Genomic DNA, 121896 nt, shown 5'->3' with positions numbered 1-121896 from the left:
GTTATCAGCAGAAAGCCGCACAAAACAGAGATGCTGGGAGACCAGGGAGAGATTACATCCGGGGTATCACGTGGGTCACAGAAGGCCCAGGGCCCCAGAGGCTGAGCCCCCCAGAAGGGAAAGGAGGAGCCAGAGACAAACCAGCCAGCCTTACGGAGCCTGAGCTCGTCACCAAGAACCTGTGCCCGCCCCGTTGTCTGCAAAGAGATGCGCCAACCCGCTTCCCAGGTGGGAGAGGAAGCGAGGGTGGACACAAGGTCAGACATACGCCTGTGGGCCACATCTGCCCCACACCTCAGGAGTGGGACTGGGAGCTCACTCAGTGTTCACTTTTGTGGGGACAATTCTTTGCGGGAACTCTAGGCTGCCCCCATATGGCTCCAGAAACTCTTTTTCCTCTCCATCAGCAGGAAGTTGTCAGAGTTGCAAACCTTCACATGGTCGACTTCTCCAGAAGTTGGGGGGCCTGGCTTGGACCACTGTGGGTTTAGGGAAGTGGAAGGTCCTGGTTCTGGTGATGGCTGGGGACAGATTAACTTCCTCTTCTTCAGGGAGCAGAGCTCTGCAGCGGGACACTTGAGCACACAAGCTTGAAAGATGCAAGCCCGCCCCCCAGTGGTCGAATGTGAGAACTGCAGCCTAGCCTAGCCCTCTCCACTTCCCCAGGCCTCCAGTCCAAGCCGCGCCTAGGCTGTATTGGCCAGGTGGGGTCCAGCGGCCCCCATCTGTCTCTGAAGGCTTCCGGTGCCCAGGTGAAAGACAGGTGCCAGTCTCACATGAGCAAAGAAGCATCAAACTGCCACATACATGCAAAAATGCAGACAAACCTCTGCCTTTTATTCTGGTTTTAGAAAGAAGGATACATGTTCAGTGAGGTCAAATAACCCACTCAAGGAGAAGCTTGCATCAGTCCTGGGGCAAGTCACCTCGATCTGATGCTAGGTGTTCACCTATTAGCTGCACATCCGTGCCCCAAACTGCTTTAAAAATATTTATCCGTGCCCCTGACCCCAGCCTACTGAATCCGAATCCCTGAGCAGAGTGGGAATGTGTCTTCCGCAGGCCTCTCCAGCAAGACGAAGTGTGCCTCTACCCTAACAGCAAGGAGCCAGAGGACAGGGCTGTTACCTCCTGGAGGCCAGAGACGTGTTCCATAAAAACTGGTCAATATCAGTTGTGAAATGAATGAATGAATGAGTGGGTGGGTGAACAAATGATTCCGAGGTCCCGAGGCTCTGACAGCCTGCACACACAGGGTTCCACACACGCACACGGACACACACAGGCACATTCAGACATGCACAGGCACCCGGGCAAAGGGAGACCCAGCCTGGGATCCTGCAGGGGGTCCCAGCTGCGCCAATCTCCCTGACCCTCGGTTCCTCGCACACACACGCACACCTCCTTCTTCACTGGCCTGCAGTTACTGTACACCGACTGAGTACCCGGGCCCTGCCCTGAGCTGAGCCCTGGCCAGACATCCCCTGTGGTCCCCGAACGGCCAGCCCCTCTTGGTGGCCTTCCAGGCCCCAGGGCTGGTTTCTAGCATGGATGGGAGGAGAGGGGCCCCGGCAGGAAGGCTGGAGAGGCCGTGCGTCAGCCAGCAGGCGGCAGCCGGGCAGCAGAGGCCCCTCTTGGCAGGCAGCCTGCTCGCACACTTGGCTGAACAGAGACAATGGTGGCTGCTTCTCCAGCCCAGCCTCCTTCCCACAGGCAGAGCCCGAGGTCCGTGAGTGGCCGGAACCTCCCCCAGAGCCCAGCTGGGTGGCAGCCAGAGGGCAGCACAGGGGGACTTCCCAGGAAGGGCAGCAAAGCCCCCTGAGAGCTGGCAGGGGGTTGAGGGATTCTGGAAGGGTCCCTGGTGCCCCTCCTTGGGAATGCAACTTCATGGGATGGGCTGCGTGGGAGGCAGCCAGGCTTCCACCCGGCCCTCACAGCTCCCACACCAGTTCCTTCCAAGAGGACCCCCAGGCAATATATCACGGCCTCTTGCCCCTCAGCCTCTCCCAGGTCTGAACCTGAGGGACCTCCTTCCCTGCTCTGAAGAAACAAAGACCCCTTGTTCCCAGGGCTCTCCACAGAGCTCTGGAGGCCCCATGCCCTCCGGCTTTCACTGACCACCAATGGCTCTGCTCTGATGATTAGCAATTGGGTGTGTGGGGTGTGGCCTCTCCCATCTGCCCCAGGTTCACGGGTGATTGTGGGGAAAGCACACGAAGGCCCAGGGCCGCAGAGTCAGCATCACCGAGTTTGTCCTCGAAGCCCCAGGAGCCCTACCTGTCAGGGGGCAGGGCCGAGCCCCCCTGCTCTCTCAGTCACCTGAGGCTGCCTGGGGTCTCCCAGGACCTCTCACCCCAGGCCACCCGACTCCCAGATCAAGACTGTCCTCAGAGCTGTGGCTCCCCTGGCTTGACTGTCCAGAGGCTTTCTGCTGCCCCAGCCTCCCTTCTGGAAGCTGAGGACCCGCGGGTTCTCGGATTCTCAAATGAGTGCTGAGCTGCCCTCAGGCCCAAGGAATGTGGCCACTCTAGACTGTGGACAGGGGAGGGTGACATGGGAGCGCAGCCCACCCCTTGACCTCTGTCCTCCCCTGGGAGTGAGCAGGGACAGGGGCAGTTGGGGGCTGCCGTGGGGGTGGGCACAGCAGTAGCGGGAAAGCTCTGGCAAAGGGGGCAGTGAGGACTGCAGAGGAACAGGGGCTGTCCTTCAGCGGGAGAGGGAGGGCCTCCTCCCCAGTCCGGACCCACTGAAGCAAGTCTCCTCCATGGGGTCTCATCTCAGGTCCCTTCCCCCACCCCCACACCCCTGAGCTCGGGGCCTGAGTCCGTGAGGCGGTCCCAGCTTCAGAGCTGATTGCGATTCCTCTTGGGTATGATCTTCCGGTAAGTTCTGCGCTCTGAGATGTTGCGTTTCACCTTGGCTGTGGTGGGGGCCTCCTCCTGGTGCAGGGACGGACTGGAGTGGGACTTCTTCAGGCTGGGCTTGGGCTCCTGAGCGCCTCCGGCTTCCCTCCCCAGCTGCTCTTCCCACAGGTCCAGGTCATCCGAGGGGCAGTGCAGACGGGCCACCAGCAGCTGCACGTAGGTCTCGTAGCGGGTTTTCTGCAATACACGGCCCCGCCCCCTTAACACCAGCCGGGCTTCTGCGCAGGAGGTGGCCAGAAGCATGCAGGGCAGACCGCTCCCACGTGTACAAAGCTCTTGACAGTAAAGATTTCTGCAGAAAGAGGGCTGGACCCACAGCCAGTGTCTGCACTGAGCTTGAGCAAGCCCACTTTGCAGAACACGGCAGCCACATCGCCAAACCCTGCAGTTACCTGGACAGGATTCTAACAGACCCACCAGCCCAGCCCTGTTCTAACAGCCTCCACCTTGTAGCGCTGTAACTAATGTCTCCAGAACGTGTTCCATCCCCAAGACACTAAAAGATCCATAACCCGCTAGGCCTGATCTGTGCGGCATTGCACACAAACAGCTCACATCTGTACTGAAGCCTAATTGAGTCTGAATCGCATTTTAACAATTGGCATCTGGAGAGCGGGATGCTAACTACCTTCATCTGCTTAACACTCGGAAGCCCTCTGTAACTAGCAGCCTTCGGATACAGGTCCCAGTGTAGTAAGTGCCTGCTCACCCTGGGTGGCTGGGTGGCCCAGGACTCCTTGTCTCCACTTGATCAAGAGGGCAATGAGGTCTAGGGAGGGCCTGGGGTTGCTACAGGTTGCAGCTGGTCATAGGTAGGGAGAGGCTAGAATTCTGCAGGCAGAGCTGGGTCCTGTCCCCCCAGGGCCTCTGGGAAGCAGTGCACCTACCAAGCCAAAGGCTGGGCCACAAAGGCAGGGAGAGGACAGCACGAAGCCCAGCACACACAGCCAGAGATGACACAGATGCTCCCTTCTCTGGTCTCTGCCTCTGGGTGGCTCTGACCCTCTCTGTTCTCATACTGTCCCTCACCTACCCCCACCGCCCCTCCCAGAATGTGCACACTGACCAGAGGCATAAGGTGTAAGGGGAGATGGGGAGACAGAATGGGGGGTCAGGGGATAAAACAGTGCAGCATCAGTCAGAGGGGCGAAAGGGTCCTTGGTGAAGGCTATAAATGAGGTACAGCCCTGACTGGAGTAGGATGTGAATTCATGGGGTTTGGACACGTTGTTTCATTCCTCCTTGCCTGTTTCCTCCCCTGTAAAGTGAAGATCGTGGTCCCTACCTCAGTTGTTAAGACAACTAAACAAGGTAATACACGCAAGTATGACAAATGCCATAAATACTGCCTATTAGGACTAGGCAGGTATTAGGGGAAATAATTAAACTAAAACACAGTTTTTCCTTCAATTTAAGTGAAGCCAAATACAGTACATTCTTAGGTGAAAGAAACTGATCAAATGTCTCCTGTTAGTGTTTTCAGAAAAGCAGCTTCTAGGAGTCCCCAGGACAAGAAGTGAAGGGGTCTGAGTGCACACGGACGCACCCACTTTGCGCACAGCCCTGCACATGAATTCGTACACAGGGCCTCCCCCAGCCCTGAGGGACCCCAGGGAACGAAGGCTGCGAGGCCGGATGCGGCCACGAGAGGGCGGCAGAGGGCCCAGCCGAGGTAGTGGGAGAGACCAGGGAAGGCGGAGACTCCGCAGCCTGACCTCATACTCCAGGTACTCCTTCCTCAAGCGGTACTCCTCCAGCTCGCGGCTGCGGCCCCGACGCTCCGGTAAGTTCCTCTGCAGATCCAGCAGGTCGTCGGAGGCGGCGTCCAGGCAGTTCTCGTGGGATCGATGCTGCTCCTCCTGGGAGCGGGAGGCGGAGGGGGAAGCTGTCCCACCCTACCCCTATCCATTCCCGGCCCGAGGTGCGCAGCCCACCGCAAACCCTTCAACGTTCTGGACCCAGTGGCGCAGCCCGTGCACCCTCCCTTCGTTCCCGGGCCCAGTGCGCAACCCACCCCTCTCCGGGTTCCTAAGCCAGGCGCGCAGCTCCGCCCTCCCATCTCCCACTTCTTCCCCGGGGCCGAGCAGCCTCCTTCCCCGCCGCACCCGCCCCTTCCGGGGCCCCCGTACCAGGGAGCTCTGGGCGGGACCTATAGGCAGGATGGGCCGGACGAATCGGCGCTGGGAGCCCACCGCGGCGGGGAAGGGCGGCGCCGAGTGCGTGGCGGCGGCCAGGTTGATGCGCGCGATCCAGGAACTCATCTCCTTCGCGGTGCTGAGGGCAGAGGTGACCGTCAGACCCCAAGGTGACAGAGTCGGCCCTGCCCCTCTCCCCCCCACTCCCACCCCAACCTCCTATGGTCTGCACAGCCTTCCAGACTCAGGATTCAGCGCTTCAAAAAGCCAGAAGCCCGCCCACCAGTCGAGGTGATTGACCTGTGCCGGTGGCTTTTATCATCGGTCAAAGAGGAAAATCTAGGAAGGCGATAGATTTTTACATCAAATGGGAAAAAATCAATCACTAGCGGCTTCCTGGAATCCTGGGTTCGGAAGTAGGAGGCTCGACCAGGTGCTGGACAGGGAAGAGGCCTGGTGGGCAGCAAAGTGGGCGGGGTCGGGGGAGCAGGTGCAGCCCGAGGACCCCTGCCACCAGCATTCTCCTGCTCCCACCAGGGTCCCGGCCAGTAGCCATCAGAGTGGTGAGCGAGGAACCAGGAAGAGGAGAGCCGGGGCCTTGCTGCTGGTCCATCGCCCCCCGCCCCCTCCCTGGGACTTACGGAGCCTGGAAGAGGTAGAGGCGCCAGTCGGCAGTCCGCAGCTGGAAGACGTGTGGCTTCTTGGTGTAATGGGTGGCCGGTGTGGCCAGCGAGTGGTGCACCCCCACGGGCTCGTCCACCATCTGCCCCACCAAACTCTCCCCTGCAGGGGGGCAGTGGTCCTCTCCCTGCCGCGGGGCACAGGGGCTCAGAAAAGAGGTGATCATCAGGGGCCCACCCTCTAAACCATTCTGGGCCCTTCCCTGCCCGTCAGGGCCCTGCACCCGCTTCCTACCTTCAGGAAGTAAAGGACCATCCCTCGAAGCAACGTGTGGAACATCTTCCAGCCGCGCTTGCCCCACGGCGCTGCCCCAGGAGCAGAACACAACCAGACTCAGACACACACGACCCCCTCTCCCCGCCAACTTCATCCCTCCCCAGGTGTACCTAAACACGCAGTGACATGCCAGCACCACAAGACACAGTCACGAACAAGCAGGTGCCACACCTCACACCCTGGCAGTTGCACTCAAGCCCAACAACAAAAGCAGATGTCCACACCGACTGTCCCCTCTCTCGACACTCATACCCACAAGCACACTGCCACCAGACGGCTCTCTGGTCCCATCCCAAGAGGCACAGGGGCTCAGCTCCTCATGCAGAAGGCGGCTCTCTGGGGTCACCTCTCCACCTTGCTCAGACCCTGTGGCTTCTCGAAGCCAAATGCTAGTTCCCCGGCCCGCTACCTCACCCTGTCCGGTCCATCCAGGACCCCATTACTGTTCTGGTCCTGTCGCTGCCCTGCTATAAAGCCGGCACCTGTCCTCAGTGAGGCCAGAGGTACCTCCTGCCGAAATGTTCCCAGCAGACAATGCCTGCTCCTTTGTCTGGGGGGATGCCCTCTAGCCTCTTCCACCAAGGTTTGGCTCAGGTACCATCATTTCCCAGAAGCCTCACCCATCCCTGTCCCCCACACCTCACGCCCAAGTCTAACCAAAGCCTGGCCCTCCTCCACACCCCCATACTCGATCTCCCCCTCCCTACACCCCTCAGCCATTTCCACCTTTTATCCCAGACACTGAGGTGCTCACCTAACCTCCCCCTTACTACGGGGGCCTGGGGAGCAGGGAGTACCTAGGTATGTCTTGTCTCTGTACCCCTGCCCCTGGTGTCTTACCTGGTGCCCAGCACATGATCCCCATCAAGGAAGCAACAAAGGCTGCCTGTCCCTGACCCTGACCGTGCCATCCCTCTGCACCCCAGCCCCCAGGTTACTTGCGCCAAGCCACTTGGCACTCCCGCAGGCACGCATACACTTGGGTTTGGTGGCGGACATGAGCCCCCCACGCCACAGGGCAGCACTCACTCTTCTTGCCGTCCGCATCATGATGCATCTTCCGGGCCAGGATGCCCTGCTTGTAGGTGGGCACCGTGGGGTTCTGGGCCAGCTGCAGGAAAGGGTTGCTCAGCTTGCCAGTGGGGGGAGACACCTGGGACTTCTCTGGTCGGCCTGCGTCTTCCTCATCCCTGGGCATCAGAGAATCAGGTTGGGGGTACTGACAGGCAGAGGCCACCAGGAGGTGCCCATGCACCTGTACCCCAGGATCCCCAAAAAGGAGTCCTTCAAAGCCAGCCCATCCATTCCTTTCATCCCCACCCCCCATGGCCCCTGACTTCTCCAGGTGTTACCTGGGCTCCTTCACCCCTTGGAGAATTGCCCAGGGTCCGGCCTCTGGCTGGACCCCGCTCAGAGGGGAACTCCGTCCAGCACCCCCTTCTTGGCTCACGCGACTCTCAGGAAGGCAAGTGGAGGGAGGACAGGCCCAGGGACTGGGGAAAGGGGCAGGGAGTAGAGGGAAGAGGGACTGTCACTTACACAGCCCATTCAAGCTTCTCACTTCGGATAGACCAGTAGAGGGCCTAGAACAGAAGCACACAGTGGGCAGGTAGCCTCGGCCCGTGGGGCCCAAATTCTGGCTGGCCCAGGTCAGACAGGGCCAAGCTGCAGTCTGCCTCTTCTACCCCCAGCACAGCTGCCTTCCTCCTTGAGCGGGAAGCAGCTCCCGCATGCATCCAGGTACTCGCGCGCGTAAGCGTGAAGCCACTGACAGAGCCATGTGCCAGGCACCGTGGCACACGCTCCAGACAGGATGAGCAAAGCAATCCTAGTCCCTACCTGAGCTTAGGGAGGCCTGAGCTAGTTCTCCGGGAAAGGAAATGAATCACCCAGTACCATCCTGCCCTGAGGGATAGGACAGAGCAGGAACAGCCGACGATGGGGGGTGGGGGGCAGGTAACAAATGGATGGTGAAGGAATGAGTCAACAAGGCACTGGGACTTGGAAATGATCTAACAGAGTATTCATGTCCATGCAGTCTTGCTTGCCTTTTTAGCCCCGGCAAAGTCCAGCAGGGTGCCAAGCACACAGCAAGTGTTCCAGAAACGTCCACCACGCAGACCAAAGAACCAGTGCATCACTGCGTATGAAAAGCCAGCTGTGTGCCCCGTGCACTGTGCTAGGCCCTGACGACATTTATTTCATTGTGAGCACCATGCCGTAAAGTAGTCGCTACCCCAGGAGGAACTCGAGCGGACCAGGGGGCAAGCTGCCCAAGACTAGAGTTCAAACCCTAGAACATCTGGCTTCTAAGTCTTAGACTTACTGGCGATTGAAACTTTGCCCTTTGCTCATTCCGAGAACCAAAGACCCAGTGCATCTCAAGACTCCCCATGCTCAGAATCACCTGGAAACTCCAGAGAACATCTTAGGGGTCCCAGCCCCAGGGATTCTAATTCAGTAGATCCAAGGCAGGAGCCTACGAATTCGCACAAGCCAACAAACTCTAAGGTGTGGCAGCTGCCAGCAAGGACGCACACTCTAGTACCTTCCATACACAGGCCACAGCCTCCCAAGGACATTGCAGCAGAGCCAATCCCAGGCTGAGCATCGTCCCCACCTTCGGGGGGGACAAAGAGCTACAGAGGGAGCCCCGGTATCACCAGCCCAGGGAATAGCCCCTTGTGCCTTACCTTCAGCAGCTCCTTCGGGAAGTTCCCGCCGTCTCGCAGGCCGTTCAGGTTGGTGATAAACTCCTGGCAGCTCATGCTCTTCCCAATGTTCTGTGGCCATTGAGGGAAGTAAGGCAACAGGCACACACTCCCCACCCCCACAGAATACCTCCCCCCACCACCGTTGGCCACTCTGGAACCTTCTCCAGTTCTCCAGACCTACCTTCCCCAGAGCCCTTCCATGACCCCATCCCAGCCCTCTGGCCTCAAGCTCCCCCGTGCCCTCACCTGTCCGTGCAGGTCCGTGTTGAGGAGCATGATGGCACAGGTCAAGGTGTGAACGGAATCTGCCCCAGAGGGAGGTGAGTAGAGAGAAAGCTCCTTAGAACCAGGACTCCTGCCTTTCCACTGCCCAGGCTGGGTGGGGTGACCGCAGATGCTTTTGGGTCTCCACAGCCCCCCAAACACACGCCCATGAGCTGGTACCCAGTAAATGCCTGAGCAGACCCAGGAGACACTTCCATGCCATCCCTCAAGGCAGCCCAGCGTACCCTGCCCTCGGGGCCCGCCCCCTCCCTACCTGCGGAGGAGAAGGCCCCCGGATTGCAGTAATGGAAGCGTTTGGAGAACTGGTAGAGGATTCGCTCCCGCTCCTGAGTCTCCCCGCTGAGCACCAGGGCCTGGAGGAAGCACCTGGAAGGAGGACCAGAGTCCAAGACAGGGCCCAGGCTGGGGCAGCCAGCAGGCTCCAGAGCTGGGGGCCAATCAGATTCTGGCCTCACTGGGGCCACCACCTCCCAGCCATCCCTCCTCCCCAGAGAGGGCCTGGAGGCCTTACCGGAGGGCTCGGTCCAGGCTCTGGCCTCCAAACTGGAAGAAGGACAAGTACTCCTTAGCCACAGCCCTACTGAAGTCATTGCTGCAGAGAGGAAACGGGAATGAAGCCTGCAGTGGGGGTGGGGGGTGGGGGGGTGTCTGGGCTGGGGCCGCAGATGCCAAGGAGCTCCAGGACCCGTGCACATTCCCGGAGGGTGAGAGAGCAAGGGAGCAGCCGGGGTCTGGTCTGCCGTGGGCACCCGTCTACTGCTGAGTGGGGAGCACACGTGGAGTTGGATGGGGGGGACAAGGTGGCCAGGTCCGGTGGCTCGAGACAGGGCTCAAGAGTGTGGAGAAGAGGTGACAAGTGGGACTTAAGAAGAGCAAGAGGCAGGCACTGTCCGGGGACGGATTAGGACAGGAGCGAGGGGATGAAGGTCAGCAGTGGGGCAGCCGGTGGACGGAGTCTGCTGACCGTGCCTCCCTCTCCCGACACAACCTCCAGCCGGGCTCAGGGTCAAATCCCCTTACTTCTTCTGCAGGTAGGCGGCCACTTCAGACTTCCGGAAGCCTTCCAGGTGGTAGAGGCGAGAGGCCAAGTTCCAAGCCACCTTGTCGCTGCTGACACCATTAGCCAGCTTGTCTCCAGTCTGTGGCCTCTGGCCTTCCTCCGGGCCCTGCGCCTGGGGCATGGGGCTCTCGGGAAGCCTGCGAATGTCCAATAGTGTCCTCAGACTTCCACGAGGGATGGACAGGTGGGGGTATTGGGTCAAGTGTCCCTCCAGGTCAGTCATGGAAGGGGTGCTCGGCAGGGGAGCGGGAGTGGTTGGGGGAGCAGCTGGACCAGGGCCTTACTGGGGAAACTCGTGCCTGGCCTGGCCTGGCCCAGGCACTGGGACGATCCGGAGACGTGGCGTACCCGGCAGGCTGGCAAGGGCTGGAGCCAAGCTTAGCACACGGCGCCTTCTCAGGTCAACCACAAGGACGTTCTGGGCCTAGCTCACCTCAGGCGGCAGGTGCAGCCCTTTGAAGATGCCAGTAGCACTGAACCCATCCCCAGGAGGGATGGCACTGGTCTCCCCGACCCCACCAGCCACTCGTCTCCCTCACCTGTCCTGCCCCACTCGTGATGCCTCCTTGACCCCTCCCCGCCCCAGCCCCAGGCTTTCCTTCTAGAGCTGGAGCCAAGGAAGGTGCAAGGGTGAGGGGAGATCAGGAGGCGAGACTGGCTTCAGGCACGGCGACAGCTGGCAGCGGGGATGGGGGGCGGTCAGAGGTGGCTTCCTCTGACACACTCGGGGACACTCAGCATCTGACACTCAGAACTTTCGAGGCAACCAAGCCCAGTCTCTGCCGGACTCTTCCATTTCCCCGGCAACCCGACCACCAGGGCTGGGGGATCCTCTTTACAGGGTATTGGGATATTCCATAGCCCAGTGACCACAGTTAGGGAGCTAGACGGGACCAGCATCAGCAGCACCTGCAAATGTTCATGGGCAAACTGACACTTATACCACGAGGCCACACCTGACAGTCCCTCTGCCCGAATACAAACATCCATCTCTGCCCCTGCCTGGACTGCGTCTTCGCAGCTCACTCCTCCCTGAGGCTCCTGGGGGTGTAACGGTGCCCCGCTGCAATGGGACAGACGCATCTCGCCCCCCCAAAAACACAGGGTATCATGAAGTCTGTGTTAGTGCGGCCAGAAGATTCTAGGAGTCGCAGGAAAAGCCACTGACAGACAAGGAACTGGAGGCGTTAGTCCAGCGGGCTGTTGGAGAGGAGAAAAATGACGACACGCTTGTCACATCTGAAGAGCGCTGTTTGATAATCAGCTGAGCGAGCCCAGAAATGACCTCGTGGATTAGTGTTACAAAAATAGTATCTAGAGGGGGAGCTGCTTTGGGGGAAAAATAATGCAAATATAAACTGTCATAGGATTGTGTACTTTAAATGGGTACACTGTACGGTCTGTGAATTATTTCTCAATAAAGCTATGATTAAATTCATTAACGGAGGTGTGGGGCCTGCTTGGGATTTTCTCTCTCCCCCTCTCTTGGCTCCTCCCCCTCCAAAAAATAAAAATCAAAAATTAAATTAATTGACTGGAGTGAAACAAAATGAAACAATAAAATATTATAAAAGTAGCCTCTGTGACCTCACTGTGACAGTCAAGCACAAAGGAGAGCTCCCATGGGACCAAACACACTCGGGCCAGGAAAATTAGCTCAATATTGTGCTGAAAATAAGACTGAACTTCTTTGTGTAATAATATTTAGCATCCTAGCAAGAAAAGTCCTAATCAATCCTTTTTCATTACTTACTATGAATATATGATTCTCATTTCAGGTGGATCTACTTACTTTTCTCTTGGGCTGAACTTGACTTTAGTTTTGGTATGACGAGCCCTCTCTTTTCAGATCCGGAAAGACTCCCCATTGATTCCCAAGCCTCCCAGCACCTCCAGAGGCTGAACGGTTTTCCAGATGCATGAGAGAGATGCTTTCGTTTTGACACTGCCTGAGGTTCTGTCCCCATCATCCCGAGACACAGAGATGGCGGGAGAGGGCTGACCCTCCAGTTAGTGCAACCCAAACCATCACGGTTCCCCCTTGCCTCTTCAGGAGGTCCCCTCCTTTCCCAGGTGGAGGCCCCAGGCGCTGTCAGTCCCCTGCAGCCTCCGGAGGGAGGTAGACATCTAGCTTGATTTCCCCGTGGTCCTATTCCTGCGTCTGGCCACAGATCTGGGGTCATTCGATCCTGCTATGGTGTACCGAGATCCACTTCCTTGGTTCCAATCACACCTGCCCTTGGTGTTCTGGCTTTCGCTGGAGATCTTAGCCATACCCTCAGCCTAAGGCTCACTGATGGGTTTCCCCCAGACACGTCCTTCAAGTTCAAAGCACTGTGTCATTCCCCAATCACAAGCTCTGACCTTCCTGCTCCCCACCCTGCTTAGCATGACACCCATTTTTTCTGGGTACAGGGCCCTTGTCAGGGCCCCCAAACACCTCCCCCCCTTCTCCCCTGTGTCCAGGCTCTTGGGACATTGCCTCACCACGCACAAACCCTGCCCTGTGCGTAAAACCGTCTGCTTTCTGGTTTCTCGTGCTTTCCAACCCTCCAGTGTTGCTCAAAGCTGCAGGCACCCAGTCATACAATCCTAGCTTAATTGATGTTAGTATATTAAATCCCAGCAGGCATTTCTCATGCTCCATCCAGGCCAGGGAATTCTTAAATGTATCCACAATTAGAAGCCAGAGAGTGGGTTCGTCGGACACTTACCCTGCCGCAGAGATCAAGCACGCGCCAGGCTGGACGGCTCCGGCCTCTGCCGTCCCGGCTGGGCCTTCACTCTTCACTTCCTCCCCTGGCTGTGGGGGTTCTCCTGCCTCCTCTTTCTCCGGGAAGCTTGGCTCTGCCCCATCAGTCTCTAAGAGTGAAGGGCATGAAGCATCTAGTGTCTGCTCGGGAAGACTGCTGCCCCAGTTGGGGCCCCGGGGCAATGGGCTGCCTTCCCGTGAGGACACAGGGCTGGGCCTGGGGCCAGGGCCTCTGCTCTCAGACTCGGGGCTGCTGGGTTCCGGCGATGAGGCTGGGCTCCCCCAGGGGCCAGGAGCCAAGGTGCACAGAGCAGACTCCTGGGGACACTCAGCATCACTGTCACCTGAGGAAGAACATGGAGGAAAGCTGACATGGGGTGAGAGGCAGGCTGAGGGCCAAGGGGCCCCGCAGAGCCAGGAAAACAGCCGGGAGGGCCACCTCCGCAAGCTTCCCTCCCTGCGGCTCCACCCCCTGGAGCTGGGCAGCATGTTCTGTCCCTCCTCCGCTGGGGACCTCCCACATGCGGAGGCAGCGGGCAGAAGGCTCCCAGGACTCCAGACCCCAGGCAACCCCCGGGGTTCAAGGCTTTCTAAACCACTAGGACCCAGGCGTCAGAAATGCTGGGTCTTTGGCACATTTCTTCATGGATTCTACGAAATGAGCATTTTCAAACCCATTGTATGAATGAAGTCAGAGGAGAGGCAGGATTTCACCCCTGGTCTGCCTTCCACACGATACAATAGGACTTCTCAATGCTATCTGCGGATCCAAGGACGATCTTTGTCCCCATCCAGATCCAAAGCCTCCTGCACCCAATTTCCCAGAGCCCATACGAGGTCTCACCTTGGTCCTGGGAGATCAGAGGCACCCCGGGCCAGGAAGGACCCTCTTCCGTCTGCCAGCCTTCCGGGCTGGGCAGGGCCTGTTGAGAGAGGCACAGGATCTCCGTGAGCCCTGGAGGCACTGAGAAGGGGGGCAGGGGAGAATGACTTTGAATATCCAGGGCCCTCCCTCCCTGTTCTCTTCCCACCCTGGCCACAGGGGGGCCCCAGTCTCATCCAGGGCCCTCAGATCAGAAGAGGAACCCCGGAGAGAAGACCTACATCCTAGGGGTACTGGTGCCTGCCCTGAGAATCGAGAATCACTGGCGCTCACGTTCCTCCATACAGATGGGGAAGGGGACGCCGAGTGAGGGAAAGTGACTTGCCCAAGGTTGTACAGGATGCCTGGCAGAGCTGGGGTCAGAACAAACTTGTCCTGTTTCCGAGGTCAATACTTTGTCCACACCGGATGCCGCAGATGGGGCAGGGCCAAGACTGTCCCCCAGAGAAGTCTTAGAGAGAAAGAGAGGCAAGAGGTTTGACCCAAGGGAAACTGTTCTTAGGGCCTATAATACACCCCGTTAGGCCTCGGGAGCCCCTCCTCCATGCTCACTGATTTCCAGTCTTCTCTGTCCCCATCTTCCTCCCTCCGTGGTCTGCTGTACCAGCCCAAGGACCGGCTGTATTACAGGGAGGGTGACAGCGTCCAGGCCCTGGGACAGAGCAGTGGCCACTTGCTGTGAGGATGAGGCTCCCAGGCTTTCCCCTGAGGACCCCAAGAACCCTAGAGCAACAAGGTCGTGAGAACGCACTCTCACGGGACAGAGCCACAACACTGCAGCCTTGGGGCTGGGGGACACCGACAGTACCTAGCAGCTCCTGTTATCGTGGGGTCAGGTGGAAGACTTGCTCTGGGTAATGACTCTTCTGCATTTTCTCTGGGACCAGAGAGATTAGAAAGTTATAGTCCTGCTTGGCCATCTTGAGTTTCCTTATCTCTTGAGCAGAAGGTTCCCTGGGAAACCTGTGCTCCCTACCATCTCACGTCATTTGTCCCCGGAGCTCGGCCCAGTTGCTATCGAGGACCTCTGCCATTGTCGTGAGGGCCCAATCTATCCACCCTGGGGAGTGGGGTGGAGGGATGGGAATGAAAGATGGTGAACTCAAAGTAACTAAATGCCGAAATCTCTCAAGAAAAGGCCAGACTCTTAAAACAGATATCTCCTGCCTGGGGCAGAGGTCATCTGGCTTGTTATGGTTGGGAAAGTCCTGGAGGTGGGAGGGGTCGAGTCTAAGAATGGCCTAGAACACACTGCCTTGAAGGAGCTGTTTGTTCTCCAAATGTGTCCAGACACAGTCCCTGGAGTTGCTGAGATGGAGACATTTGTGGACTTAATTGCCAGCACGTTCCGTTGACATCATGGCATTTGTACAATGTCCTGTAATTTTGAAGGCCACACTGGGCCTGCTTTTCTGCTATATTGCTTCAGGATTCCAAAAGGCCCTAGCATCGAAAAAGAGTGTTCTGGGCCCAGTGACCACAGAGAATAGCCCTTCCTTCCCTGTCCCTACGCGCAGTCTTGGGTGGGTCCCCAGGGCTCGGCTTACCTCAGTCTCCCCCCAGTCAGGAGGTGCTTCAGGGGTCTCCTTGGTGGCCTCATTCACCACAGGCCACGAGAAGGAGTGAGGTTTGTAGGTGGGTACAGGGAACGGAGGCGTGGTGTGCCCGCTAGAATCAGCTGTGCCAGCCTCCAAATCCGGCTTGCTGTCCAAGTCCCATAGGACTCCCCCTCCTGGGAGAGGAGGCTCCAGGATGTGGGGACACTGGGGCTTGGGTCCCACATCCATGCAGGAATCTGAGAGCCCCCAGGACAAGCGAGTTCCAGAAGCACTGATGTCTGAGCAAGGGCTTTCCAAAAAGAGGGGATTGTCAAAGAACAGGCTCTCCTCCTCGGCACCCCACTCCGGGGAGGAGTCTGTCCTTCCCTCCCTGGGCCACAGGGAGTACTGGGTCTCCCCCTCAGTGCCACTGCTGTCTCCCCCCGGGGCCTCATCCACCAGTGAGTCGTCCACCGGTGAGCTGGGGTGGAGGCCTGAGCCCCGGGGGCCCGCGGGGCTAGAGGGGAAAGCGGGGAGCTCCACAGGGGCAGCGGGGAGGCAGCACCTCAGCTCAGCCCTGAGCCCCTCTGTCTTCTCCAGCTCCTCCTCCAGGTCCAGGACACACATCTGGGCCTGCAGGATGCCTGCCCAGAACACCACCTGCGTAGACGTGCTCTGGCTCTGCCTCGGGCTCCCCAGGGGATGGATATTCCCCGGTGACCCGGGGGGCTCTGCTTTGTGCCTGGGCTCCTCCTGGGAGGAGCTACACCCCAGGTGCAGGGGCTCGGTGCTGGACCCCTCAGGGGGAGCATCTGGCCTCGCAGAATCGGGAGGCTCCAAGGCCCAGGTCTGTTCTCCATGAGGTTCGGGAGGGTCGGGAAGGCTGCATGTGTCCCTCAGGTGCGCCCCTGGGCCAGGCTGCAGGTTGTCTCCCAAATAGAGGTTGAGAAATTCCATGGGTTTGGGGTGTTCTGATAGTCCGTCGTCTCCCATCATCCAACGTGCAAGCTGCTCTGGCGCCCCCAGAAGTGTCTGCCTTCACAGTCCCATGGCGTGGGTCCAGGGCAGCAGCGCTGGCAGCGGGTGGGGGGATCTACACGCCTACACTGGAAGTGCCGAAAGCAAAGGCATGTTAGCGAAGTGTGCTCAGCCCCGGGAGGCCCATGTCTTGTGTATCAGACAGGTTTCCGGGGTTCTGCCGCAGCCCCGGCCGAGGGGCGTGTGCCCTCCACAGCCTTGCCTGGGTTGAGGGGGGCACCAGAGACACTGTCTGCCCCCAGCCCCCCCCACCTCTACTGCTCGGACCACGGCGGCCCTTCTCCAGAGACACCTGCCTGCTGGCTGAAAGTGGCCGAGTGGCTTCCCTGAAAAAGATAAATGGGACACACTGGACCTTCTCCTTGGGCATGTGGGGCAGAGAATGGAGACACTGAAGTGGTTGGTGGCAGGAACGGAAGGTGGACGTCCCTCAGAACAGCATGAAAGCCATGGTAAACTGAAAAACACACATCAGCCAAGAATGTGGGAGCCACACAGACAGACTCCAGGCCAGGAGCCCTGAGGAAGGCACAGGTGCACAGGAGAGGAAGGCACAGGCTGCCTTATTTCTACATCCCAGGCCTTCTGTCCTGCCTCATCTCAGCTGGGGGCCCCTCGCAGGAGGACCCCCCCAGTCCTGGAGCACCACCCACCAGCTGTGAGGGGAGGGGAGGCTGTGGAGGAGCCCATGGGGGCTATACCACATCTGCTCAGACCCGCCCTGTGCATCGGCCACACTATCACCACGTGCATGCAGCCGAGGAATCTTAGGATATTTTCCAGGAGCAAGTGTCTCCATCCTCTGCAGGTAGACAAGTCACATGGCTCTCTGGGTGGCCCTGCTTCTTCAAAACAATGGCTCGTTTTGGTCCCATGGACACCTGTTTCCCACTGCATAGGGGATCCCAGGCAGCTCAGGGTTAAGGGCATGGCCCTTCCAGCACAGTATGGTCCCCAGCAAAGAACGCATCCCTGACTCCATCACATGGAGTCTCTGTGTCTTCCCTTTGGCCCACTTCCTTCACTCACGCATCTGCACCCTGAAGTCTTATATGCGCTTGCGTGCTGTATTAAACTATTTGGGGGAACAAGCGTATAAAGAAACTCACACCTAGGGGCGCCTGGGTGGCTCAGTGGGTTAAGCCTCTGCCTTTGGCTCAGGTCATGATCCCACAGTCCTGGAACCGAGTCCCGAATCGGGCTCTCTGCTCAGCAGGGAGCCTGCTTCCCCCTCTCTCTCTGCCTGCCTCTCTGCCTACTTGTGATCTCTGTCAAATAAATAAATAAAATCTTTAAAAAAAAGAAAGAAAGAAAGAAAGAAAGAAAGAAAGAAAGAAAGAAAGAAAGAAAGAAACACATACCTGCTCCCAACTTGTAAACCACCCCCCTCCCTCCGCCGCTGCCTACCTATGGGCCCACCATCAGACACTCAATAAATAGGAATCCCCAGGGCTGGAAAACTGGGGTCAGGTGAGGGGCCTACTGTCCAAACCTATTTCCTGAGGTCACCTAGGAAACATGGCTTGGCCCTCCTTCAGGAGCATACCTGACAGAAATGAAATAGGACCACCATGAATTTTAGTTTCTTGTTCCTCCTGAGAGCCTCTGTCTAAAAGTCCCTCAGAAATAGAACCCCTTTCTGGACTTTTCCCTCTCTGTCCCAACTCCCCACCCCCACCCCAGTCCAACCTCGGAGCAAGAATGTCATTGCTGAACTCGGGCCTGAGTGATCCTGAACTTGCAGTCCCAGGGGAAAGCCAGCCTTCGGGGCCACCAGGTTCTGGCAGTGACTGTGGAAATTGTGCTTTCCCCAAAGCTGGGGCTGTTGCTTATTTTTAATCTTGGATACGATGCTCTGAATCAAATCAGTGTGCACTGGTCTTGCCCTGGGCTCTTCTTGCATGGGTCTCCTAGCTTAGCCTTGGCTCCTGCTCAGTTCTTTGTCTCCACCCCCAGCCCTGCCCCCATTTATAGGCTGAGGATACATACATAGGCTTTGCTCCCTAAGTCCTCGGCTAGCTCCTCTGAGGGCCAATCCCAGAATACCTCCCTCCCCCTAAGCAGCCGTCCATTTTCCACTCTCCATCCTGTCTGTGTAAGAGAGCTTGCCATGGTCTTCTATCCAAGGGGGAGGGAGGAGTGAGTCTCACAACCCACTGTCTATACTCGGGCAGCCCTTCCAAATCCACGCATCCCTCCCCAGGCCAGTGGGAAAGAGGAGGTGAGATCCCCCCACCGCAGCCTTCTCGAGCAAGCAGCCCACAGGGTACTGGGAACACTAGGAAGGCAATTCCATTTAGGAGTCAGAGGACAGAGGTGGAGGGAAGCACCTTATTTATAGCTCTTCCCTCCCTCCCTGCCAAGACCTGGTCTATTTGTGTTTGGCTGGCCCCCCTTCACACACCCCTGCTCTGGTTCTCATTCCTTCACAGGTCCACACATGGTATGTGACTGCATGTCAGCCTCAGGAGCATGGCCCTGCGCGAATGAGAAGAGCTAGCAGCGGCCCAAGGAGAGGACATCCTGCCATTTGCATGAGACAAGAGTCCCACATGGTCCTCTTTGCAAATACATACATATAAATAAATCTGTGTATGAAGTAAGGAGCCAGAAGGGTAGATGTTCACGACTCCGCGAGGCATCAAAGGTCACTGGATCTGCTGCCCAGAAGAAGCCAGGTGATCCTCAGTGCACTCCAGTGGAAAAAAATCAGAGAAGCTGTCCCAGCTTTCCAGAGACCAAAAAGGAGGGAGCAGATTTCTGGGGCCCAAGGAGTCTAAAGGGCCTGAGGGAGGTAGGGGTGGGGACTGGGGAATGAAGGGAAGCAGACAGACAGACAGACAGATGGAGCATTCGGTGGGGGAAAAAGTGTACAGTTTGGTGAGGCCACGACCCCTCGGAGTCAATTAAACTCACCCCTGCTCCACCCCAGCCCTCACTCCCCGTCTCAGAGCATTTAGCGCAGGGCGTGACTGCCGGTGCTTTCCCGCTTTCCCCGCATGCCGCATGCCATCTGCATCCCCTTCCCAGAATGTGAGCACCAGGAAGACAGGTTCCTTGTGCTTCTGCTTGCCTGTCTCAGGACAGAAGTGCTAAAGGACTGAATGGGTTGCGTGCATGTGTTATGCCCACTCCCACCTCCAAAGTTCTGGGCATTCCTTATACTTCAGTTCAAGTGCATTTGGAAGTTAAAGGTCTGTGTCGCCTCAAGAAGTTCCGGACCACTGATGGGACACCTGGGGGCGGTGGGTGACAGAGCCCACTGGGCAGTGTTCCTGGCTCTAGGCTGGCCATTCCAAAGGGGCAGCACACAGCTCCATGGTATGGAGCAAACACACATACAGGATGCCTCATCTTTGGGACATGCTTATACTAAAAATTTCCTCTGTTTAACTGAAATTCAAACTTAATGGGCATTCTGTATTTTACCTGGCAACCCCATGTGCAACTCACGGGAGAGGTGAAAAGAATGTACCAAGCCCTCGCAATGCACCCGTCATGCAGCTCGGTGCTTTACAGCAGTGAGCTCATCTGCAGGTCTGGACAGCCACCCCACACATGAGACAAGTGGTAACATTTCCTTCCTACTAAAAAGGAAGCAAAGGCTCAGAGACTATCAGAAATGGACCCAGGGAGCTCAGCTAGTAAGTAGGGGAGCTGGGGTCTGCATCCAGGCCTGTGGCTCTCTGAAGCATCACTGTCTCTCCCCCACACATACATCAATTCCCTTGGGCCTTTGTGAATTGAATGAAGCATGAATTATTTTGAAGCAGAGAGTCTCTTGAATTCTTTGGTTTTACCACTGTCCAGCGCAGTGCCTACTTGACTCAGAAGTGGTCCTCTGAGTTTGTGGAATTCTATGGTACAGAATTGTGGTACTCTGAGTTTGTGGAATGGAGAAGATGGATGGATGGATGAATGGATGCAAGGGAGGGACAGAGGGTAGAAGGGAAGAATAGATGGATGGATGGAAGGGAGAGAGGGATGGATGGAAGGATGGGGGGGAAGGACGATGGATGGATGGGTGGATGGATGGATGGGAAGGAAGGATGATGGATGGATGAATGGATGGATGGATGGATGGATGGACGATGATGAATGGATGGGTGGATGGATGGATGGACAGATGGATAAAAAGGAAGGATGGAGGGAAGGGTGGATGGATGGTGGATGGATGAGTGGGTGGGAGGGATGGATGCTCCGACAGCCTCTCCTCAACGATCTCACTAGAGGACTGGGAAGACTGAGGCTTAGAGGAGATTAAGCATCATTTGACCTCACAATTTCCTCCCAAGGGCAGTCTGCCCACGAATCAATCACATCTTCCTCCCAGGAAGCCCAGCGCCCTTGAGGCAAAGCTTTCCCAGAGGTGAGGTCCTGCCAGGCCAGGAGCCAAAATGTTCGTATGGGTCCTGGCTCCCACACAGCAGCTGGACAGAGAGGAGGAGACGTGAGGAAGACCCACCCATTAAATCACCTTGTTCGTGCTCTCTGCCTGTGCGAGGCCACTGTCACTGAGGATTTAGGAAGCGTCTCTCCTCCCCTGCCCCCTTTCTTCCTCTCATTCTTTCTCTTTCTCTTCCCCATCTCCTCTCTCTTTCTCACCTCCTTTTTAAATTGCTCTTCCCTAAATGAAGCGATGGATGAACTGAGGGGTAAGGTCATTTCCTATGGCCATCAAGGCAGCCCCACCACTCACCAGAGTGGGGGCAGCCTGACACGGCCAGGGTCAAGGGTGGGGCAAGGGCTTCTATTTCCTGGCGGGACGGTGGCACCTTTTAGGCAGAGGTGGGCCAGGAACTGGGGACCAGAAGCTCAGGTCTCCAGTGCCTAGAATTTTCTTGGTTTACTTTCTTTTCTCAGCCCCGGTGTTCAGTGAAATCTCTGCTGAAATGGCTTGACTCAGGTATCCTAACCAGAGCGAAGGAGGAAGAAGGTCTGCCACATGCCTCATCAGGTGGGTTTTGTTCATCTCCAAAATAAAGTGGCCCTTCGATGGTTTGGGAAATGGAAGGCTACGTTCCAGGAGAAGTGGAATGACTTTGGAATCCAACAAAATGCTCTGAGCTCTTCAGACAGTGAGAGGAAGGAATGGGAAGGAGCCGAGGCTGGCGGGGAGAGAGGAGGTGGGGGAGACACCCCCTCTCTACCTTAGTGGAGAAAACTGCTGGGGCCAAGCAGCGCCTGGCTGATGGAAGTACAGGACGCAGAATCTGACTGCTGGGGGATCGAGGGGCCGTAAGTCCCTTCACCCCTACCTGAACTTGCCCTGTCTTCAGTGCAACTCTGTCTTGATCTTGGGGGCGAGGAGACCCGTTGGCTCCTGGATTGTAATTTGGAGAGTGGATTTGCTTTTCACCAGCCCTCCCCCGCAGCTGTACCCTCTAGTACCAGGAGACCACAGGAGGCTGGAGAAGAGCCTGCCCCGAGTGGGGAGATGGTGCCTTGACTGTCTGTAGCCCCCCTCTGTCTGGAGGCTCACGGACGAGACTCACTCAAGTCCTGCCTACAACTGACGAGCTCTGTGACTCTGGTCAAAAACTTCACCTGGTTCCTTATCTATAAAATAAGGAAATAAGATGGAGTCAAGCTATTCTGTAGATCTGTGATAAAGCAGAACGGGTCTGGGAGCTGCTGCTGCTGGCCCAGCCCCCTGGTAGGTGCTCAGAAACAGCACGTCCTGCTCAGTTCAACTTGGCTCCTTTGCTGGTCACTCAAGAAGCCAAAACAAACAAGCACACGGACAACCCTCCCAGTGGGCTCCCTGGGCACTCAGCCTCCTCCTAGAGCCTCCCATCTCTGTTCCTCACTCTGTTTAAGTTTCCAGAGTCAGCAGACATTCCTTCCTTATGGCAATTTTTCCTTCCTATGGAAAAAGCAAAGGCTCCTCGCCCGCCCAGGGATTTAGGAGGCAGTCTGTGCCCACACAGCCCTTGGGAGAAGCCAGGTGAGGGATGTCATCCCGGAAGGCAGAGGAATAAAGAATTTTCTTATCTGGAGTTACAAGACAGATGCTCCTGCCTGAACCTGGGCCAGGACGCCGTGAGAGACAGCACTAGGGGCAGCCCCACATCCTGCCCACACGGAAGAAGCCTTCATGCAAGTGTGCACCGGCGGGGGGGGGGGGGGGGCAGTGGTGCTGAGGACCCTGCGGGGGTGGGTGTCAGCTGGGGCTCAGGCAGAGAGAGAACAGAGAGGGAGGAGAGAATGGGGGTGCAGAGAGGATGGGATATAGAGAAGATGGGGCAGAGAGAGAGGAGGAATAGAGAATGGAAGACAGAGAAGATGGAGGACAGAGAGGATGGGGCAGAGATGCTGGGGTACAGAGAGAATGGGGGCAGAGCACCGATGTGTCTCCAGAGCAGTTGCCCCCTGGGAAGGACAAGGACCCCACGGAGGGCTCAAGGCCAGGTTGGACCACTCTCACCTCTTCTTGGGTCCCCCCCTCCTTCCCCAAAGAGCCCACAGCCCAGGTTCTAAGCCCTGTGCTGGGTGGTTCCTCATCTGTAGAAAGCAGCAGTTCTGGGATGTTCTGAAGCTCCAGAAGGCTGGGGAGACAGGACCCTCTGAGGCACATTGCTTTCAACCTGGCTAAGGTTCAACAGGCCTGAGGAATATTATTATCTGCTGACAGGTCACTCTCCCCTGCCTTTTCAGCAGAGGAGTGACACCAACCATAGGATCTTAGGCCCTAGGAGGACCTTCCCTCTGGGAGACTCCCATCTACCATGAGGATGACAGCTACAAGCAGAAGGCCTCAATGTCCCAAACAGAGCGTCTGTGAGTAAAATGATGGCCGTCGTACCTAAGGTCAGTGGGTCGAAACACCGGCTGCCCTGGCAAGCCGGCTACTGGCATCCCTAGCACCAACCTAGCCTCTCGGGGTGCGGTGGAAGGCGAGGTAGAACCGGGAGCCCCCTCAAGGTGGATTCTGTGTCTGAGCTCCCACAGTGACTGTACCCAGAGCTGTCCCCCCACCCAAAGCCCAGGCCTACCTGGCTTCCTTCTCTTCAGCTTCTCCAAGGCTCACTGGGGGCCTCTGGCCACAAAATCCCTTACTGGGTACTGCCCCACAGTCATCACCAGGGACCCAGGGAGGCCCACAAGGGGTTCAGGAAGGAGCCCCTCCCCCCCCATAATGGCAGATTCCCCCCCCCCCGCCCCCCGCCCTGCTCCAGCGGCTCTGGAGAGGCCAGGGTAAGTGGGGGCCAGATTGGGAGCGGTACGTTGAGGAAGGAGGGGGACAGCGAGAAGGAAAACGAAGGTGACCGCTCCAGCCCTGCCAGGCCCACAGAAGGTGCGGACACAGTGGGCCCACAGAGTCCTCCTTCCTGTCCACCTGCCCCAGCAGCTACCACAAGGGCCCACACGGGACTCTCCACATCTCCTGCTCCCCCCAGCTCCCTCCCGGCCGCCACCCCCAGCAGGCCCACCTTGCTCACCTCCAAAGGCCTTGGGAGAGGGCGAGCGGGCCTTCCCGATACAAGGGCCGTCCACCAGTCAGTGCAGAATGTGGCTGCCGGTGCTTCCGACTTCCGCTCCCCTCACCACCACACGCTCAGCCCTCCCACCCAGCGACCTCCCCAGGGCTCCCGAGCTGCTCGCCACCTCACACTTCCTGCCCACAAGACAAACGCCTCCATTCCCTGGCCCACGGCCTCTGGCCCCCTTCCCCAGGCCGCCCACTGCCTGGAGGCCCCTACCCTGCACTAGGCCCAGAGAGAAGCGCCGACGCCCTTCTCCCCAGTCAAGGGCCCCAGTCAAGGGCCCAGGGAGAGAAAGGGGAAGGTGCTGCGCCTTTGGCTGTGGACAGGCCCCACCCCCTTCCTCCCTGTGGTTGTCCCCAGGTTCTCATCTATGCCCCAGCTGGCAGTCCCTGCCGCCAGGCACCTGGGGGACAGAGGAGGGCCCTGGGCCTGACAGCTTTTCTTTTTCTTTTTTGCATAAATGATATTGGGAACTCTGCGTGGCTTCCTCTCCCATAGGTAACAGCAGAGCCGAATGCCATTGCCTTGCTTTACAAAGCGTCCTCTGGTAGCACCTCAGCCACCCCTCTTGGCTACTTCATGAAGCATTGCTATGTCCATTACAGACAGGAGGCAGGCTCAGAGAGGTTGTGCTGCTGTCTATGGTCACACAGCTGAGGTTAGAACTCAAGAGTGTCTGACCAAGAGAACCAACTGCCATCCATTCCCCATTGCTGAATTCCCAATGGGTGTCTGCAGGACACAGGCCCCAGGTGTCCATGAGTGAGAGACAGGCTGGTGGGGAGCCACGCTCATGTACCAGTCTCTTCTCCCTCTGTACAACGGCCACCAACTTCCCTGCTGAGGCTCCAAAGCCCCTGTCTCCCGCCCCTCAAGCTTCAGGCCGCATAATTCTGAGTGCCTCAGAGACCCTGCCATGTGGGAGTCCCAGAAGCAGAGCGCCTTCTGACCCAGGCCACCCCAGCCCGTAGTTTACAGGCCCTAGCTCCAGCTCTATCCCTCCTCCAGCTGCGTCCCTCCCCCACAAAGCCATGCCTACCAGCCCCTTCCCCATCACACTCAGAGCACCCAGGAGCCTGGAATCTCTGCTTGGCGGGGGGGGGGGGGGATGGGCACGCCATCTGCCTGCCATGAGGCATTGCTTCACTTCTCTGTGCACCACCCTCTCTGAGACCAGGAGGGGGTGGACCGCACTTGCACCTGTAGGCAGGTGGCCCTCTGCATGTACAGCTGTACAGGGTAGAGAAGGGAGAGGGGAGGCAGGGAACGGCAGGGGTTGGAGGCTGGAAGTGGGCCCAGCTGCAGTAGCCACATTTGCAGGAGGCTGAGAAACTCCATTCAAACCTGGACCTTCAGGTCACTATTAAGATGGGAGGTAGGAGGACAGGACACACTTTACAGAACACTTTGTTGGCTGCACTGTAATTTTTACACATTCGAACACCCCCGATGGGGCCCCCCACTGTTCATTCCCTGGGCCTGCCCAACGAGAGGGCAGGCTTATCTCACAAGTGCCTCAGACTCAGTGCAATGCTAACCCGGTTCGTCACCACCCCAGGCAGCCCCTCCTTCTGTATTTGGGATTTTACAGAACTGCGCCCAGCTGTGTATACCAGAAATCCAAAGTCACCTCACCCTGAATGCAAATCCTCCTCCAAGGCCTGGCCCCCCCCTAGCCAGCACCCACTCCTCCTGCGGTCCCTATGTGAGAAGCTGCTGACCCCTCAGGAATAAAACTCAGGACATCTGTCCCCAGGGAGTGTCCAATCTAGTGATGGGGGCAGAAAATAGACAAACAGCCTAAGTCTTCAATATCCAATTGTAAACTGTGACAGATGCTGAGGTAGGACAGAGCGGGGAGCATGGAGGGCCAGCAGCAGGGATGGAGGCAGGAGACCAGCCTTGCTTGTGGGGGCCTGCATACCCTGGTAAAGGGGGACCAGCATGTCTAATTCCTTGCCTGAGACTGGAAAGCTCTCCATGAGTTAAGGGGACAGAAAGCAAGCCAGTGTGGCTGGTCAGCCAGCTTGGGGGACAGTGGGAGAAGACGAGGCAGGAGAGGCAGGACCAGATGCCAGGGGGTCCCCAGTGGGCAACCAGCAGGGAAGGGACAGGTCAGGGAGCACTGGCTTGTTGGTTTGTAAGATGATCTGTTGCTGTGTAGACAAGAACCAGCCAAGGGCTCACCAAGCAAGGAGACCAGCGGGGGACTCCCTATTCCTGGGGAGGCAGGCTTGGAGCAGGGCAGAAAGGGCAGAGCAGGGGAGCCAGAGGACTTAGGATACACACTGGACTGAGTGGGTGGGCCAGCTGCCATCGGGGGTCGGGGGCAAGCTCCAGATTCCTGGCTATAGCGACCAGATGGGACAAATGGCATTCGTGGAAATAGCAGGATGGGGGAGATGAGGCTTAGGGGAGAAAGTCCCGAGTTTGCTTTTCAAAGTCTCAGGTTTGAGATACCTGTGAAACTCAAGCAGGCACCTGAAACTTGGCCTGCAGGGGATGGGAGGGCCAGGCTGCCGAGGTGAACGCGTGTGAGCAGCACGAAGGGGCTAAACCAGCGGCCAACGGAGACTACGAGGGACAAGTCTGCAGAGGGGAGTGAAGAGGGGCTGCCGAGGAGAGGAGAGAAACATGGAGAGGGTGTCATCACTGAAGACAAGAGGAGGCGATAACTAGAAGGAGGAAGTGGTCAGCTATGTCAAATGCTACTAGGAAGGCTAGGAAGATAAGGTGCAAAGTGGTCATCGAATGTGGCCGCACGGAGGTCATGGATGGGTAGGGTCGGTAGGGGCACCAAAGCAGGTGGCCATGAGGTGGGGACTGAGGAGGAGGTGAGGACCTGGGGTCACCTCCCAGACCCCGACTCTGGGCTGCCCCCTGCAGTCCAGCCTGGACACAACCACAGGGATCCTGGCATGAGCAAGTCCCGTGACTGCCATGCTGCTGTTCGGGCGGGTGATCCGCCTGTTCCACATGTTTATGAGCCCACATGCTCCCTACCATGTGACCTTCTCAAGGGCAAGGCCCAGCTGCTCAGCTGTGGAGCTCCGAGGCTGTGCAGCAGCGGCCTGGCTCCTAAGTGCCCACAGCCGTTTGATGAATGAATGAGGGAAAGCAACTCGTCGTCTCCTCCTTGATCGCTTGGGGACGATGCCACGGGAGAGGGAATGTGCCCCCTCTTTCCTCCCAGGCCGTGGGGCTAGTCTGCAGGCGTTTAGGGCGTGTGTTTGGTGGTGTGGGGCTTTCCTGCTTACAGCAATCTCCAAAAACAGACACCCTGACCTGAGCAGCCACCAGCTCCCTTCCATCTCCCAAAGCTCTGATCTCCTTCCCAAGGTCGCCAGGACTAAAACTCTGGAGGCAGGGCTCCCTGGACACAGGCAAGGAGAGCCCCAGCTCAGTGGCTGTGGGGCTTGGATGAGGGCAGGATTCTGATGGCTCGAGCCTTGATCTACCTCCCCTCCCTGTGCTCGGCCCACCGTCCCCTCCCCAGGGCCCGGAGGACACCCAGCTTCCTGACCAGGCCATAGCCCTAGGGCACGCAGCCTTGCCAGGCAGCCCCTTCCTGCCTCCCTTGAGGGAAGTGACTTCCTGTTTGCCTGCAGAGGAAGCAGCTCAGCACAGGTAGGGAGGTGGCAGCCGACAAGCTGAGCACAGAAGAGGGAATGGGGCCCACCTCCCAGGAGAGGGGCTCTGGGGATTTGAACCCCGGACTGCCAAACCAAAGTTTGGCAGAATCTACTTTCTGCTCTACCCTGTTGCCACCTGCATACCACGATGGGAAGGAGGAGGCCTTCTCTCCTGACAGCACAGCCTGAACCATCTCTCCCAATTCGAAGCTTCTAGAAACTCCCGGGCAAATGCGGTTCACTACCAGTGTTCCAGGGGCACCAGCGACTGGGCAGCGTGAGAGCCGAAGCCAGAAGCACCTCAGTGGGCTCTTATGTGCCTGAAGGACAAACTTCTGAACTTTAGGGAAGCCTGCGGGGGAAGGCGGCCACATGTTCCTGCCTCCAGAAAAGGCCCTATTCCCTCCCAGCTCTCCAGCCTCCACAAGCCTGAGGCCTCAGGCAGGACAGACAGGAGGACACCTGCCTCCCTAATCATTCCTCTGCAGGGTTAGATGGCTACAGTTGCACTGGCCCACGTGACTCTGAGCCCTCTGGGGATCCGAGCCCGGGGCTGGGGGTTGGGGGGTTTGTGAGAGTTTCCCTGTCAGATGCCTATAGTCCTAGAATGGGAGGTAGAAGTCTCTCAGAGGCAGGGCCAGAAGGAAAGGGAGCCCAGTCCGGCAGTAACACCACCACCAACCACCCAACCCCAGTGCAGCCCCTGGTTTCCTGGAGGGGGGGCCAGGAAGTGACGATGACGACAGTGAATGAGAAGCTTCTACGTCTTGGACTTGGTTGTCCAATTCCATGGCAGGCACAGTAACTTTGGAAAACTGGTCCTACCCCACAGGCCCAGATGCCCAGGCCACAGCTCCCCCGACCCCAGACTCTGTCTGCCAAGGCTCCCCTTCTCCGCTCCCTCACAGCTCCGGGTATCATAGACTGGCACCCTCCCCACGGCCTCTCATCCTGGGTCTGCCCTCCTGAGGGAAGCCAGGGGTGGGATTCCAGGCATTCACCTCAGTCTCTAAACCCCCTTGGCCCCCAAAAGATGCTTACCAGCATCTGCTGAAGTGGGGGGTATGCAGTTCTTCCAGCGGCAAAAATGCCTACAACCTCAGCACCCACAACTGGGAACCGGATAATAGATTACGGTAGAGCCCATAGCCATATGGTGAGCCCCAGGCACCTTTAACTATCTCAGTTCTAGACAGTATTTAATGCAGGGGAAAGATGCCCACCACATATTATTAAGAAAACCAATTATACATTCAGTATACTCTCAATTTTTAAAACCTCACTTGTGTATTTAGGCAGCAAAATACCAAAGCATCGATTACTAGTGCTATCTGTGTGTGGCAACAGGAACATGACTGAAAGTTCTTTATGCTCTTTTTGGTATGTATCTAATTTAAAAAATAAGTATGTATTATGTTTATCATTGGCAAGAATAATAAAAGTATTAGGAAATTCAATATGTTGAATTAAATAATAATTGACTATTTCTGCTCACTTTAAAGACTGGGATGTTCTTTGCCAACCCCGTCCCTCCTCTCCGGTGGAGGTGGGGAGCTAGCAAGCCACAGGGAGGGCCTGCAATGGTGTTCACCGTTTTTGACCCTTCTCTGTCACCCGTCCTCAAGTGGCTGCCAGGGTGACCTCCCTGCTGGTGGTGTGGGGACCTGCCTGGAATCCCAGAGTCGCCATGAAGATTATTTTAAGGTAAAGACTTCTGAGGGGGCACCTGGGTGGCTCAGTGGGTTAAGCCTCTGCCTTTAGCTCAGGTCATGATCTCAGGGTCCCTTGGATCGATACCCACATCGGACTCTCTGCTCAGCGGGGAGCCTGCTTCCCGCCCCCCCGCCTGCCTCTCTGCCTACTTGTGATCTCTCTCCCTGTCAAATAAATAAATAAAATCTTAAAAAAAAAAAAACTTCTGAGATTTGACAGGTGCAAAAAGAAGTCCTCTCATGAACAGACATTTCTGCAAAGAAGACATCCAGATGGCCAACAGACACATGAAAAAGTGCTCCACGTCACTCGGCATCAGGGAAATACAAATCAAAACCACAATGAGATATCACCTCACACCAGTCAGAATGGCTAAAATTAACAAGTCAGGAAATGACAGATGCTGGCGAGGATGTGGAGAAAGGGGAACCCTCCTCCACTGTTGGTGGGAATGCAAGCTGGTGCAACCACTCTGGAAAACAGCATGGAGGTTCCTCAAAAGGTTGAAAATAGAGCTACCCTATGACCCAGCAATTGCACTACTGGGTATTTACCCTAAAGATACAAACATAGTGATCCGAAGGGGCACGTGTACCCGAATGTTTATAGCAGCAATGTCTACAATAGCCAGACTATGGAAAGAACCTAGATGTCCATCAACAGATGAATGGATAAAGAAGATGTGGTATATATACACAATGGAATACTATGCAGCCATCAAAAGAAATGAAATCATGCCATTTGCGACGACGTGGATGGAACTAGAGGGTATCATGCTTAGTGAAATAAGTCAATCGGAGAAAGACAACTATCATATGATCTCCCTGATATGAGGACATGGAGAAGCAACATGGGGGGGTAGGGGGATAGGAGAAGAGTAAATGAAACAAGATGGGATTGGGAGGGAGACAAACCATAAATGACTCTTAATCTCACAAAACAAACTGGGGGTTGCTGGGGGGAGGTGGGATTGGGAGAGGGGGAGCAGGCTATGGACACTGGGGAGGGGAGGCGAACCATAAGAGACTATGGACTCTGAAAAACAACCTGAGGGTTTTGAAGGGTCAGGGGTGGGAGGTTGGGGCAACCTGAGGGTTTTGAAGGGTCAGGGGTGGGAGGTTGGGGGAACAGGTGGTGGGTAATGGGGAGGACACGTTTTGCATGGAGCACTGGGTGTTGTGCAAAAAGAATGAATACTGTTACACTGAAAAAATAAATAAAATGAAAAAAAAAAAAAAAAAGAAGAAGTCCTCTAAGAGTTTCCCGCATGAATAACACAGCAACTTCTGGAAAATAAGGGAGGCATAAATTCCTTCTTCAGGGCAGAGCCACTCCCAGAAGACAAAATAAAAACTATTCCAAATCCCTTCTCTAGGAAAGATGAGGGACACTCAAAGGCCACCCATACCATAGAGACAAACGTTATCACAAACTTTATCTAATTTCTCGGTTGTCCTAAAAACCCATTTTTCTCTCCTAAAGAAACCTATGGGTTCTTCCCATATAAGCTCTTTTCTCTCTGCCCCCAATTCCCCTATGAAGTTATGTTTATACCCTTTAAACCATTTCACAAACCAGCTACTTCTCTGGTTGGCTCTCAGGTGCATGCCAATGAAACCTCTTTCTACTGTTACTCTTTCATCAATTTAATTTGCCTGTCTCAGGAACTGAATCTAAGAGGGTAGACAAAGAGTCTTTTTCCCCTCTCCTACCTGGCAAAGATGACCTCCTCCAGGACTCCATGAATCTAAGGCTATGTCTGCCTATGTAGGTACATGGTACACATAATGAACATTTTTAATAGTTGAGTATTTATTTGAATATGCATTTTTAAAAAATATAACTGATACAACAAACCTGTGCTGTCATAGATGTTATTCTTAGGACCACGTGGAAGGACACAGTGGATTCTTTATTTTCAAACTGTGTGTCGTCAAGGAAAACTATGAAATAAAATTGTATAGTTGGAAAACTCTTCTTTCAAAAATCATGACAAGAAAAATAAATGAGGAGACACCACATACAGCTGAGTCTAATCTTCGAGCATTTACTTTAAAGAAAGAACTGGGAGTTACAAATAATATGATAATGCTAATTGGCCTTGACCAGCCATTAACTGCTGAATAGAAATTCAGGCTAACAATGAGCAGGAATGCAAGGCTCCCGTGTTACATAAAACAGAACAGGTACGCTCTGAGCTAGGGAAGGAGGAAGACAACACTTAGAGCAAGGCCTGGGGTCTCCTGAAAGGCCCCGGACTTTCCTGTGGGTGCCCAGGCTTACCCTGCCCATGGCAGCAAAGCCCTGGGCTTCTCATGCCCTCTCTGTGCCAGCAGGAGTTGACCTGTCCTCTCTCCGCAGTCGCCTGCAGGGACAAGGGGCGGCCTGGGGTGGTAGCTTCCAGCGGGAACAGCGCTGGGGCCTCACAGCTCATTCCCGGGAAGAGAGCCCACACACCTGTACCACCTGAGCCCCTCTCGCTCCTGTCTATGCCTCCTCCGAGGCAGCACCGGGAGACACCAGGAAGGCAGAGCCCCCAAACCCCACGCCTGCCCTGGCTCCTGTGTTGACATGAGGCCTCCCTGAGGTCATGGAGCCAGCAAAGGCAGAGTTCCAGAGTGTACCCAGCCTCCCTGGCCCGCTCAGCCTGTCTATCCTCTTCTCCTCCCTTGCCCGCCTCAGGCTCTGCCCTGCCCAGGCACTCTTGCCCTATACTCTCTCCCAGGGTGACCTCCCTCACCCCACAGGTTCCTGTCCCACGTGCTCGCTGACACCCAGGGTCCTAACTGCCGGCAGGAATCCTCTAGCCAGATGAGCAGGACTTAAATTTAGCAGCACACCCTGTTGGATGTCCGCATGCCCGCAAACACACCTTCCCATCCCCGTGCGCGGGCCCGCCCCTCCTGGGTCCTGTCTGCCGTGTCACAACCGCCCCATCTCCCAGGTTAACAGCCCCAATGCTAGCCCAGACCCTTCCTGACCCCAGTGCACTAACCTGCAACGGCTCCCTCCCTGGCAGGTGATGCTCCTCCCCCCTCCCCCAAATCCCTTCCCCCCTCACCAGGAGAGTGGCAGGGACCTCCTGCCCCTCGGGTTCATGCAAGCAGAAGGCCCCTGTTCTCCAGGGGCTCCCTCCAGCCCCCTGAAAATACTTCCCGCTGACTCCCACCCCCTGCCTCACCCATGTTGCCATCAGGGAAGGCCCAACACTGGCATGGGAGCCCCCCAGCCTCTCCCAGGACCACGCATCCACACCCTGGAGCACGACCCTGAAGTCTAGGAGAGTCTAGGGGCCTCAGTGTTCCTGGTACTTTGGCGCTCTGGGTCCTCTCTGTTCCTTTCCCCACTCTCCAACGCGTCTTTCAAATCCTCCTCGCCCTCCGAGGCTGTCCCCAGAAAGCCATTTCTCCAAACAGACTTTGTAGACCAAGCCACTAAGAATCAACTGTTACAGGAATTCCACAATCCCAGCTAGGGAACGCGGGGCAGACTCGGGAGCGACAAACCATGGGCTCAACACGGCAGTCAGATCCATCTTTTTAAAAAGCATCGTGTTTAAAAAGTAAGAAGAGCAGGAGCTGCATAAACAGCACAGTTTATGTAAGTCTACCATACACGCATACAGAAATCAACACCATCTCTTTCTCTAGAATACGTCCCGATCCCAGGATAAACCCACCAGAAATACACCAGAAGGAAGGCTGCTCACCGGCAGTCTAGGGGGAGATGGGGAGGGGGCAGTTGACGGGACTAGATTTGAGGGGTGGAGAAGAAATCCTAATGAGACCTCGGATAATTCAATCACAACAAACCACAAGACGAAAATCTAATGTAAACTCCAGGCCAAGGACATGACGAGTCCACAGAAGGAGAAAGACAAAGAGCTAAAACCATGTATGAGGCTCCTAACGGCGCTCACTGTAAATTCATACGAAAACCACAATGTGGTGCCAACTGTTTTTGTCTATTACACTGGCAAGAGCAAAGGTTGAGAACTCACCGAGCTCAGGGAGTGGCGGGGAAACTCAGAAGCTCTAAGTCACACTGAGGCTCTAGACGGCCGGCTAGCAGCAGCCACCGACCCCTAAAATCCTCGTGGCACTGAAGTCAGTCATTCTGGGTTCAGGAATTTCTCCTGCTGAAACGGTCACAGAAGTGAGCGGGTACGCGGGCCCACAAATTCTTAACGGGTCACTGTCTGTCACAGCAAGCACACACACAACAAGGCAGAGAACCACCTCGAAGCCCATAGGGGCCTGGCTAGATAAACATCCTACTCAGGGAGCCATGACACATTTATTTGAAAAAGGATGAAGTATTTTTGTATGTCCCAAATCAGAATAAATATCTTAAGTAAAATGATAATCATATCATAATAAGTACAGAACTGAGTACCATCACTATTTGTGTAGAAAAAGAAAGTTATACACACTTACATGCTCCTTTACAAGAAGAACCTATATCTTTGGAAATAATCTCTAGAAATGGGCTCTAAAGAGGGGAATTGAGAGCACGGGGAGGGGGGTAGATTTTTCACTGTGCACCTTAAGAGCTGTTTCAATTAACATTTATAAAAAGATTTTTAACACATACAAGTAGTACCTTTAAAAATACTTTCTGAAGAATTTTTAACTCATGCAGATATTATCTTCAAAAGAACAAAAGAAGTGGAATGTGCTCCTAACCCCTACTGTCTTCTCTAACCACCCCCTGCTGTTAGGTGCTAGGATCCCTTTTCCACTGGATTCCTCTCCTTTGAGGACAAACATCCCTTCAGCCAAAACCTCCCCTGCCCCATCTCTGTCTCTCAGCCCTTGACTGTACCACTTGATTGTAATTCCCGATTCTTCACTTACTAGCTGTGTGAAAGTGGGCAACTTTCCTACTCCCTGAGACTTAGTTTTCTCATCTGTGAAATGGGACAGTACCACACCTCACAGACTTACTGTGAGGATTTGTTGGGGGGGGGTGTTTGTTTTTTTAAGATTTTATTTATTTATTTGACAGACAGAGATCACAAGAGGCAGAGAGGCAGGCAGAGAGGCAGGCAGGGAGAGAGAGAGAGAGAGAGGAGGATATAGGCTCCCTGCTGAGCAGAGAGCCCGATGCAGGGCTCCATCCCAGGACCCTGGGATGGTGACCTGAGCAGAAGGCAGAGGCTTTAACCCACTGAGCCACCCAGGTGCCCCAAGGATTTGTGTTTGCACACAAGGTGCTCAAAGGACAGCCTGGCATATAGTGCATGTTCAATATATGTCAATTATTATATACTCTTCTGTTTTCCTTTTCAGTCTACTGAGAACACCTAATTAAAGAATGAAAAATGAAGGGCGCCTTAGTGGGCCAGTCGTTAAGTGTCTGCCTTCGGCTCAGGTCATGATTCTGGGATCCTGGGAGCTGGGATCAAGCCCCGCATGTGGCTCCCTGCTTGGCAAGAAGCCTGCTTTCTCCCTCTCCCACTCCCCCTGCTTGTGTTCCCTCTCTCACTGTCTCTGTCAAATAAATAAATAAAATCTTTTTTTAAAAATGAATGAAAGATGGGGCACCTGGGTGGCTCAGTGGGTTAAAGCCTCTGCCTTCGGCTCAGGTCATGATCCCAGGGTTCTGGGATCGAGCCCCGCGTAGGGCTCTCTGCTCTGCGGACAGTCTGCTTCCTCCTCACTCCCTGCCTGCTTCTCTGCCTACTTGTGATCTCTGTCTGTCAAATAAATAAATAAAATCTTTTAAAAAAAATGAACGAAAGATGGTAAAAATCTTCCTAGAAGGCAAGTTTTTCTGCCCCATATCCAAACCCTGGGTTTGTCAGGGAGCCTATGAGTCTTCCTGCCACAGCAGCGGGGAGAATCCTCTACTTTCCCAGGATGCCTCTGGTCCTGAGGCTGAGGCCCCATCCTAGGAGAACCTCTGAAATGCCTGCTCTCCTCCCAGAGTCACACCGGTCTCTCTTCTGTTTCTCCGGCATGTCTGGCATGCCCAGCATGCTCTAGCCTTATTTATGCCTCAGGGCCTTTGCACTTGCTATTCCCACTGCCTTGCATGTTCTTCTCTCAGAGCATTGCATGCCTATATCTTATCTACATTCAGGTCTCCACTCAAATTTCATCTCCCCAGCACAACCTGTCCTGACCACTCTATTAAACACAACAGCCCATCCCCTTCTAACCCCTTAAGCTACTTTCTGGCTCTTCACAGCATTTATCAGCTATGACCTTAAAGTCACTGTTATTGTTGTTTATTGTCCATTTCTCCCCACCAGAATATAAGTTCCATGAGGGGCAAGACTGTATTGTTCACTGATCATATCCTTAACACCTACAATAGTGCCTGGAACATCCTGGCCCTCAGTAAGCATTTGTTGAATGAACAACCGAGCAAGTGAACCCACAGTGCCTGTCTTCTGGGGAAGCTTAGGGTTCTGCCTTGATGGAAGGCCCCCAGCAGGTGTACCCTAAGGACTCCAGAGAGGAGCTACTCACCACCCACTCGCTGCTCACTGACTCCCTCCAGGGCAGCTCAGTAGTCCCCCCTCATGGAAACAGGGGACATCCTATTCTTAGCGCCCAGAGTTTTGGGGCCTGAAAATCATACCACCCTCCCCCCTCATTCAGAAAGCTCATACCTTGTCTAAGGGCCACTTTCTCCCGTCTCAACACCCTGTCCTTCACCAGCCGGTTTCTTTTGTTTCTACAGCATTTATCGCTCTCTGAAATAATGCAATTCACCTGCTCACTTGCTTATTTTCTCTCTGATACAATTCATATGTAAACAAGCAGTTGTATTTCCGATGCCTACCTGCCTGATTAGTAGTTAGCACTCAGTAAACACCTGAGTTGAATGAATAAATGAATGAATGGCTCTTCTTCATAGGCCCCACGAAGAGAAAATACATTGTCTGAAAGAAAAGAATGAATCACTCAGCACTCTCTGCTCTCTAACCTTGACCTTGGTGTATTTCTTATGCAGAGGGACTCACAGATATCCAATTAGTTGCTAATTACATTCAATCAGCAGTGGGCTAGGGAAACGACTGGGCTAATGAGGTTCAAGGGCAGGTGGAGCCCCAAGCTGCGTGGGGCCCTCACTTTGATGCTGGCCTCCTGACCTAGCATGCAGGCCACTGACACAGGGGTCTGGGTGACGGCACTGACCAGAGCAGCAAAATCCATCTTGCAGCATGGAAAAAAAACAGCAAAGAAGACACATCCCTGGCTCCCCCGTCCTACTGAAAGGACAAGCTAGATTCCATTCTAGGACCAGAATGGGACCCTAGAGGGGATGTGAGTTTGTTAGCTGAGCAGACATTGTTCACTTCTCAGGAATCTCTGGTGTCTTCTGCCCAGACACACCCAGGGGGGCCAAGCAGAGGGGCCAACATCCAAGCGGGCAGGGAGGATGCCACGGGCCACTGAGGGACAGAGAGATAGACAGGGGCAGCGAACCCCTCGCTGTCACCCAGTTCTAATACTGGAGCCCTGATCCAGCCGGGCCAGCTGGAGAAACCTGTGGAACCACGGCAGCCCAGGCCCTGGCTGACTCTCCCAGTGGGGCACAGTCGCCACCATGTGCCGTCCCTCTCACCCGATTAAGTTAGAATCCAAGAGCCCGAGCTCTCTCTCCACCCTCCTGCGGCCTCTTCCCGCTCTCCCCGTCCGCAGGCGCCCTCGACCTCAACGCAAGGCCCCGCAGCCCCGCGCAGGTGCTCCCCGACTCGGGCACGCCCCGCGCCCGGCACACAGTCACTGTCGAGGGCGGCGCGGGCGCCCCGGCCCGGCCTCTCCGCGTGCCCTTACCCACTTCCCGCCGGGCTCCTGCTCCGGCCTCCCGCCGGCCCGGCTGCCCCATGGCCCGGCGCCCGGGCGCTGGCCGGGAGCGCAGGGCTGCGGGCGGCGGCTGCGCGGGCCCGGGCGCGTCCTGCTGGGGCGCCGGCGGGAGGGACTGGGTTTCCGGGAGGGCGGGCGGGCGGCGGCGCGGCCGGGGAGGGGCGGGCTGGGGGCGAAGCCGTCCGACTGGTCTGACGGCGGCGGCGCGGGCTGAGCTGTCCGCCTGCGTTCTCCCGGGCCGAGCCGTCCACCGCCGGCCGGGCCCTCTGCTTCGTCTCTCTGCCCAGAAACCGGAAACTGAGGTCAGGCTCAGATGTGTGTGCACGCCTGGAGCGGGTCGCTGCCCCGGGTCCCTGCAAACCCATTGCTTGTATTTCGTGGGCGCGAGAAAACTGCGTTCTTGGAGTCCAGAATTTCAGCTGTCTGTGACTGTCGACTTACGGGGCTAGCTAGCTGCTTGGCTGCTTTGGGGACTGATGGCATGATAGCAAATAGTTGCGTTTTGAACGAGCATAGTTGAGCAAACATATCCGCAGACATTGGTTGACATGGGCAAGAAGCTCTTATTTTTCAGGAACCCACTTGATGGCACTATCTGGTCTCTATTTCTGTCTCTATGCAAGGCTCCGTGTGTGAAAATCCAAGTTAAGTGATTCGTATTTCCAACATAACCAGTGATCTGTAGCTCTCCTAGAGACTGCAACCTGGAGAAACCCATCTCTTTATCTGATGCTGCCTAAAATGGAGCTGACTAGGCTCTTTACGAGGAAGAGGGAGGACAGATAATGGTTATTCTGTTAACCAGGTGCCAGTCAATAGTTCCCCATGTGTCTTAACGCATGTAATCCTCACAACTACCCAACGAGGTAGGAAGCTTTTCACATAATGAAGAAACAGAGACACAGAGAGGTTAAGTAGCCTGACCAAGGTCACACAGGCAGAAGGACCTAGAGTCCATAATCTACATTACCACGCAGGGCTGATGCTTTTTCATTTTTAGAAGGGGCTGTGATGCTACATCAGCAATGCTATAACTTATTAATTTATCTATTCGCTCTACAAACATTCCTTGTGAACCAGCAGCACATACATTAGGCATTGACTAGGCGCTGTGGAATAAAAGACAAAGACTGACCGTACAGAATGTTGAACAACCCCTGAATTTCAGTGGGTCCACTCATGGACATGGTATCTTCTCCAGCTCAGTGGAATTAAGCTACAAATCAACAACAGTGTTTTATCTGGAAAATGCCAAATCAAGTAAGATATCTCTAGAAAACCCATGGGTCAAAAAAGACATTGCAGGGAAACAGGAAACACTTCAAACCAAAATGGCATAAAGACAGAGAAGCAGATCAGTGTAGCAAAATAAGACGGTCCAAACACAGATCCACACACATCTGAGCAATTGGCACCTTTTCACAAAAGCGTCAAGGTATTCCGGTGGAGAAAGAAAAGTCTTTCCACAGATTGTTCCGGAACACCTAGAAATCCACATGGTAAAGTGTGAACCTCGGGACTTGTATCTAGAGTAAAGAAAGAAATCTTTCAATTCAATAACAAAAAGACAAATAGCCCAACTAAAAGATGGGCAAAGGATCTGAATAAACATTTCTCCAAAAAAAGAACGCAAATGGCTAACAAGCACAAAAAAAGATGTTCAACATCATTAGCCATCAGAGAAATGCAAATCAAAACCATCATGAGATACGCCTTCACACACTGGGCTGACTACAACAAAAAAGACAGTTAATCTTTCTGTTGAGAAAGTGGAACCCTCATGTACTGTTGGCGGGATTATAAAATTATAAAATGATCTTGCAGCTTTTGGGAAACAGTTTGACAGTCCCTCAAAGTTTAAACATGGAAGTACCATATGACCTAGCAATTCCACTTTCTGGTATATATCCAAGAGAAATGAAAATATATCCCCACACAAAAATTTGTCTGGGAATATTTATAGCAGCGTTATTCATAGTAGCCAAGAGTAGGGCAACCCAAATGTCAATCAACTGATAAATGAATTAAGAAAATTTAGCATACACATACAGTGGAATATTATTTGTCCTATCTGATCCATGATACAATATGGATTTAATTTCTTTTCTTTTTTCTTTTACAGATTTCATGTATTTGATTTCTTTTTTCTTTTACAGATTTCATGTATTAGAGAGAGAGGGAGAACACGAGCTGGGGGAGGAAGAGCGCAGTGGGAGAGGGAGAAGCAGGCTCCCCACGGAGCAGGGAGCCCAATGGAGGGCTCGATCCTAGGACCCTGGGATCCTGACCTGAGCTGAAGGCAGCCGCTAATGACTGAGCCACCCAGGTGCCCCAGATTTAATTTCAAAAGTATTTTGCTAAGTGAAAGAACAGTCACAGTCACAAAGACCACATATCGCATGATTCCATTTGTATAAAATATTCTCACTAGGCAAATCTACAGGGACAGAAAGTAGATTCGCCATTGCCAGGACAAGGGAAAAGGGGAAATGAGCAGTGACTGCTAAAAATATGGAGCATGTGTTTGGGGTGATAAAAGAATGAAATTGATTTTGGTAATTGCTGCACAACACTACACAGATGCTTGTTTTCGAGTTGTCCAGACAGCTAGGACCGACAGGATCTAGAGAGAGATTTCTACAGAACAGGAGATTTATTATAGGAATTACCCCAATCTGCTGTCTACAGGCTGGAAAACTAGCATCACTGGTGGTGTAAGCCCCAGTCCGAGCCCCAAAGCCCAGGGGAGCTAATGTGCCAGAGCAGAAGAAGAGGAAGAAATTCATCCTACCTCTGCCTTTATGTGCTTTTCAATGGATTGGATCATGTCCACCAGCATGAGTGAGGGCCACCTTCTCAGTCTACTAACTTAATGCTAACATCTTCCAGAAATGCCCTCATAGACACACCCCAAAATAAAGTTTTACCAGCTACCTGGGTATCTCTCAGCTCCGCCAACACATAAAATTCATCATGACAGTACCACAAACCATTGGATCATACACTTTAACTGGCTGAACTGTGTGGCATGTGAAAGATGATATGCAACAAAACAATTACAAAAGAAAAAAGAAATCTGTGTCCCACCTCACATCACACATAAAAATTAATTCAAAATGGATCATAGACCTAACTATAAAACTGAAGCTATAAAATATCCAGAAGAAAATAAGGAGACAATTTTTGCAACTCTGTAAGAGGCCAAGATTCCAACAACAATAAATGGATTTAAAATTTTTAAAAATTCTGTTCATCAAAATATCCTGTTAGAGAAATGAACAAGCAAGTTCCAGATGGGAAGAAAATATTGACAACACATATATCTGACAGAAGAATAATATCCAGCTTATAGTCTGTATATCAGTAGTAAAAATCAGACCACTCAATTAAAATAAAGGCCAATAGACTTGAACAGCCACTTTACACTGAGAGATAAATTACCAGTAAGCACACAAAATGATGCTCGATATCATTCATGCAAAATAAAACCACAGCGAGATACCACATCACCCCTCCAAGAATGGCTAAAATTTGAATACTCATAATCCCAAATATCTGCGAGGAAGTAAAACAACCAGTAAAAAATGCGCAACCTTTTTGGAAAGCAATTTGTCAATTTCTGATAAAATGAAACACACACCTGCCACCGAACTCAGACACACCGCTCCTAGCAACTTACCCAAGAGAATGAAAAATAAGTGTCCGTGAGAAGACTTGTACAAAGGAATATTCAAAACGGCTTCATTTATCAAATAAGAAAACTGGAAATGACCTCAAAGCCCAGGAATAAACAGTTGTGATTTACTCATCAGTTGGAATAGTGCTCAGCAAATGAAAAGATACATTCTACTGATTGCCCACAGCACATGGATGACTCTCAGAAGCATTGTGTTGAATGAGAAATTGTCATTTCAAAGCAGCAAGCAATTTTGTTTCGGGGAAAAATGAACACTTGGAAAGGCATTTGGGGCAGGCGGGTCTCTCGTTCTGGGTGCAGAAAGGGGGCATTTGATTATGCATTTGCCAAGCAGAAACCATCCTGCAAAAAAGGAGGCCTTGGGGAATGATTCTGTGCGCAAAGTGAGCTGGAGAGGAAAGACCCTGTACACTGCTTCCTTATGTTTCCTTCCCAAGTCAGGATCAGACTTCTCTGTGCCCACAAAATGTTGTTGCTGCTGCTTCTGGGGAATCTGTATCTTAATGTAGCAACGGATCACAGGCCAAGTTTTTCATTGGGACCTGAAAAGCCTCACCGAGTGCTTTTGGGGCAGGCAAGTGCCACCTAGTGGTACCAGCGCTGAAGAAATCCATGTTCTTCTCCCTTTTTGAGAACTGGACGCTCTGGGATTATCTGGAGAGGTTGCCCTTGGCACAGACGCTGTTGCCTAAGGAGAGGAGGGAAGTAAGTGGTCGAAGGTTTGGGGCTGAGGTTCTGACAGACCAGTGCGGATCCCTTACTGGGTCAGCCCAGCAGTCCTGTCGGGGGCAGCGAGGGGCTTTGGGGGAAGCTGGAACGGGACAGGACTCATGATCACACTCCCGGATCATGTGATTTGCCTTGTTTCCACAGCGTGGAGACATCTGGAGACACTTAGGTTATCACATTATAAAACTGGGTTTTATAGAGAGCTTTGATAGAGTACTTTTACATACGTTATTTAATCATCAAAACAACTCTGCCAAGTATTATGATCTTGGTTTTCCAAATGAATCGAACGAGCCTCAGGAAGCTTCAGTAGCCTGCTCAGAATTCTCCGGCTGTGATAGGGTGGAGCTGGACCTTCCTGAGCCTTCTGACTTCAGGTCTGGGTTTCCTGCTGCTAGGCGACCCTCTCCGCGGGGAAAGTGGCGCCCCTGCCCCCCCTCCCCCACCCACTTGCGGCCGGCCCCGCCCCTCCGCTGACTGCAAGGCAGTGCCTCCTGACAGAGGGCGGAGGGCGTCTGGAGTGGGTAGAGAAGCCCAGGCGGTCCCCAGGCCCTTTGCTCTGGTCTGAAAGCAATGGAACCTCAGACAACCATAAATTGAAGTTCTGCCGCTTCTAGAACTCATGGGCCCTGTGCTTAGTGGAGCTCTTTGGTCTGTTTGGAAACGTAAAGGTAAGCCCTGGATCCACTCGCGGTAGAGGGAGGTCAAGAGAGGAAAGCTCCTTTGCAGAAATGCGAGCACTGGGGCCCGGCAGCTGGAGAGTGGTGGAGAAGGGTCTTAACAGAAAGAGGGCCTGAAAACAAGGCGTTTGGCCAGGCCTTGGGATCCTGCCCCGTGGGGTGGAGAGGCCCGTGAATGTCTAGGACTGTGGTGTCTCCCACTCAGTTCCCGTTGTGGCTCATGCTGTCTCTGCTGTGACCCTCCATTCACTGTCCAAACCCTTCTTTTTCTCCTCATATGATTCCATCACACCCCTGAGACTTTTGTGGCTCTTAGAACAAGGACATAGAGATGCCATTAGTACCCTTGGGCCCCCATATCTACCCCAGGAGGAGTAGTTGTTTCATGCCCCACGAGAAAGGAGAATAAGACTGGAAGACAAGTTCTAGCCAGGTAAAACTACTCCCCATTACCAACATATATTTGAACGGGTTTCTACTCCTGGCCGGACTTGCTGGGGAGCCCTCCGGCTGTCTTCTCCAGCACGAGGAACTGACATAGAGCAGGTGCTTGATGAAGAAGGCCATTGAATTACTAACCAGGCACCTATGTGGGGAGATGTTCCTGCCTTAATGAAGCTGCAGATGTGGTAGGGCGATAGATTTCAGTGAGCAAACAAGCAAATATGTAACATGTCAGAAGATAATCATGGCCAAAAAGAAAAACAAAGCCAGGTGTTCAGGGACAGCAAGTAAGGGTGATGCAGGTGGCTTTGGGGGGTGGGGGCAGGGGGTAGAATGCTGTCTTAGATGGGGGGCCATAAAGACCCAGTAAGGTGCCATTCATGCAGAAGCCTCAGGGAAGAAGAGGAGAGCAGTCCGGGGATCTCTGGGGTAGAGCACTGGAAGAAGAGGAAGGAGTAAATGGGAAGTGCATAGGAAATGAATGTACTTGGGAATTTGTTTGCAAGGAGTTTTCATCAGTTTCACGCAAGTGGCCGAGTGTTCTGGAGGTTGCATAATGCAATACGCTTTTGTTCACCTTCAGGCATTCAGGGCACGGTTAAAACATGCACTTTTGGAAGGGCCTCATCAGTACTATGCAGTCAGGGCTCCAAGTCCCAGGGGGAGATGCCAAGAGAGCAGGGTACCGAGGGCTGGCACAGATGGTCCTCGGCGGCTTCACAGAAAACGTGGCCCAGGAGCCTGGATATGAAGGTTGACTTCATATTTGGTGGTGCTGAGGAAGAGAGCGTGCACCCCAAAATTGGACCTGGGGTGCTGACACGGTAAGTTTCAGAGCTTCCAAGTCCCGTTTATGCCACGGGACAGACTGTGACACTGACCATCACCAGCCAGGCCCAGCGGGATCTAACCCCTGCCTACCTCTCCCCATCCCTGTGCTTCGGCCACAGGCGTTCTGTGAAAGGAAAGAAAATTTCCATGACTAATCAGGAATACTGCCAAGGAGAAAGAAGGTTCCCAATGGTTCCATCAAGGCCCAAGGAAGAGTGTACCTTGATTCTAAGAATTGGCCGTTCCCATCCCTTGGCAGGGAGACCCTCCGAACAGAGGTGGATACCAAGGTGTGGCAGCTTGAGGTCACTGGTCACTAGGACCTGGGACCTCTGCTCTGACTCTGAGTCGATGACCGTGTATCGGCTCTCCCTGGGGAGAGGATAGAGGCCAGGCTGTTCCCTCCCTGGATCTGGATCCACTCCTCATTATAGTAAGTGTCTAGGCCTTTTTGTTTATCTGTCTTTAGTGAGCTCCATTAACCCTTTTCCAGCACATAAAAAAGGGCTCTTTTCCCTTGCAGGCATGCCACTGGGGCTCCTGCCTTGAGTTCTGCTGAGGCGGGGGCGCATTCTTCCCAGGGAGGGGGCAGAGGTAGTTCCACGTGTCAATCAGCCTGCTACCAAGCCCTCAGCTGGAAACAGAACCACAGGACGTGGATTTTCAAGCAGATACTAGAAGACCTTTGGAGCTTCCCGAGTCTCACCCTTTGCACGATAGACATCCATGACAGACACTGTCGGCTGCATACTTCATGCACTTCAAGAGGCAAATAGCTCAAACTAGGACCGCAGCTTGATTGAGAGGCTGAGGGAGAATATACTTACCTTGGCGCGAAATCCAGCTATTTCTCAGAGAGTTTTTATTAAAAAAACCTAACTTTCACCAGCCTGAGAGCATGAACTGAACTAGTCATTGGCCTTCTCAAGGTTCTTTCCGGAACAAAGATGGAAGGTAGGCGTCCAGGAGTCTCTTCAGTAAAATGCTGACCTCTGGTGGACATTTCTCGAACTGTTTTTTGGTTTGGTTTAGTTTGCTTTTTGGTTTGGGGTTGTTGTTTTTAAACCCCCGCATACTTGATGTAGCAGAAGTCCCAGAGGCAAAACATTCTTTTGAAAGCTGAACGTCCTTGTCTTTAGGCTTCATCAGGTTTGAGGATATGAGCCCCAAAACACATACTTCACTGTCTCTCCAAACTTTTCTGAGAGTTGGGTTTAATATCAAACATGCTAAGATTTTCTGCTATGATTAGGGATTTCATAATTTTATGAAGAGAAAACACAAAATTATTTGGTTTCCCTGAGATCTGCAGAAATTTTATGCCAATTTAACAATCTACTATTAGCATAATTTATGCCCAAAAAATGAAGTTCAAAGTGTGTCTTAACCAGACTGAGAAAGTAGAAAACCTTCTTCTACTTTCAACTCAAATTGAAATATAGTCAAAATATACTGCTGACTTGGTAAAGAGCCTCTCCCTGAAGGTCAGGACCATCTCCCTCCTTTGCATTTCCAGATGCCGGCAGATGGGGCTGACTCTGAGGGAGCAGCTGGGAGGACTTGAATTCAGGAACCTTCTGGTCCAGGGGGTCTTGACCTGGACATGCCCAGACCACCCGCAAACCAGTCTCTGGGGGTGGGGTCAGTTTTTTTTAAAAGCTCCACAGGTGAGCTGAATGAGAGCCATGGACCTAGTCTCATCGCTCCTTTTGTAAAGTGAGAACACCTCGGCCCAGAGAGGAGATGGCGCTTCGCCGAGGTCACCCAGCTAGTTAGCAGGGAAATTATGACTAGACTGTGAAAGCCTTAAAGACTGGAGCCCTGTACTTTCAGTTTCGAAAGTACATGGTTTCTTCCATGCTCCTGTGGTCTGACAGCACAGGCAGGCCTCCAAGTGACAGAAAAGACCACAGTCCTCTCCGAAGCTTGCCCATCTCCCCCACCCCCCCCCGAGCTTTGTTCTCCCAGCCGAGCCTCCCAATTCCCAGTCACCCTGACTGCCTCAAGCACAGATATGTTCCTTTCACATGCTGCCCGGGCCAGCCTGTCCTGAGCCCTAGGAGGTTGATTTGTTCACAGCAGACCGCGACCTGTTAGCTCCAAAGCCCACCTGAGACCAAACTCAAGTGTCTCCACAACCAATTGCTTTAAACATCACCCAAATAAGCAAATTTGTAGCCATTTACGGCCAGCCTGCTTTGCATACCCCATGAAATTTCTCCCAACATCTGCTAGCTGAGAATAAGCCCCAGGCCATAAAGACCCCAAGCTGCTGCTGAGTGACATCACCTAGACACATGAGTCCCCTTTTCCCCAAGTCCCCATGTCCTCCTAAGTAGCAACTCCGTACTGAACAGCCTCTGGAGAGACTTTTGGGGGAAGGAAGCGCACCTGTCAAGACCCCGCCCAGGAAAGCCCGGGTGCGCTGCTGCCACCTTGTGGCCATTTCTTTTTCTTTGATGTGCTCCAAAATCGCCCAGGGTTTTTCCCTTTTTGTAGGCTTCTTTCTAAAACTTCCGTGGCCTAAGTTCCCTGTCTTCCCAAATTTTCTGACCCATGTAATACATGAGTTCCTACTGATGTATCAATGACTGATTCATTGCTTAATCCAATATTGATTGACCACCCTGGACATTCCAAGTGTTGCTTAAGGGACTTAGGATACGTCGTAGAACAAAACAGATCAAAATCCCTGAGTGAGCTGGTGATGTTCTAAAAGGCGCTTAAAGCTTTTCTTCTCTCTCTCTTTTTAAAGATTTTGTTTATTTAGGAGAGAGAGGGACAAGCGGACTCCATGGTGATCTCCGAGCCCAACACAGGGCTCGATCTCAGGACCCTGAGATCATGACCTGAGCAGAAACCAAGAGTCAGATGCTTCACCGACTGAGCCACTCAGGTACCCCTAAAGCTTTTCCTCTCTTAAAGACACCTTGAAGCCAGAGTAAGGAGGTCTTAAGAGGGAAGTTTTGGGTATCACCAGTGAGCTAGCGGGAGGGATGTTGAGGACATGAGTTGGATTTATAATCATGAGAGTCAGTTTAACAAATGTGCCTGAGTTCATACGCTGCACAAGCCCTGCACTTTGAAGGAGACCTTCTTAAACCTGTACCTGCACTGAATCACCTGGGGACCTGCTTCAGAGGAAGATCCTAAGTTAGGAAGTCTGGCATGCGGCCTGGGGCTCTGCATTTTACTCCCAAATGCTGCTGCTGTTGATGATGATGATGATACTGATCTTGGAACCAGGCTTGGAGCAGCAAGGCTTTGAAGCAGATTCCTTTGAGCCCTGACTCTTAGAAAACAAGTGACAGTAATACGATCACAGTAATATGGCAAAGCTTCAGTAAGTCAACCCCGGGCTTTCGCTATCACCTGCATTTAGAGAGGAGGAAACAGAGCCTCCAAGACATGAACTTGCTTGTGCGGGAGTGCACGTTCCCAGTGGGAGAGCCGGAACACTCGAGAGCCCGTGCCCTTGATTGTCCGCTCCTCCCCCCCCCTGTTACTTAGCTACAACCCACCGGCTGCTTGATCTGATCGCATGAAGAGTCCAAACCTCAAGTTTCCCTTCTGTCAGTGGAGGGCGGGATGGCGGTGGGGCCCCACAAGTGTTGTTGCCATTAAGCCCTGAAGGGTTTTCTGCCCTGAACGTCCTCCTTCACCAGGACTAAAAATCTACCAGCCGCTGGGATCCTTCCCTGACGCCCAGCACCACTCCCATACTGGCTCATTTGATCCTATGTTGTCCCCGCGGAGCAGGTGTGTGGCTTCTTCCATCTTCCATGGGAGTAAGAGACGGCTGACCCAAGGGTTGCCTTCTCTGAGGAGCTGAGACCTAGAGATAGTAAAGATTTTCTCCAATCGATGGCCTTTTAACCCATTGAACTTAGTTATTAGCAGTGAAATCTCTTCCAGCCAAGAGGTGTGTGAAGTCCTGTTGGGGAAGCGGAGAGGAGCAGAGGGCTCGGCCGGAGCAGGGTTTGAGACCTGCAGCCGCCTCGTGGCCTAGCTATGTTGAGTTCTGTTTCCCGGACCTTGGAGACAAGTGCCGGGAGCGCTGTTTGCAAACCCTGTCTCAGTCAGCTCTCTCTGGGAACAAGGAGCAGCAGGCCTCAAGAACAGAGGCCACCCAGTCGGCCTTGACTCGAGGGCTCCAGAGACCAAGTCCAGAAGTCAGCAGAACCCGGGAGGGAGGAGGGACCACACTGGCCACTGGCCTGGCTGGTAGCCGAGCAAGGTCCGAAGACAATCTTATGCTCCTACACCTCGAGGGGCCAAATTCAATAGTCTACTTGGCGATCTCATCATTTCCCAGTGCCCCCTTTCCTCACTCCCCAGAGGGCCAAGGCTTTTCTTTTTTTAGATTTCGAAATTGTGAAATATAGCATACACCCAGAAAACCGCCTAACCGCAGCCAAGAGATAGAGTGTCATCTGGATCCTAAAAGCCCCCAGGTGCTCCCATCTGACCCTCTGTCTCTCAGGGGGTCACCCCACTGCCCCGCTTTCGGACACAGCCCGTCCCTGCTTCTCTCTCTGTTTGCACCCCCCGTCTGCACACCCCTCCCTGCAACGGCTCAGTTTGTCCTGTTTTAGCTTTATGTCCACAGACTCGCGCTCCAGGAGTGCTCGTGTGACTCCCACGGCCCGCGTCATGTGGTCAAGGTGCACCTCCCTGTGGCGCGCAGCCAACTGCCGTCCACCTGCTTTCTGTGCTTTGTACGAACATACACGATGTCTGTGTTCATTCCTCAGTGACGGGTGTTTGCACTGTTTTCTGTTGGCGGCCATGGTGGACAGCAGTGCTACCCACCTTCCTGCCAGGGAGATGCGCTCTCACATATCCAGAGAGTGAGGCCCGAGGAGGAAAGGACTCTCAGAAGCGAGGCAGCCAGGCCTAGCCCCCAGGGTGAGAAAGGCCCATTGACTTCCTCGTTTCCCAAGCTCTCCATGCACCAAGCCTGGCGAGGCCAGAGACACAGCCAACAAAGTAGATGAGTTTTCAAGATTTTATTGTAAAACAGAGCTTCGGTCACAGGGAGTAGCAGACTTTCTACTCTGCACACATAACACACATTCAATGAGCATATGCTGAGGGCCAGGCCCAAAACCCACTCAGGTCATGCTTCCCACTCTCAGGAGCTCACAGTCTGGGACTCTGGGGTGGGAGACAGACGGAAGCACAAACGTCCTTGAACAAGTCTCAGAGTGTCCGAAGTGCTAAAATAGTCCAAGAACAATTCCTCCCTCCCAGGAGACCTGGCCCCAGGAGAGCCAAAGTTCTGCACCCTGGGAGCTGGGAGCTTCTGATGGGCGGGCTGGGGGAGGAAAAGCGGGGGGCTGCTGTACAAGGCCTGGAGTGGAGATGGTGCTGGGCCTGGGCAGTGGGAGCCAGACTTGAGGAACATGACAGAAAGAGAAAAACTAGGGACCAGCATAACAAACTAATTTCTCTTTTCTGCAGGTTAGGGTGTTACAAAAATACGACAGGGAAACCAAAAGGGAGAGCTCTCTTCCCCCTTCCCCACCCCCTTTCCAGAAAGGCCACAGTTTCTAAATAAAGGGCTCTCCTTCAGACTGGATGTAGTTGGCTTAAAAGAAAAAGGAAATCCTTGTCTGCCGTTGTGGCACAGACTCTGTGAGTTTTCCTCACAGAACAGCATGTTTGCAAGACAAGGTTTGGGAGGCAGCATGGGGCGTTGAGGGATCCAGGATGCAGACAGGCGAAGGGCGAGGGAGGAGGACAAGGAGTCATGGCCGGCAGAGCGGAGGGCCAGCTGGCGGAGCAGCCTGGCTTCCGTCCGGAAGGCACAGGCCCCGCTGGAAGGCCTGGAGCAGGGCTGTGGCTTGAGCTGCACATTAGAAAGACTACCATGGAGGCAGCATCGAGGTCACTTAGCTGAGGGGCTGGCGACAGAGTCCTGTCACAGGGGCTCTCGGCCATCCTTCCGAGGGCCTACCCCACCAAGGGCTGCCCCTCCCAGCCCCTGTGACAGCCAGGAGGCCATGGGCAGCGTGGAGAGGCGTCTCTGGAATCATCGATGTGCTGGGCATGGGGGAAGTGTGGCATGGTCCCACCACTAGTCCTTCTGGAAGTAGAACTTGGTGACCGTCATGGCCTCTTCGGGCGTGTTGGTGAAGCTGACGGGCCGGTCGGCCTCGAGTGCTGTGCAGAGGAACCAGCCGGGACAGGCGGCGGACTCGAAGCGGGTGGTGGGGCCGCTCTCCGAGAGGATGAAGGTGAAACGCTTGTCTTGATCCTTGTTCTTACTCAGGTCCGTGATGTTAACTGCCTGGAAGCCAAGACAGGAGCAGTGAGGGCTGGGGAGCCCAGAGATCCCATGCTGCCTCCCTCGCCCTGCCCACACTTGGCCCCTGGCTGGCCTAGAGAAGGAGCTGGAGAAACACTGACCAGGGACCCCTGCAGCTGGCCACGTGTCCCAGGCCATCTGGGACAGTACTGACACAAAGAGGCTGTCCCACAGTCACGCCTTGACTTTGGGAAATCTGGCCACTCTAGCCTTGGGCCAGGACGTTTGGTAAACACATGGCATCTTCAGCAGAGGGCGGTGCACACGGAGGCCGGAGTTCTCTCTATCTGCGCCTCTGGCAAGAGGGCATGGGGCCAGGGGTGGGCAGAGGTCACCACAGCACGTTTGGCACAGTACACACACTGTCCTCCTCATCCCCCCTCCACACAGAGCAGTTGCCCTCTGAAAGAATGCCCCTGTCCTGCGGTCGGGAGAAGGGATGGTGCCCAGTTAGTTACAGCTACTCACACTGAGTAAAGATCCTGACCCACAAGCCCCTGAGGCAAAGCCATCTCTTCCCATTCACACTGCGGGGAGCAAGGAGCACAGGGCCCCATATGGGATGCCAATGGGTGGGTTTGAGTAGATAAGGCTTAGAAGAGAAAGGTCTTGAAGCTTCGCTTTCCTTGGAAGAGGGACAGGGAGCACCCTGCCTTCTGTGCCCTCTTCCTGCCAAGTGGGTCGGGGGCCCTCGGGCAGGAGAGTGGCACACAGAGAATGGGGCCTCCAAGGCAACCATCCTTCCTGGTCCCCTCCCTTCTCGAGACTAAACTTAGCCCCACAACTAGCTTCAGCCAATGGGATGTGAGCTGAATGATGTCAGTGAGGGTTTGATACACATTTGCACATGGAGGCTTGTCTTTGTGGAATAATCTGGCTTGGAAGTCAGCAGCCATGCTGTAAGGAGGCCTACGCTGACCTCGGTGCTCCGAGAGCATCTGGAACAGCAGCCTGGGGAGTGAGAAGCCATCATCGCCCCCCACCCCCAGCAGAACTCGCCGCTGATGCCGCTACGGGAGGGACGGGAGCTACGCCAAGCAGAGCACACGGCCCGCTACACCTGCCTCATCAACCCCAAGTCCCGAGAAAGAGCCTACTGCCATTGTTCCAGTTATGGGGTTTGGGGTGGTTGTTATCTGAGATGGGTCCTTACCTCCAGCTGGAGCCTGGTCTCATCGCCAGACTTGATGCAGGACAAACACAGCTTCCCCCCATGGATCCCCAGGAACACGGTATGAGGCTCGATGGGCCTCACATCTAACTTCTCTGGGGAAGAGAAGAAGGCAGGGTCAGGTTGCAGAGAGAGAAGGAGGCAGCCCAGACTTTGCCAGGAGATTTTTCTGTCTCCCCACCGCCCACCCACCAACTAAAACCCAAAGGTCAGAAGGACGGGAAAGCCCCATCTTCCTAGTCTGCATTCAAACAGAAGATCAAACCAAGTAGTCTCTGAGTTATTCTTCAAGGACTGTGTCGCCTAGATTCTGCTCTGTGTGGTTACTGTCCTTCCTTCTCCCCAGGATACCTGTGCTCCAGGTCCCCAGGGGTGCAGAAAAATAGCACACTGGGCCCTGGGGCTTGGTCTACAGGCACCTGGGTGACTCTGAACCTGCCTCTTGGCCTTGGTAGTCTCTGAGCCCTCACACAGCAGTGAAAATCTCAGCCTTCCTGTGCTTTGGCGTGTTCTTCAGGAGAATTAACAGAAGGACAGGAAAGGCCAGTTTCATACTCTTTTAGGGCGAGGCAGGGAGCTGAGAACAAGGAGACAGGGCAGGGTCGGAACCATCCCATTGTACCAAGTCAGCCGTCAAAACATCCCAGGAAACTTGTGTCAAAGACTCTCTCATGGTGCCATCATGCCGGCCTCATTTCCCTGAAGGAAAAACTGAGGGATGGAGTTGGGGAAGCCTGCCCAAGGTCATGGAGCTTGTTTAGAACAAGGACCAGAACATGGCTGAATGTGGTATCCATGGATAAGGGATGGAACCCAGCTTTAGATGTGGTGTGTTCATTTTGGGTGGCAGTTAGGATCTGAACAATATAGGAATATGGAAGCCTTCATAGTCATGGAGGGAAAGGGAGCACCTTGCCTTCTGTGCCCTCTCCCTGCCAGCTGTGGCCCTGGGACACAGTGCCAGCAGGTGGGGGCTCCAGACCTAAGTAACCCTCCTACTCCCACACAACATCCACTCTCCTGGCAACCACTCACCTTCCAATTTAGTATTTGAGCCTTGCAAGTACCCAGCGACCAGCTGGTTGTTCCTCAGGTAGAAGGTCTTCTGGTTAATATCCCAGATTCTGAAATGCGAAAGACCCCCGCTATGGTGAACAACCTCTGTGTGCCCAGTCCTGTGCTCCCCACCCTTCCTGTGTCCCCTAGAGCTCACTGAACCTGCATTCAGCTTTCTGGCATGGGTATGGTGCTTTAGCCCATCCCTGGCATGGAGGAGACGCTGAGGTCTACATGGACGAAGAGGAGGCCCAGCTGCCACCTCTGGAAAGCAGTGGGCCCACGTTCTACCATAGTAGTCACCAGCCACATGTGGCTATCGAGCCCTTGGTGAAGGGCTGAGAGCCAGGCTTGCACAGCCCCAGCCTGAACATGGGCCCTCTGTGCCCTGCTGCCCACCTGTGTGACCTTGGAACTGTGCCTCCTCTCCTCACAAGTGAAATGTGGCTACCAATGCCCATAACATCGGGTGACTTTGGGGAGCTCATGAGCTCAGTGAGGGATGGATCGACGAAATGTAAAGGTCTTTGCACATGTTGAGTGTCGGACCTTTCCAGATTCTTCTGAGCATCTGGATGAGTCTCCTACTAGAGACCTCGAGGTACATCTCCTGGAGGCCCCAGTCAGTAGGAGGAGGCAGAGGAAAGCCCATGAAGAAGTTCCCATGTCTAGAAATTCACACACATACACTCACCCACAGAATCCCGAACTGCAGCCTCAAGCCAGGGAAACTCGATTCAAGGGTGAAATCACCCTGGTGTGGCTTAGTCCCAGAATGTTACAGGACAGAGGGCCCATGGGGACAGAGCCACAGCCTGTCAATTTTACAATGTTGGTGACATCTCACAAAACTCCTGGCCCAATTTTTTAAAATCGCAGTCGTGCTCATGGGGCTCTTTGATCTTCACAACAACACTGTAAGGCAGGCAGGGGGTTATCCTTAACCCCATGTCACAGATGGGGAAACTGAGGCCACAAAGGAGCAGGGTCCTCCATCATGTCCACATGGACCCGCAAGGCTGGCCGGCAGTCTTGGGCTGTGCACCGCCCACCGCGGGCCTCCCTCTGGCTGCCTTGCCCAGCCAAGAGCCTCAGCGTGACTCCACGCCTGTCACTCACTGAGTTGCCAGGGTCTCCGGGACAATCATCCAGGCCTCTGGCCAAGTTCTGCCTGTCTGAGATATTCTGAGACATACTCCCTGAAGACCACAGATGTGGCTCCCCTTTCCTGAATAACGACCTCCCTTTCCAGCCCAAACTCAGATCGCAGTCACTGTGGAGGTCAGCGGCCCCCCACAGCCGGTAGTGGCTCCATTTGCCTGTCTGTCCACCATGCCTTCGCAGGGGCGGCCTTACCTGAAGACTTGCATCCTGCAAGGTCTCTTCCCTGAGGGGTGGCAGGCTGTCTCTGAAGGAAACAGGAAAAGGAGGAAAGAGATCAGGTAACTGAGGGGATACCTGCAGGTGTCCATTCTGCGGCCACAGCGAGGCAACACGACACTGCCATTTCGGGCCCCGAGTTGCCGCTTATAAAGAAAATAGTCACTCACCCAAGCCACCCTGTCCTACTCTGAGAAACGGAAATGCCCTCATATTTCCAAAATGAGAAACCCTTGTTGTTGTCACTTTCAACCGTGCTGAGTGTCGCAACGGGGTGTCGTAACTGATTCCCTCCCCTTTCCCCCCGTGCAATTTCCCCAAAATTAAGATTTCTATTTCCCCTTCACTGAGTTCCTGGGAATAGCGCGATGAAAACTAACTCCCTCATTGGCCTGACAGGTATCCTGAGACTGTTTGTTGACCTTTTTAAAAATAGATTTAAGGGAAAAAAATAGATTTAAGTAGAAAAATCCTCCTTTCTAACAAGTCAAGTGGTGGGGCCCTTCAGCACATGGAACAGTCTCATGACACTTTGTGTTCTTTGAAGGATGGACAGCCGTGCTGGACTCTGGACCAGGGACTAGCAAACATTCTGTAAAGGACCAGATAGTAAATATTTTAGGGTTTGTCTCTGTCATGATTTCTCAGCTCAGCTTAAACAGTCGCGTAAACAGTGATAGGTGATCTGTAAATGACAAGCCAGTTACCTTCTAACACAACCTAACTTACAAAAACAGGGCATTTCTGTTTTTCAGAGTAGGACAGGGAAACTTGAGTTTTTGCAAATTAAGTTGTTTTTGGCTGCATTTGACCTGAAGTCCGCTGACCCCTGCCGTGGAGTCAGTTTCCTGAGAGGTGCTTTGAACTCAGCTCTCTCCCTGGGATCCACGTCTTTAAAGTATGGTCTTGGGAAAATGGGGTCAACTCAACCCTTGGACAGATGGATCTGTCCATTTGCTACCCATGTGACCTTGAACTGCCCCTTCTGCCTCAGTGCCCAGAGTGGGATTGATCATGTCTTCCTCTATGGGTGAAAAGAGGGAGGAAGGAAGAGGTAGGAAGGAAGGGAGAAAGTGAGAGAGGAAAGGAGAGAGGAAGGAAGAAATTCTAGCCTGCAGTGAGCACACATAAGCATTAACTTCTTTCCTTACTACGTTCTAGAAGTTAGGAAAAAGGTATGCATATTCCCATTTATGGATGGCAAGAGCATGGACAGGGCTTTACATGATCAGAGGGCCCAGTGTTAATGCAGAAGCACAGATTACACCATTGGAGAACTAGGTGGGAGCTCGGCAGTCGTCTTACCCACCCTATCACTGTCTTGAAGAACATTCAGAAAGACCCAAAGAGGGAAAGGGACATGTCCAAGGCCACACAGAGCATTAACAGTAAAGGTATGCCTAGGAATCCGGGTCTTCAGACTCCCAGCCAGTGGTCATCCTGTTCAACAGCTGATCTTGATGAGTCTGACTTTGTTTTTAACCAACAAATCAATGTCAGTGTCCAAATGAGGGCAAAAATCCTTCAAAGAGGACGGCTACATCGTATAGTTGAAAGTTGTTAAGAGAGTTGATGGTAAAAGTTCTCATCACAAGAAAAAAGATACTTTTATAACTATGTATATAAAACAGGTGATTGGTGAAAACAGCTATGTTGTATACCACTAATGTTATATGTCAATTATATCTCAATTTAAAAAAGTAATATGTTATATGTCAATTATACCTCAATTTAAAAAGATTTTTTAAAATGAAGGTTACAGATGAATTTCTCAAATCTTTAAAGAACTCTTCTTTCAGAGCAAATGGAACATTTCTGCCAAAATTGTATCATTTCCCTGGGTGATTACTTTGAGGGACAAAGTGACTTGTACTTGTCCCCTCTGTCCTCACAAGATGAGTGACCTTGAGGAAGGCATTCGCCTTTGAAACACATGCAAGAAAAATATCTACCTTTGAGGGTCAAGGGGGAGTTCTGTTGGTTTTGGGGAGGGCTGGCTGGAGGATGTGATGGGTAAGAACCTGCTTGATTATTTGCGACATTCATTCAGCATTTGCTGAATTGGAGGTTATAATTTCTGGAACACCTACGAATCATCAGGGGCCTAAACTGGTCACCAACCCTGCTGAGATGGAAGGCAGCGAGCCCCCACTGTGCTAAGTTCTCTCCTACTTGTCTTTCAATGCCACTTCTGAAGTCCTCCTCAATGTCACCTCATCACCCCTTGAAAAACATCCCTGGAGACTGAAGAGGAGGATGACTTGCCCAGGGAACCCCGAGGGGCTCCATCCTGCCTGCCTGCCCTCAGATAGCATTCCAGGTCACGGTCCCGCCCACACTGTGGCTCCTGGGTAAATGCTCCCTTGTCCCCAGCCTAAATTCAGAGAGACAGATTTTTCCCAGAGAGCAGAACCCTAGGTTCTCCACCTTTGCTGGAGAAGTGGCCTAGCAGGCCTTTCCAGGTGGGGAGGAGGGAGTCCCTAGGGCCAGGCTGAGAAGTCAGGCTGACCTGGGGCTGCCCTCTCCCATGTCACTTAGGAGCTGGGCCACCCACGCCCTGTTCTCTTGTCTGCAGTTTCATTATCCATTAGACCGGGCTGATAATTGAGGCCTTGTCACAGGTTCCGTGAGGACTGAGATGTTGCACACGGTGTACTCAACCCTGACCTTGGCACGTAGCAGATACTCACACAATGGAAAGCTATTGCGTCTGCCTCTTCGCCCCGCGTAAAGTGGGAAAGGTCAGTCACAATGCCCCTAACCCCATCCACCCCACTTGGCTCGCCGGGCTGGACTCCAGAGGGGGAGGCCCTCACCGTCTGGGCTGGGGGAGGAAGTGAGCCGGGGACTGAGGCTCCTCCCCTCCCCTCACGCTTCTGGCCACAATTCCACTCTTGGTTCCGTCTTATCAAAAACAGTTGGGAGTCCCTATGATTTCTGCCCACAGGAAATCTCTGACTAAACTTATTCTCAGTTCCGGGTGCTCAGCCCCTCACTCCAGTTCCCGAATTCAGTTCAATGACCACACCATGGCGTGGACCCTGCCTTCCCACTCAGACCTTGTGCTCTCCCTGTGAGCTTCAGGCAGCAAACTACATCGAGTGCCTTCTACATGTTGAGCCCTGCCCTGCCCTGGTGACAGCAGAATTGACAAAGGCCCACTCAGAGAGAAATAGGACAACCATGTCCTCGGAGTGACACTCGACAGGCTGTACTGGGACCAAGCCCTGGCCCGCTATTGGTGCCTCTAGGGCACCATCCACATAGGAAGGGTTCAATAAATGCTATTTCTCAATCTCAGCTAATTGCATCCCTCGGTTCTAGGACTGCCATCTGCTTCCTTTTCGGGGGGGGGGTATGGTTTCTGCCAAAAGTTTCCGTCTTGTCTTTTAAATCCTTGGACATGGTATCCATGGTTCTTGTAAAGTCTGCAGCTGCTCAAGGTGTTATCCGAATCCCTGCTGCATGTCCTTCTGGAATCCGCTTCTGTCTGGTGCACAGGTTGTCTTGCGTATGCCTGGCTGCTTTCTATTGACTGCTGGGCACAGTAGTACAACAAACATTGTAGAAGTCATTTGAGGCTCTGGACATATTGTCTTTATCTAGAGATGGTTCCCTTTTGCTTCCCCTGGGCAGTGAGGCTGGGGGTGCTTCCCGGTGACCTTCCCCCCAGCAGGCTTCCGATGGTCACAATGGGGCATCAAGAACCAGGCAGGCTACTCCATATCTGTTCTGCCTCTTCGCCCTGCGTAAAGTGGGAAAGCAGGAAGTTTGGCCCTGGGCCAGATGTGGAACACGATGTGTATTTTTTGAGCTGTATTTTTCAGGATGGCAGAATCCAAACAGCATTTGGGGGTAGGGGCAGAAGTCATGAAGAAGTCTGGGCAGGAGTCTGAGGAGGAAGGGCCTTTAATGCTGCACCAAGGGACAGGGAATTTATCTTAAAGAACCTGGAATCAGAGGGTGACATTGTCAGATTTGTTTCATTTAGATCACCCTGGGGCCCGTGGACAGATAGAGGAGACCTGGTGTGTGATCTGGGGGCACTGAGCCTGAAGGCAGGGCTGTGCTGTGCTGGTCCACGCGGACAGCTGGCTTCTCCAAAAAAGTTCCCATTAGTAGCTTTTGCTGGTTTCTTTGGGATAAACACTCCCTCCGATGGATGATCCCAAGCCACCAGCTGGACCATGCTGAATGCAGAGCTGGGAAGAGATGCTCCCAAGCCGATCCTGCCGGCTCCGGCGCCGCACAGAGAGGGGGGAGATCTGAAGGTTCTTGGTCCTTCTCGGGAAAGAACATCTTATTTCCCAACTCCAGTCTCTCCCGCCTCAGCCCAGCAGCTCAGCCCCCAGGTCCCATCCCCCTTAGAGCAAGCGATCCCTCCCAACAAATCCAGTTCACCAGAACACCTCAGTGAACCTTGGTATAAATGAAACATTTCCAGCTGTGTCTGCTGGCCCGCAGGCAGGTCACGCAAACAGCAATCATCAAAATTTAATCAGCCGGCTTTGGGCAGACAAATGTGCACCTTAAGTTGCAACAGCTCGATCTCGTGTTTAGATCCTTCAGCCAACTCCTGCGTACACGAGCGTCACAGCACACAGCACACATGCCCAAACTTCGGAAATTTTTACTAAGATAATGGTACAAAGTCTCTGGTTACTCTTTCCAAGAGCTGAGTAAATATATCAGTACAACTAGGAGGAGGGAGGGCAAATACTATCTCACATCTTCTCTTTCCAGTTTCCACCTACCCAGCCCTGCCCCGTAACTAAGTCGATTTTTACCAAATCCAGGGGCTTGTGAGAAGCTGCCCATGGCAACAGACCAGGTTTGGAGACAGAGGTTCCTCCAGGTGTCTCAGCCGACCTGAGTGCCCTCCTGGCCTGAGAACGGTGGTCGGGAGATTGTATATAAAGTCAACTGTTATCAATCACGGCTTCAGAAGAAGCATGCCCTCCTCCTGGTCCAAATGGCAAACTTACTGTGGATCTTGTACAAGTTTCCAAGTCTCCCAAGATGGTTTTTGCTCCAGCAGTTCCGGGTCCAATATGAATCTGAACTGAAAGCCATTCTTTTTTTTTTTTTTTTTAAAGATTTTATTTATTTATTTGACAGAGAGAGAGATCACAAGTAGGCAGAGAGGCAGGCAGAGAGAGAGGAGGAAGCAGGCTCCCTGCAGAGCAGAGAGCCCGATGCGGGGCTCGATCCCAGAACCCTGAGATCATGACCTGAGCCGAAGGCAGCGGCTTAATCCACTGAGCCACCCAGGTGCCCCTGAAAGCCATTCTTTATCTACTTATCTGGTCCTTCTAGAGGCACATGTTTGCTCCTGCCTTCTTGATTTTGGTGACCAGCTCCAAAGGTGGATGGAGAGGGAGTGGGAGCGGGGCGGGAACTGGGGGAGGGCACAGCTGGGTTTCTTACCTTCTGTGCTTCGGGCTCAGGCTGTGTGCTCATTCTTTCCCATGGATCTCACTTACCCCATGACCGCTGCGCAGGGTGGTATCTTTACACCCACTTTCAAGACAGGTTTATACTTACACTCACCTCACAGAATAAGACATCAAGGCTCAGAAAGATTAAATCAGTTGCCCCAGATCGTGGCTGAGGCAGAATTTGAACCCAGCTCTTGCATCCCTTCCTATACGCCAGTCCTACCAGAAAGGCAACTGACCTCTTTCCTCTCTGTTTCATTGCACAGGGAATAGAAGCAGCAATTACATTTGCTCTTATGGCATTCTTTTTGATTGGAACTCACGTCTTCTAGAGAAACAATTTATTCCACAATTGCTTGGAAATTTTAGGAGTTTGTTTTTTGGTAGTAAGGAAAGGATGATTTGAAAACCTTACAGAGCTTAACAAGAAAGCTCTATAGCTGGTTTTGGACTAAGGTGGCCATTCGCCCAGTTTTTCCAAAGCTTTCCAATGTTAGTACGGAAAGTCCTGCATCCCTGGAAAGCTGAGATGATTGGTCACCCTATAATACCAATCCTAAAAAGGTGCTCGTACCATCTGGTGGCTAGTACTGCAAATTGCAGGCACAATTAGCTTCCCATCATTGTGTCCTGCCCAGCAGAGATGTGGTCCGTTTTATTAGATAGATACAGAGGTAGATAAAGCACACAAGAACCAAAAGCCTTAGCCTTCCACTCAGGAAAAGAGACCACAGCAGATGCAACGTTGGTCAATCACTCCCCTTCGGATCAAGTTAATTTTTAATTTAGCCATTCGCACTTCCTCCCACTATGTACATCAAGATAGGGCCTCCTCTAGTAGCTTCACGTTGGCTTCAAACTTGGGTTGTAAAAAAGAGTTTCTCTATCACTCTCACTGCCTCTACATTTACATCCTCTTCCTCCTGCCTCACCTTCTTCACGCACCTCAGCTGTGAGGTCAGTGGTGTTCGAGAGGAGGAAGAGGGCCAGTGAGGGAAGTTTCGCGCCCCAGGTGCACACCCACCTTCGTCCTTGTTCCTCTGTCCTCGAGCTCCCAGACCTTGAGGCAAACCCTAAATCTCTCCATGGTCTCCATGGTCTCCCTTCTCCGAGCCCTGCTCCTGGCCTCCCAGAAAACATGGTGTCTTCACTGGGCTTGCCCGCCCTCGTCTCCTGAATTCGAACTTACTCATTGCCTACCATATGCCAGTTGAAAATACTTCAAAGTGGACTTTCAAGCATAAAGGTTCCTTCACATTCTATCACTGTCTGGTTCTGGGACTGGCATCCTCTTTACACATTTGAAAGAATCCTAAGACCATGGTCTGACATTTTAACATACTCCACTGGAAACTGCCTCACCGGCTGAGGGAAAGGGGAGGATTTGCTGCTCTTGGAAAAACTGATTGTGGTTTACAAAGTCCTTCTTCCTGCATGAGTTCACTCAGTCTCTGCACCCCAAGAGCACAATAGGGTGGTTAGGAACAGACTGTCTGCAGCGGACCCCAGCTCCTCCCCTTAGAGTAGCTGTCTGGTCTTGGGCAAATTACTTAACCTCTCTGTCCAAGTTCCCATTTATGAAACAGTGAACAGTATTAGTGCTTCCTCATAGGGTTGTGGTGAGGATTAGAAGAGATGGGCCATATTAATTGCTCGGCAGAGCACCTGGTCTGCAAGCTTATGGAAAAATTGGCTATCACCGTGCCCATGAGACCCAGAGAGTTGGTCAGCCTCCTCTTGATACTGAGAAGAGGGAGACCCAGAAAGGAAACCAGTTCACCCATTCAAGGCAGGCACAGAATTTGAAACTAGGTCTTCAGACTCCCAGGTTTAAGATCTTTTCTCTGTGCCAAACAGATCTTAAGCAGAGATTGCAAACCAGTAGCAGCTCACAGGTTGAATATTTTCTTGGCTCACTCTTTTGTTTCACTTAATCAAAACACTTCTGAAGGAAATCAGAATATCTGACTATTCCTGAAAAATGAGAAGTTCTGACCACCTGAGCCTGCACCCTCATGAGACAACCATTCACTGGAACGAATCACGTGTAGCCACGGAATTCCAGTCCCTGCCCTTGCATCTGACCCTTCAGATCTTGGGACCTGGTGCCCAATTCTGTCAGTGTTTCTCATGGAGTTCACATGGTTCTTTCTCCCATTGGACAGAAGTATATCCCCAATTTCCACGTCTCTCTCACCAGTGGAAAATGACCAATACACTCTAAGAGCTCCAAGATTTTTCTTGCAGCAGGTGTGCCCCCTCTGTCATCTGGGGGCCTGGCAGGCATTGGGCTGGAGTTCCCGGCCCCACAGCATCTGTGGGGTCTGCTGCTGCCTCCCCCTCGGCCAGGTCGCCCAGACAGGCCTGGAGCTACCTGCCCTTGACGTCTCCCTGGAAGCTTGCTCTTCAGAGTCTGAGAGCATTTGGTAAACACAAATGGTAGCTATTCCCTCCCCCACCATTTTTCAGATGAAAAAGTAGGAGTGAGAGAAACTTACCTGCAGCTGTGGGAAGGGCCTGGTAGAATCCACGGTCCTCTGAGACCGTCCAGCCTCTGGCTCCAGACCAAGCTGCTGCACAGAAAGGAGAAGCAGTGGGCACTACCTGTGCCACTCACACCTCCCAGGGCGGAGCTGCTCCTTCCCTCCTGATTACCTGTGAAGAGGAAGAGGAAGGGCCTGTGCCTGCCTTCCACACACCCATGCAGGGCTTGCCAGGCCCAGCTTCCAAAAGGGTGACTCAGGCTAATAGAAGCCAAACTGGTTCTTATCTCTGTAAAGCCCGGTCTCACACGGGGAACTGAGCTGGCTTAGCAAGACTGGACCTTTGTGCCCACCCCACTTTGTGCTCAAGCCGACTGCAGCCCATTCACACGTGTGTGCGCTCTTTCATCCAGACAACGTGGAATGACTTAATCCTATGTGCCAGGCACTCTTCTGGGTACTGGAGGAAAGCCAGATAAGGTCCCTGATAATTTAACGGAGGAAGGCAGACAAGAAACTAGTAAACAAATACACTAACTTCATAGGATAGTATGAGCTCCAGGGGAACTCAGAAGCATGACCTGTTTTTGAGGGACTTAGGGATGGGTGCATGTTTTACGTAAAGTGGAAGGGAAGGCCAGTCTGGGAAGATGACTCGTGAACTGAGACCCGAGTGATGTCAAAGAAGGGGAAGAGTATCCCAGGGCAGGGAACAGCAAATGCAAAGACCCTTGGGTGGGGATCTTCTTGGTTTATTTGGGGATCATGTGGAGGCTCATACAGTTGGGACAAGGCTAATGGAGCAGCAGAGTGTCCAACCCTTCTTCCAGTTACCCTCAGGCTCCCAACCCCAGCAGCTGGCATGACACTGTCCACAAGGCTTGATACTCTCCCCACCTTCTCTCCAAGACCCTATGCCCTAAACTTTCTCTTCTTTGCCTTTCTGAACTTGCTCTCCAGCTTCGTGCCCCTGGATCCCGCCATCAGGGAGCAGACAACTCAGGGATCCTTAAGACCGTCTGGGTTGATGCATGGGGAGCAGTGGCAAGGGCTTCCTTGACAAGCTAGAAGTCCCAGATCTCATCCTCAGGCCTGCAGCTAACCAGCTGTACGACTCTGGAAGTGTCCCTTAGAGCAGGGGCAGGCGGGAGGAAGACATAGCATGCATTATAGTTATAGCATTGAAACAGGCCTTTGCTCTAGATGGGGTTTAAGGGCACAGGGGAAGAAGAAAGTGAAGGGGCAGGCCAGCCTCCTGGCCACCTTCAAATCCGTCTCTTCTGTTGGAGAAGGAAAGACCATGCTTACTTGCAGAAGGGGTTTCAAGAGGCGTCTGGGGGAGGGCTTCGCTTTCCCCTAACCCTGTTTCTGGGGCCTGGGCTTGTTCCCAGGGTCCCTCCACTCAACACACAGGGCCTGAAGTCGGCTGGGAGGTGCAGAGAGCCAGAGGAGGGCAGGGCGCCCTTCCCTGGGGACTCCTGACCGCCGGGACTTCCCACAGGGCCCTCACTTCCTGTTCTCTGCAGCCTTGGCTCATCAGCTAGAATGCCAAGGCCTCTGAGATTGGGCTGGGAATTTCTGAAGCAGTTTTTGTAGAGAAATGCCCATTTGCAAACAAATCAGGAAGTAAATTTTGTAAACCTGGAAAGTTGGGCAGCAGGGGAACCTGCCTACACCCGCCATCGTCTCATCAAGATGCCGCCAAGTCAGTTAACATTGGGAGGACCACTCTGTGAGGCAGGTTCTTGTGCCTGGGGTTTCAGGTCCTGGCCTCACACACCATGTCTGGGTGACCTTGGAAGCATGGGTAAAATGAGCGCAAGACTGCTCCCCAGCTTGTGGGGTGGTTGTGAGGACTAAGTTAACAAGTATGGGTGCTTAGAGTTCAGGAAGCATTATGTAAGCATTACCTATTACTTCTGCAGAGCATGGGTCTGAGTTCTCCCTGGAGAGCTAAGGGCCTGGCCAGTCTTCAGGCAGTAAGGAGATGGTAAGCGAGGCTGCCAGTCAGGGCCCGGGATGGCATGTTGGTCGGTGCACAGGGCTTGCATTCCCCAGCCAGTTCTGACTCAGGGCACATCCAAGATGGAGGGCGTCTCCACCCCCCTAGCCTGGCCCACTCCAGAACTCTCCTCTCCAGGCTTACCACCTCTCCTCCAAAGCTACAAAGATCTAAGAGACCAACTGGTCTGGCCTGGGGCACTCAGAGCCCCTGAGAAGCCCAGAGCCAAAAACGCCCTGGAGATGGGGAAGACCGTGTTTATGGGAAAAGCTAGCATTTGAGACCTTGGGAATTCCTGGTGGCTGGGTGCCCTTGGTGGTGGAGGAGGGCTGCCTCTGAAGAACACAGAGCTACTCCACCTCCAGCAACAATGACTTGAGCACTCATTCCAGCACCAACCTGCCCGGGGCCAGCCAGCTGCACAAGGAAGAAGGGGGTGGGGGACAGAGGGAAGACAGGGTAGAGGCAGGAGGTAACAAGGAGAGCAGGCATCAGAATGGGAGGATGAGACACTTGGGTTCAATGTTATTCAGAAACCCGTATCTCTGACTGAGATAGCTGCGGATGAGGTCACCTAACAAGAGAGATGCCAAGTCCCCAAGCGGAAGTCATATGCTGGGCTCGATGGCTGGGTCCCTGTGTACTGTGAGGAGACTAAAAGCATCAGAGAGCCCCTCACTGCAGCCAGGGGAAAGAGGCATTGAGTGGGCAGCCCACTTTCTGCGAGTTTAGGTACATGAGGTCAGAGCAATGGCGGGGACTTTAGAAAAGAACAGGCATTGAGCTGTTTCCCGTGATCTTAGATAAATGCTAGTCCTTGCAGGATCTGTGAGAGTCCACAAAACCCAGGCTCTGCTTGCAAAATAATCCCCCTTATTCCCTGAACTCTAGCGACACAGGCCTCTTGATTTCTCGATATTACTCTTCCTCCTGCCTCGGGGCTTTGATATATGTTCGTCCTCTACACGGAACACCTTTCCCTGCCCCATTCCACCGACTAGCAGACTAACCTCACCCTGAAGACCTCAGCTTGGACACTTTATTCGTGTGACCCTCTGTGTGACGTCTATCTCCCTGGCGGGTCACAGCAAGGATTGTGTCTGTTCTGTTCACCATCATAACCCTGACTCTCAGCACAGAAACTGCCATGTGGTCAAATGAGTAAAGGAAGAGATAAGAACCCACCACTCAGGTACATGTTGCCTCTCTCTCCCTCTCTCTCTCTCATACACACACACACACACCCCCACTCATACATCTGTATAAAAGAATAAGATTCCCAGCATGACACTCAGAAGCCGTCACACTGAAACACACAAGTTCACATCAGTCAAGGTCAAGATATGCAAATTCTGCTTAATCCCAGGATCCGCTCTTCCGTGAACTACCCTGTCACCTCCGCCACAACTCTTGGGGCCAGGCACAGATAAATGTACCTGCCCTTGTCCCCAGGCCATGGCTGACTGGACTTGTGGTGAGCAGCTGCTTCCAACCAGCTGACTGGCAGGAGGCAGGAACCCAAATGCAGAGAGGCCTGGCCATGCCGACACGATCTCAGACAGAGGCTCCGAGCTGGGAAAGCTCCATACACTTTCCAGTGGCCCCTCGCGGCAGGTGCACAGAGAGGCAGAGAAAGGTGTTCCGTGGGGAGGGAAGAATGAAGCAGACAGATGTGGCAGTGAGAAGGCAGAGGGCTTTGCCTGACAGCTATATGTGGCTGGCTTCACATCTCATCACCTCCCTGTCGCCGGGTAGAGTCTCTCACGAGGTCTGACTGCACTTCCTACCACGGCGTCCCGTCTCACACACTCCCCGGGACAGCAGAAGCTAGCTCAAGCACATTTGTCTCCTGCAACCAAAGCCTTCAAGGAAACGATCCTATCAAAGCCAACAAGCAACACAGAAGGGAGCTGAGGAGTGGATCCATATGAAAACGCAGTGGGACAGACTCCAGCAAGGCACCAGCTAACAATGGGAAGTCATTCCCCAGATCCGTGCACAGGACACAGCAGTTCACACAGCTCTGCCGCGGGGGTCCGGGGCTCCCAGGGCCTGAGGTTTCATCTGCTAGCTCCCTCGCCTCATGGTGTTGAGTTGCCTCTGCTTTTCCCAGCCTACCCACCTTCAGACCTTGTCAGCCACAGTGCCTGGGACATGGGAATCTTCCTGGTATTGTTCAAGCTGAGCTTCAGCGAGAGGAGAAATTCCTCTGGCTCTCACAGCAGTCAAACGGTAGAAGCTGCCAGCAGGTTCAAGGTGGGATTTGGTCCCTTGTGAAAACAACCAGCCATCATAGCAAAACCTAATGTGCATCCACTCCATGAAGACTTGCCCCCTCCCTCGCCCCCCGACCACTGCCAGGGGCTATGTTAGAACCTGAGGGGACAGAGGTAAGCGGGGCAGGTGTGTCCTTGTCCCCACAGGTTTAGTGTTCACACCCCCAGAAAACTACATCGCAGGGTGGTATGTGCGTGGATACAAGAAGCACGGGGTATTGTGGGAGCACAGAGCAGGGGCACCCTAATCAGGCTTGGGGGAGCAGCCAGGGGAGTGAGATGGGACAGGTAGGGGAGGAGGAAGGAAGAAGAGCTCCACAGTGAAAAGGGTTTAGGCAAAGCAGAGCTGAGAGGGAGCATTTGAGGGCAAGAGCAGCGGCAGCAGCCTGTAGAGTCACAGAGCCCCTGGCCTCTAGGCACTTGCCCATCCATGTCATCAAGGGCTCTAGATTTGGGGCAGCATTAGGGGCTCCAGAGTTCTGACAGGGGACACTGAGGTGGCAGTCTGGTTAGAAGTGGGGGAAAGGGGATGCCTGGGTGACTCAGTGGGTTAAAGCCTCTGCCTTCAGCTCAGGCCATGATCCCAGTATCCTGGGATATGATCCGCATCGGGGCTCTCTGCTCAGCAGGGAGCCTGCTTCCCCCTCCCCCTCTCTCGGCCTGCCTCTCTGCCTTCTTGTCATCTCTTGTCTGTCAAATAAATAAATAAAATCTTAAAAAAAAATACTTAAAAAAAAGAAGTGGGGAAAAGGCTGGCAAGAGTTCCACTTGCATTTTCCCTCTTTCACTGTATGCTTACCTAGGGGAGGAGAAGTTGGGCAGCGGATGGTAATTAAGGGGTCCTATTCCCCCTCCCCCAAATAACTTGAGGTAAAATGGATCTCTCTGTTGGGTGTTTCGTGTAACAGGGTGGCTGGGTCCTGGGAAGCCCTACCTCAAATGTTAGTCCCCTGAGAAACCTTCCTTTTCTGAGGCCCGGGACTTTTATGAGGAAAAAAGCATTCCAACCACAGAGCCTTGCGGTGCGTCAGAATTCCTGGAGAGACGGGGCTGCAAGCCTCTCCGTGCTCAGTAACAGGAACACGATTGCCCTGTGGTCTGTTGCAAAGGGTTGCATCACTGGGGAAAGAAGGTTGCGCCCAGGAACAGAACAGCCCAGATTCTGGGGTTGCCCCAACCTGGAGGCTTCCGCAGCCGTCAGGTCCCAGGACGGGGGGCCAGGGTCATGGACTTAGAACCCAGGAGAGCCTGCCCATCCTAGTCTGTTGCAAGGACACGGGACGCACACCTAACCCAGGCCAGCTTCTCTGCTACCCTGGAAGGAGGACTTTGTGCGGACGGTTCCAGCAAACCCACTCTCCTTTGCGGTTCACACCCGATGAGGCTGATTTTCACGCATGCGCACAGAGCTGAGCACGACAAGGAGACTAGCGCACAGGGTACTTACTGGGGAGTTAGCTCAGGATTTGCCCCTGCGTGGTGTGAAGAAAGAAGGACCAAGCCAAGGGAGCTGGCAAGCTGAGTAGTCAGAACACAGGCTCAGCCCTCGCCCTCAGAGGTCTGGAGCTAGGGCGGGCCTGGCAAGAGAGCCAGGTCTTCACACCCCACACTGAAAGGTCATTGGATGCGGGCTTCCCTTGCAGAGCAGACGTGATTTGTGCAGATGTAGGCCATTGTCCTGGGGCAGGGGCGGGCCTGGGCAGCCCCGCCAGCGTCTACAGCAGACAGTGTCCAATGCCAGCCACCATGCTACCAAAGGGACTAGCTGCCTGAATTTTCACAACTTCAGCCTGTTTTACTATTATCTTCACTTTCCAGATGAGGAAACTGAGGCTCAGAGTTGTCTGACTCAGACCCTGATTCCCCATAACGTCTCCTTCCCAAGCAAAGCCCTGGATGGGTAGTCAGGAAACATCAGCACAGAAGACCCTCACTTGCCATCTAGTCACTGACTTTCCCAGAGGAGCCTTTCTTCCTCTCTAGGATTCAGTTTTCCCAGCTCTAAAATGGGGATTCTCATACTTGATCTACCTTTTGCTGGATGTGCTTTATGAATTGCTAACCCCTCTACAAATAACAGACGGAATTCTTATTACCAGAAAGAACGGTATGGGATCCAAGAAATGGCAGGATATAAGACCACCCCCAATCTCTGAGGATGGCTGGAAACTTAAACCTTTCAGGTACTCCCGCTGGCAGAAAGCCAATGCGATCACCTCCTTTTGGTAAATGGACGGATGCAGGTAAATGGCAGAGAAGTCTGTAGACAGAACAGAGGCCAAGAATTAATTCCCAGAGTGCATATCCAACAGGCCCTAGTATGGATCTGATGACACGATGGAAGCAAGAGCTGGCCCAGCCAAGAGAAAACAGACTTCCCCAGAGGGGCTGGAAGGAGGGAACACTAGTGAAATGGCCACTTGTATTGGGCATTATGCCAGATGCTTAATATAGGTGAGGTTTTCATCTCTTCAATAACCAGAGGCTTTTGAGAATCAATGATCAGAGGTCTGAAGGTGGGGGCTAACTGGGGAAGGACACAGAGACAGGAAGGGGAAGGACTGTGGCTTTCTCGGGCACACCTGCCAGCCTCCTACCAGGTGAAGAACTTGCTCCAGTACCACAGGAGTACTGGGAGCGTTATTGTCTGGCCAGCACATGAACCTCTTTCTGCCTGAAAGTGCAAACTGTGGAAGAGAGTGAAACCTCAGCAAGGTGCTAATCAGCTGACCTTAGAATAGGGAGATTCTTTGGGATTATCTCTGTGGGCTCAATGTAACCCCAAGGGTCCTTCAAAGTAGAAGAGGGAGACAGAAAAGGAGTCAGAGTGATATCATGTGACAAGGACCCAACACCCATTACTGGCTTTGAAGATGGAGAAAGGGGCCACCAGTCAAGGAATGCAGGAAGCTCCTAGAAGGTAGTGAAAGCAAGGAAGCAGTTTGTCTCCTGAACCTCCAGCAGCCCTGTTGACTGGCACCTTGATTCTAAACCAATGAGACTTGGATCAGAGTTCTGACCTGAAGAAATGGGAGATAATTTTGTGTTGTTCTGAGCCATAACATTAGTGGCAATTTGTTACAACAGCTAATAAAAAACTAATACACCTTCTGTCTGGAATCGTTTCCTTCTTTTTAAAACACTCTTTATTCTTTTAGTGAAGGCTTGTTGGTGGTAAACTCATTTGTTATTTACCTGTAAATATCCTTATGGGTTACTTTTTCTTGTTAGATAGTTTTAATAGGTATATGATTCTGTATTAACAGTTTATTTTCTCTCAGCACTTTGAAGAGAATGATGATTTCTAAAAATTCAATTTAGTTCTTTCTCCAAACTGCCTGGTCATTTGTTATTTTTCTCTCTTGCTCACTTTTTGATAGTTTTGTTGGTTTTTATTTTTTTCTTTGAATATTTCAACCATGTTATTTAAAATTTTGAATCTGGTAAGTCTGAAGTCGTAGGGGCCTCAATCTGTTAATTGTGTTTCAGACTCTGAGGTTCCCACATTGCTGAGATCATGTCATACCTGAAGCTGGAGGTCTGAGTCATGAAGTTAAATTTCCTCTGGGAATTCTGAAGTCCACTGGTGACAGTCGAAAAACTCTGGGGTAAAAAAAAAAAGGAAAAGAAATACAATAACTTATTCATAACATTAGCCTTCTGACACCAAACAAAGCAATGTAGCTTTTTGTTAAGACAGGCAAAAATGAGCAATAATGAATTGAACTTTTTAGTTAAAGCAGTTATATAGAACAAAGGCTCTTAAGCTGAGAGGTGTCAGTGGAGAGACCTGAGAAGGGCCATGAACTCATTTAAGTTTTATGCAATAGGTCAGGTTCATTTTGGGGGTAAAGACTCATATCTCAAAAAGACATATAATCTAAAAACAAGTTAAGAATCACTACTCTGGGGGTGCCTAGGTGGCTCAGTTAATTAAGCACCTGGCTCTTGAATTCTGCTCAGGTCATAATCTCAGGGTTGTGAGATCGAGCCCCGCATTAGGCTCCCACTGGGCATGGGGCCTGCTTACAATTCTCTCCCCACTCGTGCATGTGTGCATGTGAGCTCTCTCTAAAAAAATAAATAAATAAATAAAATAAAAAGAATCACTACACTGGAGGAACTTAAAAATGAAAATAAACTCAAATTTATTATTTTTTATTTTCATAGCCCTTTGCTGTTCTAGTTCTTAGTCCATCCCTTCATTTCTGTAAATTCCCAAAAAGACCTTTGTTTATTCTCCCATGTGTGATTTTGGATTCAAGTTCCATTACAAATTGAAAAGAAAATACCAAAATTCTAGCAGACCAGTGAACAAAGGAAATTTTGCAAAAAGCTGAAGTCAAACGGAAGACAGAAATGTAGAAAATGTTCAACTGACATCATTAACGAAGAGACCATAGTTAAAATAAGGCATTTATACCTAATGAATGAATGAAAATTAGGAAAACCCCACTTCTCAACACTGATGAGTTTGCACTGAAATTTGATGCCAACAATGGGCTATTGTTCTAAACTTTTCAGAAGGTGATTGTGTAACATGTATCAAAAGCCATAAAAACGTTATCCATCTTTGACTCATTAATCCCATTTCAGGGAATTTTTTAATAGAAAATCATCCAAAGGATAAAAACCGCAGGGTTATTTCAGCATAGATGAAAACAGGGAAAAATGAGAAGAAACTTCAACGTGCAGAAAAGAAAATTTAGTCAATAATGCCACATTTATGGAAAATGATGCAGTTCTTTGAAATGTTCCATTTTATTTTTTCTTTAAAGATTTTATTTATTTAACAGACAGAGATCACAAGCAGGCAGAAAGTCAGGCAGAGAGAGGAGGAAGCAGGCTCCCCGCTGAGCAGAGAGCCCAATGCGAGGCTAGATTCGATCCCAGGACCCTGGGATCATGACCTGAGCCAAAGGCAGAGGCTTTAACCCACTGAGCCACCCAGGCGCCCCTGAAATGTTCTATTTTAAAGACCGAGTAGCAAACACGGAAAATGCTTATCGCACACACGTAGTGTCATCTCACCCAGCTGAGGCTCAGGAAAAGCATGCAGATTTTTGAGGCACACAGGTCTCAGAGGATATATTTCCCTCTATTTTAAAGAAGTCTGAACAGCCAGCTGTGACTTATGATCAGATCACCATAGTGTCTAAGTAACAAGCTGAGAAACCTGTGTCTACGTATGTAGAGTTTACATCCTGATCAAACAAATCCACCAAAAATGTTACCCTGACATTACTCAATGAACAACATAATAATTACTGAATGGAATGGTAAGTAGGCCCAAATGTTCACCTCCTTGGCTCTCCTGAGGGAGGATGTATACTGAGCCTGGCTTTAGGACTTAGCTGGAAGTGTTGAGGGTTTGTTTTTCACAGAACCTCCAGTCTTAATCTGTGTCAGCAATAACCCCTGATGTCATACTCTTGACTCATGGTCATGGTTGTCAGACTACTCATTCTTCCCAAACATGGCCACCATCTTCACATCTTTGCCTGTTTCTTGCTCTACCCAGAATGCCCTTTTACTGGTCAGAAACTCATTCACCCCTGAGCTCTGAGGCCACTCCTCCAAGAAGCCTCCCCCCACCCCCATGTGTCTCCCTATCAGCAAAGGGGCTTCCTCCCAGGCCATCCATCTGCTTCTTTTTTAGTTCCACATTTAGTTCCATAACTACACGTTGTTATGGTAAGCTATGATTACATCTACTTCCCCACTGTGACGGAGAATTTAATTCATAGAAAATGTGTCAAGTATGGGATTCAGAGTTGGATAAACCTGGTCTTAAATTTTAGCCACACCTTTCACTAGTTCTGTGACCTGGACAAGTTGCTGAATCTCTCTGAACTTCTGATCTTTACCAGAACAATAGGGTCAGAGAAAACCTGCTTCATGAGGCTATTGGCATATGCTAAGTGTCCGATAAATGTTTGCTATGTACCCAGGCTTATGGATCCCTGGAAGAGAATAAGACCAGTGTGGCTTCAAGCCTTGTGCCACACTACATGGGCTGAGGAAGGTATAGGAAACCTACAAGGCCCCAGCTCCTTGAGCCAACAAGAATCCAACCATAGGTCTGGAAATTAACAGCTGCTTCTTCCCCTTGGAGCCCTCAGACATGGGGGAAATCCCTTCACACACCTCCCCCTGCCCCCACAGTGAGGAAGTCCAGGAATAAATCACTGTATGAGCAGGAGGAATCAGATCCGCTGGCCACTGTCCAGTCTCCTGCTCTATACCTCTGCTGGAACAACAGACAGTGAGTCATTGCTGACATCATCCATGACACCCACTGATCTTGGAGTTGGTGACCCCATGATGTGAAGAAACTTTCCTTCTGAGAAACATCTGCAGGTTGCCAAAGATTCGTCTCCCCTCTTACTACCATTGCTCTAAACTTTACTTCTAACCTTCCAAAGTGACTCCCTAACCCTAGCACTATTTATTGGTGACCTCATTTTCTGTGTTACTGAGAAGAATCAGGACTTAAGTCAGAGATTCCCTTGACTTCCTTCTCAGAACTGCAATAGAACCACAATGATCAAAGTCACACTGTCTAGAATTAGATTGGACCAGGTGTGAATCCTGAGTAAACTGAATCCTGAGTATTAGCTGAGTAAACTTTAACACATCTCCTAATCCTTGGCCATTTATCTGAGCCGCTTACTTGTGAAAATAAGTTTAAAAAAATAGGGGCGCCTGGGTGACTCAGTGGGTTAAAGCCTTTGCCTTCAGCTGGGGTCATGATCCCAGGGTCCTGGGATCAAGCCCCGCATCGGGCTCTCTGCTCAGCGGGGAGCCTGCTTCCTCCTCTGTCTCTGCCTGTCTCTCTGCCTACTTGTCTGTCAAATAAGTAAATGAAATCTCAAACTCTAATGCCTTAAGTTTAAAAAAAAAACTTACCTTCAAGATGTCATGAGGATTAAATAAAATAACTTGGTGAAATATCCAGAAACCTTGTAGGTAACCCCCCCAAATTGGTTATTATCCATTTCTCTTCCTTTAAAAATATTGTTGTTCCTTCTTTTCTGTCTCTGGAGTTCCACCTGTTGGATGGACATCTCCCCAGTAATATGCACATTTTATGACATCCAGAATGCTCCAAGCAGAATCCATTTCCTGCTCACCCTATCCTTTAGACTACTCTGTTTCTGTGGATGGCACAACTTTCTTGAATTAGTTTCCTATTGCCACTGTAACAAGTTACCACAAACTTTATGACCTAAAATACAGGTTTATTATCTTATAGTTCTGTAGGTTAGAAGTCTGACACAGGTGTTACTGGGAGAAAATCAAGGTGACAGCATTGCCTGTTCCTTCTGGAGGCTCTAGGGGAGGGTTCTTTTCCTTGTCTTTTCCTGCTTCTGGAGGCTGCCCATATTCCTTGACTTATGGCTTCATCACCTTGACCTCTCTTTCTGTTGATGTATCTTCTTGGATTTACATGCCTGCTTTCCTATTACAAGTATTCTTGAGGTTACACTGAGCCCACCAGGAAAATCCAGGAACATTTTTTCTTACAATTTTGAGATCCTTAATTCCATGTATAAAATACCTTTTCCGGGACTCCTGGGTGGCTCAGTGGGTTAAAGCCTCTGCCTTCGGCTCCAGTCATATTCCTAGGGTCCTGGGATGGAGCCCCGCATCGGGCTCTCTGCTCAGCAGGGAGCCTGCTTCCCTTCCTCTCTCTCTGCCTCTCTGCCTACCTGTGATCTCTGTCTGTCAAATAAATAAATAAAATCTTTTTAAAAAATAAAATAAAATACCTTTCCATATAAGGTAACATGTTGACAGATTCTGGGCATTCCATGTTCATTGACATGGATATCTTTGGGAGACGTAAATCTACCTAGTCACACTTCTTCCAAAATCCCAGCTCTGAAGCATCAGGAATGTTTGTGACTCCCATCTTCATCCCCATCCCTACCTCCCTTCAGAGGAAATAACCCAGTATAGTGATAGCAAAAAGTTTTGGGTCACAGACCCCCTCTGATCCACCGAGGCAGACTGAGTGGGGTATGGTGCTGAGGACTGTGAGGCTGTGTCTTAGATCCCTTAGGAAAGAGTGATCAGCTCAATGAATCATGTCCACTATGGTCATCAGAGGGCAGAACACGCATGAGTACTTTGCATCTCCCTCCCAGCATCTCCCACATCTGACCTCTCCTTCCTATGCCCACAGGCCTCCCCCACTCCCAATTTGAACTGCTTGTTCAAAGTATTGCAGTAGTCCCTTAAGAGCAGAAATCTTTGCTCTGCCTGTGATCTCTCTCAGTACCAAACTGCCTTCTATACATGACCAGATCTTTCAGAGCTGTGGTAGTCCTAGAGCCACACTAGTATAATAATGGGCCAAATAAAATGAGGAAAGTGAGAACCCTTAATATTTAAGTGTATTGGGGGACTGCTGACAACTCCCCCCCTTTTTTTGTTTTGTTGCTGTTTTTATTTATTTATTTATTTATTTATTTTCAGCGTGACAGTATTCATTGTTTTTGCACCACACCCAGTGTCCATGCAATACGTGCCCTCCCTATTACCCACCACCTTGTTCCCCCAACCTCCCACCCCCCGCCCCTTCAAAACCCTCAGGTTGTTTTTCAGAGTCCACAATCTCTCATGGTTCATCTCCCCTTCCAGTTTCCCTCAACTCCCTTCTCCTCTCCATCTCCCCATGTCCTCCATGTTCTTTGTTATGCTCCACAAATAAGTGAGACCATATGATACTCGACTCTCTCTGCTTGACTTATTTCACTCAGCATAATCTCCTCCAGTCCCGTCCATGTTGCTACAAAAGTTGGGTATTCATCCTTTCTGATGGAGGCATAACACTCCATGGTGTATATGGACCACATCTTCCTTATCCATTCGTCCGTTGCAGGGCATCTTGGTTCTTTCCACATTTTGGCGACTGTGGCCATTGCTGCTATAAACATTAGGGTACAGATGGCTCTTCTTTTCACTACATCTGTATCTTTGGGCTAAATACCCAGCAGTGCAATTGCAGGGTCATAGGGAAGCTCTATTTTTAATTTCTTTTTTTTTAAGATTTTATTTATTTATTTGACAGAGAGAGATTACAAGTAGGCAGAGAGGCAGGCAGAGAGAGGAAGGGAAACGGGCTCCCTGCTGAGCAGAGAGCCCGATGCAGGGCTCGATCCCAGGATCCTGGGAATATGACTGGAGCTGAACGCAGAGGCTTTAACCCACTGAGCCACCCAGGTGCCCCTATTTTTAATTTCTTAAGGAATCTCCACACTGTTCTCCAAAGTGGCTGCACCAACTTGCATTCCCACCAACAGTGGAAGAGGGGTTCCCCTTTCTCCACATCCTTTCCAACACACGTTGTTTCCTGTCTTGCTAATTTTGGCCATTCTAACTGGTGTAAGGTGATATCTCAATGTGGTTTTAATTTGAATCTCCCTGATGGCTAGTGATGATGAGCATTTTTTCATGTGTCTGATAGCCATTTGTATGTCTTCATTGGAGAAGTGTCTGTTCATATCTTCTGCCCATTTTTTGATTTTATGATTATCTGTTTTGTGTGTGTTGAGTTTGAGGAGTTCTTTGTAGATCCTGGATATCAACCTTTTGTCTGTACTGTCATTTGCAAATATCTTCTCCCATTCTGTGGGTTGCCTTTTTGTTTTGTTGACTGTTTCCTTTGCTGTGCAGAAGCTTGATCTTGATGAAGTCCCAAAAGTTCATTTTCGCTTTTGTTTCCTTTGCCTTTGGAGACATATCTTGAAAGAAGTTGCTGTGGCTGATATCAAAGAGGTTACTGCCTATGTTCTCCTCTAGGATTCTGATGGATTCCTGTCTCATGTTGAGGTCTTTTATCCATTTCAAGTTTATCTTTGTGTATGGTGTAAGAGAATGGTTGAGTTTCATTCTTCTACAAATAGCTGTCCAGTTGGAAATGTTGAAAAACAAAAACAAAACTGGCGGCATCACGTTACCCGATTTTAAGCTTTACTACAAAGCTGTGATCACCAAGACAGCATGGTACTGGCATAAAAACAGACATATAGACCAGTGGAACAGAGTAGAGAGCCCAGATATGGACCCTCAACTCTATGGTCAAATAATCTTCGACAAAACAGGAAAAAATATACAATGGAAAAAAGACAGTCTCTTCAATAAATGGTGCTGGGAAAACTGGACAGCTATATGTAGAAGAATGAAACTTGACCCCCCCCCCTTTTTTTGAGAAGGACTTTCTTTTCCTCTGAGACCATATCTTTTGGGAGGGGCGCACAGAATAAAAAGTGGCTTTTCTTTTATGAGGTAGTGGTGATGTGATGTGTTATTTTTATTAAGACCCTCGTCAAAATGCAGAGTTGTTTTCCTGAATTAAATTATATATATATATATATATATATATATATATATGCGAAAAACAAATCATTGGTATCAGTTATTCAAAAGTCTGAGAATCACTGTTCTAAATCACAGCTCTGATCATCGAGCACATCAGGCCTCCTTCCCCCAACTCACTCTCAATCTAAAAATCCCTCCCTTAGTGCAAATCAAAACAGCAATGAGATGTTACCTCACACCAGTCAGAATGGCTAAAATTAACAACTCTGGAAATAGTAAATGTTGACAGCTGCTTGCTGTCTCTAACTCTTTGTAGGTTCTTTGAATCTTCCCTGTGGCATCTACACCTTGGCTTGTTTGAGCTTCTTAGGCACACTCTCCTAAGAAGGAGGAAGGCCCAGTGTTTACAAACACGACTTTCAGTCAGGAGGTTCTGAATTGGCAGCTTGTCTGTGCTGTTTACTAAGGCAAGTGACTAATTCTCTGAGCCTCCGTTGCTCTGTTTTGATGATGGGGTACGAGGCTCCCCTACATATGTGCTCAGCATGACTCTCCAAGGCTTACCATAGACCACCTTCACTGGTTTAATAAAGACCAGGACTCACTCCTTCTGTGTCCCCCAGTGTCCAGCTCTTGGTCCAACCTACTCCTGTCCTTACACCACAGCTTGTCATTCCCTGCTTCTCCGGAGACAGGACTCAGCTGACACCTGTTGTGGGAATGCGGGTGTGTCTAACCACAAAATACTCTCCAATTTGCTGGCGTTTAAGAAAGAACAAAAAGGGGGCACCTGGGTGGCTCAGTGGGTTAAAGCCTCTGCCTTCGGCTCAGGTCATGATCCCAGGGTTCTAGGATCGAGCCCTACATCGGGCTCTCTGCTCAGCAGGGAGCCTGCTTCCTCCTCTCTCTCTGCCTGTTTCTCTGCCTACGTGTGATCTCTGTCTGTCAAATAAATAAATAAAATCTTAATAAAAGAAAGAAAGAACAAAAGAAAGAAGAAAAAGCTGCAGCAGAATGCCCCTTCCCCTGTGAGTGGCCTTACTCTCTATGCTTTCTTGGCTCTTTTCCCCTCAATCTCCCCACCCCACTCCTGCCGCCTGATTTCTCCTTGTTTTCTGAGCTAGCTCTGCAACCTTCCCATGGATTCTGGGGACCACCAGATCATATTTTTCACTCAATTATTTTTCTATTTATTTTTTAAAAGATTTTATTTATTTATTTATTTATTTATTTATTTGACAGAGAGAGAGGGAGAGAGAGAGCACAAGCAGGGAGAGCAGCAGGCATAGGGAGAGGAAGAAGGAGGCTCCCGATTGACCAGAGAGCCCAATGTGAGGCTGCATCCCAGGACCCTGGGATCATGACCTGAGTCGAAGGCAGACGCTTAACCAGCTGAGCCAGCCAGGCACTCCCAGTACTTTTCTATTTGAACCAGTCTGAGTCCAGAGGCACCTGGGTGGATCAAGCGGTTGAGTGTCCAACTCTTGATTTCTGCTCAGGTTGTGATCTCGGGGTGGTGGGATCAAGCCCTGCACTGGGCTCCATGCTCAGCACGGAGTCTGCTTGAGATTCTCTCCCTACCCTTCTGTCCCTCTTGGCTGTTCACACTCTCTCTTTCTTTCTCTAAAATAAATGAACAAAATCTTTCAAAAAAAAAAAACAAAACGGTCTGAGTCCACTTCCGTTCCCTGTCCTATAGTCCCCAGCCGATAAGCATGGCTCTGTCAACCAGGATGGGCTTGTGACACTAATACAATAACGCCTCACGTGCCCTGTGTACGTGCCCAACGTGTGATGGCTATCCCCGGTGGTACATGAGACAAGTTCAGATTCAAATATATTCTTACATTTCAATAATGTTACTGTGTTTTAGTTGTGATAGAAACAGATACAGCTAGCACACAAAGCTTTTGATTGCAATGGTGTCAGTACTCAGGCGGAGGCACAAATGGAAATGATTCCTGTTTTAGAAATGTGTCCACAGTGTACTGACTTTTTTAGTTTTCTATTCACCAAGGAAACATGCTTCCCATTGGGGATAAATCCCCCTGCCCCCCCCACCCCACCCCAGTCATGTCTTGGTAGGAAGTAGGGCTCTGCTTTCCATTTCTGACCTGGGAAGAACCAACAGGGGAGGAGAGGCGTGCCTCTCCTGTTCCCTAGCTCCTGAGGAGGGCGTGGGCACCTGGCCAAAGACAGGCCAGCAGATGCTCCTCCTGAGGACTCTGGCTTTGAGAGAGTGACTCCCAGACACACAAGGCACTCCGTCATTGCCAGCAGTGGTGGCAGCTGTTATCCTAATTCCTCCCTTTATGGCTGAGCACATGGAGGACACAAAGCACAAACGTGACCCAGAACACTGAAATAATTTGTCCAAGGCCACAGAGCTATCAAGGAGTAAATCTCCTTGTGGGACAGGACCTTCTGCCCACACCCCTCCCTTCAGCCCAGCGCTCTGCCCCCCACACTCCCCCAGAGGGGAATGCCACATTTGTCATCATCAGGCAACCCAAGAGCACTCTTCGCACACAGTCTCGCTCTAGGTTGGGCTCTAAGCTGCAAGGCGGCAACCCAGAGAAGATGCATAGGCTTCAGCCGAGAAGAATGAGAGAGTGTTGGCCCTGGGGCCCTGCAGACTGCCAGACAGGGCGGCCGGGGAGCAGGAGAAGCGACCTCAGAGAGCCTGGGCTCATCTCTATTGCATTTTGCAGGGCATTTCCATGAGATGATGACTCCCCCAGCAAGTCAGCTCTGGAGGGTTCCCCAGGGAGTATTCCTGAACGCCCAGCCTGAAGCTGTGAGAGTAACTGGGAGATGAGCTGGGGATTGGCAGGGCCCTGCATAGGAGGCATCTTGTCTGTGCTAAAATCCTATGTGAAACTTGGAAGAAAAGGCCTTGAAGCACCCAGATACAGCAGTGTGGGCAAGAGTTGAGGACAAGGCAAAACTGCAGGAAGGCGGCTGATGGGGAGGTCACCTCAGCACCCACAGATGAGTGGACAAGGGCCTGAACCATGATGACGGCCATCGGGGTGGACAGATAAATTCACTAGGACTTGGTGACTGCTGAATGTGGAGGCAAACGTGAATGTGGAGGGACAACAAGGAAGGATATTCTTATTTAGGGACTTTGGGAACTGGAAAGACAGTAGAATCATGTGCTAAGAATAGAGATACACGAAGAAGGGGGGCAAATTTTTTCTGAGGTAGTGGGGGGAGACTATTAAAGTAGCTTGGTTGCACTGTGTTTGAGATGTTGTGGGGCCACCAAGGGAAGTCCAGGTGGCAGGTAGACTCACAGGCTTAGAAGCTAGAAGAGGAGACTGCTCTAAAGATAAAAATCTATAAGCAATCGATGGAGCTTGAGGCAGGCCTGCAAGAGAGAGGGCAGTGTGCAGGGTAAACCAATGCTTCAGCACAGAGCAGTTTGTAATGTCATTCTTAAAGACAATTTGTTCCCTCAGCTGCATTATGAAAGATCACATTTTTAACTTTGGGTCTCTGTTTTCTTCTACAGTTATCTTGAATATAGTGAGAGCTCAAATGGTAGGAACGTGTGAGTCAACAACACATCGATTTACGCATTTTTAAAGGGAAGGGTTTTAACTGTAGCTAGACAAATATATCTTCGTGATCTCAGGTGAAGAGAGCATGAGGACATACAAGACTATAGGATTCCCAATAAAGTATAATCAGGCAAGGTGAGAGCAATCTGGCCCCAAGTGGCATTCCCAATGCCCGGGCCAACCAGGGCACTAGAGAGGAAGGCAAAAGCCCAAGGCTGCTCATGGGGCCAACTGGAATGAGGAGGCTTCCTCTAAACCCCCATTCTCATTACCCATCATTTACAGCTCTCTTCTCTAGGTATCGTTCCCGTTCTTCCTCTATCTTTATTTAGAGATCTGTTAAGAAAGTAAATTTCCTATATTTATTAACCCCAGTAAAAGAAAACTTCCTTTTCTTTGTCCTAAGAAAGTGTCCTCTAAGCCTCAATGAATATCATGTCTGATGGGCTAGCCACTTCCCTTTGCCCAACATCAAGAACACCATGGCTTCCTGAGCTGCATGCAAACTGTCTTGCCCTAGAGGCTGCCTCCAATTCCCACACAGTAAGCATCTGCTCTAGTTTCCAGTAGCTCAGTGACCTGTGGGAACTGTGGGGCCTGTGGGCAGGAATCCCAAGGGTCTGTCCTTGGCCTTGAGGTCAAGAAGAGAGGAAAGGTCACACCATGGCCATAGATTTCCCAAGGGGCCACAATGGGAAAGAATTGCCGTAAAACCTTGGCAGTTATTTTGCAAAACCACATATCTCACAGTGATTGTTTGCAAACCCTAATGTGCTTTCCTCTGACTGCTATTCAACCAAACTCTTTATTTACTGTTGACACAACTCCCACTGCACCCTCCATCCCCTTTGGAGGACACAGTTTGTGACAGATAAGTCCCCACTTCTTCCACATACCCTCCGCTTTCCATCTAATAGCCCTATTTTTCTCCTTCATATCCTGTATCATTATCCAAAATTGTATTGAGTATGCATTTGCTCAGGTGTTTATTTCTCTGTCTCTTGCTACTGGAATGTAAATTCCGTTTTTAAAAATATTTATTTATTTATTTATTTGAGGTAGGGAAGGGGCAGAGGGAGAAGGAAACAAGGAGAATCCCCACTGAACAGGGAGCCTCAGATCACGAGCTGATCCAAAATTAAGAATTAGATGCTTACCTGACTGAGCCACCCAGGTGCCCCAGTAAGTTCTTTAAGATGTCTTATTCATGGATGTATCCCAGTGCCCAAAGCATACCCATAGCAGCTGCTGGATATTTTTAAAATGAATCTTTAAAATCTATCTTTCTATTCTCTTTTCTAAATAGTCCCCCAATTCTTGTGTTGGCTGAGCCCCAACTGTCCTTGGGGGACCCTGCTTTTCCTGCCACTTTCTCAAGGAGAAAGAACTCAAGCCCCTACACCCAGATATTTCACGGCCAGGAAGTTGAGGCCAACATTGGGGTCACCTCTCCACTGACATCATATTGTAACATCTGTAACATTTGTTAAATAAACAACCAAAGAAAACAAACAAATGCAAACCCCATCCTTTGAAGTTTATACCATCCTGTAACTCTCGGTGTAGCTTTCAGCTACTGACCTCCTTATCATTCCCCTCCATTTATTAAATATCTGGTACCCGGAACCAAGTCCTTTTCTTTGCCCTAAACCCCATTTGCACCTTGAAACCCATTTGGATGACCTACACCATGACCTCTCGGTCTCTTAACTTTTTCACTTCCAGTGACTTCCATCTCTACTCTCTTTTTTTTACCAACACTCATGGATATACCCTATGACTTATCATTTCCCATAACCTCTTCACTTCTGAAAAGTTCAAACATCCTGCTCTCTGACCACAAAAGACAGACTTTATGGCTTGTTTCTCCTTTCCTCCTTTCTCTTTCTCTCTCCCTCTGCTCCTCCCTCACTGTCCATTTTCCCCTGCTGCTTATATATTTCAACCACCAGAGACCTCCAGTCCTTTGACCTACTCAAGTTCATTCTATCATCTCCTCCTATCTTCACTTCCTTCCAGCCCCTACTTGAACAATTCTTTTGTCGATATTCCCCCCATGAGGCCCCTCTGTTCACTCACTGCACTTTTTGGCAAAGCTCTGGATCTATCCAATGTTTTCCTCCATGGATTCTATACCAAAGTCACCAAGAAGCTCAGGAAAACATGGCAGATCTGTACAATGGCACCTTGACAATAGCCAAACAGCTGGCTTTCACAGTAATTTGTTTCTTTAATTTGCTAGCTATTCCATCTTCACAGAAAATATTTCAAATCTTCCTTACTTTCTTCAATCTCCTATCCAGCCTCCTCTTCCTTTAGTTATAGCAAAATAACAGAAACTGCTAGACTTTCTCAACTCCCCATCAGTCCACATTAAAACCCATTGAACCTTCATCCTTTCCTTCTTCCCTCTCATCCAACAGAAGCAATAGCTCTGCTCTCACCCAAGGTTAGTCCCACCACTTTAGCTTTACTGGCACGTTCAGCCTCATCAAGGTTCTGACATCACCTACCATTCCCAATCATCAAGTGAGCATTCTGGGTGCCTGGCCCCATGCCAAGAGCTTAGCATGCATTAACTTACTCAGTCCTCCCCCAAAATGCTATGAGGCTATGAGGCTGTGATGCGGTGGTCACCATTAGTGTACACGTGCTTTATTTGCCCAAGTTTACATCAAATGGAAGAAAAACTCTCTATGTTCCTTATTCCACTATCATTAAATAAAATCCTATTTAGTTCTTTTTCCATTCTGCTATTAAAATTAAATCCAAGGACCTACTGTTTGCTTATCATACAAATAATACTGCCTATAGTACTAAGCTTCATAACTAACAAACAAACAAAAATCTCAGCAATATGGGAGGTATCCCTTCTTCCTTTCAGCTTCGGTGAGAGAGATATGGTTCTGCAGACTAAACTAGTTCAAAGAATCCATTTTAAGCAACATTAAATTAAGAACAGCCATAAGACTATCACTCTTGTTCTGTGCATTGTGAAGACCTGTATGAATATTCATTACTATCACAAACTTTTCTATTCTTAGTTAAAACAGATATACCCTTGCAAGTATTATTTGAACAAAAGGGTCTTATAAAACACTGAAGGCTTCAGAAGTCATGTCCTGTAAAAGAAACCCTGAAAAAGAAACCTATAGCTTTAATTTGTCTTCATAGGCAATGTGTTGCTGTTGTGGTTTTAAAACATGCCCACACATTCTTTGACACTTTTCTCATTAGGAGGTGGAATCTAATCTCCCTCTTTTTCAATGCAGGCTGACGTTAGTGATGTACTTCTAATGAACAGAACAAGGCGGAAGTGATGCTGAATGATTTTTGAAGCCAGGTCATCAGAAATTATATAGCTTCTGCCTGGCTCTCTCTCTCTCAAAACACTCACTCTTGGAACCCAGTCATCAGGTTGAGGAGAAGCCCACTCTGTGTGGAGAGGTCATGTGAAGGTGATTTGATCAACAGCCCACTACGGTCCCATCAGAGAAGTGGTATTACCTTCAGACCTGTTAGTGAAGGAGCCATCAGATGACCCCAGCTCTTACCCTTGGAGCCCCCCCGCCCCCCAGCTGATGCTGGGTGGATCAGAGATAAGACTGAGCCATGTTCAACTACAGATTCACATGCAAAATAAGATTGTCTTCTTCTTTTTTTTTAAGTTATTAAGTTTCTGGATACTTTATTTCATCATAATAGATAAATGGAACAGTTGCCTTGGGAATAATGATGAAAAAAGCATTTCCATATCCTTAAATGGCATAAAGACTTAAAAGATTTCTTGTTAAATCTGAAGAAGATCCTTGGCACTTTTTTTTCCCTCACAGATGCATCATGGAAAGAAAAAAGCATATGACTCTGCTACATAATCTTAAAAATAACTTGAGTATGTCTATTTCATTCAGTTTACTCACAGGAGAAAGAGCAGAACAGGAATTTAAAGTTGCCCAGACTTGCTCCAGAGCCCACACACTTACCCACAAACCCACCTCTCTCTGCTTCTTTCAACCCATCCTTCTCCATTAGGGTCTTCCTCACAGCTTTTACACTTGTTTAAATCTGTCACATCTTGAAAAATTCTTTCCTTAGCCACATGTCTCCCTCTAACTATACCCCCCTTTCTCTCCCCTTCACAGACAAATCTATTAAAAAATTATCTCTATTCACAGACCCTCTGTTCTTACCCTCCACTCACTCCAGAAGACCCTTTATTTCAACTTTTGCTCTAGGGTCACCCAGCTCCTAGATCCAATGGACACTTCTTAAACTTTATCAGCCTCGATGTACTGCTAGTGTTTGACACTGTTGATTCTCACTTTGAAACCATTTCTTTTCTAGACTTCCATACCCCATGCCTCCCTGTCTTCCTTTTGCCTCTGAAGGCCTCTGAAGGCTCTGTGTCCTCCACCTACCAAACATGTCTCTGTCCTAGATTATTTTCTCTTTTAAACTAATCTTTCTGCCCATTTTGTTCACCCCACAAGTTCAATTATCTCCTAAATATCTCTCTAAATACAAAATTTAAACTTCCATTTCTGATTTCCTCTCTTGAATACCAGATCCACATAGATAGCTGCCCACTGAGCACCTCTATCTGGAGTTCATATATACCTAAAAATTCAACATAGTCAAAAACAAAGTTTATCATCTTTCTCCCAAAGCTGCCACTTTCTCCTCCATAGTCCTTATGTCAGTGAATGAAACTGCCATCCATCAATAGATTCACTACTGGGGGCACCTGGATGGCTCAGATGGTTGGGTGACCAACTCTTGGTTTGGACCCCACATCATGATCTTGGGATCATGGGATCTGGCCCCACACCAGGCTCTGCACTCAGTGAGGAATCTGCTTAAAGATTCTCTCCCTCTGCCCGTCCCCCACATAAATATCTCTCTCTCTCTCTCTCTCTCAAATAAATAAGTAAATCTTTTAAAAACCCAGATTCACTACCCATCAGTAGAAACGTGCATCAATAGACAAAAAAAAGAAGAAATTTTTTGATCAATCTCAACAATTACACCTCCATTCTGCACATAATAAATCACTAAAATCTATCAACTCTGCCTTCTTACTATGCCTTAAATCCTTCCTTCAAAACCCCTGTGACAATTGTTAGACACTCATCTCTCAACTGTATTGGAGGCAAGAAACACTGGAGTAGGAAAACCACTTGAGAGCCTATGCCAATATCCATTCTTCAGCCACATACCAGAAGCAGCTATATGAGGAGGCAAATTCAGCCACGTCATTCCCCTGCTTGAAATTGTCCACAGGGACTCCATGATGTCCTATTAAATACCAGGGGTTAGCATGTATAGCCTTAATAAATTTCATGATCTGGTGCCCGTTTTCCTGTGAGCCACATCTCTTGCCTAAACCCCTTTCCTTGTACTCTACTCAAACCACTCATCCTTGGAATGAATTGACATAAAGCTTTATTTTTTTATTCTTATAAGCTAGAAAGGCATTAGAAATACTGTTGTTTATTTTTTAGTACAGTCACTTTATTGTCAATGACCATAACATTGTCATAATAAATATTCAAGTCAATGATATCAAAATGTGAGTGGTGTCCTCTAGAATCAGTGTAAAACCTACATGCCCACATGAGGTGATGTTAGAAACTTTGTGCTCATTTATGAATGTATAGAAATAAAAATACCAAGTCTCTGCCCTTTAAGAAGCTCACAGTCTGGTGCTTTTTAATAAGAATGTTGATAAAGGGTCAAGCATTCACCTGCCACCAGCAGTGTGGTATGGGCTCTGTTATTCCAATATTCTCTTGTGAGGACCTCTACAGAGCAGGAGCTCCCACCCCTACGGTTAGGTGATTGGTCAGGCCTAGGAAGTGCCACCTACAAGGTAAAACAAAAGTGTACCCAAGGATAACACAATTAGAAGAGACACCCAACTTCCAGAACGAGAAAGGCAGTAGCATTGACCTTGACCCCTCACCTAAAAACCATGCTCCTACCCCCCATACTAGCCAATCCTAGGCAAAGCATCTCCTACCCTAGTCGAATTGCTACCCTAGTCGAATGCTAGTGAATTCTCAGAACCCATGCTTCCCTGAACTTCCACTCTGGGAACCCACTTTGCCTCTCTCACAGGGTGTCTGGGGGAAGTAACAACAAGCAGCCCCTTGTAATGAGGATGATTTTCCATGATCTTCTATGACTAATGAGCCTGAGCAGAGAATGACATTTTAAGTCACAATCATGGCACATGTTTTTTTTTAATAGAGAGTTATGTTCTGATTCTCAACTTCCTGTTTCAGTTATTCCCTTTTTTGTCATGGAAATATACATAGACAGAGTGCCACGTGCCCTGATGGGATTTATTTTTATGGGGCTGGTTGTGGAGGAAGTGAAGTTTCGTTTACACTGGGCATCCTCAGAGACTTCCAAAAAATCACCCACAGGCTCCCTTGAAACTTAGGTTTCTGGACTTAGCCCCACAACTCTGTACCAGTGGTTTGAGGGGGACTTAGGAGTCTTTAGTTTTAACTAGATGATCCTGGTATAAGTGGTCAAGAGATTTGGAGAACCCCTCGTGCTCTGAGAACAAAGTAAACATGCAAATCTGTGCTACCTACAAGGTGATCGGTATTTTAGGAGTTGTATGATGTGAGGGGGAGATAGTCTCGGATGAGGGTCACCTAGTTCTTAGGGTATCTGTGAAGATATTCTTTGACCTTCCTTTCAGTTTACATCTGCAGCTTAGAATCATCCCAAGCCACTGACAAAGTCCTCACCATGTGCTCAACACTGAACTCAGGGTTTGGGAGAGCAGGAGCAAAGTATGAGCTTGAGAAGGCTAGGAAGTAAAAACTTAGAAATATCCTCCTAACAGAATCTAAAGTAGGATTCAGAAATACAAATGGAAGAGAGGGAAGGAAGAAAACATCGAAAAACAGCATACGTACCTTTATCATAATATTGCCAGGGCACCAGAGGTCAGTGACTTCAAAGCCCATTTTTTTTCCTATCTCAGAACTCATTCCTGGGCCCTTTGCTTTCTGATTTTCCTCTTCTCCCTTAGGTCTGTTTCTCTCCAGCCTTAGTAATATGCCTTAAATCCTACCCTCACTTCTACCAGTCTGCCTTCCATAGACAAGGGCTCCATCGAACTGGATCTCACTTTCCTCTGGACATCCTCCCAAGGGCTAACACTCTTCCTTGTGTTCCCAGTTAGCCTTAAAGTCACTAAGCAAAATGAAGAACATCTGAGAGGGCTTGATCAAGGTGGCTTTCCCATTTTCTTTAGACATACCAAGGACTAGACACCACTCATTTCTGTATCCCACCGTGCCAGCATGGTGCTCAGTAGTGGTCAATGAATGAATGAGTGAATGGATGAATGAATGAAGAGTTTACTGCCCTACACAGCTCATTGAATCTGTTGTGAAGAGAGGGTAACAGGAAGGTCAAGAATGATCGTTCAGTCTGGATCTAACCCCTTATTTTCCTCTAGTGACTTTGGGGACAAATTTTTTGCAGGGCTTCCCATTAAGAAGTGGAGTCTATTTCTCCACCTCCATTCCCTTAAATCCAGACTGGCCTTGTGAGCTGCTTTGACCAGTAGAATATGGCAAGGGTGACAATGTCTAGAGCCTAGGCTTCATGAGGGTTTATAGCAACTACCTTTCCCTTTTAGAACAGCTTCCCTGAGATTGCCACATAAGGAAATCACTCTAGCCTGCTGGAGGACACACAGAGGAGAGTCAAGGCCCCCAACCAACTGTCTATATCAACTGCCAGACATATGAGTGGGACCATCTTGGACTTTCTAGCCCAGCTAACCTTTAGCTGAATGTGTGTGAAACCAGGAAAAACCAGCAGAGGACCCACCAACCAATACACGGAATCTTGAAAAATAATAAATTGTTCTTGTTTTAAGTTCCTAAGTCTTGGAACTGAGCCTGGGGGGCTCAGTTGGTTATGCGACTGCCTTCAGCTCAGGTTATGATCCCAGGGTCCTGGGATTGAGCCCCTCATCGGGCTCCCTGCTCAGTGAGAAGCCTGCTTCTCCCTCTCCCACTACCCCTGCTTGTATCCTCTCTCTCACTGTTTCCCTCTCTGTCAAATAAATAAAGTCTTTAAAAAACGAAAAATATTTCTAAGTGTCGGTTGGTTGTTACACAGAAATAGGTAACTGAGGTACCATGAGAAGCTCTTCAGACACTGACTGGAAGCCCTGAGACCCCATCCATCCATACCAGCCTTCCTGGAAACTAGACCCTTTCTCCGCTACTCCCACCTACTGTCAGTCCTTCCTAACAAATCCGGACAGCTGTCCTGGCGCTATTCCTCCGAGGTTCTGACATCCAAATTGGACCATTTGGGGAAATCCTACTTGAGTTTCTGGGGACTGAGCTCTACAGTGACCTGAATAATGAATATTCCCCCAACTTATTGTATTCATGCAGCAAATGTTGCTAAGTACCTGACATACTATAAACACTTTTGAATGCTCATGATATATAAACAAACAAAACAGACTAAAACTTCTGCTCTGTGTGACTTGCATTCTAGTGGAACAAGAAGGAAAAAAGTAAAACAAAAACTAAATCATAGAGTATGCTAGAATATGATAGTATTATAGAGGATTTGGGAGTGCTGGGATTTGGAGAAGGGTACATGTTGCTATTTTAAATGAAGTGACCAGAGTAGCCCTCATTGAGGAATTGAGACTTAAAGACAGAAGGCTAGTGCAAAGGCCCTGGGTTGGCATCAAACGGCATCAAACCTGGAGTGTTTGTCTTTGGAGAGCTGTGAGGAGCCTGGTGTGGCCAAATAGAGAATGAATAGAGAAAGGAATACAGGAGAGTACATCAGAGATAACTGTATTACGGCTCTCCAGAGAAACAGAACCAATTGGAAAGATTAGATAGATTAGATAGTTATAGAAATACAGAGATACAGAGATATAAATAGCTATATCTATCCATATTTATCTATAGAGAGAGAAAAAGAGAGAGGGAAAGATTTATTACAGGAACGCACTCATACAGTTATGGAAGCCAGGAAGTTCCACAGTCTGCCATCCACAAGTAGGAGAAACAGGAAAGCTAGTGGCAGAACCCAGTCTGGAGTCCAAAGGCCCTACAGTCTGGAACTCCAGAGTCCAAGGGCTTGAGAAGATGGATATCCCGGCCCAAGAAAAGAAAGAGAATATCCACCTTTCCTCTGCCTCCTTATTCTATGGGGGTTCTCAGTGGATTGGATGAAGCCCACCACATTGGTGAAGGCCATTTTCTTTACTCACCCTACCAATTCAAATGCTAATCTCTTCCAGAAACACTCACCACAGACACTCCCAGAAATAATGCTTTATCAGTTATCTGGGCTTTCCTTAGCTCAGTTGATTTGGCACATGAAATTACAATAACCCATTTTCCCCATAAAACCACGAGCATTTGAGTGAAATAAGTCAAGCAGAGAGAGTTAAGTATCATATGGTTTCACTTATTTGTGGAGCATAACAAATGACACGGAGGACATTGGGAGATGGAGAGGAGAAGGAAGTTGAGGGAAATTGGAAGGGGAGGCGAACCATAAGAGACTATGGACTCTGAAAAACAACCTGAGGGTTTTGAAGGGGCGGGGGTGGGAGGTTGGGGGAACCAGGTGGTGGGTAATAGGGAGGGCACGTATTGCATGGAGCACTGGGTGTTGTGCAAAAACAATGAATTTACACTGAAAAAATAAATTAATTAATTAAAAAAAAAACCATGAGCATTTATTGGACTAGTGCTCCCTGGAAGAAGTCTAGAAAATACTTGGCTAGGAGATACCTGAGTCTCTAATCCTCTGAGTAGACAGGGTCACAGGACCATGACTTTTTTCTTTTCTTTTCTTTTCTTTTTTTTAGCTCAGTTCCTCTGGCTATGGGTCCTCAGAAACTGTCAGTGGGAGAAGCCTCTGCCAGAACTCCAGGCTTCCAGCCTTCTTTGTCACTCTACTTCTATGATTAGAACTTGAGGGGAGTCCCAAGGGTGATGGAGGGGATGAGTATGAGAGAGGCATCGGTGTCCCCGGGAGAAGGATCAGGCATACATGTTTTGCTCCTTCCCATATATACAAAGGGAGTAGAAGTGAGTATGCATTTACTGCATACTCTGTCTTCCCTCCTAGGCTCCAAGCTCCTAGCTTCTAGAGCACTAAGACAGTGTCAGGAAACTTGTCAGAAGGAAGGAGCATGCGGAGCTCCATAACGTCTTCACATGATTTGGATCTGCACTCACACATCGTTTGAGAAGGAAACTTCTGTTGGAAGGGAGGCAGAGATCTGGTGCACAGGGGCTCACACACAGGGGATACCAAGCACAGGAGGAATTAAATTGCATGGTTCGAACCTTCAAAAAGGCAGTAGGAAGGCTGATCTTTGTTGCCACCTGCAGCCCAAAAGCCTTACTGCAGGCAGCTGGCCTCAGAAGATGGACTCTGGGGACCGGATCTGGGATTGCTTGGAGTTTGTGCATTTTAGGGACAGAGCTTGGAATTTGCTTTAAGGATACACAGACTTTGTTTTGGCAGAATCGCTAGTGAACCTTCTTAGTTACACAAATGTAAAATCCAACCGGCAATGTTATCAAATAACTCAAGTGCCAGTGCTTCTGAGATGTTCACTTCTCTGTCTACGCTCACTTTTGTTCATTTCTGTGGTGCTCATTGAAGAAGCGGCCGTACATGTTAGCAGAATGGTATCCAGGAAACCTTGGCTCCCGTTAGAGACTTCTTCCTCACTTTTATTTCTCTCCCTGAATCCAGGTTTAGACGTGCCTAGAACTGCCATATGTTGTGTAGCCTGGAGTTTGTGTCCAGCGTTTTGAGCCATGGTTTGTAGGGGCTGTGATAAAATGCAGGAGTGGGATGAGATGAAAATTGGGGTCAAAAGGTAAGTGTGACTAGATGCTGAATCCTGGTTGGAATGGCACATGGATTACAGGAAACCCTGAACACATTATTCTCTTGTCTAAGATTGCTCCAAGGCTTCTTGGAATAAAGACAAGGTCCTTTATCCACAGCTGCCTAGCTGTCTGGCCCTTCTTGTGGATACACAGAACACACATACCCAGACATTCATGCATACATACAACACACATAGGCACACATGCAGACACCGGCTTGTGCATGCACACAGGCACACCATATATACGTGTGCACACATACGTGCTCGCAAGCACACACATAACGCTTGGACACTAACACACACACACACACACACACACACACACATGCAGCCACACTCAGGACTTCCTGTAGCCATGTGGCTGCCTCTTCTGCCTGAAATGTCTTGACCTGTCTCCAGAGCTCCCCCTGCCCCTCACTTGGCTGGCCCCCATGCACGCCTCACTCCCTCTAAACCCCCTTGGGTTGGGACCTGACCCCCTTGGATGGAACCACTTCCCCTCCCCACCAGCCCGACTGCCTGATGCTGCCTGAATAAGACGTTATGACACTGTCTTCCAATCACTTGTTTACTGATCTCTGGCTCCCAACTACCAGTTACACATAGTGAATGAGACCTAAAGTGTGCCTCTCCCAGAAATTTACACAGTCACAGCTCTGATTGGCTGGTTCCGGAATGAAACCTTTGGTGCGGTTGCCAGGGAGGAGGAGGAATTTAAAAAACAATTCTTGGGAGGTAGAGGAAGAACATTCCTGGCAGCTCTGAACTGTATATATCAGAAGTTACTTTCATTCCCTACTCTTAAATCCCAGCATCAGAACATCCCGTCATTATTCGGAACAGAGCCCTGCAGAATTTCAGTCCAAGGCTCCCTGACTGCTGTTGGAAGTGTCTTCCAGTCATTCTGCAGACAGCAGTCAATACAGGTCAGCCGTTATTCCTGACGTCCAGTTTCCCCATACTACACTATCTATACCTTTAAAGGGTAGGTACTGTGTCTCCTAAATCTTCTGTGTCCTCTTCATCTCCCAAGCACTAACATAGGATTGGCATATATTAGATGTTCAAAAAGATTTTTGTTTTTTACTTAAATAGAGAACGTGATCCAATTTACCTTTCTCTTGTGAACCGTGCTCATGACCACCCAGACAGACCCAGGCCTCCTCCCAGTCATGGGCCCTGCACCAAGTTGAGTTCCCATGAGTGAAGGAGATGAGCAGGCAAGAGGAGGCGACAGGGCTAAGTAAACCTTGGAACCAAAGCAACAAAGCCGATCCCAGGGCATTACCAAACAGAGGGCAGGTGGGATGAGAGGGGGAGTGAAGAGGAAGATGGGTGAGGTCCTCGTAGCAGCTGGGTTGGTCCAATGTTGACCTCAGAGACCCAGGCTTAAAATCCAGGTCCTGCTTGAAACACTTGGATGACTCCTCCAGGTCTCCTGGATAAAGGTAACCTCCCTCACAGGGCATTCCTAGCCAGGCCCCACCTAACTTCCCATCTTCATTTTCAACAACTCCTCAGCCACAAGCCCTGAGTCCCAGCACGTGATGCCTCCTCACATCCCAGAGGTGCTAGGAGCGCTTCTCCATCATGCCCTCCCAAGTCATTCTCTCTGCCTAGAAATGTCCAGGCCCACACTCTCTGCCCGGAAAACTACTTTTTCCTTGAGGCCCAGACTAAGTACCCTTTTGCGTTTGAAGCTCTGTCTAGCCCTGTCTGCCAGCCCCGCCTCTGTCCCACAATGGGGACCATCCACCTTGCTACCATGGCTCTCCTTACACTGTATAATCCTGAATGATCGGCAAGACCCAGTGATAATCCGCTAATCCATTCGAGACTCTGTACCTCTTCAGCACGTTTGGTGTTCCAGCAGCTACTCTGGGTACTGGTGACCTGAAACTGAACAGAACATGCCCTCCAAAAGCGCAGAGTCGCCTCAACACATAAACACACAGGTATGGCCTGAGAGCCAGGTAACAAAGGAATCAGGGCATATGCAGGCCTTGGGGAGGCAGGATAAGAATCTACACTTACTAAAGGCATCAGGCCAGCATGTCTCCCCTCTGCTAAAACCCTTCCCGTAGCTTCCTTTCACACATAAAGATAAACTGAAGCCCTAACTTTGCCTTTAAGGCCCCCATGGCCCTGCCCCTGCTGGTCTTGCTCACCTCCTAACCCTCTCCCTTGTTCTCCAGGCTCCAACACCCCTGCCTCCCACTGCTGTTTGGACACACCAAGCCCCTTCTGTCTCAGAGCCTGCAGGCTTGCCATTCGTCTGCCTCGTCACTCCCAGGCCCACTCGCTCCTGGCCTTCAGCCTCAGTTCAGACGTCAGCTCCCCCAAAAGAGTCACCTCCCCTGACCACCTTCTCCCAAGTCATTCCATACCTACCCCGCCCCCCATCATGTAAACTGCTCTTGTTTGTTTTCTTCTTTGATTAGTTGCCTGTTTAGTGTTTCTCCCGCTCAATTATCACCTCCAAGGAAGCTTGTTCTTATTTGCCAGCCTGTCCCCAACTCCCAGAATAAGAGTGGAATAAAAATGTGTGGAATGATATTGCGGTCAGATGGGCCAGGAGGACCTTGAGTTCCATCATGTACAGCTCGTCTACGGCCATACCACCCTGAACGCGCCCGATCTCGTCTGATCTCGGAAGCTAAGCAGGGTCGGGCCTGGTTAGTACTTGGATGGGAGACATCATGTACAGCTCATGCGACCTTCCCCAAGTTATTTCACCCCTTCTAGCTCAGTGTCCTCATCTGTCAAATGGGTACAAATGCTTGCCTTGCAGGCTGGTTCTGAAGGTGAAGACAACCTGTCCTTGAATGTCCTGGCCCCTGGTGCATGTTGGATGGACGCAGAGTAGTCCCACAAAGGAGGAAGAGGGCTGGCAGCCCACTGCTCCGAGCACCGACATCATGGGCTCTCTGCCCTGCCTGCTCCTGACCCCAGATTGTCTGTGAAATGGAGAGGGACTCAGGCTCCCATGATGAGTGTCAGTCCTATTCGCAAACTCTCAGCTGAGTTCCAGCCCTGTATTGCTGGCTGGGACACGTCACCTGACCTGAGCCCATCAGTTTCACCACAGCCTTAAACTCGACACGCCCAGGACAAACTCGCCATCTCTCCCTAACCGCTCCTCACGCGTCCACTAGCAGACAACCAGTGGCATGGGTCAGTCGGCTGAATGACAGATTCACTGTGAAATATATGATAGGAAAATCATAAGACTTGAACTGGAACTACAATTGTCAGCAGCCCGGGATGTTGTCCATGCATGGATGGGCGGGGGAGAGCTGGGTTCTTCCTGCAGCTTCTGGCTATTTCTAGAAGCTCTGGAGCAGATGGGCTACAGGAGAAGCTGTGGGCAGCCTTCCAAGAACACACCGAGTGACCCATGCACCTTTCATTAAAACTGTTCACAGGAGCCTACTAAGGCCTCATACTAATTTCCTACTGCTGCTGTAACAAATTACCACAAATTTGGTGGTTTAAAGCAACACACATTTATTATTTTACAGTTCTGGAGGTCCGGTGTCTGAAATGGGTTTCACTGGGCTAAAATTCAATTGTTTCTCCTAGAAGCTCTGGGGGAGAATCTTTTCCCTTGCCTTTTCCAGCTTCTGGAAACCACCAGCAATCACTGACTGGTAGCTCCCATCCACTACATTTGAAATTAGCAGCATAGCATTTTCTAGTCTCTGGCTCTAACCCTCCTATCTCACTGTTATGAGGACCCTTGTGGTTACACTGGGCCCACTGGGATAATCCAGGATCATCTCCCCATCTCAAGATCCTTACCTTAATCATGTTTGCCAAGTCCCTTTTGCCTTGTAAGGTAAAGCATTCATAGATTCTGAGGGTTAGGATGTGGACATCTTTTGGGGCATTACTCTGTCTACCACACAGATCCTGAGCAGAAGGAGGTTGCTTTGGGGTATCAGCCTGGAACTCAGCCTCCTGCCTCCCTACCGACTCTGTTCAAAGTAGAACTCAGTGCGGGCCAATGGCTCACTCTCCTTGACAAGTTGTACTGGCTGCTGGGGCTCAGCTGGGCCACAGAGAAACCAGCCAGGCCAGGCAGCGGCCTCAAGCCTGAAGGCTGAGCCCAAGCTTCTCTGGAAGAAGGTGAAGCGTGTGGCCTCTTCACCACCCTTGTACAGGTCCTCGATGTTCACATCCTGTGGGCGTAAGGGGGCTGCTGCAGGATGAGGCCACTGGTTGAGATATCAGCCCTAGAAGCCCCCAGGGGGGGCAATGAGGGACTTTACAGGGAGGGTCTGTACCCAGGGCAATGCCTCCGGCAGGCTCTGGAGGGCAGGGGTCTTGGCACTAGGTGCAGAGGGAAGGGGAGTGGAAGCCAGGCGTGGATCTGGCTGGGAGTCCACAAATGGGTGCCGAACGGCCAGAGCACCCTGGAAGCCAGGCCATGTCCACGGGCCCCCCAGAACACAGCGTGGTTTCTCACCTCCAGCTGCAGGGTAGGCCCCTCTCCTGTCTCCACACAGGCTAGGCAGCGACGGCCTCCTTGGATCCCCAGGAAGATGGGGACTTTGGTGCGGTCCAGGCCTCTGTTGGGAAGTACGCAGATCTTCTCTGGGAGGAAAGAGAGAGAAGAGAGCCAGGAGATAAAGGACCAAGATGGCAAACTCTCAGTGAGCTAAGCCTGGGCAGAAAAGAGCTGCGCCAGGGCATACCTGGCCTGGCCCCTACATGGAGGCTGCTGGGCAGACTGGGACCCTTGCAGTGGTCATGACACCCTCAGAAGGAGAGGTCCTCAGCTGCTCCCTGCCTCTTCTCACTGTCACCAGAGGCAGGAGGGAAGGGGAGAGCTGACAGCAGGTGGAGCATGGGTGTGTCTGAGGGGAGGGGGACCCCACATGCTCACCTGCACAGCAATTGTCCACACTGGGATCTCCCACCAGGAGCTGGTCGCCTCTTAAGTATAGAGCCTTCTGATCTGCATCCTTAATTCTGTAACAAGACAGTGGTGCTGATGGCCTGCTCCCTTCAGGCACCACAAAGCCCCAAAGTCTTCCCACCTCCATGCTCTGGCGTACCACACAGAGCATTCAAGTGTTCTTCTCCTACAAGTGAGAAGTAGGTGCACGACCCCACCCAAGAGCAAGTGAAACCAGGTCAGCCTTAAGGCAAGGGAAGGTCTTCTGGAACTTGTGATTCTCAGGGGCTCCACTTACCAGTGTTGGCCTTGGTCAGGGCCCCCGGGGCAGTGAGGAAAGCTAGTACCTTCTCACTGATGGGCAGACAGAGTTTTTCTGATTATGTTACTCCCTTTTGGTGCCCTTCCTGAGAAATTTCATAGTGAGGCTCAGACGTCTCTAGGACATAGTGAGCCTTATCCCAGTTTTTCTGGGCCTGACCCAATTTCACAAGAATGTTTCATTTTCTTCAGTGAAGAGGATTACTTGAATGTATAATAAAGTGTGGTTTGTGGGGCGCCTGGGCGCCTCTGTCAGCTAGGCATCCAACTCTTGATTTCGGCTCCGGTCTTGATCTCAGAGTCATGAGATCGAGCCCCATGTCAGGCTCTGTGCTTAGCACAGAGTCTGCCCGAGCTCCTCTCTCCCTCTCCTTCTGCCCCTTCCTTTTGCTCATACTTGCTCTAAAATAAATAAATAAATGAATGAAACATAAATAAATGAATAACACCTTGAAAAAAATAAAGTGTGGTATGCTTTTCAAATATTTTAAAGGCTTTTCTGTAGAACAAAATCCACAAATCAGGGAAAAAGTATGTCCTCTGTGACAGCAGGGGTGCCAGCATGCCCCCGCCCCATTCCATGTCCCACTGCCCTGTCCATGTGAGCTGTGTTCTGGGGCGGCCCCGCATTATGGGTGCCAAGTTTAGGAGGTTGGTGAAGAGCCGGAACAGGGCGTGATTACAGTCATTTGGGGCTGGCGGTGGTTCCAATGATCGGCCTGGGAGAGTAAATACGTGCTGGGAGCAGGGAGGAAACCATGGAGAGTGTGTGTAACATCAAAGTCATGCAGGTTATTAGCTCAGTGGCTTGGCTGGTTTCAAAATGTCTGTCAGGTGCTCTCAGGACCTGGGGAGCCCTCCCGGTCTCCCAAGGGCAGAACCTTGGGGCCAATGTCATCGCCTCCAGATTTTTCTCTCTCAATAACAGCTAATTACACTACCCTTAGCTAATGACTGTATGTATGTAAAGTAGGTTCACTGGTATAATAAAAAGAAAAATCTGGAAAGAGCCTGGGCTTGCTAGCCACCCTTCCCTCTCCAACCTGGACAACCAGGGCTTGGGGGAAATTCATCTGCAGGCAACATTCTCTTTGGAGACCAGAATCCAAGTGAGATACCCCAAAAGGCTGACATCTGTCTTGTCGTGTGGGTGCTCCATGCACACGTGTCTTGTCCTCTCAGGCACGTTGTAACTTCCAGAGGCCCCAGCCGGCCCCCTGGTGTCTAGGACAGGGCAGGCCCATGGAGGAGCTGAGGAAATGCGGCCTAGAAGTTGGTTGTTTTATTCGCATTATGTCTCATCTCGTTCCTCAAAGGGCTGGAGGCAGTTTACAGTGAAAAATCACAGACAATAAAGTGTAACCTATAAGAAAAGTCTCAAATGTCAAATGAGGTAAAAGGGAGAGTTGGGAGTGCAGACAGGGAGGAAAGGCCACAGAGGCCAACCTATAAAGATGCCATCACTGAGATTCAAAATTGTCTCTGAGCTCTTGGGGAAAGGACAGAGCAGCACAGAGGGTGAGTCCTGGCTCTGTGTGACATGCTGTAATTTATTTAACCCCTTTGAGCTTCGGTTTCCAAATCTGAATGGACTCAGTCATGTCCTCCTTGTAGGTTACTCAGGAGGGAGGCAAGGTAGCAGAAAGGCTGGCATCCTGCCTATGGTCAGGGAAGAGAGCTATTGTTATGATGGTGATGATTAAGCTTAATTATGGGACATCTGAGATTTCTCGATGAGAAGGAGCCGCTCTCTCCCCTCAGCCTTCTTTCTGTCTTCCCACATCATCCCCAGTCCCCTCATTCAGAAAGTGAGGACTCCAGGAAGACTTACGTGTAGTATCTTGCCATGGGGAGGGAGCACATTCCTGTGGTTGTGGGTGACTGGTCCTTGCTGAGCAGGAAGGAGAGAAGGGCTATCAGAGAAGGGTGGGTAGAGCTGGGGGGCAGACCTCCTGGGGAACCCCCAAACCACCAAATCACAGGGTAGAAAAATCTCTCTAGACTGCTTATCTATAACTGGCTTGCCAGAATCTTCCACGGCCTCCCTGGCCCAGCAAGCTCCAAGCAGCTCTGCTTCACCCTCCTTTGGGGCCATCACAGTGCTAGCTTGGGGAAACCAGAGAACAAGTTCTCCAAAGAGTTTAGACAGGAGTACTTCCTGGGGCTGAGACTGAGGTGGGCTGTGCACCAGTCTCCCAGGATAAGGATGAGCTGAGCTCAAACCCTGTCCCACTGCCCTGCCCAGTCAGGCCCTAGAGTCACCTGAAGGTTCTGATTCGCCAGGGCTTGAAGTGACTCCACAACCAGCTAGGTTGGGGAACTGGTACACCATCTCAGTTTTTCTCACTCTCCAGGAAACATATAAATCACCTGACAGTTCTGGTTCCCAAGGTCTGGGCTGGAACCTGAGACTGCATTTCAAACATGCAACCAAGTGATATGAACACTGCTGGTCCCTAGCCACACTTTGTGCAGCAAAGTACTAGATAGATGATCCTCAGTCCCGCCAGGTCACCAGCTGCATGGCCTCAGTGCCAGCACACTTTGTCGTGCTCTCTCTCAGCCAAACTACTGGGTCTCCTTTGGTTATAGCTGCAAAAATAATGGGCAGGCTAGCAGCTATGCCAAGTTCTGGCATGGACAGATACAGTGGAGGGCTCTTAGTGGGGATGATGATTCTTACTCCTGGTCAGTGTGAACATAAGGGGTGGGCAGAAATTTAGGGCTGGTCCAGTCCAGCTAAATATCCAGGGGCCCCAGAAGCCTCGTGTCCTGGCCCAACACCAAATCCCAGTATTTCTCCCAAAGACTGCCATAACAGGCACCCCTGTCCTGGGTTCTGGCTAGACTGTGATGAGGTGAATTGGAGTGAGAAGCCAGCTTCTAGTCCATCAGAGAGCCTGAGGTCCTGGGGCTGAGAATCTGTCATGGTCCCTCCCAAAGCACCACACCCTCCTTCCCCTAAGCTTTCCCTTCCCTAGTTCCCACAAGTGAACTTTCCCTGGACTCTGGCCTATTGTCCTCCCTGGACACCATCTCTGGCTATCTCAGACTTCATCAGTCTACCTGTCCTGAGTCAAAGACCACCACCCAAGTAGCACTGGGCTTTCTCCATTACAACCCCTCCTTGTTCTTCTACACATTTTCTATGTGGACAGTGCTCTCTCCAAGGCCAATATTAAATTCTCTGGAACTAAATCTGAAGACTCTTTTGATTCTTCTGGTATTTGGCTTCTGCCTCCTCAGAGATCTTGACATTGACTGACTCCCTTCACACTTCCATTTTCTCCTTCTCAGGTCCCTGTAGATTCTCCTTCCATTTGGCAGTGTCCCTAAGGCTGGAAGTCACAAGTCTAAGTTCTAAGCACTTCTCAGTCATACCCCTGTGGAGTTGCCATTCGTCCACTGACACAGCTGCAGTGATCACCTTGGTCCAAAGCCTCCCAAGCCCCGAATGAACATGCTTCTTTATCTCCAACAGTCCATAGGACACCTCCCTTTGGACTTCCTGCCATCCCACCCAACCAAATAGATTGGAAGGCAAATCAATCTTCTCCTCCTCCCACCCTATTCATTCCCCCTTTTCCTTACTCTATGTCTGATTAACCAGCAAGTTCGATAAATTAGTCTTTAAAATATAATTTTGTCTTCTTTTTTTAAGATTTATATATTTATTTGAGAGAGAGAGAGAGAGAGTGAGCACAAGCATGAGTGAGAGGGGCAGAGGAAGAGAAATGAGAACCTCAAGCAGACTCCATGCTGAGCACAGAACCCGAGGCAGGGCTCAATCCCACCACCCTGAAATCATGACCTGAGCTGAAATCAAGAATTGCATGTTTAACCAACTACACCACCCACGTGCCCCTGAAATGTAACTTTGTCTTCTTAATAGCCATTGTACCTGTGCCTGTATTCCTGGTTTTTCTACCTTCAATCCAGCCCAACCTCTGGGAGGTACTGGACCTGTGCTCTAGGTATTGTTTTCACAATACCCACCCAGCTCCAGAGTCTACAGTGACTGCCCGTTTCATCGTCATCTGGCCCTGACACACTTGTATGAGTGTATCTCGTGGACACCAAACCACCCCTCCAGGCACATGCCTTCTTTCTTATCTTCCCAGTGGACATGCTTAGAATTGTCTTTGATTTCCCTCCCTCAAAAGCCATCCCTCCTCCTTGCCAACCATTCAGGTCTTTCGGCATTAGAGCCACTGGATATGGTATCATTTATCAACAGGTTGAGTCTCTAGCTCTGCCAAATTAGTTATCAGGTCAGAGTAACAGCTCAGACATACAAGGCCATGTCACCTCACCTCCAATTCTCAGTATCAGCATCTATAAGATCATGGAAATAAAATCTGTGGTTTTTACTAAGATTCTTTCCAGATCAAATGATCTATGATTCCATAACTCAGAGTTTAATGTATCTTTCCTTTATTCCTGCAACTCCTACTCTGAACTCCTATTAAATTTCTCTGTATGGTGTGTTGTTCTATATATAAGCATTTGTTTCCCTTATAAAAGTTAACAATATCTTGATCCATGAAGTGTGGCATGGAGCTCCAACCAGCCTGACACAAATATATGCCTACAAGCAGGCAATAGAAATGCACACAGAAGAATTCAACAGCAAGATTGGGTTCTAGAGCTAGCTCTGCTACCAACTGGCCCTGCTGCCTTTGAAAGTCCCCTTTAGTCCCTGGGCCTCCAAATAGTCATCACTAGGATGAGAGGCTGGGTAAGATCAGTATTTTTCAAAACTAAGTTTCACAATGAAAATTTACATAGAAACCTAATGAAAGGGGGTGCCTGGGTGGCTCAGTGGGTTAAGCCGCTGCCTTCGGCTCGGGTCATGATCTCAGGGTCCTGGGATCGAGTCCTGCATCGGGCTCTCTGCTCAGCAGGGAACCTGCTTCCCTCTCTCTCTCTCTCTCTGCCTGACTCTCTATCTACTTGTGATCTCTCTCTGTCAAATAAATAAATAAAATATTAAAAAAAAAAAGAAACCTAATGAAAGGAAAATGGATAAAAGGGACTTGTTTTTGCCAAATCAAAGAATGAGGGTGACACCAGACCCATGCTAACACTGTCCTTGACCCTAAAGCTGGCACCAGGGTATACATAATAAACCCCAAGCCTCATCACACACTATTGAATACCACTGGCCTGGCTGATTTCTTCTGAAATTACTTTCTAAAATCTATGGCTCTAAATGTTCAAAAATCTTGACTTGGCTTACCCTATGCCTTCTCTCACATTCTTTCTATGTGCTCCCAGACTTATTTAGCATCCCACAGTGTTCTGTGGAGGGGATACCTTGTTATCTAGATAGCTTGCCAGGAGGAGTTAAGAGAGAGGGCGTACCAGAGATATTGATAGAAAGGAGAAGGAAAATGAGAAGGAGAGATTGAATACTGCCAATCAACCACTGACCTGAAATCCTGGGTCCCTGGGACATCCGAGTGATTTCTCCAGGGCATCTGCCCTGAGTTTATACTGTCTGGTCAGGGTGGGTCAGGCCTGCAGGGATCGTTATAATTAGCTTCAGGATGGGAAAGAAGAGCCTAGAGATTTCACAATGTCTTTAGCACAGTATGGATAATAAGGAGGTGGGGGCACTAATGAGTGTTTGTTGAAGGGGAAGAGAGTCACCCATAAAGCCCTGGCAAAAGCCAGTCACTGGGCCCCTGCTCATAGCTACTGTCATTGACACTGTTATTGGTGGCTTCAATAGCCAGATAAACAGGCTTGGGGTCAAATGTCTTCATATCACCTTCCCATTGGTGCCCCTGAAGCTCCATCCTAGGCTTAGAGGGGTAGAAGTGGCAAGAGGGGAATGTGTCTAAGGGGCCCAAGGACAGAGCAACTTCTGGTGTTTTAAGCCAGGCTGTGGCCAACAAGACAACAAAAGAGAGGGGACTGGTGGCATTGGGAATATGGCCCTGTTTGGAAAGAGGACAGAGAAGTTATTTCAACAAGTCCTATTAGCTGTTACCAGGTTGATGAAATAGAACACTTAAGGAAACCCACCTACAGAAGACATTGACCTTAGATCCATCCTGGGACTGAGCAGCCATCATGTGCCCTGGAGGACTAGGACACATGATACAGTGTGAGCAGGGCAGGAGTAAAGAGAATACTCAAGCCTCTAATCAACATCTCTTACCTCAGTGCACCCATCCATTCATTTGTCTGTCCAACCATCCAACCATCCATCCATCCGTCTACTCACAAGGGGTGGAGAAGCTTGACACAGTGCTCTCTGGAGACTATCTGCCTTACTGTACTTCTCACTCTTAGTCAATTGCACAGTTCCACAAAGGGCCTGGTAAGAAAGTAGGAGAGATTGATTCACATACAGAGGCTTCAAGAATGAAAGATAAGAAAAGATAGGCAGGGAAGGGGACCCAATTTCTGTTTCCTAAGGCCAACAGTCATTCTTCACCCCTCTCCCAATCTCTTATCTCTCTATGGAAAGGACCAATGCATGGGGTATTTTGCCAGACAGTCAATGAGCATTTACTGAGCATTTTCACTGCTGGGTGACAAAGATGTGCATTGCATGGTCCCTGTTGTTAGGTAACTTTACAGTCCAGCTGGGGAGCTAAGTCATAAATACTTTAAAAGCTAATTAAGAAGACCAGACTCTGTAATCTGCAGGACAAGGGCACATTGGAAACAATAGAGGCAGAGAATCGCCTTGGGTAAAAAAATTCCTAGAAATGAAAGGGCCTTAGACATGGCATATAGACTCCCTCCAAAGGGAGAAATCTGTGCTATGGCACCCCTGAGACATAGTTAATCAGGCTCTCCTTCAATACTTTCACAGTCTCTTGAAGAAACCCTAACAGTGTGTGTGGTCCTTGAGGTTAAAATTTTGGGGTCACACATAATTTCTACTCTTCAGTCCTGCTTGTGCCTCCTGGAATTACAAAGAACAAGTTTATTTTTCTACTAGGAAGAGCTTTGAGTGTTTGAATGGGGCTTTCTGTGTATTGCTTCTTCAGGGTAAAAACCTTCAGCTTCCTAGCATCTGCCCTAATGACTTGGTCTTGGGACACTCTCTACTATTCAGGACACACTCTGAGTCCTCAGTGCCTATTCTTGGCACAAATGATGTGTGATGTGGACACTACACCTCTGTAAATACAGGTTAAGCTGGGGGGAAAATATTGAAATTGAAGAAATCCAAAACCACCATATCTTTTTCATATGGTTCCCAAGCCCATACATTCCTAAAGGTAGAATTTTACATTCCTTCTTTTTCTACCGACTCATGTCAGCTCATCCCTAATAACACCATTTTGAATTCTACCATCCTACAAATGATGAATCAATCACTTTAGGCAGGAGAAAGCTTCCAGATGGAAGTGATATTTCAGCTTCTCCTTGAAGGGTGGGCCCATTTAGATGGATGGAGAAGAGAGAAAGAATAGTCCAGGGTGGAGGACATTTTCACATTCTGTACTCACCAGTTTCCAAGTATTTGTCAAATGTTATTTGAAGTGCTTGGAAACAAATCAATACAGTCTTGACCTTGAGGTCATTTCAGGGGTCATAGACCCCAAATCAATTATTACAATGACATGAAGTTGGCATAGCAATGTAGCACAGTCAGAGCAGATGACCAGAGATCTCAATTCAGCAAAGGCTTCTTGGAGGAGGTGATGATATGAAACTATGGCTAGGCCCCTGGACAAACAGAATATGAACTGGGTCTATAGAAACAAGCCTGGTGCCTGCAGTCTATGTTCTCAGCACTCCTGGGAGGCCTGTGACAGGACCTGTGCTGTCTGCTACCCAAGGGCTTTGGCTGCATCTGGGCCTCAGCAGCTCCACAGAGACAGACCCTTCTGGTCCAGCCACCTCCTTGCTGTGCCTCAGCAGAATCTGAACCTGTCAGGCTGGTCTGACTGGTGAGGTACAGGAAGGATACCTAGGGCTCAGATTTAGGCCTCTCCCCTGGCTTCTGTTCTGATCACCTAGAGTTTAGGCAGGGATGTTGGAGTCACAGTCCCAGATACATTGGACCAGAGGTGCAAAGGTAGTCAAGAAGAGCTAAACCTTGCAGACACAGAGAATAGTCAACAACTTTATTATGATCAGCTATTAAACAGAATGGTGGAATAAAACGGTTGATTTTGAGAAGGAAAATGAAAATATCAGAGAAGATTGCAATCATAATAAGTGCATTTATTTCTCTTTCCCTATGTATTAGTTACCTATTGATGTGTAACAAATGATCCCAAAACTTAGTTGGGGCACCTGTGTGGCTCGGTCGGTTAAGTGTCTGACTCTTGGTTTCGGCTCAGGTCATGATCTCTCAGGGTCATGAAATCAAGCCCTGCCTTGGGCTCCACACTCAGCAGGGAGTCTGCTTGAGATTCGCCCTCTCCCTCTGCCCATCCCCACTGCATGCACTCTCTCTCTCTCTCTCTCTCTCTAAAAAGATAAATACATAAATCTTCTTTAAAAAAAAAAACTTAGCAACCGAAGGCAACAAACATTTATTTTCTCAGTTTCTGAGGGCTGGGAATCTAGGCCAGTTTAGCTAGGTGTTTCTGCTTCAGAGTCTCTCCTGAGGTGGGAATTGAGCTGTCAGTCAGAGGTACATCATCTGAAGGCCCGACTGGGGCTGGGGAACTGCTTCCAAACATGAGGCAGCTGGCAGGAGGCTTCCTTTTTCAACACATGGGTCTCTCTGTAGGACTGTTTATGAGATGGCAGCTGGTTTCCCCCAGAGCAAGTAAACAAAGAAGCAGAGAGAGAAAACAAGATAGAAGCTTCAGAGTCTTTCATAATCTACTCTCAAAGTGGTATAATATTACTTCTGCTTCTGCTATGTTCTGTTGGTTCCAGAGACAACGCAGGTGCAGTGTGGGAGGGAACACACACATGATGTGAGATGGGGTCAGCAGCAGCTGTGTTGATGTCCTAGGACTGCCATAACCAACTGCCACCAAGTTGGCAGTTTAAAACGATGCAAACTTGTTCTCTCATAGTTCAGGAGGCTAGAAGGCCGTCCTCCCTCTGAAGACTTTGGGGAAGAATTCTTCCTTGCCCCTTCCTAGCGAGAAGTTGCCTCAGTAATGGCATTTCTTGCCTGGTTGAACATAAATGCAATCTCTGCTTCCAGGTCTGGGTCTCCTGTGTGTCTCTGTTTGTCCTCTCCTCTTCTTGCAGATGTAGTCCTGTTGGATTTAAAACCCACCCAAATACAGCATGGCCTCTTAACTAATTGCATCTGCAAAGATCCTCTCTACAAATAAGGCCACAATCTCAAGTTTCCAGAAGGACATGGATTCCAATCAGCATGGGACTCTTTGGAGGCTTAAACCCACACCTTGAAATCTCAGGGAGCTGTGACCACTCTAGGTCCAGCATTGCTCATTCTATAAATAGCTTCTCCAGGAGATTCTGGCCATGCTAACTCATCATATTTTCTTTCTTCGTGGCTTTGCTGTCTGTGAGCTGCTCCTCACCACTGCTGACCAGAGCAGCAGAGCTCCATTCAATTTGAACTTCACTCAGGGAAGTGGATGCTGAAGATGATCAGAAATAGTGTTTGCTATGTTTTTCTCAAGATTAACTTAGTACACAAGGAGTCCATCTTCACTGCAGAATGATTAGAAAATTGCAAATAAATAAAAGAACAAAAGAAAAATCACCTGTAATTGCTAAATTGACATTCCAAAAATTGAAGTAAATTCTTCTAGACTTTTTTCTGTGCAGAAATATATAGATAGGCATTTTTTAATAAAAATGAGATTACAAGATATGCTACTTTATAATTTTGCTCTTCTCAGTATATCACAAGCATCTTTCCATGTGAAGAGATACCAGCATCTTGGATTTTAGTGGTACCCCAGGTTTCAAATGTATGACATGTCTGGTTGTTCTTCAGCCTTCTGAGCTGGAGTAAATTCTTTGGACACCACCACCAACTTCTGCCATGGCTAGAGCATGAGTGTTGAGATGGAAAAGGTAGAATATGATGGCAGCTAAGTTATAGGCAAGAGGGAGGGAGCTGGGCCTTGGGTCCCTAACTCTATGACCTCCCTCTCTTGCATAGTGGTGGATGACAGGACCACATGTGGGCAGCTGGTGGCCCTAATAGGTTTAACTCAGGATGGGCTGGCTGGTTGGGGTCAGGGGTACTGGGTAAGTTATCATGAAGCATGAAGGATTTCCACTACTCCCCCCACCCTGACTCCTTGGGAACCTTTTTATGTGGCTTCCAGTTTATCTTGAGTGGTTTTTGCAAGGTTCTACAAGAGCAGCATCACTCAGCAGGGAAAGAAACTGTGAACAAAGCCCCCCAATCTCAAAGGATTTATCCAAACTGGGAATCAAAAGGGAGAGTGGCCAAGTGCCCAGCCAGAGGTGGGGCCCTGAGAGCAGATGGGGGGATGGTTGCCACCAGCGTCTTCTTCCACCTCCGCCTCTGCCTAAGCCAGTTCTGACCAGGTAGGTTCTGGGGGGTACATTGCCCTAATCACACTGTTGGAAGTAGAAGTCTGTGATGGGGTTTCCCCAGCTGGCATCCTCTGAAAGCTGGGTAAGTGTGAGAGGCTGGTCTGCTTCGGGCAACGTGCAGAGGAACCAGCCCGGGTAGGCAGCCGACTCGAACCTGGAGGTGAGCCCTGTGTCCCGCCGGTAGAAGGTGAAGCTCTTGGATTCGTTGGCACCAAGGTAGAGTTCCATGATGTTTACTGGCTGTGAGAAGAGGGGTATGGCAGGTGAGGGGAAGGAGCGGAGGAGGCAAGAGAGCTGGGCCACAGGCATGAAGAGGTAGGGCTATAATCCAGAGAACACTGTGAGGGAGAAGAGCTCTGGCCCCAGGCTGCTGGCTTAGTGAAGTCAGATAGCAAGGATGTCCCAACAGAACTCACCTCTAGTTTTAGAGTTGGTTCCTGCCCTGTCCCACACGACAAGCACTGGCTCCCTCCCTGGACTCCCAGGATGACTGGAGACAGCTTGGCATCCAGAGACCGGTTGGGGACAACACTGATCTCCTCCCCTAGAGAAAGGAAGCCAGATTCAGGGGCCTTGACTGCCCTCCCTCCCTCTCTCTACAGCATGGACCTTGGAGCACAAGAAACTGCATGAGACATCCTGTTCCCAGACTGGGCAGAAGGAAAGCCTGTTAACAGCTGTCATCTAGGGAACGTGGTCTCCTGCCAGTTGGCCCAATGACAGCAAGACATGTAAGCACATTATACCATCTCCCATCTGTATGCCCAACCCCTTGTCCAGGCTCAACCTTCCACATTTTCTCCAAGCCCCAGGGGATATCTGACCACCTCCTTTAATGACTCTTGACCCTCTGGCCTTATTTGGAAACTTGATAAGCCTCTCATCAGAGTTATTTGGACATGTTTGTACCACCTGTGATATTCCTGAGAACGGAAGAGGGTCTCATTCCCCTCTATACCATCTCCCACTGTGTATACAAACACATACACTCATACACTCACACATAGATATATGCAAGCATATACACATATACACACACACACACAGAAACACACATGGTGGCCCCAGAGCCCAGTAAAAGTGTCCCAAGTGGGCAGGCATATGCTATTTTAGAGGGAAGACCTATCACAGCGTCTGCGGCAGAAAGAGTAAGATGGTGCCACCGCTATCCGGGTCCCATCACTCTGAGGGACCAGGAATCCCCAGAAAGCAGAGGAGACCCAGGACAAAGGGGTGGAAAGCCGCTCCCACATGGGAATAAAGGCCTGGAGCCTTTAGTACTGGCTCCCAGGAAAAAGAATGTTTGGCCTAAGTCCACCTATGAGAGAAGAACAAAGCATTCATTCTAGAAAAGATTCCCACCTTTGCTTGAGGCTTGAGGTGGCCTGTGGTTATGTGCCCTCACTTTGCTGGAAGGTGTAGTATTTTTTGTCTGTGTTCAGAGCCTGCTTTTATGATGCCCCATCTACTGTGTCAGGCCTGGGGTCTGTCGGCCAGTTTATATCACTATTCTAAGCCCCCTCCAGGGTCCCTCCCCTCAGAGACTATAAGGACCTAGGGATATTGTGTCATGTTTTGCCACGAACCTTTGATGACCTTCCCTGCATTCAGCCCTCCAGCTAGAAGCTGATTGTCATGCAGATAAAGCACCTTCAAGGCCGCATCCTTCATCCTGAAACATCAAGACAGGAGGACACTTAGGGGAGGGGTGGGTGCTCGGGCTTGCTGGGCTCCACAGAGTCCCCCACCGTCAGGCATTGTCTCATTCTCCTCCCACTGTGCCAGAAGTAACCACCCAACATTCTCTGCCAGCCCTGCTGGGCTCCTACCCTACCAATGGGATAACAACACAGCCCCCCACCTGAGTCTCAGATTTGCTCCTTCACCGTATTCAATCTTCTCTATACCAGCAAATCTCCATGTGTGATGTTGGAAAAGAAACTGGACCATGAGTCAAGTGCTGGGTTCTTGTCCGGCTGTGCCACCATTGCTACTGAGTCACAACAGACAAGTTGCTTGCCCTCTCTGGGCTTGAGTCTCCCCATGGCTAAATTAAGACAAGGGTTAGATCATGCCCATGCCTTTTCCAGATGAAAATCTGATTCTTCAGCCATTACTGAAGACATCAAGGCACATTTACTTCCTCCTAGTAAGTGACGAATATCTCTAAATTTAAAATTCTTGGGGCACCCGAGTGGCATGGTCAGTTGAGTGTCAGACTCCCGGTTTCCGCTCAGGTTGTGATCTCAGTGTGGTGAGATCAAGGCCTGTGTCAGGCTCCCACTCAGTCTAAGTCTGCAGTTCCTCCCTCCCTCTTCCTCTGCCCCTCCCCATTGAACGTGCTTTCTCTCTCTCTCTCTCTCAAATAAATCTTTAAAAAATAATAATAATAATAATAATAAATTTAAAATTCTTTTATTTTGTTTTCGAATTTATTTCTCATCTCTGATCTCAATTGATTTTTTTAGATCCTGGAAGGTGAAAAATATATCCTAAAATGGGTTTCTTCAGGTCTTATACAGAAATAAGTATGCTGTGTACAAACTGGTTCGATGGTAGCTAAACACAAACAAATCTTATTCAAAGTTACTCGTATATCGAACTGCACCATGCTTCCCTTAGAAGAAGACACAGAAAGCAGTATTTCCTACATCTCTTAATCAAGGAGAGCCACTGTCTAAAGCCACTCATAGGATTGGGGCTCCACAGAACACACCTTGGGAAAAGCTATGGGAGACTCCGAGTTCAGAGAGGACAAAGACCATTTTCACTCAGTGGTGCAAAGTCCAGAACACAGTAGACCACCTGGCTCAGTACATGCCAGCAGATGGACAGACTGACTGACCAAATAGTTTTGTTGTTGTTTTGCCCCAAAGGGCAGCATGGGTGTGATAGAGCAGAGTGACATCAGTTCACCCCAGAGGGTGGTAACAGCTCTGGGCTGGGTCTCTGGACCTCAATTCTCATTATGGATACGTGGGGCTAAAGCTCAACGCAGAGTGATTCACTTGCTCCCCCTTCTCATCAGGAAACCCCCATGAGGTGGCCAGCCCCAGCCTGACAAAGGCTGAAAAAACTTCTCTTAGGACAATGAGGGGCTGTTTACAACTTCCCAGCTGCCCACCCACCAACAAGAGCCCCAGCTCTGGGCAGCCACAGCCCCTCCCTCCCTACCCACAAAGGATGGACAACAAGTCTACCCAGAACTTCCTTCCCCCAGAGGACACAGCCAATCAGAGGTTCAGATACTCACCGGAAGCACAGCGCCCCACTCAGGACCATCTTGACCTCCACAGTGTGTAGACTCTCTTATTCTGAAACAACACAAAATCTTAGGTGGAGATAGAGTTTGGGCTGGCAGGGGCTTGAGAAGCAAGGGGCCTTCTGACCCCCTACCCCTTCCCAGAATGTGACCATTCCCCACAGAGCAGGGGACTCTAGGGCTGGGGTCAGGAGAGAGCCCCAGTCCTGCCAGGGAGAATGAAACCCAGCTCCCCAAATGACACCTCAGAATGCTCCTTTCTCCTGGCAGAGCCTGTGGTATCTGCCTGCTCCCCTGGGATGCCTCAGCCCTTTTAATAATGCACGAGGGAGGAGCCCCGGAAACCACCACAAGCTGAGGAGGAGCAGCGCTTCCCAGGCATTTCACACCACCCTAGGCCTCCAGAAACGCCTGCTCTTCAGTACCTCTCCCAAGGAAGGAAGGTTCTGGAGATAGTCTTCTTTCAGCAATTCTGACGAACTTCCCAGTGGCCTTCAAGCTCTTCGTGAGCCCTCAGCTTCTGGACCTCGGGCGCTTCCAGACCCAAAGGGTTCAGTGCAAACAGCCCCTCAAGGAAAGCCAATTTTAGAACAAACCCTCTTTTCTCCCCTTTCCTTTCTCTTTTCCTTCCTTCCTTCATTCCTCCTTTCTTTCCTCTCTCCCTCCCTTCTTTCTTTCCTTCCTTCTTCCATCCTTCCTTTCTTTGCCAGGCCTATAGAAAATGCTGGAGGTAGGGCTTTCCTGCTTAGGCTATGTTTAGTCTACATATTCATTGTAGAAAAACCTGAAAATCCAGATTGGCAAAAAAAAAAAAAAAAAAAGAAAGAAAGAAAGAAAAGAAAAAGAAACAAAACAAACCAAAACAAACCCACACCATGAACACTTGTCTTCTGTGAGTGTACCATCAGAAAACCAATGACGACACTTTTCCTCCGTGTGTATCTATGCATGTAACTGTCAGCTGTGTCTCCCACAACTGTATCATAGAGCCTATACTCTATTCAGCTTTCTTTTTTCATGAAAAGAATATCTTTTCAAACCAAACACGAATTATGACATAACATTGAATAGCTGCATACATTTCATTGTACAGATGCCTCATTTATTTATAGCAACCAACTATTATTAGTCTATTATTATTTGCTATTGCATATCATGTGGTGACAAACATCTTCATATCAACCTTTTCTTCGCTCACGTATCTGATGATTTCCTCAGAAAGTAAAATCTAGCCCATACCACCTGCGATCAATCTTTCTCCAATACCTATTTGGCAAATTAGTATGTAACAATTCATGCAGCTTCAATACCTTCACACACTCTCTGTGCTGGAGCTGCATTAAAGGTAGAGCACTGTGCGTACTAACAAGTTAGTGACATCTTGAGTACGGCTGATGGCCATATATTGTGAAGGTACAAGTTTTAAAGAAATTGTGTTCCAGTTTATAGGCTAAAAAGTCCTTAAAGTGTTCAAGAATAAATAAAATATCAAGTTTTTCCAATGTGCTAAATACCTTTCAGAAAACTTTAAAATCTAAATGCTACTTTAGGCAAAATCATTAAATTAACCAAATGGAAAGAACACTGAAAATAAATATAAAAAAGAACAAAATGAAAAAGAAACACCATAAGGTGTTGGCCTGTAGGCAAAGTTTTTTTTTTTTTTAATGTCTTTTTTTTTTTTTAAAGATCTTATTTATTTGACAGAGAGAGAGAGCACAAGTAGGCAGAGAGAGAGGAGGAAGCAGGCTCCCTGCGGAGCAGAGAACCCGATGCGGGGCTCGATCCCAGGACCCTGAGATCATGACCTGAGCCGAAGGCAGCGGCTTAATCCACTGAGCCACCCAGGCGCCCCCAAAGTTTTGTTTTTTTTTTAAGATTTTATTTATTTATTTGAGGGGGGGGGGGTGGGAAGGGGCAGAGGGAGAGAAACTTCAAGCAGACTCCCTGCTGAGCCCAGAGACCCACTAACTGACTCTGGGCTCTAACAAATGACCCATGAGACCACAACCTGAGCCAAAACCAAGAGTCGCACGCTCAAAGGACTACACCCAGGTACCCCAAAGTGGTTTTAAGCAGGCAGACTTTCATGTGTAAAGTGATTATAGGGAAGTACATATTGTTTCACTTTAAAAAGCTGCCTTCTCTGATCCCCTGACCATAGTGAATTGCACCCACATGCCCACAGGACACATCTGCGGGGCTTCAGAAGCTCTGTCCTCATTCTGACTAATATGGAGTGACAGCAGTGCATGGCTGCCCCCCCTCCAGGTGGGGCAACTTGCTGAGCGTACGGGGGGGAGGTGTCTGCTCTGCAGTGTGCTTCATGATGATGTGTACAGGATGAATGGAGGGAGAGGTGAATGTATGAGCTAAGACAGTGAAAGTGACAAAAACAAGACAAACCCCCATTAAGAAATGTAAGTTCTTCAAACTTGAAAATAAGACAAGGTAGCTTGAAGTCTGCCATCGTGATGCTACCAGCTTTGGTTTTCTTTTTCAGCATTCCTCTGGCTATTCAGGGTCTTTTCTTGTTCCCTAAAAATTTTAGGATTATTTGCTCCATTTGTTCCAGTGAAAAATGTCAATGGTATTTTGATAGAGATTGCATTGAATGTGTAGATTGCTCTGGGTAGCATAGACATTTTAACAATATTTATTCTTCTAGTCCATGAGTATGGAACGTTTTTCCATTTCTTTGTGTCTTCCTCAATTCCTTTCATAAATGTTCTGTGGCTTCTAGAGTACAGATCCTTTACCCCTTTGGTTAGGTTTATTCCCAGGTGTCTTATGGTTTTTGGTGTAATTGTAAATGGGACCAATTCTTTAATTTCTCTTTCTTCTGTTTCATTGTTAGTATATAGATATGCAACTGATTTCTGTGCATTGATTGTATATCTTGCTGTTTTGCTGAACTCCTGTATGAGTTCTAGCAATTTTGGGGTGGAATCTTTTGGATTTTCCATATAAAGTATGATGTCATCTGCAAAGAGTGAGAGTTTGACTTCTTTGACAATTTGGATGCCTTTCATTTCTTTTTGTTGTCTGATTGCTGAGGCTAGGACTTCTAGTACTATGTTGAACAACAGTGATGGGAGTGGGCATCCCTGTCATGTTCCTGACCTTAGAGAAAAGGTCTCAATTTTTCCCCATTGAGAATGATATTCACTGTGGGCTTTTTGTATATGGCTTTTCTGATATTAAGGTTTTTTCCCTCTATCCTCACACTGTGGAGAGTTTTAATCAAGAAAGGATATTTACAGCAGTAATGTCCATAATAGCCAAACTATTGAAAGAGCCAAGATGTCCATCAACAGATGAATGGATAAAGAAGATGTGGGGGGGGTGTGTGTGTGTGTGTGTGTGTGTGTGTGTGTGTGTGTGTGTTATATGATGGAATACTACTCAGCCATCAGAAAGGATGAATACTTACCACTTACATCGATGTGCATGGACCTGAGGGTATTACGCTGAGCAAAATAAGTCAGTCAGAAAAAGACAATTATCATGTGGTTTCACTCAAATGTAGAATATAAGAAACAGCACAGAGGATCATAGGGGAAGGTAGAGAAAATGGAATGGAAAGAAATCAGGGAGACAAACCATGAAAGACTCTTGACTCTGGGAAACAAACTGAGGTTTGCTGGAGGGAAGGTGGATGGGGGGAATGGGGTAAGCAGGGGATGGGTATTAAGGAGGGCACATGATGTGATGAGCACTGGGTGTTATAGCCAACTGTTGAATTACTGAACTCTACATCTGAAATTAATGATGGACTACCTATTGGCCATTCGAATTTAAATTTTTTAAAAAATGGCGACCACATGTGCTCTCAGTGTCACACTAAAGCTTGGTCAAAGAGGCCCCACCAGCAATTACTCAATTCTTTAGGAAAAAGATCCCTTTGGCTTATTGATGACTGAGGATTAAAGACCAGACTCTGTGAAGTTAGATGTGAACTAAGAGGAGATTGATTGATAAACTGCAAATCATTTCTGCCTGATAGAAAAGATAGGCACAGAAGGTGCAGTTTTACTGCCTTGCAATTCATTAAGCAGGTCTTTTTTTTTTTTTTTTTAAATCTAAGTCAGCCAACCCATTCCACCATTTCTTTCCTGACTGATCATATCTTTTGAATCAACTTTATCATCCTGCTTGTTCCTTCATTTATTAATAATGATAAATCTTTGGCACATTGCTCACTCTGTGTTTGTGTGAGAGTTGTGTTTCAGACTTTTTTGAAAATTAAACTGACACTACTAAGATAATGTTATTTTGTCCCAAGTCACACATCATGTGTGGTGGTTTTAAAGTCTGTCCACAAATTCTTTGATATTCTACCATTTAAGAGGTGGAGCTTAATTTTGCTTTGAGTGTGGGCTGGACTTAGTGGCTTGCTTCTAAAGAATTTACTACTTAGTGGGACACCTGGGTGACTCAGTGGGTTAAAGCCTCTGCCTTCGGCTCAGGTCATGATCCCAGGGTCCTGGGATTGAGCCCCGAATCGGGCTCTCTGCTCAGTGGGGAGCCTGCTTCCTCCTCTCTCTCTGCCTGCTTCTCTGCCTACTTGGGATTTCTCTGTCAAATAAATAAATAAAATCTTTAAAAAAAAAAAGAATTTGCTACTTAGTGGAAGTGGTAGGGTGCCACATCTGTGGCTAGATCACAAACGGTATTGTAGCTTCTTCCCAATCTCTCTCAGCTCTCTCCCCTGGGAGAAGCCCGTGGATATGTCAGGAAGACACTAGAGCAGCCTGTGGAGAGGCCTGTGTGGTGCGACAGGACAAGTTATGTGTGAGCAATCTTAGAAACAGGCCCTTCAGACAAGGAGACCCTGCTGACATCTTGACAGCGACTTCTCAAGAAGTCCTGAGCCAGACCACCCAGTTCATCCCACTTTTCTGGTTCCTCATTCTGAGAAGCTCTGTGAAATTATAATGCTTGCTGTTTTAAGCTGCTGCTAAGTTTTGGGATAATTTGTTACACAGCAACAGGTAACTAACACACTTCGTCATCACCATGGGCAGTTTCCACTCCTGTTCATTCTCCTTTCATTCTCTTCAGTCCTCAGTGGGTATCCTCCCTTCTTAGGAAACATCTCAATTCTCCGTGGACTTCATCTGACCTTAGAGGTTGTCCCAGAAGCTGTGCCAGTCTGCAGAGGGGTAATGCTCCCCGTGGTGCTTTTCACCAATGCCCTGGAGTGGAGGGTGGCTCCTGCTTTTGCCAAAAAGATGAGGTAGTGAACGGCAGAAGGTTACCTCAGTATGTAAGCACACATTCAAGAGTGGTTAATTATAGCAAAATAGTAATTTTTTTAAATATTTTATTTATTTGACAGAGAGAAATCACAACTAGGCAGAGAGGCAGGCAGAGAGAGAGGAGGAAGCAGGCTCCCTGTGGAGCAGAGAGCCCGATGTGGGGCTTGATCCCAGGACCCTGGGATCATGACCTGAGCCGAAGGCAGAGGCTTTAACCTACTGAGCCACACAGGCGCCCCAATAGTAATTTTTATTAGGAAGATAACAGACATAATGAAAATAACCAGTATTCATGTGGTGTCCACTATGCACCTAGAACTATGCTTAGTAGGTTTTTTTTTTCTATTTCATGAGAATGTTCTCATTTTATGCTCATAACTGCCCTATGTGGTAAATGCTCTTATGATCTCTGTTTCATGGATGTGGAAACCAAGCAGAGAGAGATTAATCATGTTGACTGATATGGAACCAATAATCAGAACCAAATCCAAGAAACCTGAATCTAAACCATTGATCCCAAGACACAACACAACAGTTAGAAAGAACCATTTACAGCCTGCCCCAGATCATGTCACTCTTCTGCTCCCTGAGTCTTTGAGCACAAAAGGCAAGTCTCTGCCATGTTCCCAGGCCCCATAAAACCAGGTTCTCACTAACACTTGATTTTATTCTTTTACCATACCATGCAGGACACTCAAACCATAGGACCTCTTGCTGTTTCTTGAACAAGCCAGGAGGAGTCCTGCCTCAGGGCCTTTGCACTGACTATTCTCCCTGCCTAGGAACCTCTTCTCCAAGATATGAGCATGGCTCACTCTCTCACCTCCTTAAAGTCTTTGCTAAAATATCACCTTCTCCATGAGACCTATATTCACCATCCTATGCCTTCCTCTCCTGCTGCCACAGTCCGCTTACCATGCTCTATTTCTTTCCAAAGTACTCACCATCTGTTAACACACTATATAATTCAACTGTGTTATGTGTATTATTTATCAGCCCCCACCCTACTCTGCTTGAAGATAAGCTCATACAAGGGAGGTGTTTCCCGTCTCTTTGGTTCATTAGTGTATTCCAAGCACTTAAGGTGGTACCTGGTATACAGTAGGTCTTTAATAAGTAATATGGCACTACAACTGAAGGAGTTGTAGGCTGTATCACATTGAAAAGGCCAGAGAGTGGCACCTGGGTGGCTCAGTCGGTTAAGCAACTGCCTTCAACTCAGGTCGTGATCTCAGCGTCCTGGGATGGAGCCCTGCCTTGGGCTCCCTGCTCAGCGGAGAGTCTGCTTTTCCCTCTGCCTCTCCCCCTGCTTATGATTTCTCTCTCTCTCAAATAAATAAGTAAAATCTTAAACAAAAAAGGCCAGAGAATTGCCTCATATTTTGTTCACAGTTATGATTTTTACTTCTCAGAGAGCTTTGATACTTCTGGGGCCTCATTCTCTTAATAGAGCAGGTAAAACCGTAGTGGACAGTCTTGGGCCTGTGGGCTAACATGGGCCCATTGTTTGTTTCCCAAACAGCGCTTGGTTGCAACACAACCATGCTCATTTGTTTACACAATCTGTGGATCCTTCAGCACTGCAACGGCAGAGCTCAGTATCTGTGCTAGAAACTGCGCAGATAGGGTATTTAGGGTATGGTCCCTTGTAGAAAAAGCTTGCCAAACTCTGGTTACACCGTCTCGATTCAAGTCTAAATCTGTGACTTATTAGCATACATCTTTGCCCAAGTTGTTTGACCTTTCTGCCTTCTGGAGTTCTCATCTGTAAAATGGGGATAAAAATAGTACTTACTCAGCAGTGGCCGTTAAGATGATAAGAGTTAATGTATGTGAAGTGTTTGGAGCATGCCTGGCACAGGCAGGTGCTTCAATGTCAGCTGTAATCATCATCGTCATCATCAGTCACATGGCCTGGGGGAATTTGCCTCATCTCTCCAATCTGATGACTCATCTCACCTCATTTGCGTCTCTCTGTAAAGAAAAGAGGAACAGGGCCGCCTGGGTGGCTCAGTGGTTTAAGCCTCTGCCTTCGCTCAGGTCATGATCTCGGGGTCCTGGGATTGAGCCCCACATCAGGCTCTCTGCTCAGTGGGGAGCCTGTTTCTCTCTCTCTCTGCCTGCCTCTCTGCCTACTTGTGACCTCTCTCTCTGTCAAATAAATAAATATTAAAAAAAAAAAGAAAGAAAAGAGGAACAATCACCTCACTGTGTTGTCATGAGGATGGATGAGAAAGAGGCCATGAAGAGCAGGGTCAGCTCTTAACACAAACCCACCGACACCCGCTTCCCATGTCCTCTGTTTCTCACCTCTCTGCCCCGCCCCCCCAGGTATGTAGAGAGGACCCTGAGAACATGTCTATGCTGACCTAAATCTGAGGCTAGTTCCAGGTCAAACACCTCCTTCCCATTGTGCTAACACACCTTTCCTGACCCAGAGAGGGAGAAGGCCCCAACTCAGCCAGGCTGCATGACCACAGCACATACGGTGGATTTGCTGCACGTTCACTGCGTCAAGCATCATCTCAAAAGCAGTACAGGCATTGTACTGCGAAGTGAGTGCAATTTCTATTCCCACTGGCCTGAGAAGACAAAGTCAGGCCTAGAGAGATGAAGTAACTAAGCCAAGGTCGCTAACTAGTAAGAGATGAACCTGGTATTAGTACTCTGGCAGTTCGATTTCATACTAGCTCCTATTCCCCCCTGTGCACAAATAAGCCACATAATGCTTACAGACTCGGATGGAAGGTAGAGCTGGAGGCCCAGGGGGCTCCCTGCCAGAAGTCTTTTACAGGAAGGACCAAGGAGCTTCTTCAGAAAAACAGAGACTTCAAGAAAGACAGCAGAAACCAATAGAGTTGGTCCAGAGACAAAAGGTTCCAGCACGACAGAGTGTGGGACACAATAGGACAGAGGGGATTCCTCACTCCCTGGAGTGACTTGTGGTGGCCTAGAACACCCATGGAGGACGTGCCTGGCCTAGGAGAGCTGGTGGGTATGCGCAGACACACAGCCTCAGGGAGCTATGAACAGAAGGGTCCCTCCTGCTACAGCCCGGGACCCCCACCCCAATGACAGCCACATCCTACAGTCACTGTGTGGAGTGACAGATGGCAAGGCGCCACTTGGTTCATAGCACATCTGAGTAACACTGAGTCCCTGTGAAATTACAGGGAAGTCTGTGGGTCAGGGCACTGCAGCCAAGGGCTGAGCCAGAAACGTGTGGCTTTGTTGTCCTTGCTCAATCCCATGGTATCTTCCAGGGTGGAGGGTCTGGGGAAGGGCCAGTTCTACAGGCTGGGACCAGGGAGTGTAGGCAACGGCAGGGTGAGACTGTGGTGTGTGTCACACCCACAGGCGGTTTCTCCTGACTGAGTCACCCAGGGCAGGACCAGAGTCACTAGCCACTTCCTTACCTCAGATCCAGGAGAGACCCTCCAGAGCAGGTCCAACTGCTTCACTCCTCTGTACTTCAGAGGCCTCCAGAGTCTGAGGACTCACCTCCCACAGATGACCTGGTTTGGCCATTCTGGACCTCTGGCCACACAACAGCTAGGACTTAAACCAGACTCTACGGCTAAAAATTGGAAATAAGCCAAATGTGGAAGGAAAAAGTCGATAGGTCAGGAAGAGTATTGGTCTGACTCCAACTTCCCTGGTCCCTGGGCCTTGCCCTCCTTCTGCCCAGGCAGAGTACGAGCTCTGTGTACATGGCTATGTACTCACAGAGAGGGTATTCTCGGCCAGGCTGGACTGGGCAGGCCACACTTGGATGATTTCTTCCAAACATCCACCTGACCGATCCATGCAGTCTTTCCTCCTGTGTTTTGTTTTTTGTTTGTTTGTTTGTTTGTTTGTTTTGGTCTCTATCCACAGAGGACTTGGAGCAGTGAACACCCATAGCAGAATTAGATAGGGCAAAGGGAACTACATTGGAAATCCCCCAGAGGAGGTCCCAAGACTTCCATGGTTCTGTCTGTGACACTTGGCACTGATGGAGTAGAATCATCTCCTTTTGCAAACTCAAGAACCAGGGACTACTTCTTTATGTAAAATATATATATACTTCTTTATATATTTATATAGTTTATATATCATATATAATTAATATATAATATAGTTATTATATATTTATGATATATATTATAAATATAACTATATATTTTATATATAACAATTATTAGATAAGTGTTTGTACCTTTGTCCTAATTTTTTGCCATTATATTTCATTGCAGTAAAATGCACATAAATTTACCATCTTAAACATTTTACATGTACAGCTACGTATGTGTTTTTTACATCCTTTGTTAAATCTATTCCTGAGTATTTTATTCTAAATGGAATTGATTTTGTATTTCATTTTCTAACAACTTGCTACCCATATATTAAAAAAAAACACAATTTGTTCAAAGATAATAAAAATTAACAATAATATTTTTGCAATCATCATAGGTATGAGCAATTCAGGTAAAAATCAAACACAGAGGTTAAAGCCTTCATGCAAATGATGAAGAGTAAGATATGCGTTGCCTTAAAGAATCTCCTTGCTGATTGCTTACCAATTACAAAAGGAAAATTGGTAATTTTGCAGTGGAGAAACCTGGCCCACTTCACCTTAACCAAGTGGCCAAAATGTCATTTGTCAGTACTGGCGGGAGACAACACAAGGCGTGTCCATCAGGAGAAGGACACGATACATCTTCTGCAGCTTTCCTGCCAAAAGTCTGTAGGCTGAATCTAATCACAAGGAAACACCAGACAAAGCCAGCTTGAGGGATGGTCACAAAGCAACAGCCCCTTATTCTTCAACAATGAATGAACAACGACAATGCGGATGGTGTAAAAGTAGGCTGATGCAAAAAATATTTAGAAAATGTATCTCCTGAAGAGTTCTCTTCTCTATGTGGTGTGTGCTACCATTTGTGTGGGAAAAGTACACATTCAGAGGCCTGCTGGTGCCCCAGATTCCTCTCCAAAGATAGCCTGCAAATGGGTAGCATTCGTTATCATTATGGGCCAGAGAAAACTGGATGGGGAGAAAGAACTGATTTTCACTTTTGTTCATTTAGATGTGTTATTCCTTTAAAGGTTGATTTTTTACTTAACTCTAAAAGGTGGTTCTCAAACATAGTCTTAAGTGAAAGAAACCAGAAACAAACAAAAAAAAAGAACGCATGCTGTATTATTTCATATACATAATCCAAAACTAAGCAAAATGAATGGTATTGGCCATCTGACCAGGGATTAACCTCACCCTGAGGTAGGAAGAGGGACTGGAAGGGGCACAGGGCTCTTTTGGGGCACTTACACATATCATCAGAAAATTCAGCAAACTATATACTCAAGAGCTGTGCATGGTCCTCTATGTGTGTTAGACCCTAATTTTTTTTTAAGGTTTAAGGTTTGTTTAAAAAAATACAAGTAACTTTTCTATATTAACACTGTATCCCACCACCTTACACTTATTCTTACTTCTGGTAATTATTCTCTAGATTGCTTAGGATTTTCTACATGAACGATCATATCATCTGCAGAGAGGGACAGTTTTCCTTATATTCTGGTCTTCATTCTTTGGATATTTTTAATTGACTTTTGCAATGGCTATGACTTCCAATAAAATAGAGAGAACAACCATCCTTAACTGGTTACCATTCTTAGGGGGAAAAAAATCCATCTTTCACCATTGTGAGCTGTAGATATATCTATTTTTGGTAGATGCCCTTTCAAAATACTGAAAAAGTCTTTTCTATTTGTAGTTGGCTGGGACTGATATCGTGAGTAGAGGTTAACTTCAACCTAATGCTTTCTCTGTATCCACTGAAATAATAATTGTCTGGTATTTATCCTTTATTTTGTTAATACAGTTCCCTTTTCTAGTTCTTATCTCTTAATTCTGACATCTAGGAAATTTCAGGATGGTCTTCATTGCCCTAATTCCTGACACAGGATCACACATTCCTTCTTCCTCATATGTTTGAATTACTCCCTAGATATTGTAAATATTATATTACAGAGGCTATTTCACTCCTCTGAAAAAGTTTATGTTTCTATTTTACCACACAATTAACCTCATTGGACACAAAATGCAAATCCTGTCGCTCAGTGGCGGCAAATATCTCAGATCCGCTCCTTTACCTTCACTGGGGCTTCTGGGCATGGCTCAAGGGTCAGCCAGAGATTTGGGCAGTTTTTACGCTGAATTTTGTAGCTCTCCCTCACTGCTTCTCCCCTTCTAAGATTACCCCCCTCACTTTCCAGTGGCAGTGGTTGTCCCAAATCTGTCCCATGGTTCTTCAAGGAGGACTATCAGTTTTAGTTGTCATGCTGTGCAAGCTTAAGCCTGCCCTCAGCGCAAAAACAGGACATATGGGAAACTGACCCGTTCACATCATTTTTTCCCAACTAGCTACACCCCTGCGGAATCAGCCTGCATGTGTTTGTTTATGCTCTTTCACTGATGCATTCAGGTTCCCTCCCATTTCCCACCAGATCTTATAGCTCTTTCTTTTTGTGCAAGACTTGGTCCAGTCAGAGCTGACTGGGCACCAAAGGAAACTCGTATCTTTCAGTTCCAAGTATGTCTCTTGTGATGAGCACATTGCCATATTTCTTTACTAATCTGTTAATCTTCTTTTAACTGGAGAATTGAGTTAATTTAAATTGACCGATTGCTGAAATATGTCCATTTATTTCTATTATCCTTTTATTTTTTCATTCCTTTCTCTTTTTTTATTCCTTTCTTTCTGATGCACTTTTTTCTGTTTCTTTCTCTCCTTCCTTTAGTGCCTTCAGTGGGATTGAGTGAGATGGTTTTCCTTGTTTTCCCTTTGTTCACCCTTCCCTCAAATTTGGAAGTTACATGCCCTCTATTAACTTGATAGTTACTCTAACTATTTTAATAATCTTTCATGACCCAACTAAATACAAGGTTAACCTGTATTTTCAGCTGGAGAACTGTGCTGTAGTGAGGATGGCCACAGGAGTAAGATGGTGACCACCTTTTAGGGTATCTGGTTTTCCCTCCTTGGGTGTTCACTGAGTTTGTGATGAGAGCACAGTGGCACTCTGCCATTTGGCTGGTAATGATGAAGGTTCAAGAAAGAACAGAACTTGAAGTTGGTGCCTGCCTCATCCTACAAAGTACATACCGATTACATCCTTGGACACCCAAGATGCCTGGAGTGAGTTTGGCATCCAGGGTCTGATCTGCACTAGTTGACATCCGAACTAGAGACAAGAGGCCAGATACGGAAATCCAAGACCACCCTAGGCTTCCTCTCTCCTCAACCCTTAGACCAATGACTATTTGCTTTCTGTCTGGTAATAAGGGGAGAAGATCCCAAGAGGACATTGTCCAGTCCTCAATGGGCAGTTTCCCACTGACACACTCTCTTTGCTTCATTCTCACCTGAAACACAAGAATAGATG

The 121896-nt window shown here is 49.8% G+C and overlaps 4 protein-coding genes across 9 annotated transcripts; all 4 read right to left on the bottom strand.

The window, feature by feature from the left end:
* Window positions 1-793: 793 nt before the first annotated feature.
* PSD4 (pleckstrin and Sec7 domain containing 4) lies at window positions 794-37016 on the bottom strand. 4 transcript variants are annotated; one of them, XM_045979388.1, is made up of 18 exons: window positions 36909-37016; window positions 35911-36010; window positions 15258-16354; window positions 14036-14161; window positions 13672-13750; window positions 12790-13171; window positions 10036-10212; window positions 9527-9607; window positions 9269-9381; window positions 8977-9035; window positions 8710-8799; window positions 7556-7599; window positions 7046-7206; window positions 5975-6045; window positions 5701-5867; window positions 5054-5198; window positions 4640-4783; window positions 794-3101 (listed from the first exon to the last, which is right to left on the bottom strand). In XM_045979388.1, the coding sequence occupies exons 3-18, from the start codon at window positions 16242-16244 to the stop codon at window positions 2844-2846; spliced, it is 3084 nt and encodes a 1027-aa protein (XP_045835344.1). In that variant the 5' UTR covers window positions 16245-16354; window positions 35911-36010; window positions 36909-37016; the 3' UTR covers window positions 794-2843. The 4 variants fall into 4 exon arrangements, with proteins under 4 accessions (XP_045835344.1, XP_045835345.1, XP_045835343.1 ...); XM_045979389.1 differs by lacking the exons at window positions 35911-36010; window positions 36909-37016 and adding an exon at window positions 23720-24004; XM_045979387.1 differs by lacking the exons at window positions 35911-36010; window positions 36909-37016 and adding an exon at window positions 23729-24004.
* An 11297-nt stretch (window positions 37017-48313) lies between these two features.
* Window positions 48314-61353, bottom strand: IL1RN (interleukin 1 receptor antagonist). Of its 3 annotated transcripts, none has more exons than XM_045978711.1 (5): window positions 61173-61353; window positions 53213-53264; window positions 51836-51924; window positions 50783-50895; window positions 48314-49611 (listed from the first exon to the last, which is right to left on the bottom strand). In XM_045978711.1, exons 2-5 carry the CDS (start codon window positions 53224-53226, stop codon window positions 49399-49401), a joined length of 429 nt encoding a protein of 142 aa, XP_045834667.1. In that variant the 5' UTR covers window positions 53227-53264; window positions 61173-61353; the 3' UTR covers window positions 48314-49398. The 3 variants fall into 3 exon arrangements, with proteins under 3 accessions (XP_045834667.1, XP_045834666.1, XP_045834665.1); XM_045978710.1 differs by lacking the exon at window positions 61173-61353 and adding an exon at window positions 53407-53481; XM_045978709.1 differs by lacking the exon at window positions 61173-61353 and having other exon boundaries at window positions 53213-53393.
* A 32863-nt stretch (window positions 61354-94216) lies between these two features.
* IL1F10 (interleukin 1 family member 10) lies at window positions 94217-97360 on the bottom strand. Its single transcript, XM_045978607.1, has 4 exons — window positions 97301-97360; window positions 95137-95222; window positions 94717-94844; window positions 94217-94429 (listed from the first exon to the last, which is right to left on the bottom strand). The coding sequence occupies exons 1-4, from the start codon at window positions 97330-97332 to the stop codon at window positions 94217-94219; spliced, it is 459 nt and encodes a 152-aa protein (XP_045834563.1). The 5' UTR covers window positions 97333-97360.
* Window positions 97361-105960: 8600 nt separating this feature from the next.
* Window positions 105961-109247, bottom strand: LOC123926108 (interleukin-36 receptor antagonist protein). Its single transcript, XM_045979865.1, has 4 exons — window positions 109199-109247; window positions 107532-107617; window positions 106362-106489; window positions 105961-106185 (listed from the first exon to the last, which is right to left on the bottom strand). The coding sequence occupies exons 1-4, from the start codon at window positions 109225-109227 to the stop codon at window positions 105961-105963; spliced, it is 468 nt and encodes a 155-aa protein (XP_045835821.1). The 5' UTR covers window positions 109228-109247.
* Window positions 109248-121896: the final 12649 nt, after the last annotated feature.

The sequence above is a fragment of the Meles meles genome, chromosome 15 (assembly GCF_922984935.1).
Source record: "Meles meles chromosome 15, mMelMel3.1 paternal haplotype, whole genome shotgun sequence".
NCBI classification, from domain to species: Eukaryota; Metazoa; Chordata; class Mammalia; order Carnivora; family Mustelidae; genus Meles; species Meles meles.
This window is presented reverse-complemented; position numbering and strand designations above follow the sequence as displayed.

What these genes read in the sequence shown, in the direction of transcription:
- PSD4 (XM_045979388.1), bottom strand. Translation starts at nt 16,244, where the DNA reads ATGATGGGAGACGACGGACTATCAGAACACCCCAAACCCATGGAATTT. An exon ending in CTGACTGGGGGGAGACTGAG is followed by an intron (nt 14,162 to 15,257) that starts GTAAGCCGAGCC and finishes TTTCTCTCTAAG; the next exon opens with ACTTCTCTGGGGGACAGTCT. An exon ending in TGATGCGGACGGCAAGAAGA is followed by an intron (nt 6,046 to 7,045) that starts GTGAGTGCTGCC and finishes CTCCTGGGGCAG; the next exon opens with CGCCGTGGGGCAAGCGCGGC.
- IL1RN (XM_045978709.1), bottom strand. Translation starts at nt 53,328, where the DNA reads ATGGACACCTGCAGGTATCCCCTCAGTTACCTGATCTCTTTCCTCCTT. An exon ending in TGCAGGATGCAAGTCTTCAG is followed by an intron (nt 51,925 to 53,212) that starts GTAAGGCCGCCC and finishes TTCGCATTTCAG; the next exon opens with AATCTGGGATATTAACCAGA. An exon ending in AGACCAGGCTCCAGCTGGAG is followed by an intron (nt 49,612 to 50,782) that starts GTAAGGACCCAT and finishes CTTGGCTTCCAG; the next exon opens with GCAGTTAACATCACGGACCT.
- IL1F10 (XM_045978607.1), bottom strand. Translation starts at nt 97,332, where the DNA reads ATGTGCTCCCTCCCCATGGCAAGATACTACAC. An exon ending in CCCATGGCAAGATACTACAC is followed by an intron (nt 95,223 to 97,300) that starts GTAAGTCTTCCT and finishes GTCTTGTTACAG; the next exon opens with AATTAAGGATGCAGATCAGA. An exon ending in GGCCTACCCTGCAGCTGGAG is followed by an intron (nt 94,430 to 94,716) that starts GTGAGAAACCAC and finishes TTACGCCCACAG; the next exon opens with GATGTGAACATCGAGGACCT.
- LOC123926108 (XM_045979865.1), bottom strand. Translation starts at nt 109,227, where the DNA reads ATGGTCCTGAGTGGGGCGCTGTGCTTCCG. An exon ending in TGCAGGGAAGGTCATCAAAG is followed by an intron (nt 106,490 to 107,531) that starts GTTCGTGGCAAA and finishes TCCTTTCTCTAG; the next exon opens with GGGAGGAGATCAGTGTTGTC. An exon ending in AACCAACTCTAAAACTAGAG is followed by an intron (nt 106,186 to 106,361) that starts GTGAGTTCTGTT and finishes CTCTTCTCACAG; the next exon opens with CCAGTAAACATCATGGAACT.